Source organism: Clytia hemisphaerica, unplaced genomic scaffold, assembly GCF_902728285.1.
Source record: "Clytia hemisphaerica strain Z4C2 unplaced genomic scaffold, Clytia hemisphaerica genome assembly, whole genome shotgun sequence".
Lineage (NCBI taxonomy): Eukaryota > Metazoa > Cnidaria > Hydrozoa > Leptothecata > Clytiidae > Clytia > Clytia hemisphaerica.
In genome coordinates this window covers 1,961,147-2,065,227 of record NW_027104114.1, presented here as the reverse complement: position 1 = coordinate 2,065,227, position 104,081 = coordinate 1,961,147, and the positions used below count along the sequence as shown (strand labels likewise).

The window sequence follows — 104,081 nt, the reverse complement described above, 5'->3', positions numbered from 1 at the left end:
TTTCCGGTTTTAGATCTTGAAGGTCCTTCACTGATGACCACTCACTTCTTTGTCAACTTCATTTACATCGTTTTCGTTGGGTTCCGCTTCTTTGGTCTGTAACATATAATATTGCGTAATACGCTTAATGGCACGGTTCATAATTAATATTATTCGCTAAAACTCATTTTGAGGAAAAAGGGAAAAAAATTGCCAATATTAATTCTATTACTTTTTACCTTCTCTTTGGAGGTTCAATCTTCTTCTTTTTCCGGGAGAGTTAACCCTGATATCTCCATGGAACCGCCTTTTTTCAGCTCCAATACCGACTCGACCACTTGCCAATTTCTTCTTTGACTTTGGCTTGGCAATTCTATGAATGTTGCTCCCTTAAAGAGAAGATCGATTATGGATAATGTTTTGTGAAACAATAAATCGTATAAGAGTGACTAAAATCAACATTTGAAGAAATGGAAATTTAAAGGAATGGATTCAACATTTTCCTTCTCACCTTGTTGTTGCATGAATTTGATGAAGCTGGGTTTTCCTCGTTCTGCTTGACATTTTTGTTGGAAACCTAAGATAACAGTTAGTGAAGTCACATAATAATAATTTACCAGGAATTACTGCAACTTTTTTTGTTGAATACTGAAGTAAAATCTTACTTGTTTCATTGCTTCTTTTTTGCTTTCAATGACAAGACCATCATCCCTAGGAAGCTTTTCTTCTAAGAATATTTTCAGATCTAATATCCTTTCTTCAAGCTCTTCAATTGTCTGAAAAAGTGAAAGAGTTAATGGATTATGTTGAAAATATGACTCTGAGTTGATAGAATAAACCCTCAAAATTTCGCATTTTTATTTCTTTGAATACTATTTACATTCCATTTACTAAGAAGTGACTTTTTGAAATCCTAATGTCATGGCATGTCCATAAATTTTACCTCTTCGTCTAACCCATAATTGTGAGTTGCGGACATCACCTCTTTGAGCATTTCTCGACAGTGAGATCTCCTTGTTAAGCTTTTTGTAACTTTTCTCGGAAGCTCTGGAAAGAAGGGATCTGCCTTCGAATCGTCATCACTGGCCATTGTAATATCTTCCGTCGGTAGTTGCGCACCACTGGAGGGCTGCTGCTCTTGACCGACTGACCTGGGGCTGGGGCAAATTTCTTCGTCCAAGGTCATGTACGGCAGATGACGATAGAATTCTGAAAATGACTCCCAATGTTCAAGGTTATTTAAGATGATGGAAAACATGTGTTTACATGGTAACTTCGTCTTCTTCCAACTGAAACACTCACATGATGGCATACCACCCTCCGTAACAAACATTACATTGTACGCCGATCCATTCCTACCTTTCCTGACCACATACACGTCTTCGTGCTCCGGATGGCGCATAACACTTCCGTCACCATATCCTCTTGCTAAGTTAAGCTTTTCTCGACAATGAAGGACTACTTTTCTTGGTCGATCTCTTAAATAGATTGGAATTTGACCTTTGTACCGACGGTACTGGGGAGGAGCATCTACGGTTCTTATCTTCGTACCTTAAAAAACAAAAATTATACCACATTTTTCATGGGAACTATCGCTAATTCGAACTTTTATTATTCGAGTTATTTTTCTATGTAATTTACAATTTTCAAAACCTCCTTCAGGATAAATCTCTAATTTAATTTCATGCCCAAAAGAAAATTCAAATTTCGTGATTTTGTATGACTCGTATCTACCTGCAATTCTGCAAAGGGTTTTTCGGTAATAACTTTCAACTATTCATAAAATTCATCTTTGATTATGTATTTCATAACAGCTTTGAATTATTGTGTGAATAAAAGTAATTGAAAAATGACTTACTCGGAATACTTTTCAGGGATGAACTGGTTGACCAACGTAGTCAGCATACCACTTACTGACTTCTGTTTTGATGGCTTAAGGTACTCTGCCTTGAAATCTTTATTTTTTCTTTCTACGCCGTTAGTTGTATTGACTTCAATGGGTAGAAGGTCCTTTCTGTAAAAGTACACCCAACGCTAAAAATAAAAAGATATGCCTTATCATTCAAGTCCTTTTTTATTTATTGTAATTGCGGTATACTCGTAGAGAAGAATTAAAAATTACACTGAGTAATGTACAATAAGCAAGTCTGACATTAGTACTAGCCATAGCTTTCACTAACTGCCACCCGCTAATTAATACAAATGCTTGTAAAACTAATTAATGCTAATTAAGGCTTTTTAATGCTTTATAGCAAAAGTTTGGAAATGATTTGGAATAGTTAGAATGATTCTTCTCAGCATTTTCTTTGAGATATCAATGAATGAGCTAACATAAATGAGACATTTTTTTCTAAAATATGAATTACTTTTTACAAAGAATAAAATACGAATCTTAAAACATTCATTAGGAAAAGTGTCCAGGTAGAATCAATTACAGACAGTTACAGATTTGTTTTTTGTTTTTGTGTTTTGTGTATACTACCAGACAAAAGACATGCAACTATATTTATTTCAACCAATTTGAAATAGGTATAAATGAAACATAGTAGAACCAAACAGCATAAGAAATGCTATGAGCCAGAAACATAACGAGCAGGAACCAAAAATTGACAGGTAACAACGTACCGTGAAATTGGGTAACTCTTGCATCAGTGGAGGCTAACATGCATAGCCCTCGAATGAATGACCTGGCTGGTCATTAAAATACAACTACGCAGCTCTGCTCGCAGCTCTACTCTACCATTTTTGTTTTGATTTAACTTTGTATTTAATGACCAGCCAGGTCATTCATTTGAGGGCTATGTAAGTTAGCCTCCACTGATGCAAGTTACCCAATCTCACGGTACTTAAGAGTTTTTCCAACTGTTTAACAAAGGATATCGTGATCCAAAATTGTTTACAATAAATGGATTTACCAGTAATCTAGAAGCTGTAACAGCGTTGTGTAAAGGATGGAAGATGATAGGACGTAACGTGGTAATAGTATCAGTAACGAGGCAATATTGATGAGCAGGAAGCAGGTATTAACAGGAAATAGCGTACATTCAGGACTTTTTCCAACGGCATGATAAGGGATCTCACGGACAAAATTGTTTACATTAAAAAGATATGCCAGTTATCTTGCTGTTGTAACAGCAACATCGTGTAGAAGGATGGAAAATCATGACGTAACGTGGTAATAGTAGCAGTAACGAGGTAATATTGCGTTGTCAAGGTAAACGAATCCTCATTCATAAAAGCTTAAAGGGAAAATAAGAAACATGAAATTAGATGATATGGTGAGTGTACTGAAATTTCCTCAAAAATAGTTCACCAAAAGTTTCTTTCAATCTTTGATAATAATTTCCCAAATAGTGCCTGGTAAGTATCAACAAGAACACAGACCTGTGTTAAACATAAAAGATTAATAAAACCAAGTCTTATAAAAGTACAGAAAGAAAAAAATATTTATACTTACTGTCGAGAAGTATACCATAACACAGGATTTTTAAGCATTCTTGTTGAGAGAAGAGTATGTTGAATGACGATTGTCGAATAAATTTAGTTACAGTGGAATTTCGTTGCCAATTCAACCACCAACAATAATCACTTTTGTCCATATTCAATCATTGCTCTACTATTATCATTTTAATCATTGTTCATTATTATTGCTATTGGGGACAAACTGTTTGGATCGAAAAATGAATCAATCTCCTGAATGCTTGTGAATGTCTAAGACAGGAGACAGATTGTAATTTGACTGTCAGCAAATTCACTGATTGGTATATGTATACATCTTGTTTAATCCGAAAGTCAAAAGTAAATGCATACAAGTATTTTGACTGCAGGAAGAGAGAGCTTGAATTTAAAAAAACTTCCAGAAACTTCTCCATTCCATTTCCTGCATATTGACCAATCGGGCAAAATTCTACAAGCGGAATAGAATCTACTGTCGAAAGCTGAGTAAAATGCCCGCGGCGCCTGCTATTATAAAGAAAAAGTTTTTAGGCTAGCAACTGCTGTCCCTGAAAAAAAACCGAACATTTACGGAAGAGACTAACTACGGGTAGGCTTGCGCGACAAAACAAAACAAAACAAAACAAAAAACGCAAAAATTCGAGATTCCAGTCCAATATCTATGCGTGAAACTATAAGTGCCTCCTCGTCGCTGCGCTCCTGCGGGGGCAAAAATATTAATGCAAAGTTCTACTTTTGTCCAATCAGTTTCTGATCTGCATTAAGAACATCACCGGCGATGTTGATAATGTAAGATGTCTGTGATTTGATTTGATTTTTATACCTTGAATTCTGGTAACCATTTTTTTGTCAACCATTCCCGCATTTTGGTTGCCTTTTCACTTTTCCAAATTTCACTTTCTTTCAAAAAATTAATGGTAGTTTTAGTTTCGTTCTCCGTTTCTGACTTTGCGATAGCCCGTAGCATATCCAAGATAAATTCTTTCACATCTCTCATTCCATTCTTCTCTGTCTTCAACCAACGTTCCCATGCCTGCTCCCGATGAAAATAACACAATGGAATCTAAATTAAAAGCAATGTTATTTCGCTTTATATTATGTTCAGAGAGTAGAAGGGGGGAAAAGTGGTTTAAATTCTGCAACATCCTCTGGATAATCATCCATTTCACAGCTTTGGTATTTTAAATTTAATGACCGGAGCTATGAACTTAAAACAAGAGGGATGTATTTGAATAAAATGTACTCAAGATTTTTGAAGAACATGTTGAGAGGCTTAAGTTTGGATTCTGCTTACCAAATAATGCTTCCAAAGCTTGAATTTCTTCTTCACAGTTGTCAACCAAGAAAACCTTCGGTGACCATTTCTCATTCCACGACTTCACAATAGCTAATGCCTCCTTAATTGACACTGTTGTTTCATCTTGGATGACAAAAGACCAACAACTTGGTAATCCACATTAGTACGAGTGGCGATGAAGAAGAGTGGTAAGGAGTATTTGGTGGTCTTATATGTTGCATCCAGTAGACATACAAAGTTACCATATTTCGCCAGCAATCTTCTCTGGCGCTTGGTTTGGTGGACGAACAATAGCCTCTTTCCCTTCGGAAGGCTGTCAACTTTCTCACCCTTCTCGTTGTAAACAGGAATGTCCTCCCCACCGTACCTCCGGTAGAAGAAGCTGTCTTCTGGCTGTTCTTTCTTCCACTCCTTGACACGGTGATCGAGCTCCTCCTGGTCCACTTTTGAAAATCGTAGTTTCATAGCTGCACGGTAGACATACGATCGTATATCGGTTTTCTTTGGATAGTACCTCCGGTTATCCTTTGAGGGCATTTGCTTATCCCTGAAAAGCTCTTTCTCCAAAAAGGTTTCCAAATGTCCTTGTATCTCCTTTGTTCTGCGTATCCCCTTCTCTGCCAACTGGTATATCTTTTCAATTATTTTCGGGTCAACTGGTTGTGACAATCCTAGTGTCTAGATACAAAAATTAATTTATGCAATGAAACAGCTCTGTCTCAATTCATTGACCAGTAGGGACAACATGAAAGATTTAACTACCAATGAGGAGGAAAAATTAATAACAATGCTATTGTTTTCAGCTTTTCGGTTGAAATTTACAAGTTTATAAGCATTACACATGCTCAAATTGTTCAATACCTTTCCATGAGTGTGTACTTTCTGATTTGGAATTTGAATGAAAAACTTCCTCTCGGTCCTCACGTCCTTCCATTGATTTTTTTCCCACTCTTCTTTTAATTTTTTGAAACCTTCTTGCGTTGATTTTCTACTTGATAATTCACAATCTGAAAAAAATTACAAAGATGGATTTGAAGCTTTGTTATTTTCTATTTTTGACTTATTAATAACTCTAAATGGGAATGAGAGAGGTGTCTGTTTATTAAAAGTTTCAGAGATTGCCCGTTAAATCGATACGTTGAAATGATTTACCATAGAAAAACATATATAAGGTCGTGCTGAGAAATAATCTTATATAATTAAAATTACCTTATTTTCAGGGAAAAAAGTAACATCTTTAATGATGACTTTTGCTGGACAATCAAACTTTCTAGAGTCTTGTACTAAGTTTATTGTCTTTCCAACATAATGATCTTCCTTTGCCTACAGTAAAATGAATGCAGAGTTTGCGAATTTGATATGTATTAATCATTATTGTGTGTAATAAGCCTCAAGTAGGGACCGAAAAATGATTAGTATTTAGAAAGATCAAACTGGAAGATATTAATCTTTAGCCCAAAAATTAGCCACTTGATAAGTTAAAAAGGGATTTCTCCCGGGGGGGGTACTACCCTTGTCGACCGACGGGGGTGCTCCGCCGAGGTTCGAAAAATGGACCCTACGTGGGACTCGAAATTGCGAAAAAAGTGACCCTGAATGGGACTGAAATTCCAAAATTTTCTCAAAATTTCTACTTTTTCCCGAATTTTCCAAAAATAGGCACCCTACGAGGGACTAATTTTTCTATTTTGGTGTTTTTGCGACCCTACCAGGGACTCGTGGAGGTTAAAAAAGGTACCCTGACCAGCGGAGCATCCCCGTAACCCATTTTGCCCTAGTACCCCCCCCCGGGGGATTTCTTTTGTAGATTGGGTTAAAATAAAAGAAAAGTACTTGATTTTCGTTTTTCCTTATAACATTCCATCCTGTCCTTGCCGTGAATACAATCTAGTTTTGCAACTGAGTTTATTATGAAAGGTGTACCATCAACAGGGATTAAATTTTCACTTTCAGCATTTTCTACTTCCTTGAAACGTATCCTCTTCTTCTCTAATGTGATTGCTGAAAATTAATATGCACTTTTTAACTTATTTGATCTATTCAAAAAATTCATACGATAATGTAATATCAAAGTTTAGCAATTCTCTTTTATAGAGTTGGGTCTTGAAGTGAAATAAAAATAAAACCATATTATTACCATATATTAAAACCAATTTCTAAATTTAGATAATTTAAGAGGGAATTATTTACCTCCTGCAAAACCCTTTGGTTTTTTATACGAGACAAACGAGTCTCCAGTTTCCAATTGATAGTCAGCAAGTTCTTGTTCGATTAAATCCGGATCCAGTACCACAATCAGTTTGCCTGTTGTAAAAAGGAATCGAATATCACATGATATTCAGGGGTCCTAGACCCAAAAAGATTCCGGAACGATGAGGAGCTCTTAAATCTTTAGAGGGACTGTTCTTGCATGGATCTTAGCCCATGTTGACGTCATAGTTAAACCTTTTCAAATGTCAAACTGAATCAAAGAGATTCTTTTTCTTAAGGTTTTGTTGACAATAGGATTGTTTGAAATCAGCTTGTACTTTTGTGTCTTAGACCCAAAAAGATTCCGGAACGATGAGGAGCTCTTAAATCTTTAGAGGGACTATTCTTGCATGGATTATAGCCCATGTTGACGCCATAGTTAAACCTTTTCAAAGGTCAAACTGAATCAAAGAGATTTCTTTTCTTAAGGTTTTGTTGATAATATAGGAATGTTTGAAATCAGCTTGTACTTTTGTGACATTAATTTTTGCTTGTGACAACTTTGAAAAGAATGCGCTAAAACGTAAACTTTCCTATGCGTTAGCGTAGATTTCACTTTAAACCATGCAAATCCGAAGCCCTCTACTTTCGTATTTCTTCAAAGTTGGAAGTCAGTAATAATTATAAATTGATTATCTTACTTTCAGGTCGTTCAGCTGAGATAACAGGTCCATCTTCGTCATCGTCATCGTCATCGTCATCGTCAGAATCGGATTGCTCTTCGTTACTTTCGAATTCATCACCAGAAGAGTCGCTGATTAGAGGTAGGAATAATCAAACGATAGGAAAATACATTATCAAGCATCTTTACAGACAAAGAATTAAACTTTTCAAACTGATTAAATACTGCCCTATTTTGTTTGACATGATATGCGTTTGAACATTAAATCGCGACACTGAAAAACACATTTTCAGCATAGACATTGACTAACGCCCGTGTAGTTTTACCGGTCTTAGTAGTTTTTGGACATACCTTTCAAAAGGACTTGCTAGATCGTTCTGTGCATCCCCTGAAGGTTCACCTAATCTTTCGACATGGGGTTTAAATTTCACTATAATGTAAAATTGAAAATGCATTAGTTAAAGTATTTGTTTATTTTCAATTTCTCAAAGTAATAATGTTCTAAGATTGAAGAATCACTGACGAGAAAATTAAATTGTTTTCTCTCTTCATTTTCAAAACCTTTCAGAAAATTCTCGTATTATATTATTCCACTCACCAATATCTTTTCAACGATCTCAAAATGGCATACTAATTCAAATCATAATAAACTTAAAAACCTCACTCTAACCTTTAATTACTCTTTCCGAATTTTTTTTCAGCTCTTCCATCTCTTGGTCGAACGCAGTATCGGAATCAATACTTTCCTCGTCGTCCTCTTGAATATACTTCCGATAATGGTAAGCCGAGCCATCCATTTGCATGTGATGGCGATTTGGAAACTTTAGAAGTTACCTAAACATTTAGACATATCATTGTTTTATAGATTATTATTTATTCAATTTTCAGATACCGTATTATTTCGAATAAACGCCCGTTTATTTGATTTTTTTCGTTGACCTCTTTACCTAAGATTTAAATGTAAATTTCATTGGTTGCAGACAAAAATTGTATCAAAACTGCACTGATTATAATAAACGAGTCATATCTTCCTTCAATCTTAATCAATCTTTTCGTTAAAAGTCGCACGTTCCTTCGAAGGGGGCGTTTATTCGAGGGGCGTTTGAAAGAAGGGAGGGGTTTATTCAAAACAATATATAGTATAATATCTTCCTGCTGACAATTTTCCCCAATAACATACACACTTTCTTTATAAGAATAGTTTACATTCGCTAAGGGTAAAGTATTCTTAAGAATTAGCCAAAATTGAGGGTGAAATATTCTTAATGTAATAATATCTTTAGTATCTTTTCGGATTTTAACGAATCTTTAACTAAATTATGAATTCTATCTAGATTCCTACTTTAGTCCAACAGTTCGGACATTTTTTTTACAAATACAAAATTCTGATGAGGGTATTTGTATGGTACTTTTTTGGGTATTCTTACGATTTGGCCAATTTTCACCCTGATATTCTTACAAGATATTCTTATAAAAAGTGTGTATTTGAGAAAGATTTTTTTTTTCGAATTTTCAAGTCACAAGTCCCTCGCCTATAATCTATTTATTATGAATGTAATTGATTATAAAAACTTTCTTAGGAATTTACAATAGAATATATATTTTTCATTATTTATCAAATATAAAGTTTTATAAAATCTGCAAGTTTTTATAATCAAAGAGCTCTTGTTAATTAAAAACAATTATTAAAACAATTTAGTTTATCTTTTCTTCGTATCTAATTTTCCCAGCTTTTTATTTGAAAAACTCTTTTGGTGAAAGTTAAGAAAAAATTAAATATGGTCGATTACTATATCAAAGTCAAGTAATTTTTCTTTAGAGAGATTAAATGTTGGTGAAAATTTCGACCCTTGTAGAGACTAATTTGAGTTTTTGTTGTTTTTGTGAAAGGGTGAAAAACGACTCTTTAAGTTATCCATGTCTTGGTAGGAACTCCTACGCATACAGTAGCTTCTCCTAAGAGTCCTTTGTTTCCATCCCATTTTCCTCAAAGTGAATCAGTTTCCATTATCCTGATCTCCCTAGTAGAATTACTCCTAAATCCCCAATTGTAGCTTCTTAAAGAAGAACTGAGATAGCCAATTAGGGAATTAAATCACTATATAGCTTCAAAACTTGATGGTAAAAAAGAAAAGGTGATAGAAAAATTAAATAATAGCAGAGATAAAGAAACCAAACAAGAAAGTTTACCTTTAAACGTTCTTCTTTTCTTCGTGTTCTTCTTAATGTGTTATGAAATTGTCTGGTTTCGTTCGCGCACATGCACACGTGAAATTTTTTTTTCTCCCGCGCATTCACGCATCTTTATGAACCAAATCCACCAAAATACTAAAACGCATTCTGGTTTCATCATTTTACGGTATAGCTGCCAGCCCGGTTCGAATACACTGCGGAAACCGAGATCACCTTCTACTGTATGGTACAGTGCGTTTTCCTTTTGATTAGTTTCGCCGGCGACTACTTGGTAACAGGCAAATAATGTAAACAAATAATTGCGCCGTCAGCGAAACCGCTCGCCCAATGGTAATGGGCCGATGACGTAACGTTTGAACAGACAATGCCAGGGCATTATCTAGCGCCATATAGTTAAAGCATAAAAAAGCTGATGATGCGCAGGGAACGAGGTTGGGATTTCCCCAGACATAATACCTTAAGGGAAGAAATTTTCGCGAGAAGAAATTTTCGCGGAAGAAATTTTCGCGGAATTTAATTTCGCGAATTTGGGCATGATTCGCGAAATTAAATTCCGCAAAACACACCAAAATGGTTAAACCGCGAAATTAAATTCCGCAAAACACAAATATTCTCACAATTAAAAAAATCACCCCTAAAATTGGTCTTTTTAGGGCAAAATAGGGCTTTTCGTGTAGAGAATGAGTGTTGTGAGGTTGTTCAATGATTTGATATAAGTTTCTTCTGTTAAAAAACCATTTCAAAATGTGGCGTGAGCTACCCTCACAACCTTCTCTGAGTAAATGAAAATTTCCACAGCTTTTATAGCATATCAACATGTCAAAATATCTAACAATGTCCTTAGGGAATACAATCATACAAAGGAAATAGGAGGGATTTCTAGATAAGCTAGAAATCCCTAATGACTAGATAAATTACAAACAAATTCTTGTAAGTCATTTGGGAATTAATACGTGTATCAAATAAACTATTCATTTTAAATGTAAACAAAATTCCGCATGTCATTTGGGAAAATGACGTCAGTTCAGCAGCAATTAAACACAAAGAAAAGCTCCTTTGGTGGAGCGTGCGTCGAAGTCAGTAATAACACAAGATGTTTTACAATATACCCCTCCCCTTAACGAACGTTGGGAAGTTCAAGTCTGTAAATCTTCGAAGCGGGTCGGAGGTATGTACCAGCATTCGTCTTTACATACGCCATTCGAATTCGATTGTCTCGTCCGGGTATTGTTTCCACAATAATACCAAGTGGCCATTGTCCTCTTGGTGCATCCATGTGCAGGAGGACCATATCACCAACTTGCAGGTTTCTCCTTTCTTCGACCCATTTGCCTCTTGTTGTCAGTGTTGGGAGATATTCAGATCTCCATCTATTCCAGAAGTGTTCTAAGCACATCTGAATGTGCTTCCATCGTTTGCGATAGCATTTTGTTATGTCCAAATCTTTGTCTGTATTGAGTAGGACTTCTGCGTTGTTGAATCCTTTTAGCAGGTGGTTCGGTGTTAGTGCCTCTAAGTCTTTAGGATCTTCACTGATTGGAGTTAGTGGACGACTGTTCACGATATTTTCCACTTCAGTTATGAATGTCATAAGTTGAAATTCGGTTAATATTAGATTCTTCAAGGTGAATTTCATGCTTGTTTTGACGGTTCGAACTAGTCGTTCCCAGGCTCCACCCATGTGTGGCGCCGATGGAGGGTTGAATTGCCATTCAATCTCCCTGAGTGAACAAAATTCCCCAATCTTGTGCTGGTTCAATTTTCTTAGTTCTTCTTTCCGAGAGCAGCTTCCTTGGTTTCTGTCTGCGACTGATGAAGCGTTGGAGTGCGTTTAAAAAATCGTCAGTTTCCATACTTTCTACAACTTCAAGATGGACGCATCGGACCGTCATGCATGTAAATAGTGAAACCCAGCGCTTCAGACGTTTGCGACCTTGTTTAACGAGAATTGGTCCAAAGAAATCCACACCAGTATTGGTGAATGGTGGTTGGTTGAGTTGCATTCTGCTGTTAGGTAAGTCAGCCATCATTGGAATCTCAGGTTTGTTTTTAAATCTTTGACATTCCACGCATGCTTTGATGACTGTTTTGATTACTTGCCTTCCACATAATATCCAATATTTCTGTCTAACTTCGGATAAGGTTTGATTTACACCACTGTGACCATTCTCTTTGTGATATTTCTCAGCAATAAGTGACGCAACATGTCCTTTGGGGATAACAATTTGATGTTTTGCTTCAAATGAGACAGGGGCATCTAATATCTATGTAAGGTCATCAATTTCTTCATCGAATTCTGATAGCTGAACATCCTTGATGACGATAATTGTTGCAGCTTTGATTTCTTCTGGTGTTAGGTAAGGTTTTCCTTTGTCACGTTTCTTCTTGGAATTCTCACGTTTCCTTTTAGCTTCTGCTCGAAGGTTACGGGTGTAACGAAGAACCCAAGCCATGTAACGTACAATCTTGTTAAAGTTTGAGTAATCTGTGTAAGGTAACCAGGTTGATTTGTCCTGTCTAATCATTGAAATGAAGGTTTTTCTGATTTCGGTATCACCAGGGTCGATTTCTTCAATTTTCTTGTCCTTCCAAGTTGATTCGTCTGCCATTAAGAATGATGGTCCTTTGAGCCAACTTCGTTTTTTGTTTCCATGAAGTAGTTCTTCTACGCTGAAGACTCCTCTTGTGGTAATGTCACCAGGATTTTCTTCACCATTAACGTGATGCCATTGTGTAGGTTGTGTCACTTCTCGAATTTCTGAGACTCTGTTTGCTACGAAGGTCTTGAAACGATTCCTTTCATTTGTTATGTATTGGAGGGTCAGTGTCGAGTCACTCCAAAAATGACTGTCCTCGATTGGCAAGTCAATTTCTTTGATGATTAATCTGTATAATCGTACTGCAATTGTTGCTGCACTTAATTCCAATCTTGGTAGAGGAACTTGTTTTGTTGGTGCAACTCTTCCTTTGGCTGATACAAAGCTAACGTTGATCGGTTCTGTGGTTGTTCTGAGATAAGCAACTGCACCATAGGCGTTTTCTGATGCATCGCCAAAGATATGTAGTTGAATCTTGGATGATATTGGAATGTTGTAGCATCTCTCCAACTTGAACATGTCGATAGTGGATAGGCCAGATTGCCATTTGTTCCACTTTCTTTGAATTTCGTAGTTGACTGGTTCATCCCAATTTGTGCCATCTTTCCATACATCTTGTAGTATCATCTTTGCAGTAGTGGTGAAAGGTGAAAGAAACCCCAGTGGGTCATACAGTGAGCTAACAACGCTAAGGATTCCCCTCTTGGTTGAAGAAGCGTTCACAATGTTTGGCAGGAATGTTAGCACATCTTCTTTGGTATTCCAAGTGATGCCAAGTGCTTTAGTAGAATGATTTTGTCCATCTTCCATCTGAATGTTTACTGAAGGTGATATCAATTCTTCTGGTACATTCTTGAGTAGTTCTGGGTCGTTGCTAACGAATTTGGTTAAGCGATTTCCGCCCAGCTTTGTGATGTCGATAACTTCTTTGATAAGTTGTTGACCAGTTTCGATGTTTTCTGTAGATTTTAATAGGTCATCCACATAGAACGATCGTAAGATTGTTTCAATGGTGCTTGGGTCGAAGTCTCCTAAGTGATCCCTTGCACACCTTTTTAGAGCATAGTTGGCACACGTTGGTGAGCATGTTGCACCCATGATATGAACCAACATTTGGTAGGTGTCTGGTTGATCAGGTGAGTCAATATCTTCTTTCCAAAGGAACCTCAATGATTGTGTGTCCTCTTGGTTGACTTTCACTTGATTGAACATTCCTTCAATGTCTGCGGAAAATGCAAAGTGGTGTGTTCTGAATCTCATTAGTACTCCAAGCATATTGTTAAGCAGATCTGGTCCAGTGTATAGAGCATCGTTTAAGCTTGTTCCTTGAAACTTTGCAGCTGCATCAAACACAAGACGAATTTTGCCTGGTTTGTTTGGGTTGAAGACGCCATAATGCGGTAGATACCATGTTCTTGGGTGTGCGGTAGCTGCCTCTTCTGACGTCATCTTTCTTGCATAACCAATCTCAAGATATTTGGTCATACTTTGGTCGTAAAGCTTTCGAAGGTTTGGTTCTCTTCTCAGCTTGTTTTGAAGTTGGTGGAATCTTTTCTCGGCCACAGTACGGTTGTTTGAAAGTGTTACATCTTTCTTCCAAAGCATTGGTACTTGATACTTTCCATCAGCGAGAACAGTTTCCGATTCCAGCTTTTCGTGACACCGTTTATCCTCTATCGATAGGGCTTCGTCACGGTCTGATGGGTTTGTAATAAAGTCTTGATCCCATATTCTTTGTACACAGTGATGGAGATCAGCTTCTGGTTCGATAACAATTCTGTTCATTGATACCGTCTCTGGTTGTCCACTGGCACCGAAGAGGGTCCATCCAAAGATTGTTTTGATAGCCAGTGGTTCGGAATTTTCTCCTTCCTTGACTTCCAAGGGTATGTGGACGGATGGAACGTTTGCTCCTATGAGAATTCCAATTTCTTCATAAAGAGCATTGTGTAGTTTAATGCCTTTCTCCTCCTTCATCTTTTTCATCATTGTTGAAGGATATTGCTGCTTTGGCATGTGGAAGCTTGATTTTGGCACAATATAGCAGTGGTCAATGTTGACACCGATTCCATCGTCTCTGTTTTCGACACGCATTGACGTTTCTTTGACTTTAGTTTTTGTCCCAATGTCATTGATTGTTGTTATGGTGATCTTCTTGTCTTTTTTCTTCAGTTTGAGTTTCTTGGCAACGTCATCTCTGACCAAAGTGCTTTGACTACCTGTGTCCAAAAGTGCGTAGGTAGTGATAGATGAAGAATCCAGTCCTTGAAGCTTTACTGGAACGACAGATAGATACACGGTACCAATGGTTCACAACTTGAGTGTTTCCTAAGAACGATTCTTTTACATGTTCAGTGAAGTAATCATGTAGCGTGGGATGATGACGTCCATCGCAGCCAGCATTGAAACTGTTTCTTTGATTTGCATTTGAAGTAAAGTGATCCTTCTTCAAGCAGTTGGTAGCAAAGATTCAACTTCTTTGCCATTTCAAAGCGTCTGGTTGATCCAGTATACATATTTTGGACATTTGTGAATTTTGGATGCTCATCCTTGCATATGTAGCATTTGTTTGCTTGACTTGTGTGTCTTGGATTTTTGTTTTTGTTCCTTGTTGTCCCTGTTGGGTTTTCCATCTCCAATTTTGCCAGACCAATTTGATCGATGGCCATTGTCATTTGATTGATTTTGCTTCCCTTGTCCTTGTCCATTTTTGAATCTCTTTGATCTTTATGGCCCTGTGATCCTTCTATCGTCATTCTTTCTTGGTAGATAAGAGTCTTTGGATGCAAGAATCTTTCTTGAAGCCAGGCTTCCAAGTGGCGAGATTCGGTTCACAGGATCTTTCAGGTAAGACAATAATCAGCCCATTTATGTAGCAGGTACTGCGGAAGTTTTGGTGCAGGCTTGTCGGAGTATGTCTGTGTGTAGGTCGGAACATAGTTTAGTTTTCGTAGCGTCACCAAGCAATCACTTAGTGGTAGTAGAACTCGGTAAGCGAAGTTTGATCTCTGTTGCCAATGGTTTATAGTCGACAATCTTTGTGATGACGGACTCTGCAATTCTTGATCGTTGACCAAACATGTACTTTATTCTTCTGAGTGCAAGGACGTAGCCTTCATGGTCATTTCTGAAGCCTTGGATCGACTCTTGACTTCCCCTCTACAGCTTGATGCATAGAGCATTTCTGAAGCGTGGTCAAATATCCTTGGTTGTGGACAAGATCTCTAAAACTGGTTACGAAATTCTACGTAGCTTGAGGAGTGCCATCAAACCATGGTATTCTGATCCTTGGTAGACCTGTTGTACAAACCACGTGGAAAGTGTATCTTCCATTTTGCTACCAGCCGTTGATACGGGTGGTTTGTTGATGTCGAGCTCATCTATCCATGAATCAACCTTGTTAGAGTTGACTGGCATAGATGAGTGATCTGTAATTGTTTGATTCTTTGGTACTGTATCCTTTGCTGCATGTTCTTTTGGGGTACTGATAATCTGGAATGGTGATGGATCCACTCTTCTACGTTGTGGTTGAACATACGTCGATTTGTCGAATGCATTGGAAAATGTTGTGCAAGTAGGAGCTATGGTAGTCACGAATGGATTAACCATGTTGTTAGTGGCAATGTTGGATTGGGTTGAAATCCAGGTGCAGATACGTTAGTGTGCTTGCCGGTTTGTGTTGTGATTGGAGCCAAATTTTCAAGCTCCTTGGTGATTTCCTTTTGTGCTTCGTCCATTCGGAGGAATTTCCCAAGTAGCCAATCTGATCCACCAGCTTCCGACGGGGGATTATCTTTAGCAGTTCAAGATAATCATCGATCTTTGATTTGATGTTGTCGGTTTGAAACTTCATGTCATCCATCATCCATCCTTCTGTATCATCACCAAGATCTTCAAGTTTTTGGTTGATGACGTGAGCTTCTTCCAAAACAAGAATCATCGAGTCGTACAATGAGCGAATTCTGGTACGACTGCCATTCATCTTCATGATTTCCTTTCCTCAATCAATTGATTCGTTTGGTTAGTGAGCCTTCTTTCCTCCTCGTTTTCTGCGAAGACTCGATATCTTCAGATCCACAGACATCTGGTCTCCAGTTTCACTAGTGACAGACATCGTTTGGTGGTTGAATGTGAGCAGTTGACTTTGTCAGCGACGATCGAAGTTGAAAATGTGAATGGAGCCTGACCAACAAGCTCTCTGTTGATGTGTTGACTTGACAGCTAGAGTCGAAGCAGTTGTACCGACGTGCAAGCAGCGGTCTGTACCAAGGTAACGTTAGCTTGACTCGAACTGAAAACACCAGATTGTTTCCAGTTGTTGACTTGACAGCTCGACGTTGAGGTGTGAATAGAGCCTAACCAACAAGCTCTCTGATGATGTGTTGACTTGACAGCTAGAGTCGAAGCAGTTGTACCGACGTGCAAGCAGCGGTCTGTACCAAGGTAACGTTAGCTTGACTCGAACTGAAAACACCAGATTGTTTCCAGTTGTTGACTTGACAGCTCGAAGTTTGAGGTGTGAATAGAGCCTAACCAACAAGCTCTCTGGTGAGGTTGACAACGTGACGTTTTGATAGACAGCGTCGAAGCAGTAGAGAGTTGACGACGTGACGTGTGACAGACAGCGTCGAAGCAGTACGAGTTGACGACGTGACGTGACAGACGCGGCGAAGCAGTTGAGTTGACACGTGACGTTTGACAGACAGCGTCGAAGCAGTTGAGTGGACACTTCACAAACAAAGTTGAAAGTGTGAAAGAGCCTTAAAAAGAGCCATTGAGTTGACGACAATGAAGCGAAGCAGTTGAGTTGACGACGTGACGTGTGACAGACAGCGTCGAAGCAGTGAGTTGGACACTTCACAAAACAAAGTTGAAAGTGTGAACAGAGCCTTACCAACGAAGCTCAGTTGAGGTTGACGACGTGACGTTTGATAGACAGCGTCGAAGCAGTTGAGTTGACGACGTGACTTTTGATAGACAGCGTCGAAGCAGTAGAGTTGACGACGTGACTTTTGATAGACAGCGTCGAAGCAGTTGAGTTGAACACTTCACAAAGTAAGTTGAAAGTGTGAAAAGAGCCTTACCAATGAAGCTCAGTTGAGTTGACGACGTGACGTGTGACAGACAGCGTCGAAGCAGTAGAGTTGACGACGTGACGTGTGACAGACAGCGTCGAAGCAGTAGAGTTGACGACGTGACTTTTGACAGACAGCGTCGAAGCAGTTGAGTTGAACACTTCACAAAGTAAGTTGAAAGTGTGAACAGAGCCTTACCAATGAAGCTCAGTTGAGTTGACGACGTGACTTTTGATAGACAGCGTCGAAGCAGTTGAGTTGAACACTTCACAAAACAAAGTTGAAAGTGTGAACAGAGCCTTACCAATGAAGCTCAGTTGAGGTTGACGACGTGACGTTTGATAGACAGCGTCGAAGCAGTTGAGTTGACGACGTGACTTTTGATAGACAGCGTCGAAGCAGTAGAGTTGACGACGTGACTTTTGATAGACAGCGTCGAAGCAGTTGAGTTGAACACTTCACAAAGTAAGTTGAAAGTGTGAAAAGAGCCTTACCAATGAAGCTCAGTTGAGTTGACGACGTGGCGTGTGACAGACAGCGTCGAAGCAGTAGAGTTGACGACGTGACGTGTGACAGACAGCGTCGAAGCAGTAGAGTTGACGACGTGACTTTTGACAGACAGCGTCGAAGCAGTTGAGTTGAACACTTCACAAAGTAAGTTGAAAGTGTGAACAGAGCCTTACCAATGAAGCTCAGTTGAGTTGACGACGTGACTTTTGATAGACAGCGTCGAAGCAGTTGAGTTGAACACTTCACAAAACAAAGTTGAAAGTGTGAACAGAGCCTTACCAATGAAGCTCAGTTGAGGTTGACGACGTGACGTTTGATAGACAGCGTCGAAGCAGTAGAGTTGACGACGTGACTTTTGACAGACAGCGTCGAAGCAGTTGAGTTGAACACTTCACAAAACAAAGTTGAAAGTGTGAACAGAGCCTTACCAATGAAGCTCAGTTGAGGTTGACGACGTGACGTTTGATAGACAGCGTCGAAGCAGTTGAGTTGACGACGTGACTTTTGATAGACAGCGTCGAAGCAGATGAGTTGAACACTTCACAAAACAAAGTTGAAAGTGTGAACAGAGCCTTACCAACAAAGCTCAGTTGAGTCGACGACGTGACGTTTGATAGACAGCGTCGAAGTAGTTGAGTTTTTGCAGTTGGAGTCGAAGCAGTTGTACCGACGTGCAAGCAGCGGTCTGTACCAAGGTAGCGTGGCTTGACTCAAAATGAAAACACCTCAGTCGCAAAACTTGAAGTAGACTTCAAAGAAATTTGGATGTAGATAGAGTCTTACTGTTGCAATCGAAGTCTTTGCAGATAGAGTCGAAGCAGTTGTACCGACGTGCAAGCAGCGGTCTGTACCAAGGTAGCGTGGCTTGACTCGAACTGGAAACACCAGGTTGTCCTCAGTCGCAAAACTTGAAGCAGACTTCAAAGGAATTTGGATGTAGATAGAGTCTTACTGTTGCAATCGAAGTCTTTGCAGATAGAATCAAAGCAGTTGTACCGACGTGCAAGCAGCGGTCTGTACCAAGGTAGCGTGGCTTGACTCAAATCCAACCAATCTCCGTTGACCAAACCAGCAATCACCTCAATCCACCAGCCAGCAATCCCCTCGATCCACCAGCCAGCAATCCCCTCGATCCACCAGCCAGCAATCTCCGTTGATCCAAACACCAGATATCACCGTTGATCCAACAACCAGATCTCCTTTGATCCAAACCAAGAGTCGAAGCAGTTTGTCCCGACGTGCAAGCAGCGGTCTGGACCAAGGTAACGTGGCTTGACTCGAACCAACCAAAGAATAAGAAAATATGATCTTACTTTTTAACAAGAAAGCAGCATTCTTCTTTCATCATTATGCAGCTACTAATTTTGAAATCTTTATGTAGAGAATGAGTGTTGTGAGGTTGTTCAATGATTTGATATAAGTTTCTTCTGTTAAAAAACCATTTCAAAATGTGGCGTGAGCTACCCTCACAACCTTCTCTGATTAAATGAAAATTTCCACAGCTTTTATAGCATATCAACATGTCAAAATATCTAACAATGTCCTTACCCTTACGAATTGTTTTGCAATTCAAATACATTCCAAGGACAATCCATTTGCAATTCAAAATCTGAATGTATTTGAAATATTTTGGAAATAAAAGAAGAACAATAATCCAAATGTGATTCACAATCTGAAATGCTTTTGAATTGTATTTTTGATTTTCAAAAGAGTTTTCGAATGTATTTCAAATACAATCCAGAATGGATGGTATTTGAAATGTCCAGGAAAACAAAAATAGCAACATTCGATAATTCAAATGTAATCCAGTACTGAGCATGCCCAGGCTTGTCAGAAAATCGAACTCCAAAATCAAAACAAACCACTTCAAGATTTTTCAGAGTCAAGGAAGGTTTACTTGAAAGACGGAAAGCTTTACAAATTATATTTTTAATGTGAAATACTCTAGAATGTATTATGAGGTTGTTGATTGTGGCTTTTTTGAAAAATGGTTGTTACATTATATATTTTCATATAGTTCCCGCCCTGGCAATAATGTATGTAAGTTGTTGATTTTTTATGACTTTTGTACCTGTTCTAAATTTGCATCAATATATTTGGTTTTAAAGGAAAAGATAGCAAAGAGGGTCCGAGTTTTTAGCCATTTATTTTGCGATCTATAAACAGAGATCAGAGAAGCTGCTTGTATACTTTTTAAATAAAATCTTACGTTTTGTAGGAGTCCATGTTCTGGAAGTCTTGATTGAGTTTCCACTAAACAACCTCATTCTTTTTCTTGAATGCTTGAATGTTTTGAATTAAAAGGAGGTAACAGGTTTGTTAAATTTCATATGAGTATAAAATAATCTTTCTTGATAATGAAATTTATTTTCGTAGTAAGCATTGCAAATTTTCTGAATCTTCTGGTGTTTTCAAATTCTGCCATCTTGTCCAATTTTAATTGCATTGCCCACAATGCATGATTTAGATTGCATTTGAAATGTGAAATGTGCAATGGAATGACTTCTATGTTTCAAATACAATTCAAATTAGATATTTCAAAAACATTTCACAGATTGCTTTTGAAATGTGTTTTCGAAATGCTTTTGAATTGCTAACTATTTTCTTGTAAATTCACAATTCAAATACAATTCAAATTATACAATTCAAAAGCAGTTCATGGATTGCTTTTGAAATGTCATTATGAAGTGCATTTGAAGTGCTAACTATATTCTTAGAAATTCATAATTCAAATACAATCCAAATTATACAATCCAAAAGCAGTTCATGAACTGCTTTTGAATTAACTGCGAAATGTATATGAATTATTATTCGAATTGTAACTGAACCTTCTTTGAAATACATTTGAATTGTACAATTCAAATACAATTCACATTCGTAGGGGTAGGGAATACAATCATACAAAGGAAATAGGAGGGATGACTAGATGACTAGATAAATTACAAACAAATTCTTGTAAGTCATTTGGGAATTAATACGTGTATCAAATAAACTATTCATTTTAAATGTAAACAAAATTCCGCATGTCATCTGGGAAAATGACGTCAGTTCAGCAGCAATTAAACACAAAGAAAAGCTCCTTTGGTGGAGCGTGCGTCGAAGTCAGTAATAACACAAGATGTTTTACAATATTTCGTAGACAAATAATTCCCTCAACCGCGAAATTAAATTCTGTGAAACTTTTGAAATCGGCTCATTCGCGAAATTAAATTCCGCGAAATTTGCCATTTTGAAACTCTGATTCGCGAAATTAAATTCCGCGAAAATTTCTTCTCGCGAAAATTTCTTCCCTTAAGGTATTTACTTTTCGAATCCGAACGAAAGAGAAAATATTCGAATCATAACAACAAAGGGTTTTCCGCATAAATAATTAAGAAGCTGCAACAGATCAGAAAGATTTCCCCCTTCTTCCTTCTCAAAAGAAACATAAACATTCGAATGTAAAAAGATTCGAAGTCTATTTTCTTTGATCTAGCTTCCGGATGAAGCTCTTTAATTTATATTGGCTGGATATTGGCTTGTGTAACAAAAAGCATTCACATGGTTAATGCTTTGTAAGAGGGTAAACCCGTTGAAATTTATTCGCAATTGTTCGAAAAAATCTCTGAGAAAACCCAGAAAGATCTTGCTTCAAAATTTACGTTTCCGAGTAAGAAAAGTAATATACGGAGGAGATATTTTCGTGTTTTTTCTACATTATACTACGTTCTGTAAAATACAACTATGGAAATCTAAATGGCGACAAGCATTTTCAGTGGGATTTTGGTAGATGTTATATCGGATGGCCAATCGTCACCTTGTTTTCTTTCCTATCTCTTATCCTATTTTTCTCTTTTCTGACTGTCTGAGTTTCTGAGACTTAGTTTCTCATTTCTGACTGAGTTTTCATACCTGTCAATCATTTGTCCATCAATTTCGACCAGTCTAATTTTCGCACCAAGTGGGATTCGAACCACCACCAAAGAAAGACCTTCAGATTCGGACGCCAGCGCTCTATCCGTTGAGCCATCGCCGCACAGCAAAACCACGCAATTCATAACATATTATACCGAACTGGCAAAAGACGGGGGTAATATTATTATAATATGGGTAACAGTACCCCTTTTTTAAACCTGACTGAAATTCGAGCCGTTACTAGCAACCCTGCGGGGCCCAAGGCGCCGAGTATGCACCCGGCACAGTGACAAGCCGTTACTAGCAACCCTGACCCTACCTAACCCCCGGAAAAGTGACTATCAGCGATCCGTGGATAAAAAAATAAAATAAAAAAATGAAGGTGACTATTGGCCATCCGATATAAGAGCATAGTGGATCATGGATTTTCTTCATCATCCAAAATTCAAATTTACAGCTTTCTACCCTGTATTTTCTGGTAGAAAATGGTATATTTGTTTTGTTGAAAGTATTATCTTTCAAATTCTCCTTATTATAGCCTCTAAAATTGACATTTTTCAAATTTTATGCATTATGCATTATGCAATATGCATTATGTTTTAGCCATTTTGTACCTGCCGGTTCCATATTTACTAATTTTCAAGATAGTGGACCTGACAGGGTCAATTTATGGTCATTTAGGACAATGAAAATCTTCCGGGTTTAAATTAGAAAATATTTGAATTTTTATCTACTTACTTTACTGAAGCTAAGTCATTTTTGCCACTTTTCAGGGTTGAAATGGGAAAGTTTTTCGATTTTTCGTTCTGAAGGGTCCCAAATTTACTAGACATTCATATCTGATAGACCGATAGACAGTTAGTCATATTAGCGTCCCGTCGAAATGTGTATCAAAGATTTATGCTGAGAAAGCGCTATATAGTTTACTTGACTTGCAAGCAAAAACATGCACCGCAAAACTTTTAGTTTCTGATATATGTTTGTATATCAGAGTTTAGATGCATTTGGTTTGTTTTGGTTTTATCCGGACTCTTGGTTCAACCTCACTCTCATGTCTCTATAAGGCCTCAGTTTCTTCACATGGCCCTTTTTCAGTTCTTCATTTCTTAGTGCTGACTGCTCTATTTTTTGCTGTTTTCTGTTCAAACTTTATACTGTTCTCTGCTATCACCTTTTCAATATGCTTGCTGAAAGATTATGCTTTGCTATTTTAATGTTCCTGACAACACCTCCTGGTACTCCTCCACCTAATGAGAACAGTGCCACACGAAAGAAGAAATGCCCTGGCTGCCAGAGAAACCACGGTGATCATACCTTTGGTCATCCAAGCAAGAATTGTCAGGGACCACAGTCACCATCTTCTTCTCCTTTGTCACGAACTCCTACAACTAGCCCGCAATCTGCTAGTCGTACAGCTGCCATCCAACAACGTAAACAAACGTCAGAGGAAAACCCTGGCTTGCCGTTGTCTGAACATGATGAGCAAATGAGTCAGTATCGCCGCCATTTACAATTTTTGAAACGACAGGAAAATGAACTTTTGGATTCCATTAGAGCTGAACAAGAGAATCAGGAGGAAAATAATTTACGAGACGAGATCAAACGTCAGACAGAGAAACTTGAACGACTAAAAGCTTCAAGAAGTCATTCATCTCGCTCCGCCATTCCGCCATTCGCTACTCTGTGTCGCCAATCTATTGACTCCAACTCAGCAGCTAGAGACATTGAAGCCTTCCTTGCCTGTAGACTGATTCCCCTTGACAAGGACCCTGGGATCAGACCCATAGGCATTGGAGAGGTTATACGCAGAATTTTTGGTAAAACTTTAATTTCTGTGGTAAAGGATGACATCATGAAAGCTGCTGGCTCCTTACAAGTATGTGCAGGGCAACAAGCAGGCTGTGAGGCAGCAGTTCATGCCATGAACAGTATCTTCGAAGAGGAAAACACCGACGCTATTCTCCTAGTGGATGCATCAAATGCATTCAATTCAATCAACCGCAAAGCCTTTCTCCATAACATTCAATCGTTATGCCCTGCCTTGTCAACCTATGTTCGGAACTGTTATTCTCGAAAATCACGTCTTTTTGTTGATGGGGGGATGGAAATCAAATCGGAAGAAGGTACCACCCAAGGAGACCCGCTAGCAATGCCTACCTATGCGATTGGTCTTTTACCCTTTCAAGAACTTCTTCAGGAACATTTGAATGAAACTTTAGTGAAAAGTGTTGCTTTTGCCGATGACCTTGCTGGAGCTGGCAAACTACGCGATCTTCTACTATGGTGGAACACAATAGTTCGACTCGGTCCACTTTTTGGCTATCACCCCAAAGCCTCCAAATCTTGGCTCATTGTAAAAGATGAGGAAAGACTAACCGAAGCCATGCAAATTTTCTCTGGGTCGGACGTCAAGATCACGTGCTCAGGTAAAAAATATTTAGGGGGGACGATTGGCGATGATGCCTTCAAATCGAATTACATCAAGGATCTTATATCGAAGTGGATTGAACAGATCAAGACCCTCAGTGACATTGCTAAGTCGCAACCGCAATGCGCCTATAGTGCTTTTGTAGGTGGCTTTGTGCATAAATTCACTTATCATCTCAGAGTACTTAGTGACATTCAGGAATATTTAACACCTTTAGACCACGCCATCGACAATTTTCTAATCCCTGCCCTTACAGAAGGTCATCACTGCAGTTTTGTCGAACGCAGACTACTTGCTCTACCAGTACGTTACGGAGGTCTGGGGATACCGATCCTTTCTGAAATTGCTGAACATGAATTTGAGAACTCAAGAAAGGTGAGCAAGGAACTAACAGAGAACATTATAGCTCAAAGAAAAGAATTCAGAGGAAACGACAACAAAGGAAAGTATACTATCATGAAGGAAAAGGAGGTGAGACATAAGAACTCCCTGAGCGAGATCCGAAATGAGCTGTCAACGGAGGAGAAGAAAGCCAACGATCTTGCCCAAGTTAAAGGGGCGTCCAACTGGCTTACCGCCAAACCACTAAAAAGTGAACACTTTGATCTCACCAAAAGAGAATTTTTCGATTCGATAGCCATCAGATACCGCTGGCAGCTAAAGCACCTACCTAGCATATGTGCATGTGGTAAAAGGTTCTCTATTGAACATGCTTTGTCTTGCCCCAAAGGTGGGTTCATTTACCAGCGCCATAATGAGATCCGGGACACGCTAGCCATGACGTTAAATGAGGTCACTAAGGATGTAACCATCGAACCACAGCTTGAACCAATCACTGGAGAGCATCTTGACCGGGGTGTAATCAAGGAAGATGGTGCCAGAGCTGACATAAGTGCAAGGGGATTCTGGACTAGAGGCCAGCGGGCATTTTTTGATGTTAGGGTATTTAATGCCTATGCCCAACGGTACTCTAGGATGAGTCCCACTTGTGCTTTTGAAGTGAATGAGAAAGAAAAGAAGAGACACTATAACCAACGTATCATTCAAGTTGATGGAGGTTCTTTTACACCTCTCATCTTTTCCACAAATGGAGGCGCAGGCAGGGAGGCTCAAATCTTCATCAAGGCTTTAGCTACTCTCTTATCCGAAAAGAGAGACGAACTTATGCAAATTACATTGAACTATCTGAGAACTAAGATCTCTTTTGCTCTTGCAAGGTCCACTGTTCTATGCATTCGAGGCAGTAGAATACCAAAGTCAAAGAACAATATTGTCCAAAATCCGGACATAAATATCACAGAAGCTATAAGCTATATTTGAAGCCATTTTTTTGTGCTATGGTTTTTTTTTTGTTTTTTTGCTTTTGTCAAATTTCAATAATATTTTGACCTCAGGAAAATCATTGTATCATTTTAGGAATAATCTATAAAAGATATACTTTCTTCTTTATTTAAAAAAAAAAAATAAAAAAAAAAACTCAAAACGCCATTCCCTCAGGGGAAAACCGCGCTCAGTCAAACTTTTTAAATGACAATATGTCTACTTTGCTTCACCGTCCGCTACTTGCTTCTGCTCCGCTCGCTTCTCAACATCAACCACAACAAACCCAATCTCAATCTCATCCTGCTGGTCATGCACTTGGTTTTGCTGCTTCACTTTCGTCGTTAAATTCTGGCTCGAATTCTCAAGAATCCCATCGCCCAGTCACCCAGAACGAACTCTTTTTAAGACCGACACGAACCAACGACATCACGAGAGGTAAAGCCTTACGGATTGTTGACTTTGTTTCTCGCATTCGCAGCCTAGACAAATGTTAAATTTTCTTTCAGAAAAAAGACTATAATTTGTTTACCTTTATCCTTGCAGCTTCCCAACATCCAAGCTCTCAAACATCACAAGCCAAATGAAATTACTTTCGATTTCCCGTAGAAATTATGCGATGAAAAATCCGGGGGTCAATAAATGAAGACTTTCTTTTCCGCACAAGTTATCTTTCCTTATTATAACGAATTATTACTTTTCAATTTAATTGTTAAATATAATTTTTCATTACAAAAATATTTTACATTGTATTTTAAGTTTGAAAAAGTCGATTCTACTTAGTTCTTTGTTTTCATATCTAACCCCCGTCTCAAAAGAAGTCCCAAAATCCCGAGATTTTGGCAGTCAGGCGTTCAAAACAAAGGCGTTTTTATTTTCCGCCCACTTACGAAATTCTCTTTAAAATAGGCATTTAAAATATCAAATTTAAAAATAATAGTATAAAACCTTATTTTCTACATTATAGTCCTTCTTCTAAAACGAAAAAACAAAATACACTAGAAAAATAAAGAAATTACGAGTGTTATCAAGCCACCCAAAATGAACTTTCATTCATCGTGCGTCATTGGATTGTTATACGTCACGATCTATTGTCAACCATTGTCCAATCCTGTAAGCGATTGAAATGCCGTCAGTAATAATCTGAGAAAGAGAACAATAACATTATGACATCACACAAATAAATTACGCTGGAGAAGTCCGCGAGGACAACACGCGGTCTTCACTTTTTTCCCTCGTATGTTTGGGGGGGAAACGAAAGTACTCTATATTTTAAACAAATCAATCCTTTCATACAACTTAAGTGTAAAGTTTATAGTTGACAGAAGCTTCATGTTCATTTTTGGTATATAAAATTAAATAAATTTTACCAAAAATGAACATGAAGCTTCTGTCAACTATAAACTTTACTCTATATTTTACGTATGGGGAAGTGTAAGAAAGATTTACAAAATAGAAAAGTTTCGTTTTGGGGTAAAGAATCAGTATTGTGAATTTAAGCGAGTTTCTATTTTGCAATTTTTCTACAGAGCCAAATAAAGATTTTTTCTATTGTTCTTGCTCGATTGCCTCTAAGGATAAGTTCCGTAGGTATGAGGCTATCGAGACAAAATGTGACGAATTTGCGCGGAAACAAAATTTAACATTTGTCTAGGCTGATTCGCCCTGCAGAAGATGAAAAAGTTTTGTCTTATGATAACAACTGCAAGCTTGCCTTAATTTTACAGGACTCTAAACCAAAACTTTCCAATGTTACCGTAGAACAGTTTAATATTGCCAATCTTCGTATTTTTTATGAATTACTTTTTTCTGGGAAGCTCTCTACCCTTCTTCATGTACAGGAATACCTCTCCTATATGCGATTAAGGTCTTGGAGCTGGCGACTAAGTACACATGGCAATCGGTGTTGCAATATGACGATGAATTTCGGATTTTGCAACACACATATGGGTTCTCATGGAGTACTGACCATAGTCACCTACATGAGGTTGTTCTCATACCTCGCTGGGCTGCAAAGCTACCTCGTGGGCTTGGGCAAAGCAGTGATACTTCCTCATCCAAAAACGATTCTTTTTTCTTAGGCTTTGCGGGTAACAATAAGGGTTCTGGTCCTGCCATTATGACGCATCTCTCCTCTGGTTCAGAGATTTGCCGAATGTTCAACTCGAGGAAAGGTTGTCAGAAGTCTCCCTGCAAGTTCACCCATGCTTGTAACCGCAAGGTTGGCTCTCAGGCTTGTGGAAAATCCCATCAAGGTTTTCTGCACCCTGGGAGTGGAGGGGAATCTCAATGACTTCCTTCTTCTGAGCCAGCTCCTTCTCCGCTTGATTCTGCAGTTTGGGACAAAGAATTACTGGATGACCCGGATCGTCAATTTTTATTTGATGGGGTGGTCAACGGTTTTCAATTGCTCCCAGCAGATGCTAAGATCAGCCCTGCGGAGATGGACAACTATAATTCTGCTGTTGGCCCTAGTTCTAAAGGAAAAGTTGAAGCCACTATTTTGGAAGAACTATCAGCCGGAAACTACATAATATCTGGTGAAAAACCAGTTATCGTCAGTGCCCTTGGAGCAGTTCCAAAGCCTGACTCAGAGGATCTCCGTTTGATCCATGACTGTTCTATGCCCTACGGTTTGGGTGTAAATTCTTACATTGATATTGATAAGCAATCTTTCCAGACTCTAGATGATGCCTGTCGGCTGATAGGGAAGGATTTCTTCATCGCTAAGATAGATTTGAGACACGCGTACAGATCTGTCCCAGTCCACCCAGCAAACCGAGATGCTCTCGGCTTGAAGTGGAAATTCAGTGGGGACGAGCATTACACGTATCTAAAAGACACACGTCTCCCTTTTGGTGCACGCAGTGCTCCTGGTATCTTTCATTGGTTGACCCAGAGCGTTAGGCGTATGATGCAGAGGAAAGGCTTTCCTTTGATCATTGTATATCTTGATGATTTCTTGATCATCGGGAGGAATCAACATGAATGTCAAGCTGCCTTTGATACATTGCACTCCCTACTTGTTTCTCTAGGATTCACAATCAGCCCTTCTAAGGTTGTTCCACCATGTCGGAAACTAGTTTTTCTTGGAGTTGAGATTGATACTACTACATTAACTCTCTCACTCCCTGATAAAAAGCTAAGTGAACTGAGAGACGTCTTGATGTCTTTTCAATCACGAACTCGTGCCTCAAAGAGACAGCTCCAGCAGCTGGCTGGACGTCTCAACTGGGCCTGTAAGGTCATCTATGGTGGAAGAACCTTTTTGCGTCGCATTTTGGACCTTATGGGTTCTTTACAGAAGCAGTCATCCAAGTGTCTGTTGAATGAGGAATTCTTTAAGGACATTGCCTGGTGGCTAGACTTTCTAGGGGTTTTCAATGGCCAGTGTTTGTTCCATGACACTAGGCCTGTTACTAAGGGGCCATTTGTTTCTTACCTCAAAACTTCCACTTTTGCCATCTTTCCCCCAAATGCCACCATCGTGTGAAACAAACGGAAACCGTGTTACCTTAAGGGAAGAAATTTTCGCGAGAAGAAATTTTCGCGGAAGAAATTTTCGCGGAATTTAATTTCGCGAATTTGGGGGTAATTCGCGAAATTAAATTTCGCGAAGCACACCAAAATTGTTAAATCGCGAAATTAAATTCCGCGAAATTCGATTTTTTTTCTTCTTATTTTATTTTGTTTCTTTTGACCAGGTATTACCAAAAAAGATGGACACAATTGATTTTTAAGCATTATAACGTGTATTTTTTATGAAATATAAACAAATATAAACAACTCCGTTATGCTTAAAAGTTAATCTAAGTTGATAAATTCTTCTCAATCGCGAAATTAAATTCCGTAAAACTTTTAAAATCGGCTCATTCGCGAAATTAAATTCCGCGAAATTTGCCATTTTGAAACTTTGATTCGCGAAATAAAATTCCGCGAAAATTTCTTCTCGCGAAAATTTCTTCCCTTAAGGTAAAAGGTGATGAAACAAATGGACCCTAACATCCACACAGATGCTTGTTCTTCAGGTATCGGAGCAGTGTTTGAGAAGGATTGGTTCTATTCTAACTTGTGGGTTGATGCTCCTTTCCTAGCAGGTTTGCACATCAACTACAAAGAGGCTCTTTGCATTGTGTTTGCCTTAGAACGCTGGGCTCCTTTTCTCAGTAATAAGGTAGTCCATATCTATTGTGACAACACTGCTGCAGTGGGCATGTTGAATAAGGGATCATCTCGCAACCCGCTCATGATGACTTACCTCAGGCGTCTGTTCTGGTGCTCAGCCACATACAACTTTCGCCTCAAAGTTTTCCATGTCCCGGGGGTCCTGAATGTTGTTGCTGATCATGTATCTCGGTTACATAAACACAAACATCTTGCAGCTTTTCTCCAGTATCTTTGTGACTGTTTCGATCAGTTTGATCCTTCCGATGACATTGTCTGGCACATGTCTGAGAACTGTTTCTTTTTTCTTCTTGGTTTATATGGGTCTGGCTCATGCCTTCGCTCTGCCTTTTAGAGATTGCGTCTTCGCTGCTGGCAGAAGTGCAGTTATATCGTGAAGCCACCTATGCTGTCAATACCCGCAAGGCCTACCGTACTCACCGAAAGGTCTATCTCCAGTTTTGTAATATGCTTAATATTTCGCCTGCTCCTGTTCAACGTGTTCACCTCTGTATGTATGCTGCCTACCTAGCACGGTTCCTGTTGCCGCAGTCTGTTTGTGTTTATTTGAATTTTGTTGGTCTTCTTCACCGGGAGATGGGTTTCCCCAACCCTCTCCTTGACAACTGGTTCCTGTCCTCTGTGCTCAAGGGTATTAAGCGATCTAAGGGTATCCCTCCCGTCCCCAAGCTCCCCATCACTGTGGATATCCTCTCTTTCATTCATTCCCAACTCAACCTCTTTGATAGCAAGCAGGCTTCCTTCTGGGCACTGTGTCTGGTCTCCTTTTTTGGTCTTTTCAGGAAGAGCCACCTTTTGCCGGTTTCCCAGAGGGACTTCTCGTCGAGTACCTTTCTCACTAGGTCTGATTTTTCGTTTGTTGGTTCCGGGGTGCATATCAGAGTGAGGTGGAGCAAAACCATCCAGTTTGGTCAACGTACTGTTACTATACCACTGGTTGCCATACCCTCTTCTCACCTCTGTCCAGTTTTGGCTGTGTCCCGTGCCTTTTCCCTCACCCCGGGAGCCCTTCCTTGCGATCAAGCCTTTTGTTGGAGGGATTCCCACCTTGCCTCGAATCGGATTTTTGTGTACCGGGATTTTATGTGCATCCTTCAGGCTCACCTCTCTCGTTCTGGGCTCTCACCCCGTCAATATGGGTCACACTCGTTTAGACGTTTGCTTTGGAGGCCGGGGTACCTCTTGACTCCATTGCAGTCATGGGTGATTGGAAGTCTGATGCAATGTACCTCTATTTACATATGCCCCTGTCCCAGCGCTTGCACGCCCAGCGTTCTATTTCTTCCTATATTTCATCTTTACCTAACTAACTACCACATTGGATGTGGACATTTATTTTATTCTAGTTTTTATTCCTGTACATATTTGCCATGTCATTGTCTTCATTTCAAGAACTGAAAATACCATGTAGATCACACTGTGTGCCTTCCTGCCTAGTCCCCCTTCGACCACTTGTGTTTAAATGGAATTCATGAAAAAATAAATCGGCACTTTTTAGTGAAACTAACATTTTTATAAACTATAAGAAATTATCTAAATTTCAAGCCATAGATAAAAAAATTTGAACCAAGCCAACCTTGAAAACTAATTTGAAGAACAACTTCCCAAGAAAAAAATCCACGGGGGAGAAGAAACCCACTAGATTTGCGCACTGCCGAAGAGGCCATTTTCCGGAGATTTTGCCTGAACTCAAACACTGACCCATTTACATGTGCGAAATTAATTTTACTTATATTGTAATCAAGGCCTAACAAATTGAAGCGCTCTCTCGCGAATTCAATGATGAAATTTTGTTGGTTGATTCTGGTCGCTGCACATTTATAGCAATCATCTTTTTGTTTCATTTCAACTTTCAAGTTTTTAATATAATGGTCTTAGGATCTTGAATTTTATCCAGGTAACTCTCATCCTTGTTGCTGCAAATACATTATGTAGATGACTGATGTTGTTTTTTCTGAAAACTTGATTTCCTAGTGTGACTAACTGACAGGGTCCACTTTTCAAACTCCAACAGCACGTCCTGTTGGTCATCAAGGTCAAAGTAATGAAAAATTTTCCTGACAGTTAGTCACACTAGGAAATCAAGCTTTCAGAAAAACAACATCATCTACTGGATGTATTTGCAACAACAAGGGTCAGAGTTACCTGGATAAAGTTCAAGATTCCAAGACAATTAATTAAAAAAATACAAGCACAATACTAATTGTGGAAAGTGTGATTTCACATTGTTGTTTTTTTTCGATTTTTTATAACAGTTTACCAGGAGTACTTTCAGAAAATTAAAAGAAACCTGGGCGTTAGTTGCAACTCTCAAAATGACGTTTACCATTGGCAACAAACCCAAAACTCAGGGATTCTGAGTTCTTAAGTATTGCTTGTTTTTAGGAGAGCAACAATTAGCATTTCATGATCAATTCTTAATTCTTCATTCTCTAGCTTTCCTTGATATCCGTCCATTGATATTTGCAAGAGCTCCTCAATTATAGTTTTGAAACAACAGTCCAGATAGCTTCTCTAGAATGATATTTGCTTTTTTAATTGGTTTTTAATTAAGAGGCCTCAAATGTTCAAATGGATTAGAAGACTAAGTTTGGTGTTGGAAATATTTGACAAGTCAACTTTTATCAAAACTTGCCACATTTAGCAAAATTAAAGATATTAATTACGTCCTTGCCAAAATTAAGTTTTTTCATAATTCTTCAAAGTACTGTATAACTCCTAAATATATTTACCTCAAAGCTGATTTGTAGACAAAAAATGACCAATTTATCCTGCCAATTGCCAAAGTCAATGTTTTTACTTCAAGTCATCCTCAAATTAATAAATTTATAATATAAGTTTTCTATGTGATACTTCTTTTCATGCATCATAATTATTCAACTTTTTGAACAATGAATTTTACTCCAAACTGCTTCAAAAGCTAATAGCTTTTTTAGATACCTTAAAATTTAAGGATATTGCTTTGTTAGAAAGGAATAGTTTCTTTTTACTGTATTTATAGGTTTTAGGAAGTCTGGTTACTTCTCTTGTTGGTTATTATACAACTGTCTGTTAAAACTTCTTGTTTACTCAGAAATCATACAGGTCTGTGATATTTTGGTGTGCAAAATGGCTATTTTGAAATAATTGGCATTTCTCTCTCAAAATTTGAGATGATTTGAACTAGTTCTGTTCTTTTATCCCTCTCTTACTTTTAGAATTATCATGCTGAGAATAGCACTGTGAGTTATTTTAACTTGAATCGCTAAATATCAATGTATGCAAAATACCAAGCACTAGAAATTAATTTAATTTTCTAAACATATTTGTTATCTTTTGACTGGGGAATAAATTCTTAAAAATCGTCAAATAAATTATTAAATATTTTCAAAGAAAATCTTTTAAATGACACTGTAAAAACATTAGATTTTTCTTTCTTCCTGTGAACTTTTTCATTCATAGGTTTTTTACTTTTCTCAAAAAATTTGCTAAAATTTGACATCATGAAGGTGAAGAAAATATTGTATAAAAATGGATCGCCGTAGTGTTGATGCATGGCTTTCTGCTCCTGTAGTCTTTATTTCAGGTCGATATAACATCAGTATCATATAATATGATACATGAAACTCTATGTTTTACTTTATTTATGACAGATAACAAAATAAAACAAAATTCTTGAATTTAAAAGGTTCATACTGAACGAGATGGGGCCATTGGGATGTCAATGGCAAACAGAAACCACTTAAATTTACATAAAGAAGAAGCTGACCCAATAACTAACCACGATGACTTTGGTGATGATAATCAAGGACTTGATGTTGTCGACCAAGGAATCTCACGCCAAAAACCACCACTGACTAACTTTGATACAGTTGACCTAGGGTTCACAAGGAAACCTGGAAGTGTATATCGGCCGGAGAAGGTAAAGACTTTTAATAACTGTTAAGGTGCTCCTTATTATTAAGATTGTGATTATAGATGTGCGGTCAGTGAGGTGTGAATCCATTTTTTCAAAGAATATTCTTAAGTATCAAGAAGCATTTTCCCACTTCTCACTCTGAAAATTATTATAGAGCTTTACTTAGAACTTAGGCCCATATTTCGAGCGATGGTTTTCATATGCGTCATTTAAATTTCTTGTTGTTTTGAAAATGTTTATGGATTATGGACGTACATACGTAACATACAGGCATTTATGATATTACCTTTTCCTCAAAAAGAATACGTAATTTAATGATTAGCCCATAGTATCCTCCCCCCCCTTTATAAAGGGGGGGGGGGAAATCAATTTTCCAGTTTTGAATGGGTGAGGGGGGAAAATGAAAATTTGAATAGTAAAGGGGGGGAAAAAGAGGGGGGAAAACATCGATAGTTGGCAAATTTGGTGGGGGGAAGTGTGAAATCACTTCAATTTTATCTCAGCAACCAAGGTCAGTCCACATGATATCATGTGATTAGATCATGATTGAAAATTAACCAATTTTCGTTCTATTTTGTCTAGTATTCCTTTTGCAGCAAAATTTTACGTCTGTGTCAGGTTGAAATTTGAGAAATTTATACGGGTATATGGGGGGGGGGGGGGGGGAAATGATATTTTTAGAATTTTCTGGGGGGAAAGCAAAAAAGAGGGGGGAAACTAAAAAACTGAAAAGTCATAGGGGGAAAAAAAGAGGGGGGAGATTTAAAAAAATCAAGAATTTGGTGGGGGGAACAAACCCTGGAGGACACTATGTTAGCCTCATAGTTTCCTTCATGTAAAGCTCTTAAACTTAACAAAAATAATGCTACTGAAAGGTATGAAACACAAAATCATGCAAAACAATTGAAAGGAAAATATACTCACATTTCAAGACGCCGTCATCCAGGCTTTACCTCCAGACGGCTTTACATCCAGCTCCAAGTACAGCTCCGGTTCGATTGTGTTAGAGTCAACTTTGATATCTTTCTATTCCCAGAATAAACCTTGCCGATTCACTGGATCTTATTATAGAAAATAGTACAAAATTGATGTTACAAGTTCAAAATACAGCTTGCTATATGCACACTGATACGAGCCAGAAAATTTCCTCTTTCACTTCAATCATCTTTTACTTTTCACTTTTTCGCCTTCTTCTCTCTCTCTCAGGCAGATCTTATCGACTGTTTTATCGCTGTCGTATCAATATGTACCTACCTTGGTGATATCGGAACAGACATTCTAGCAGCTTACAATTATTTCAACCAATCACAATGGAGTTGGTTTACACCGACCATCATCCTCATCATCCTTCCCTCCTTTGTGTTGCAATTGTTTTCAAGCAGATGGTATCATGATGATGAGCAAGGCCAAAGCACATTGTCCTACTTTCTTCATTTCTTGCAATTGAGCACAATCGAAAGGTTAGGAATTGTAAATGTTTCAATATGTAGTTTTAGTCAAAATCACGCAAACAAAAATAGTTTTGTGTCTCCCCGTATCAAAGAGATTGAACTAGAAAATGACACAAGTTAATTGACGATAGAATAATTATTAATATGTTCTTTGATATACACTATATGTAATTTGTTGTAGGTATATGAAAGCCTTTTGGTATGGTACAAAAACACTGATATCATCTAAACCAAAACAAGAAGATTTCTCTCGTTACTTAGAAGGCTGGCGGGATGTCACTCTACTAAGACTCTTCGAATGTTTCTTAGAGTCAGCACCCCAAGTAGTTCTCCAGTTATACATTTTATCGACTTTTGGCCGTCGAATAACTTTATTCCAAGACTGGGTGATTATCTCGGCTATATCATTGTCAATAGGATCTATCGGCTGGTCTATGGTTTCTTATTCACACGCTTTACGACTGTGTAACAAACGTAAAGGCTTTAGTATATGTGGGTATACGTTTCAAGTTATTTATCGATTAAGCATGATTTCTTCACGTGTTGCCGCACTGACTTTATTCACAACCGAGTTTGGTTGGATCGTCGTGCCTGTAGTATTTATACATTGGCTTGCCATGGTTATCTGGTTGAGTTACGAAGGTAGCGAGTTCTGTGCACATTCGAACCGATGTTTCCAGATTACCCTAGAGAGGATATTTGCTATAGTAATGGGTGTAGTATATGTGTTTTGCTTTATTAGCGTCAAGGAAGGAACGACTCGAGCTCGCGTTATGGCGTATTACATCATTTTCTTTATTGAGAACTCTCTCTTGATCGCTATCTGGTATCCGACACGATCTCAAATTGGTATCTTGGAGATCGGTGCAATAGTTTTCACTTGGGGTGGATTTCTTATTGGTTTATTGAGCATGTTGGCTTATTACAAATTCTTCCATCCTAAACAAGATATCACGGAAGGCTGGTGTAATTGTTGTTGTCGCAAAGAAGGCCAGAATTATGAATGTAATACCAGTTCACATGATAGCGAAGAACAAGCTACCCCGAAAATTAGTCCCGGCGATGAACGCTCAGTCCATAGTGAACGAAAAACACCTCATATGAGGCGCTCATTGTCAGTCGATGTAGAATTATCGACACCCTCTCCAAAACGAAGACGAGCTAAGATTGACTCACCGTCCACCAACGCTAAACAAAATGGGAGTTACGGTGCTACCGAAGAATCGCCTGTCCGCTTAAAGAAAGGCAACGATGTTTTGATGTTGGTTCCTGCGCAAAATGGTGGACATATTGTCAGTTATACGGTTGATGTGAAAAGATCAGTTTCGTTTGATCACTCTGGAAAGGTCAGTAAATTCTTTGTATAGAAACGTCTTTTAATTGTTAGTAATAATTTCTGTAAAGCTGTTAACACGGTATTAAACTTCCATAAACCCAAAATGGTGCAAACACTCTTGAAGACAACCTAAAGGGATAATCAGATGTTTTTAGGTTTTTTAGCTTGCAGAAACCTGTGGTCGTGAGTAAAACCTCCAAGTATTTTTTCTAACTATTTTCCAAAATCGAGGTATCACAAATTTCTGAAAATATGTTATTGCACGGTTCTCACGTCGAAATTCTATTTTTTTTATACTAAAAGTAAAAAAGCTTGTAACACATTCACATTCAAAATATCAAAACATCTGATTATTCCTTTAAACCTGTGAAATTAAGATACACTACAACAGTTTCGTCCGTAAACGCGATTCGTATTTTTCTAATTTTTAGTTTATTTGACTTTAGCAAGAGGATTCTTACTGCAGAAGGCACGCAGGACAAATTTTCAGTTTAGTTTGTTGACCAGTTTTTATTACTCTTCAAAGAGAAATTAATTTTTATAAAATTTCTAATTGTTTATATTGTTTGTCCGTTTGTTTCTATGATGTTTGTTATTCTTCTTCTGAAAAGACAATGATTAAAAAACACGTTTACATTTACTTTAGATTCGAAATAACAAACAAAATGGGTTGTTTGATGTCGACGATTAATTTCTGTAGTCACCATTTCATTTCAAATACTTTTACAGGGCTTAGAGAGACCTTAGAAAACCTTAAAACAAACGTTTTTTTTATACTTAGGAAAAATTTACAGTTAGCTTTATTTTTTAGATCTCTTATAAAAGAATAATAGCTTGTAATCTAGTGTATCAAATTCATAAAGATTTCTCCCTTCTGCGTCCTCTAGATTGCTTTAAGAAGTCTCTAAAATGTCTAATAAAGATGTTGTCATAATTCAGTGATTTTTCATGCGATATATCAAATTATATCAGAGAGAGGGGATGCTTGCAGCCTAAAGGGCTACTTAGACTACACAATATATTGACGAACAATATTCGACAATATGGTTTGCGGACCGTAATGTACGAAGTAAACAACTGGTACTCTATTATAAAAAGGAATTTTCTTTCTGTAAACAATCCCCCTTTATTGTTGGAATATTGCAAATCGAGCTGACAATATATTGCGGACACCTTTTCAATATATTGTCGACATTCAGCAATATATCATCAATATATTGCCTGACAATATATTGTGTAGTGTATGTAGCCCTTAACATTCTTTAAGAGAAATAATTTTAGGGATATTGTTGCGGCTATTACGCAAAATCGTAATATAGCTACTATGTGTTTATTTTTTTATAAAATTTATTAGCGTAATTTCATATTGACAGATTCATTATTGTAATTACTGTAACATATTGTTTTAAATTTGACTTATTTTCTTTCTTCTATTTATATGATATTCTCAATTGAAAAGAAAACTTTGCTCAAAGCATGTATATTATGATCATTTGAAGCCATTATTTTATTCGTCCAGTTTGTTTTTAAAATAATATTTTAAGAAGTATCCTTAAGTTAATCGATCATGTTGGAACTATGATATAATTTTTAAAGTAATTCAGGGGAAATTCTCTGAGTAATATTATGGCTTTTTAAAAGGATATTCACAAAATTAACGAGGCACATTCTTCGATCACAATATTTGCAAGGTGTACTTATTTGTTTCTTTTTGTCTTTTTGTCCCTCGCTATATCATTTGATGCTACTTCAATTTCATAGCGCTATATTTAGCCATATCTTTAGGACATTTGGAAGATGATAACTCGAAACCATAGATGAATTCTATGCTATGTAATTATATCAATTTTCGCGGAAATAATTTTCGCGTTTTTTGGTGTCTTCCGCGAAAATTAGTTCTACGAAATGTAATTTTTACTATAAATTCTTGAAAACTCCTAGGAAAACGAAAGAATTTCGACAAAAAGTGGGTGCAAACCACGAAAATTAGTTCCACAAATTCTAGTTCGCTTAAGGTAATCTAAATTGTAGAGTACCGCTTTTCAACACTTTTTAACACTTTTTTTCTTCGAGTAAAGGAAAGTGGAAGCTAAACACTTTTCCTGCCTAGTGTATCACCAGTTGTATTCTCTGGCGTGTATGTGGTTGAGAGGAGTATGCTTGAAAAAGTTTTTCGGCATGGAAAGCCAGGGACAAGACGATATATATTGAATTTTATAATAATCGTTAATTTTCACCTGAGTTTAATGTCAAATTTCAGAAAATCGTAAATGTAGCTCCCGATATCAACTTTATAAAGTGCCCGGTTTTTCATAGTCTACAAACAAACCAACGGGTCTACGGCTAATTTCAATTTAAAATTCATTACGCTACGCTACGATAAACGTGAGACACACTCTATGGTGGTACAGAGTACGATAGGTATTTATCTGGTACTCGATGTAGAAATTTTCTTCCGACACGCTAAAGCTCTGAAGGTCGGGAAAATATTATATATTTATATATTTTATATTGGCCCGCTGCCCGCTCCTTCAGAGCTTTATGGGCGGCCGATAAGGTATTTATTATCATTTTACTATACGCCGAAAGCGCCCACCTAGCAAGCAATCGTGGATAAAATAGCGGGAATGTTCTGTTTCACTTCAGGTAATATAAACAAAACACGAGATTTCAAGATGGCGGACAAAAAAAGGAGATCATCAAAATCTAGGCAACCTGTGGTTCCCATTCCAGCTGTAAAACCTACCTATGTAGTTCCAAAATGGTAAGAATATTTTTGCATGATGTCTTAAACCTTCAAGGATGTTTTTTGAAGGTGTTTAAGGCCATTGTTCATGCCCTTTAAGCGTCCGGTTATCGGACGTTTCCCCCACCTGAAGAATTACTAAAATATTGGTAAAAACAGCCTTTTTAGTGGAACAGCACAAGAAAAAGTGCCTTTTTTGGCCACCAACTGACGCTGCCTTGCCTTTCTAAAATATAGCCTGGCTAAACACAAGAAAATAAGAATCACCCGTCGAGCCATTTTTGTACAACGAAATACCAGGCGGTGTTGTCTCAATCCAACTGTTTGATTATGGAACTAATCGATCCCTATCGCACAATAGCTGTTCGATTACCAAACCCAATCAAACACCTATCGAACCAGGAAAACTTGCGTAAAGTTTGATGACTGTTCGATTATACAATTATAGTTCGATCGCAGTTCGATGAATACGATTGAGGTTCGATCAGTTCCAAGATCGATGAAGTTCGATTGGTTCTATTACATCGATTTATACCTTGCTGCCCAATTTTTTATTTATATTCCGAGGGCGTATCAGGCTGCATCATTTGAGGCTTGCGATCGCACACGCGCGCCTCCACACACGCCTAAAAAATTCCAGACGTTCGATAAACAGCACGTCTAAAAAACAACATTTTTATTGAGGCGAGCGATCAATCGCACGCCTCACTGAACCTAACAAAATCATTTTATTTACGCTTTTTACGTCATAGGTAAATGTTCTTTAAAAAGATTTTGTGAGATTGCGAAATTGTTTCGAAACAAGAAGAAGTGGAACGAGAATGAAGAGCCTTTTGTTCTTTGTAATCAACTCTCTCTGTCTTGTAAATAAATAAATAAAAACATAAATGACCATATAAGGGCAGTCATGTACTATCTTAAACAATATAAAGTAAGCACATTTTATTAAACCTTCTCTTAAAAAAGTTAAAATCGCGTGTTTTCAGAAGTCTTTTAAGAAGTCTGAAAGTTCATTTACGGTTAGGACTGCGTACTGAACGAACGTTTTAAACATGGCTGCTCGTGAGACCAAAAATAATTTAATATCTCTAAAAACGTTTTTAAGTTACGATGTTTCCCAAGTTATTGGATACTGTTGGATACGAAACTTTTGAGAGAAATGGAGGAAAACTTGTAAATTTTGTGTGGTGCAAGGTGTGTGCAAAGTATAAGAAAGAAATTCAAAACTCATCTACTATTAAAGGCTCAACAAAGACATCTGTGAAAGCTTTAATTGATGGAACGAACTCAGTTACAAAGCACCATAGGTAAAAATCTGTTTTATAGAACCCTGTATCTTTCATTCAACCAACGAGCCTCGCAATGAGTGTTCCTTTTGTCACTTTAAGTCTCATACTATTCTTATTTTTAGGGCAAATTTTGTGTATTTCTGGGCCTGTACCCTAATTTCATTAATTCATTAATTCAGCACTTATTCGACTGAAGACTCAAAAAATTGAGGATGTTTTCCAGGGTTTGTATTGGAAAAAATTGCCCATATTTTTCGTCATTGTTGAGCCTCATTATTCTTATAAAATTGTTCTGATAGAAAAAAAAGTGTTATAATGAATTGTTTTCTTAGATAACCCGACATATTCAGGGTTCTTGCCACCAATTTGCCTGCACTCTGGATAGCGCGGAGCCTCATCAAGAACGAGTATTATCAAACAAATCCTCTTCAACAACCCAGCCTAAGATTCAGTCGGCATTAAGAAAAGCGAGCGACGACGCTTACAAAAAGATGATACGGACAGCATACACAATGACAACGGAGTCTACCCTACCATCGAGGCAATTCAAGACCCTGGTTAAAGTACAAAGGGAAAATGGCACTAGATTAATCTATGGTAATAATAACTCGCAAAGAGAATAAACTAACCAAATCCGAGATTATTAGGAGCTTTGTTATTGTATTAAAACTTTTAGGGGACATCTAAACATCCTTTTCTATTTAAACATGCGTACACTGAAAGGTTTTACAGCATCAAATCATCATAATATTGGATCAACATAATTGTTGAATTGGTTTTACAGGTAAAGATGATTCACGTTCTTGCCGCAAATTTTTAACGGCTATAAACAAAGCAGTGACAGAGAAAGTAGCTGTTATCATTGCTAGCTCTAGCTTCTTTGGGATTCTATCAGATGGCAGCCAAGCTCGAAAAACCCAAAGTGACAAAGAAATGGTCATGGTGCGTCTCGAGAGAAACGGTAAGTTTTTGTTGCTTATAAACTAGCATAATATCAGCACACTTGTGTAACTTTTATCTGGCTCTAGTTGTCTGCCTTTTGGAAACATCTTAGGGAGTAAAGAGTTAACAGCTGGTGTTCCTTTTTTAATTAAGAAGTTATCCTTTATACAGTCAAATTAAAATGAAAGATTTTGTTGAACTGGGGCTGTTGTTATTCTTTTTTCTCCGCATCATCATTTCTTTATAAAAATGTTACACCCCTGCATCATTTTAACATTCTTTTTATAAAATTTTGTTTAACGTCATAAGATTTGTGTACAGAATCTCTCTCTCTATATTTTGTTTAAAGAACTTTTTTTCTTCTTGTTTACTGACGTCATAAATATCTTAGACATATTTTAAGGCTCATTCATTGTCTACATTTCTTCTTCTTTGCAATTTTCTTATCTAATTAATCTTTCAAGGAATGTGCCTTCGCCTGATCGGAAATTTCTCAACCTTTTAATCTCTCAACATAAAGAAGTCCTTGTTTTTCTTTTATAAGAAGTCTGTACTTTTTGTTATTTGTCAAATGAAGTTAATGTCTTTTTCATTTAATAGGGGTTCCGAGCTACTTTTGGGCATCTCTCATCGAAATGGCAGAATGGGGAGGAACAGATACTGAATCACTCAAATCTGCGATAGATAACATTTTTGATGAATCTAAAGGCATATACCCGCTGTCTGATTATCAAACTAATCTTGTTTCAGTCACTGCTGATGATGGTGCAAGTGTAAATACTGGTCGTCTGTCTGGACTGATGACTCGATTAGGTGAAGGAAGAGAGTGGCTAGTCAAAATACACTGTATCAACCACAGGGTAGAGTTAGCTGTCAAGGAAGCCTTCTCTGACAGTGTCTTCAAGGACATAGATTCTTTCTACTTGACAAATTTCTACCTGCTGAGAGACTCTGGTAAAATAAAGAGTGAGGTCGAAAAAGCATGTGGAGTCTTGGGAATCCAGCATTATACCTTGCCAAAAATGGCAGGAACAAGGTTTGTTGGCCATCGAAGACGGGCCTTCACAAGCTTCCTCAGTACTTGACCAGCATTTATTTTGGCTTATGAAAATGTTGAAGCTGACAAAAAGACTAAGCCTCAAACAAAGGCAAAGATTCAGGGTATTTTAAAGAACTTCAGGAGTTACAGATATAATAATATTAACATGTTGTTATCTTGATGTTCTTGAAAAGATCCCTGCTTCAAAAGTGTTTGAAGGTGAGCTTTTGTTGCCGTTTGAAATCGATTCCTCAATCAAATTGTCTTCAGCATACCTAAAGGAATACTCAGAAGGTGATGTTGACAACACAGAAACGGAGATTGATAGCCACCTTCAAAACTATGTCCTTGTGCCCTCTGATAAAGGAGGTTTCAGTCTGAAAGGTCACTTCGATTCTCCTGGGGACAAATTGAAACTGTTGGTTAATCAAAAACCAAAAGAAATTAATTTCGACCGATTTGAAATGACAAATCTATCCCCGGCCACCATAACTGCTGCTCAAAATGCGAGGGCGGTTGTTGCAAACAGCTTGATTGAGCTGCTCAGTGAAAGAATTGCCAACTTGAAGGAGGAGATTTTTAAGGTTTTAGGGTGGTGCAATCCTGAAACTTGGTCAGATGAGAAGGTGTTTGGAGTTGACCAAATTAAAGAGTTCGCAGAGCACTTCAAAACACCTCTGAAAACCAAGAACTTCCATCTTGAAAGTGCTCTAAGAGACTGGAAGAAAGTCAAGGTCCATGTTAAACAAAACCTTTTAATGAAAACAGCAGCTGAAGTTTGGAAGAGTGTTCTTTTATATAAAAGAAAGGTATTTCCAAACTTCTGTTTGCTCCTTGAATTAATGTTTTGTTTATCAGGGTCTAATTCCAGTGTAGAGAGGGCATTCAGCATTCTCACCTTAATGCTCTCTGATCGGAGGCTCAACACCTCTCATGAAGTATTAGAAATGAGAATGCGAGTGAAAATTAATGATAAAAAATTGGTCGAAACAAGACAGAGATGAGATTTTAGAGAGAGCTTGCCAAATTTATCTCTCTACCACAAGAAAAAGAAAGCTCGATGATAACAATGATGAAACTGCTTCCTCACCCAAAAAGCAGAAAGAGGTTGAATCAATTGAGCTTTCTGATGACGAAGACAGTGATGTTCTCGATACTAATGATGATAATGAATCTATTAATGATGACTACTACGATAGTGAAGGTGAAAACAATTCTTCTGACGATGAATGACTTGAAAATATACCTAAAGTGAGGGATTGAAACTTTGATAACCTTCAGCAAACTTTCTCTAGTTTTAATCTTTTGTCTGTAACAACAAAAATAAAAATAAAAGATTATGAAATGTATTCGGAATATATTAGTTCATTTCATTTTTTCTGGTTTCTCAATCTACCCTTTGCTTCGTTTAAGTTTTGAAATTAGGCCTGAAATTTGAAAATTTTTGACCACACGCCATCACTCGCCTAAATCACACTAGACGTGCTATAAATCACACGCCTAAAACCAGTTAAAATGAAGTCAGGCGTGCGGTAATTTTTTCAAATGATGCAGCCTGGCGTATTGGTGGCCGCCCACTGGCCATTCTCAGGGGCCATCCTATATCTATCCCATCTTTAATTTGTAAAAAAAAAAGATTTTAATTTTTATTACTTTCTTTAAAGAAAGTGTCATCTCTATTATTTCAAATGAGCAATAATGAGTGAAGCATACAGTGCCCTCAAGTGAGTTACAGCGTGTCCAAGGTAAAAGTGAAACAGTTCCACTCACTTTCAAAATGTCAAACATAGCTGGAAAGAAGCGCCTTGTGATGTAGATCAACGAGATAGGTGTATGAAAAATTTAACTTGAGGCTATAAGAAGTTATAGCCCAAAAACCTGTATTATGACGTCATAAACATTACGTAACATTACGTCACGAAACTTAGAATTTAACAGCCAGTTTTTTAAGAGCGGGGCAGGTCCAATAGTTTGAAACTTAGATTTTTTTCATTTTTTGATATGTTGTTAAGTACAAAGAACTGAGTAAAATCCCAAAATATTTTGATCTGAAAATCCATAATTTGAAGTTATTGTCATTTTTTGGGCATTGCACTTAAAAAGTCTTTTGACATGGAACCATTCTTTCTAAAATCCAAATAAGGAATTGATTTTTGGTGATTCTGAAACTATGGCCAGTAAACTATACAATTTTCAAAAAAAATCAAAATTTTCAAAATGGTAGCTGGAGTTATGATGTCACAAAAACACTACAAATTTGATTTTAGGGGTATTTTAGAGCCATCTGACCTGTCCCAGGGGAGTTTGTTACTGCTCAAAACAATAATTTCTGGTAGTTTAGTCCCTGGTCTATTCATTTGAAGTGATTGCAATAAAAAATTCTGGCCCTACTGGCTCCTAGAGGCCTGAAAAGCCAATGAGGTCTCAAAAAAGTACCAACTTTGGCCCAATTTTCCTAGCAATCCCAACATTGTCTGACCTCCAACTCTTCTGTTCCTGAAAGACAACCGCCTGGTCTTTTAGGATCAAAAGATAAACCTATGTGGTCTCCTACCATTAATTTTTCATCTTGACTTAAAAAATTTCTTAACATTGCTCCAAAAATGACTAAAATTTGGGATATTTTGGCCCATTGGCAAACTTCAAAGGGGTCTAGGTCACTGAATTTGTTATAATATAATGGCTATGATGAATCTTTTATATAAAAACAATGAAACTTTAGAAGTGAAAAAAGTTGTCAAATGTGCTTTTCTGAAAGGTAAAGAAAAGTAGAATTAATCCGACACAATCATCGAACCACATTGAACTTTCATTGAACCACATCGAACTCATCGAACAAAAAACACTCATCGAACTAAATCGAACTTATCAAGAAATTTTCGTAAAGTTCGATAGCTGTTCGATCGGGTTCAGTAATCGAACAGCTATCGTTCGATCTTGTTGGATAAAGTTCGATGGTTCGATAACGAAAATCGGTTCGATAGGGTTCTGTTGACACTGCCTGGAAAATACTGTCAACTGCTCTAACTTAGCGACTCCAGAAGTCTTGCAACTTTTGTTGACGTCAAACCAAATGTTTCATTTTCATTTTTCCGTGAACTTTGAACCCTTTGAACTTTTTTTCTATGTATGCTAAAGCGTTCCGGTTTTTACTAAAAGAAAGACCATGATCTTAGCTTTCCAGCGTTACAGATAACACTGTGGACACGGGCTAGATGGCAAATTGGTAAAATGCCGAACGTTTTGCAACATTTTAAAAATTGTTTACCGATGGGAGAAAAAATTGCAATTACCGTGAGTGGTCCTAAATCCGACAGCCTTGCCTAAATCCGATGGGGTCTTTCAAAGATACAAACTAAAATATAAACAAATCTCTCTCACCGTGACGCAATGAAGATACCAAAGTGTCAACTAAACTGAGAGATTTGATACACTGAACCAATTGAACCAAATAGAAATAACAATGCTTCCTAATACAAAACATAATTTTTTGTTACAAAATTGTTAACTTTTCAAACACGAGCAACAGATTCAGAATAATAGAGGTAATTATTTTTACAAAACTCACACTTTTTTTATCACATTAATTGACATTTTGACATTATAGTAATCTTCTTAGATGTTTTGTTTCGAGAGTTCTTGCAATAGTTTATTGCTCAACTTGGAGAGGGAATGTTTGTAAACATAGAATTTTTTTCATAGCAGTCATTTGAGGGGTCGGATTTAGGCAGGGCTGTCGGATATAGGACCACTCACAGTATCGATGAACAAATGTTTCTGGAAATGGAGGAAAATGTATTTGAAGGCTGAAACTTTGTATGTTTATCAGAAAAAGGGTGAGGAATTCAAATTCACATTCGCTAATTTTAGTTCTTTCATTTTCATGTAGTTTTTTTCACTTTTTTGCTTCTTTTGCATGGGAATATCCCAAAAAAAAGTTTTTATTTCAGTCGAAATGGATTTTCTTTTCATTTGGGGTTTCTCCTTTCAGAAAAACTTATTCTTTACTTATAACTTTTTGTTCCTCCATTTCCAGAGGCCCCTTGAAAATGGGTCATACCACCTTTTTTGACTCATTTCAAGCTTTTCCAAGCTACTTTTCTTCAAAAACAAAAATAAAACAATACAATGTCTTCTTTTTTCAAAAAATGATATATCTTTCGTTATTTTGATAAATATACTAAATATTTTACAAATATTTTTATATAGTAATATTATATCACCATCAAAGAATTCTCCCTCCAAATTTAAGGTCTCTAGCTACACTAGAGAAAGAGATATGCAAAATTGAAGAAGCGTGATTGGAAAATTTCTTTTTTTTCTTTTTTGACACATCTTTCGAATTTTTCTAAAGCTATTTTCCTAACCTTTTTTTTGACATTTTTAGTCAAATTTTTGACACTAAAATTTGAATATATTTACAACCACTTATCCTCTGGAGGCCTATGACCCCTCATTTTCTTTCTTTTTCAAAGCTCTACAAGATAGGATAGGTTTTGAAAAAAAATTTAACTTTGTGTGTGGGACTATCTGACAAAACATGGGACGGTAATTCGGCCACCATTTCACCGAACCTCCAAAGTCATTTGATGTGAGTTAATGAATGGTGTATTAAAAAATACACGATTTCTCTTTCGCACAGAGTACCGTAAGTTAGTCTAATATCGAAATCCCTCTTCTAATTTCGACAGCGACACCCTTTCTTTAGAGACAGGAATAATATGAAAGCTTGAATCCCTGATTGAAAAAGGATTGATCCTCTCTGACCACTAAGCAAAGAAAAACAGTTTCAACTTTTCTATAAATTTCAGCTGAAAAAAAGGGTGTCTGAATTAGAGGAGGGATGTCGACATTAGACCAAGTTACGGTAGGGGCTTTTAAATCAAAATATGAAAAAAATCTGTAGTGGAACACACGCAAATGTCTTAAACAAAGAAGACCAAATTAGTGGCAAAATGATGGAGCGTTTGACGTCACTCGGTCGACAACGACCAATCGTCCCAAGTTAGAGCAGTTGACTAGATCTGCTGCGCTTTGTGGATTGAGTTTGCCAGGTGGTGGGTTTTCTTTTGAAACTGACCAGCATACCCCATTTTCTAGGATGGCTTTGTTTCTTCAAATTATCTGCTGTTTGTTGACGTTAAACAGCAGATAATATTTTTTAGATAAAGGATATCAACAAGTATTCACCTGATAATGATTTTTAGATGATGACGTATTCAATATGAACATCAGATTTTCTAGGTCAGGCAAAAGGGGGAAACACTAAAAGATAAATTTTCAACAAAGGGAGCCATCAAGCGGTACATCAGATAAGATCTTATTTTCGGGCGGACAACACGGGATTTCCTAGGGAAAAAGCTTTCACCAAAATTCAAAATTTCCAAGGCAAGAGAAGAAAATGTATGAATTTCCAAGGCAATTGAATTTAAAACGGCAAAAAAGAGTGGAATTTCCGACGCATTTTGCGAATGTACATGGTTTTCATCAGAATTTTCGACCACCCCTGGAAAAAAAAAATTATTTCCAACTGTAGAAAACTTTTTAAAATGTACGTCGTCCGACGGGGGTAACGAAAATTTTCTGGAATGGCTCAATGGAGAATGGTGGAACAGCAGATGAGAAAAACTGAGGAGGACAGAACTGCAGATTGAATACACTTTTTCTAGGAACAGGAAGTAGATTTTAGCTGAACAACAGATTTAGAAGGGGTCCTAAAATTATGGTTGAGCAGCAGATATTCAAAAAAAGTTCGTCGCCAGATGCTTCTGGAAAATCAGAAAAAAAATGTCCCCTGCCTAGATTTTATTAATTTTCTAATTTTTATTAATTTTCTAATTTTTCATCCTGTGCATATTTCATTTGCAAGTTCCACTTTTCGCCTCATTTTGGTCTAAAATTGACCATAAATAGCATCTTCTGCGTGAATTATCTTGAGTTAGGTAATGAAATCGGCTATATACCCGTTCAGAAGTCTTCTATATAGTTTTTCGAGAGCTTTCGAATGGTATACTTGATAATGTCTGAAAATGAGTTTGAAATTTTCAAAAAATTTCGCCCTTAGGGTTTTGCCTGGGGAAAAAAGAAATGTCCCAAAAGGGATGTTCCACAAGTGGGATTTTAGGGGATTTTTTCCTGAGGCATAACCATCCTATAGAAAAGGTCTGGAGAAAGTTTCAGCTAGATCTTATTTTTTTCCCGTAAATTATGCTAAACGACCCCACTAAAAGTTCAAGTTGGTCAGCATTTCAAACATTAACTGACTTGTCTTAATTGAGGTTAAATTTAAAAAAAATTGAAGGACATTAAAAATGTACCAAAAGAAAGACCTTTGATAGTTGGATTCAGCTGTATTTTTATAATTTTTTGTCCCATCATTTTTAGGGCAGGCAAACCACCAACTGGCATGCATTTGGATGTTTTGAAAGAAGGAAAGCTGATTGAGGTATGACCTGTTTTACTTTACAATATTTGGTAAAAGCACAATTTATGGTTTTACATATTTTTTATAAGCATATTTTTTTTTGGAAAACAGGCTCAATTATGCTTAGCTATGTTTTGGAATCAAGCTAAAATTATTTTTGTGATATGTAGATTCTTAAAAAGATTTAAGACTTTTAGTGTTAAATACTTGATAAAAGATCTCGAAAAATCTTCCCAAGTACACAACCCACCAATGACCAAAGCTAAGTGATATGCTTATTTTTTCACCAAATCTAGGTCTCTACCACGTTGAGAAAAATGTAAACTCTTAATAGATAATTTTTAAGATAAAATTTAGCATTTTGGCTCTTTGAAAGTCAGATTTCTATTTCTGAAGAAGAGTGATGTGTTGAATGGTGAGAAGACTATTTTGTGAAGAAGTTTGATGAAACTAGACAGGGGTTAAAGAATAAAGAACGTGAGTTTTCAAAGGTTTGGATTTAAAGATAAAAATTACCGCTTCTCAAAGAAATGTTAAAGATCCTTGACCTAGATATTTACTTTATTTAATAGAAAACGTCGAAATACTATACGTCATACAGATTATTTTTTTTGATAATCAGAAAGAAACGTATTTTTCTCGTCTGTCCTGGTGTCTTCTTGGGAATATTCTGCCAAACTTTTTGAAAATATCACACCGATTATTCTTCTTCATCACGTTGAAATACAAAAAAGAGTTGATCAGCGGGTTCAATACTATCGGTATAATATAAACTATTTCATTATCCGGTACATCACCTTCTATCACGCGCAAAATTCGACCAGTATATACGAATACAGTACAGAAGATAGCAAGCGGAAGCCAGCAACATGAACAAGCTACCACTATGCTAATAGCTAGAACGATAGACCGTTTCTCTTTGGCCCTTCGGATATCACTATTGGCAACTGAATTTGACTGTATATGACTTTTTCTCATTTTATACCAGATTAGGAAATAAGCTGCCAATAAAATGACGAGTGTAGTATAAATAAGTGCTGGGATGATTTTGTATTCTAATTCTCCCTGTTCTTGTGAACGGTATCCATACGGGTTATCCCGAACGACTTCACTCAAATACACATGAACTACACCGTACATAATTATCGAATATTTTAGCCAATCTATATCAGTTTCATTTGTTTGATGGAGTAATTCTAAGAGATATCTAATCGATACTGTTTTTTTAGTATTTAAAAGCTTTGTCTCTATGTAAGAGATTTTCTGCGATATCTCATAATACTTGATGGATACGATATCGTTGCTTCCATCGTCAGATACCTCTCCAATGTAAAGAGAATGGAATGGATGATCTGCGGTTAAGAAAACATTCAGAAAGACGAGTATTAAAGAGGTCATCCGTGCTAAAGCACAAACAATGAAAGCATATTTCTTTTTCATGGTACGGTGATAGAAAGGGCGTGTTACAGCTAACACTCTATCCACTGTAAGAGCTGTCAAGCTAAAGATTGACATCACAAGACTCTAACTACTGCGATATTAGGATACATTGATAGCGGTGAAAGCCAATTATAATGTTTTTGGGGGTCTGTATGGAAATGCTCCATATGCAACACAAAGTCTTGTTGTGAAGTCTGATAAAGCCAAATTCAACAAATAAATATAGGACTTGTGTGTCTCTCTTCTCATTTCTCGACTGTGAAGAAATATTTCAATGAGGCTCAACATTATAGTTAGAACACCGACAATGATGCTGATTGTATGAAATGGTGCGTTATGTTCGAAGAAATTACCATACTGGCAGCCTTCTTCTAAACTGTACATCACAGAGTTTATTTAACTAAGACCGAGGAAATAATGACAATGTTTGATTTTTCTTTTATAGAAATTCATTATTGACGGGAAAACACATTTCTTCTTTGGACGGCAACGAGAATTTATCGATTTCACCATCGACCATACGTCATGTTCAAGAGTGCACGCGGTCATGGTTTACCACAAACATTTAGAGAGAATGTTCCTTGTAGATCTGGGAAGTAGTGAGTACAGTAGTTTTTATAAGCAGGTCGCTAAGTCCTCAATTTTTTCCCTATCTAATAAAGTAAAAGCTTCTTAGATATAATCTAACCAAGCCAAATAATAGCCCTTGACCCAATAAACATGATTATGGTTTGATATCAGGGCTGGTCAAAGCAAATTTTCCAGAAAATGAGCTTGAATGCTATTAAACCACAACCCTGACCTGAAAATTGGAGTTGTTTATAAAAAAAGTGTACTGTTTGTCCATAAATTATCGTACCCCTCCCCCAGCTAGGCAAACTGAATACTTTTAGGACATATGCGTGATGTATTTTAATTTAGAAGTGTTTATTAATGAAGTTTGATGACATCGAAGGTGATTTGTAGTCTTTAGGTAGAACATTCGGGTACGGTGAGGAAGGGTTCAATCCCTGACGGGACTCCAAAATAGTTCTTGATACCTGTTAAAGAGAAGGATCAAGGGTAAGTGGGGTAACCGCCTTTACCTTCGGACTTCGGGTAGGTTATCGAAAGAGCAGCCACTGGGTCGCCTTTTGACTGCTATTTCGATCACGATTAACATCACGATCAACGTTGGTTTATAAAAATTTTATCCTGGCGGTTAATATCAAATAAGGTCTATTATAATTATCTTCTTATTGTTTTTTATCCATGATTGCTTGAAATCGACTGGTCATATTTTTGACGATATGCTGTCATATTTTGTAGGCTATTCAAGAATCGTTGGGGGACTTGGGTTTGATGTCTAAGGATTTATCCAAAATTTTAACGAATCACCGGGGGGGGGGGATGACCTCCTCGAATGAAGGAGTAGCGGCTAAATTTCTTTCCGGAATATACTAATTATACTAATAATACTTTTTTTACAGCTCACGGGACGTTCATGGGATCAATAAAAGTGGAAGCCAACAAGCCAATGCAATTACCGCTCGACGAATCGTTTCATTTCGGAGCATCAACAAGAACGTGGTCACTGCGTGAAAAACCCAACATTCCAAACAGCGCGTTAGACATGTCACTCAACACATCGACGAACACAGAAAACAACGAAAATGATGTTTCATCCGTCAGTTTGCTTGGTCTACCAGAAGCTGAGAACGAACTTCATGTAAGCTGCCAGTAGACCATGTCTTATCTGAATTCCTTATAAGGGAAATGCTAGTCTTATTAAGTAAAATAAAATCGGATTGTGATTGCTTTCTGCACACCACGCTTATGCTCTAAAGGGACGTGTTAAAACAAACGATCTGTCGAAAAATCTATCTCGTTTTTTAAGGACCGTGCATCGTGACAATGGACTAGGAATGACAACAAAGTTGCGTGTTTTTATAAATAGGGCGCCCTATTTGTAAACACAATAGGGCGCCGTATCAAAAGAAAATTATGACCTTACTTGTATAAGAGACTCTAATCGAGTGTGGATTGAACCTGACCTATGTAGTTAATGTTTATAGTGTAGATGATGTTTTCTAGTTATTTTCCACCCTTTTTAAATGTCAAACTACACTCGTGCCTGCCACTGTTGTTATAGGATTTAACAGAATTCAACACGGCACACAATCGACGAATTTCAACACTACCCATCGACGAAGGGAATCTTAACCAATCACGGAAGCGCAAAGGGTGCAATGTTTCGTTCAACAATGAAGAAGAAGTTATCAACCCTGGTAAATAAATTGCTTGATTTTTTTCGTTATCTTCACTGTCAAACAGGTCAGAGTTTAATCAGATATTGTAACCACTGAAAAAGCAGCGTTCAAAGTTCTTCCGTTTCAGACGGATGTCCGTCTCACAGAAGTATATAAAGAGGCTTTTCCGTTTCAAAATTCTACATAATTCACCAACATTTCAAAAATGTGTGCTAATTTACTGTGTAAAATCCATTTTCTGTCTCAGACGAAAAACCTTGCTTTGACCACTGAGGAAAGGTTCCTGTAAATCTGTTTAGATCTTGTTATGTGTACTCGTTCGTTCTTTTGTTCAAACTTTTTTTTCTTTGCTTGTAGAGGATGTCGACCCATCTATCGGACGTTTTCGTAATTTGGTCTCCACTGAAATCATCATACCGCACAAAGTAAGTTCAATATTCGAATTATTCTTTGAAAGTTATGGGGTTGAAAAAGTTCTTGGTAAAAGCGACCGTGTAGAAACCTAGAATTCTGTATTTGATTGTCTTACTTTTGACATGCTATCATCCATCTAGGATGATTGTCATAGGGGATAATAATTTTCCTTAGATTCTATCATGTTGACTTGTTTTTCTGACTTTACTTAGAATCACATTTTTCATAGCTATATTATAAGCTGTTTATGCATTAATCTCTAAGAAATCGAGAACGGCGAGTAACTCATCCGACGACACTCACAACAACGACAAAACGCGCGATCAGTCTGAATCGCATCACGATAATGACATCACTAGCCCCACTGTCAAGTCATTTATTCCTCGCATCACATCCGCACCTGAAGTCGAAGAACCCAGTCTATTTGCTGGTATACGAAACCCTGTCCACGTGACAGCCGAGGAGCGACCGGCAGAACAAATCGAACGACCCTCGGGCCCCATGAAAAAGAAATACGAAAAGGAAGCATGGCCCGGACGAAAACCAAAAGGACAACAAAATTTATTGAGTGTTTAGGAAACACTATAGTACATTCTCTTTTCAAGGGTAATATTTTCAACAGACGTTGAGAAATCAATAGTTTTAGATGGATCAAATCTTTTTGTACATATGCTTTTTTTATTCATTCGTATTTGCTCAGTAGTAGGATGATTAGAATATTAATTAGAAATTTATGGAAAACGAAATCGAAAAAGCTCTGAGGTGTCATTCATGACTGAAATATTTCTGTAATTCGAGATAAAACATTGTTCCCTTTAGCTGGAAAGTGATCTGAAGTGGTATAAAACACTCACGAACTTTTCTCTACGAAGATTCTCTGTCCCAAACATCGAATAGGATAGAGCCAACTGGAGTGAAGAGCGAAGTAAAGTCTGCTTCAAAAGTATATGGAGTCTGAAACTTGACTTAATAACCTCCCCTGTATGTTCTTAGTTTCGGTACAGATTAGAGTCTTGAGTTCTTATTTTTTGTTCTTTCAACCTTCTTTTCCTATTCTCAAACACAAACAGTTAAAACAAAGACGAGAAAGATCAAAACAACAAAAACAAATCTTTTTTAAAAAATGGTGCACACCTTCAGCATGACATGGTACAGAAATCAAAAGAAGAAGAAGAAGAAAATGAAGATGGCGGCTTGGAAATGAGGAACTGATTCTAATAATCCTACAAAAATGTATTTTGAAAAGATCTTGTTGATTTGTGTGTTGGTGGGTTTATGTTTCTGTAAGCGCTCGCACAAACGCAGTAAGGTAAGATATTTTCACCCTCAGTTTTACATTATGGTTTTTTATTTGCGTATTGAGTAGAATCTTTTTTAGAAGTTTCTGTCTCTTGACTAGACTCAGGTGAGTAGTAGTGCTTGATATTGTTGTCCAGCAATAGAGAACCTGAAATCCTGAAAACTGTTTTTAGAAATGTTCAATCGAAATTTTGAAATTGTAGTCAAAAGTTGTTTGTAAATTAGATCACCGCTATATTTTATAAAACTTTCCTCTGTCAATTCTTAATTTAGTAATTTTAAGTGATTATGTTAACTAAACGTTTTGCTTTTTTTCCAGATTGCCAAGCTAAAGAAACAGAAGGATCAAACCAATGATGCATTCCCCTCGTCCAAAAGATTCAATATCGAAGCATCTCCACAAAGTATTGTGAGTGGGAAAATTCTTTTCTATTATTCTTCTCCTCCTCTATTTTCTTTGACGCTACGCGTTTCTTTTTTAAGGTTTGTTGTTGTTCAGGAGATTTCCATTTTAGAATTCAAAACTTTCTTCTTTTTCAGCTTGGCGATTCGATGCAAATCAAAATGAAAGGGGCCGATGGTATGGACGGCGCTGATGGGCCTGATGTAAGTGTCAATAGACCTTTTCTATTTTACCCAACACCCACCAGGAGTTTTATGACACGAAACCTGGTACTGTTTATAAAATTTCTATCATACTCTGTTCAACTTTCCGACAAATCAAAATTAGATTATTATCATTTTTCATTTCGATAGACAATGAAATTGAGAAGCTAGCTTGAGATTATAGTTGGTGTTGTATCTAAGTTAGATCATCAAATTTTTAATTTCTTTCTTACTGATTGGCTTTTCTATTATAGGGAGCTCCTGGTCCACAAGGGCCTGCTGGTCCCCCCGGTCTTGAGGTATACATTCTTACACCTTACGTTATCCTGTGAGCTTTTCTTTAAGTCTAGCATGCTAGACGACTACTATTCAGACATAAGCAAAACAAGCTAATGGAAGATACAAATTGTACTTTGTACAAACTGATATTATCCTGTTACGATTATTGTATTATTACATAACCTCAATATTACTGTATTTCGTGGATTATAAGCGACCCCAGTCTGCAAAACCTTTTAAAGCAAAGTGACTTTTTCTCTGGTTTCAAGTCTGGAAAACTGCTTTAGTTTGCGGTAATAGCCATAATAGTCAAGACATTTGGAATCATATTTCTCTCCATCAAATCTCTATAGGGAGTAAAAGGTGATCCAGGAATTTGCCAACCAAGTGAATGCGATTACTTAAACATTATGGAAATGGTTGCTCGTACGACCGCCCTTGAAAGATACGCCACAGAGGGTGGCACAGGAATGGGTGGAGGTGTAGAGACCGCTTCCAATCAACCAAACGGAGGTGGGGACAAAGAGGGTGATAACGGATTAGGCGGTGGAGCTGGCTTTGGTGGAGGTGGCGGTGTTGGAAATCCAGGTACGGAAACTTTATAAATCTTCAGCAACAGATTAATAAAAGCAACTTCCATTCTTGCCTTTTTGTGTTCCTTTTGAGACCATTTCTTTCTATAAATTCCAAGGCAATAACATAATCACAACAATTATTTACTGTTATTACAGGTGGCGGAGGTGGAGGTGGAGGTGGTGGTGGTGGCGCCGATAAAGCTGAAAGTACTGAAGCTAGTGCTCCTTTACCAGCAAGTGGACCTGCTGCACCCCCTCCACAGGCTCAAGCGCCACCCGCTAACCCACCTGGCTTTCCAAATGCTGGTGGGGGCGGCGGTGGTGGTGGAGGGGGCACTGGGTCTAACTCTGGTGGAGCCGGAGGTGGAGCTGGTGGTGGTGTTTCTGGATCAAGTAAGTGATTATAAATTTTGAGTAATTGGACAATAAGACAATCCAAATCACTTCACTATAGGCGTACAAACTTTCGCGAGGCAAAAAAATCGCGAAATATATGACATTTGCTTTCGCAAATTTGACAATAAAAATCTTTTTCACAAGTATAAACTTTCGCAAATTAAGGCATAAAAATGAATATTTTCATACGAAAAAATAGCTTAATTTTGTTTTTAACTTCACAGAGAAAGAATTCAACGGAAAACTTCCAATGCGACCAGTAAGTCATTGATAATTCTTTTACCTTTCTTGGGATCACTAATGTCTTCTTTTCAGTACCATCTCTGAAGGCCTGTTTACTTTAACGTTATTCACTGTAAACTTTTCACGTTGATAATGGATACGACAGAATCTAGACAGAATTTAGACCAAAAATGACGATTTCTAACTCAAACTGGGCATTACAGGAGGGCTTCGCCCTCCTACATAGCTCATGTCTGATATATACGACATTGGCACTTAAAGGGTTAAGATGCATTTTCTAGAAATCTTTTGACCATTTTAAGGCAAAAGATGGTCAGATTTTCCATCATTCATTATCTTTGCTCATTTTGGAAGCTTGGAAAAGCTATTGTTTCCAACATAAGTCCTTTCGGCCCTAAATCGAAGGATGATGATGACAATGATTCCTTGCAGTCAGAAATGTTCTAAGAAATAGCTATAACAACCGAAATCTCTAAAAAGTTTTCTTGGTTTACTTGTTCGTGTTATTTGTCTTTTGTACGCAGACATTTTCTTGACAACGAATAGTCTACTTCATCGAAGTCTTTTCTTTGTTTTTATGCAGTCCTTCTTTAGAGGAGAACAAACAACCATCGATGCGAACAGTATCAAACGAGAAAGGTATGTAACGCACTTTTGAATCAAGTTCAACAATTTTTGACAAATTTGTCTTTTTCTTATAAATTCTCTTTTGACATATTTGCCAGTCTACCATACTAGGCGATTAACTCAGACGTGATAGAAAATAATCGTAGGTGTACAGTCGTTTATACTATTTAACTTTATCGGCATAATCCCGTAAAATTTATCGTATCAACACATTACCGGGTGCGCCAAAAAAAGTATACAGGTTTGTCAAGATATTGTGAGCTTATAATCAAAGATTTTTTTACTCTACCGGGTGACCCACGAAAAAGTTCAGACGTTTCCCGACATCTTGAGGCCGAACAAATGTCCCAAAGTGCTTGGAGTTTAGATATTTCGAAAGCAGATACCCTAACTTAAAATTTGAGCTATCACCTTTTAAATTTGACCAACTTGTTCTCTACTTATGAGCTTTTAAAGTCAAAATTCACTTTTCGGAAAGTGTAAAAAACGCGTAAAAAAGGGGTATCAAATTTGGTATTTTTAGACGTTTTTGATTTACAGTTTTTGGAAAAAATCTTTAAGCCAATTTTTATAAAAACTAGTCTTGTTTTAAACAAAAATTACTTTTAAAGGTGTTTTTATTAATTGTTAATGTCATAAAACTCGTTAAATAAGTCAATTTGTAAGTGATTTTCTAATTGATTGCATAAATTTAATACCTCTTTTTTACGTGTTTTTTACACTTTCCGAAAAGTGAATTTTGACTTTAAAAGCTCATAAGTAGAGAACAAGTTGGTCAAATTTAAAAGGTGATAGCTCAAATTTTAAGTTAGGGTATCTGCTTTCGAAATATCTAATCTCCAAGCACTTTGGGACATTTGTTCGGCCTCAAGATGTCGGGAAACGGCTGAACTTTTTCGTGGGTCACCCGGTATGTAGTATAGTTAAACGAGGTTTAAATTATAAACCGTAAACATAAATTTCGTAAATTCTTTCAGCATTGCACCAGGTGATTTACCAATGTTAAACCCAGTGAACCAATAAAGTGGTTCTTCGCACACCAGAAAGAAAATATGGCGAGTCAGCATATTTTCTAATGATCTTGAAATTAAACAAATTAGCTTTAAAGATATACACAAAGATTAATAATGTAAATATACTGTGTAATAGATAAATAAATAAATACGCAGATGAAATAAAATAAACTGTATTTTTAAAATAAACAATTAATTTTATCTCAACATTTTCTCACACTCAATCTCTGGTTGTTATATCCCTTTAGAACCAGAAAAGCTATGATCAAACCATTCCCCAAGAGACTGGTTAATTTGTTTTTAAACTTTCCGGTGTAAACTATAAGATATTTGGCAAGGTCCCAGTTTTTTGGCCTCCTTTTTCTTATTTTGACTAATCATGCATGTAATAAGCCTTTGATAGAGGATACGTATTAGACTGACTTCCCAATCATGGATGAAATTGTCTCTAATTATGAGTGTAAGAAAGATTATCCATGCTATGTCTCACAATGGTCGATCTCAAATCAGGTGGTGTTGAAATACTCGTGATACCGGAAAACGTGCTATCCCGATGGTTCATGGTCACGTGACTCGGTACCATTTCCCTTAAATTGTGTTGTTTGATGTTTTCTTTGAATGCAGACGTTGTGTTGAGCTCCGGATGAAATATAATGATCCAACATTTGTGGCCGTACATTGTGATCAAGAGGATAAAGTTCATAGACAGGAGCAAAAGAACATCAGCATGCACTCTCGTACTGCTTTCAGATGATGTAAAACGAATAGCAAACCATACACAAACAGCAACATCACAAAGAAACATTGTGATAAAGATGAGTTTGGTTTCGTTGAAATTTTCGGGTAAATTTCGAGCTTTGAATGCTTGGATCATACACATAAGGGAGAGAAGAAAACCGAATAATAGTTGAATGAAGAATTCTTCGTCTGTGTTGCATTTGATGGTGTAGTTTGATTCCTTTGTACCTGGAAAAGCAAGGCTTTTAAAAAATCACGTAATCGAGAATTCTGGGAAACTCTGGAAATCTCATATTCTAGATTTCTAGATTTTGAGATGTTTCTTGCTTGAAATCAGAATTTAACCATAATTATTTCCTAATGCTCTCAAGCAAAATATGCCAAATTTCAGTAAATTTTGAGGGAAATTTGAAATACCTTACTTCTTATTTTGCTCGAAAACTCAGAGAAAATGATGTATTGAATTCCGTCTGAACGCTGAAAAAATTGACTTCAATAGGGGTTATTAACAAATGTGTTCCGAGAAAAACCATCGTCTTCTTTAATAGCGACAAGAAAAGATTATCATATCAATTTTTTAAAAATATCTCACCTTGATGAGCGACGACCAACACTCTTGATGAAGACATGAGGTAACTCAGACCAGCGATACACATCTGAACAAACATCATCAACAGAATCAAAGACACTTCCATCTTTTGTGACATTTGAATTTGTCTCTTCGAAACCCGAATCCGTGCTTGAAAGATGAAGTTTAGTTTCTGTGTTTTTGTAAGCGTCATTGCCATTATGAATGTGAATAGAATACCGAACGCTATCGGACGTGCAGTACACAAGGCCTCAGACGGTGTTCCAAAAAACATGAGTGGAGCCAGGAAGAGTAATAAATGAGCGAATAACTGGACTAATGACATATTCTGATGTGATGCTTTAACGTAAGGTGTTTTCCGGAAGCGGTAGAAAATTACGCAGATGGTTACGCCGCTTAGAACACCAAGTGTAACGATTGTGTAGATGACGTAAGCTGACGTACTGTAGTATTGGATATGTTCGTATTGACGCCGACATGACGGGGATACGTCGTTATTTTCGCATTTGATGCAAAAGTATTTGTAGGTTTTTGTTTGACGTGGTGTGTTTGTTGATAGATTGCCGTAAGAACTCTTATAGTCGAATCCGCATTCTTTTTGAGCACATTTTATAGTATAGTTACCACTAGTTAATAAATTCAAATTATCTGATGTATTCGAATTCGGAAAGGCAATAATACCATTCTGGTTTGTACTGCTGTTGAACCTAACTAAGTGATTCGTGTTGTTTTGAAAAGCTTGGAATCTTTCAATGACGAGTCTTCTGGTAACAACGATTGGTGTATTTTCCGACGGCTTTGGTGTGTTCTCAGATGTTTTGAGATTGGCAGTTTGATTGACAACTTGTACGAGAGTTTGCGTGATAATATCTAACGCATTTAGGATATTTTGCATGAGTCCCAACTCCTGTTGACTATCAAAATAAGAATTTCTCAATTTTTCCGTGAACAGAAAATGATACGACGTCAGTACTGGCTTCACTAGCCTCTCAATATTCTTCTTATACTTTGTATTGTTTAATTTGAGTGAGTTTGTCCAAGCACTATGGCCGACCCATGTTATTTTGCTGATTGTATCATTTGTTAAAGTTTGGAAAAGGTTGTTTATGTTTGCTTTACTGCCAAATAATAACACGACATTTTTTCGGTTGTTGAACCAAAAGTCATTTACAACATTTTGATCATTTGTTGATGGTGATGATGAAAGTTTTATATAATCAAAACATGATTTGATGTTTGTTATTACTGTCATAAACTTTGAATCAGCAATATTTCCGTATATATCATTGTTACAAATGTTACAACGCCAAAGTGGTTTAAATGCATCTCTCGTATCATTTGTTCAAAGAGTTGAATCTCCTCATAAAATCTTGGTTGAACCATGAAGTGATTTTCCGAATACACTGTTTCCTCTAATCCTGAAATTACAATAAACACAGGTACATTTTTGATTGAAGATGTGAGATTTCTATATGCAGATGTCAGCACAAATAATGCAATTGTGTGATTCATAACGGTATACGATTCAAGGTTCAGGTCACTGCATAAACAATCTCGATATCCAATCGTCTTGTTTTTGATATCGACATTTTCGTTGATAAGGTTGATAAACTGTTGTATAACACTTTGGATTTGAACTTGATCGGGATCCTCTTGATTCGTCGATGGAGATTGAAGAACTGTTAGATAGAAATGACCAGGGATTTTATCAACACATTGAGTTGTATCTCCATAACTTGGTACATAGATTGCACCAAAGATTGCAACATTCAATGTCAGAGTCAGATATGTCATCATCTTTACCTTCTTTTAAATCTAAAGTCGTACATGGATGAGGTACAATAGTATAATCAATCCGTGAGAAAATTCATAAGTATATGGCATGATATAAACCTTGTAGAAAAAGAAGGTTTTGCTGAAAGATTTAAAAACCCTATTCTCGTTCCGAAATTGTTTTCCCCAAAAAAAAGCTTTGGTCCCATGAGAAACAAGGAAAAACGAGGGTATATATTACAAACTTCTAGCAACCTAAATATTTGCCATCTAAATATTGAAAATGAAAATAATATGTTTTCAATGTGCTTTCTTCTTCGAATTTCTTTTTCATTTATTTTACATTGAAAAGTTTTTTTGCCACTTTGCTGTTATTAACTTACTCTTGAATTTTCATTTCTTTCTCTTTGTCGTCATAAATATCTCACCTGAAGTGAAACAAGATTTCACATGGAATGCTAAATCACTTTTTCATAGACGACGCGTCGTCACTAAAAAGGGAATATTTTTTGAGGCGGGATAAATATGAAAAGGCGGAGGGCGGGCGTAGTATTTACTCTCGGGTACCTAATAGCCGGGGGGTTTGGAATAAGCAGGGGGGTTGGAAAAAATCTAAAAATCTAATAAGCGGAGGGGGTTGGAATAAAAATGTCCTGGGTGGAAAATGTTCGAAAAGGAGGTTAATACAGCAAAATTAGGGCAAAAGAGGGAACTTTCAAAAAAAAATTCCCAAAACTCAATAACTGGGGGGGGGGGTTGGAATAAGAATGCCATGGGTAATTAGCGGGCCCCCCGGCTATTAGGTACCCGAGAGTAGTTGTTATCTGGCACTCGTTATAGAAATTTTCTTTCGACAAGCTGAAGCTCTGAAGGTCGGAAAAATGTTCAACATCTGGAAGGATTGGATTACAGAATCTTGCTAGAACGCGTCAAGGATTTTGCACTAGAAGGAGGTCTGGGGATTTTCGTGGATTGGTGGGTTCCAACCGAAATATTTTCAGCTTTACAAACAAGGGTAGTTGAACCCGATTGGGGATGCGTCACATCAAAGGCCGAATATCATTCCTCTATGATGGGAAATTGATCCACTCCTTTAGAGCTTTAGCGTGGGCGGCCGCCAATCCGCCATCGGAATATTAGATAAATTCATTTATTGCAAACTCTACCGAAAACCGCCAATCACGGCTGCAAAGCATGCACACGGTATATTTTCCCGTATTTACTGTATCCATTTAACAGACGAATGCATCGTATGTTTTTACGTAAAAAATTTAATTTTCCGGCCAACATTTCGATTTGGGCAAGAATTTCGCTTTGACTTATTGGCTCGTCTGATCCTTCTGAAGGCTACTTTAATGGGATAAATTTTCGCGGTTGAGCTCGGGCCAAACCATGGCTGGCCCTCGCGGTGTCACTAAACTTCAGTCCCCCCCCCCAATATGAAAATGCTTCCTACGGCACTGTTACAACTATCAAAAGTTGAATTTGAACTTCCATGGTGCGGAGCTAAATTTTCACAGCCTATTTGGGAAAAAATCTTACATATCCTTTTAAATGTTTAATTTCAAGCCAGTTGGATTACCCTCTTGCATTGAAAAGCTTTTAACAATAAGCGATAACTTTAGATAAAAAATTTTCCAATACCTCTTCCAAGTTTGTAAATTTGTGATGAAAATTTTGAGGAAAACGATTTTTTGCTAGCAAGCATATCGAGGATTTGACCTTTTTCGAGGGTTGCCTCATGTAGAAAAAAAATAAAAAACGATAAAAATAGAAATTTCGCGGATTGCAAAAAAAATTCAAATTTTTCGCGGAAACTAATTTTCGCGGATGGGCTTTTTTCAAATTTCCAATGGGACTTATTTTCGCGGATGACACCCAAATCCACGAAATCCGCGAAAATTTATCCCATTAAAGTAATTTGTAAAATAAAAGAGGTTAATGTGAGTATTTTGCAGATCGGTCTGTAAAATACAAGTGAGCCAACACTAAAACTTAGGTATTGCTGGAGCTTTTGGCTCGAAAGCTTTCACCAGCGATAGATATTGACCATTTGTGTAAAATTCTGCAGACCGATCCGTTTTTTTTTTGTGAAATGATCACTTTCAGCAGAATACACAGATTTTGCTGTAATTTTACAGCAAGTTTCTGTTATAAAAACCTAAAACTGAATGGTCAAAGTTTCAAGTTAAAAGCATTTTTCAATCCTCGGATACTGAAACCCAGGGCTTATCGAGGTAAACAGGATAACGTTTGGTGGGCCTGTAAAACACATGGCAAAGATTGATCTTGCACCCCGAAAGTACATACCACATGAAGTTGCCTCACAAAGTTTGTGCAAAAGAAAGAAAGAGCAAAAAGTTGAGCGACATCATCAATATGATACCGAAAGTTTCTCCAAAGATGCCAACTCAATTGTTCAATTGGATAAAAAATATTTCCAAACAAAATTTCCAAATTTTGGTTAAGGATACACAATAGGTTAAAATGGTTGATTCCTTACTGTCTTTGTGTCCCAGTGGGGTTTGAAGAATCCGGTATATTTGTATGGAAAGGGCTAATATACTTTCTTTTATTAATAATTTATATATTTCGAAGATAAATAGCGTGACAAAGTATTTACAGTGCATACGTGGTGCTTAAAAATTTATATCACATGTTTTATAATCTGGATGCAACCCATTGTTAACTTGCAACTTTTATTGCAAATAGTAACGTTGCTATTGAAGATTTTGTCTAAGCCTTGGCTCCTCTTAGTTTTTTTTTTAATGTTCTGTTAAATAACCTTAGGTTGTTTTTAATTAAGTTTCAATATTTATATGATAAAAATATTTCTATAGTGATTTTTAAAATCTGCGACTGGGATTGTTCTCAATTTGTTCTTAAGTTTTTAGTAAATTTCAGCAGAATGCTCTTTTTAAAGTTTTTTCGTAGGATAAAGTTTGTATATGAGATATTCATCAGTACTTCTTAAGATATCTGTAAGATACTATTCGAAAAACATCAAACCCTGGTGCTCTAAATGCAACGTTCATCAGGCTTTTTCCTCCTGTCTCACGATAAAGGCCTTCCATGTAATAGTCACGTCCTTCCTCCATGTATATTCCTGCTGATTGTTGTTCTGCGGGATACCTATCAGAGAAAATATAGAATGTCATTTTTGTATTAGCGGAATTTTCTTTTTTCGTAAAACTGGTTTTATCGGCCATTTTTACTCCGGCCCTAATTTAACGCTGGCCCCTTTTGCGCCGGCCCTTATTATGCCACAGCCTAATTTTGGGCTTACGCCAATGAGGGCCGTTAATAACGCCAAAATTTGTAAAAATGGCTACTTGTGCTTTAAATTAGTAAATATTGACTAAAATTTACATTAAAATGTCATTTTACAGTAGTAAACTGTTAAAAATTCCATCGAAAATCACTGGTTTTTAAATATATTAAATATTTCACTGAAGTTTTTTTTAAATATGGAGTAAAACAATAGATAATTTGTGTCTTCGAATCATACCTAAAATCCTTTAAATTGAAAAATAATGATAAAAAATTAACTCCACTTTGGTTAAAATTGCAAAATCTGGCCCTTTATACGCCGGCCCTTATTACGTCACGAGCCCAAAAATAACGCCAGTAAGGGTGATAGGATTCAGATATCATTTTGTTAGAATTAAAGGAAACCCTCATAGAGAGAAAGCTGTTGGATACGGTGTAAAGATTCAACCCACCACACCACACAGCTCTTGCAAACTTTCAGTATAGAGTGTAAACTTTTTTCATAAGCATACAAAAATCGAAAAACTGGAACGGAGATACTTAGATAGAGCGTTTGAAAATAGTAGGATGTAGGATGCTTATATCCCAAGCAAAATTTTAGAGAAATTCTGAAAAGCCGTAAAATCCCAGCCAAAAAGAGCAAAAACTGGAAAATGTTGGCCGTTAGCATATGCTTAAATTTTTTGCCATATCTGAGCATAGATATGCTTATTAGTGCAATTCTTAAAAAACAACAGGGGAGATAAAAATATGGAACCTACTTTAGCCATTCTGCATAATTGACCCAATGTCCATAGGTAGTTTGTTGGACGATGAGTTGCTTTGTACTTTCTGTTTCACCGTGGTATAAAATGCATTGCTCGTTACAAGCAACATTAAATGTATAATATCTAAATAGAAACAACATTGAATGTATTAGACAGGAGAGCTGTCCTGTATATTTTTATAATCTAATGTATCTGAGGTATGACCTGTGAGGCACAAATCTGCCTCAAAAAATATACAGTGGGAAATTCGAATTTAGCGCTGTCCTCACTTACTAAAACAAAAACCAAATTTCGGAAGTTGCGCTTTCTCTGAGAAAGTGTGACCAGTAAAAGAATAACAAAATTTGGTTGGGTATGTTTTCGACCGTTATTAGGATCTGGGAAATTTAAACTCTCGGCCCATAACATGCTATATATTTCGCCATCAGTATATAGAATAAGAAATCATAGCATGGCGATATATGATTCCCGGAATCAATATCACCCTTCCCACCCACTGAACACTCCTCTGGTGAATTCCCACCTGGAAAATTTCCACCCAGAAAAATCCCCCCTGGTGGATTCCCACCCATATATTTTTGCTATGTTATGTATATTTAATCACGTTTTTCTTGAAGAGAAATATTCCGAATGATCATGGATGTAAGGTTGTCATAAAAGTACGGCCTGATCATTGTTTATATTGTGTTTGATCGTGTAATACCATAAAGTTACATGCTCTTAAGAAAGGTTCATTATTAAAGGTGCTTTGGGTGTTTTGTTCTTAATCCAATAATTTATTAAAAACTAAATTAAAAGAACAAAAGGCACCTAAGATGAACTTGACGAACGAATCATTGTTATTCTTTTAAGTTTTCGTACCTCGAAAGTCAATTCTAAAACTAATTTTATCTGAAAACTTCCGATTTAATGAACAAAAGATGTCGAAGCAATTTTATCCGGCTGACTCTTCTTTAACATACCCTGTCTTGGGAGCCACAAAGTATGTTTGCATTCGAATAGCAGCGTAATCTTTATATGAAGCGATGATTGTAAAATCATCCATGTATCCTGAATGGGTGTAGCTATTTGGATAGCTTGATGCTGACGTAATTGACCAAAAATCTGCAGATGTCGAGGTGCTTTCAAAAACTGTTGTCCAAACTTTGGAAGGGGCTGTAAATTAAATGTTGATACACCTTTTCGACCGTAGTCGTGCGTTCAGGCGGGTGCCCCTCAATTATTTAATTATCCCACTAAACTCAATCTAATCCGTTTTTGACACATTTTCCTATTATCTATAGGTGTGAAAAAAGGACTGCGACGGTTTTAGTGGGATAAAGTAAACAGAAAACTGCTCACGCGGCAATTTGCGGCTATGGTCGAAAAGGTGTATTTAAATTAATAATTGTTTAATTCAATATTTTCACCATTATCGTTGTTTTGTTACGCGTGCCTTAATGACAGAAAAAATTAAAAAAATCATTTGTGCCAACACGTATATATGTTTACATTGACCTCAGTTTCGTAGCGAACTACTAAACTGAGGACTGAAGTGAGATTTGAACTCATGACTTTGGCATTACTAGCGCAACTGCTTTACCGATCGAGGAGATATTCAGTCCACACTGGAAATTGAATCTCACTCCAGTCCTCAGTTTAGTAAAACGCTATCAAACCATATCAAACTGAGGTCAATGCGCACATATGATAGCGTTAGATATTATAAATGGTTGATTAAAATTCTGCCGAAATTAAACTTCACATTTTCAAAGAAGATTTACGCGACTGAAGATGATTACTTAAGGGCTCTGACCATAGTCAGAAAATTGATTTTAGTATCTGAACATAAAAGTTATGTTTTAGATTCTTTAACACTTTTAACTTTCTTTTATAAAAAATACTAAGTTTTAATGGGTAATTAACCTTTTTGTTTTAAAACCTTTTCAAACTGTCCGTAAAATTAATTTGGCCTCGCCTTAATGCATCAAAAGTTATGGCTGTTTTTCTATGAAAAATTTGGATGGAAAATTGGTCAAAAAGCACTATTTTTAAGATTTTGAAGCAAATAAGCTTTTAGAAATATTTTCCGAAAAAATAATTTTAGTTCGATAAAAGATTCAAAATGTTTTTTCTTCGCCAAAACTAAGCTCTTCAAAGGTGAAATACTCTTCTTCGCAAAAATCTTCATTTTATTCTTCATCAAATTTTCTCATTGTGATTCTTAAATTTTCAGACTCACGGATAATTGGTCTAACAGAATATGTATAACATGCCATAGTTTTGTGTGCTACATCAAGTAGAAATTTAAACTTTGTAAGTGGCAAATATTACAATTTCACTATGGTCAGAGCCCTTAAGTAGTAAAGCATTAATACCTGGTAAGGAGGGGAAAGTGAACTTGAAGTACGCAGATGTGGTTTCGCATTCTTCGTTATCTTTCTTCATCAGATGGAATCCATTCGAGATCGAATCGACCCTTATACAGTGAGTGCTTTTGGTTAAAAAACTCTCTGCAAAGAAATATCAATGTTTGTATGTCACTCAAAACGTCGGTCTACAGTGATTTAAAATCTCAGAAATTTTCAATTTCTCAGTTATAGAACTCTTTAATTTAAAATCTAAACAATACTTAAATATACGACCACAAGAACCAGTGCTGGATTTTCTTTTTAGAATAAAAAAGGAAAGTAACCAGAAGGCTTTCCAGAACCCTGTTTGTAATTTTCCTTACGTCCTTACGAAAAAGTAGAACGGCAGCTGAGAATAGATGAGATACTTACTCCAATCTCTAACCCATGCCCAATAGAAATTTGTGAGTTTGTTGGCTTTGCTTTGTGGGACGAAGGTGATGTAATCACCAGTGTAACCTATTTCGCGTCCTGAGCAATGATGGTAAAGTATGCCGTATTCAATGTCATAATCAAAATATGCATACTCGGCTTCACAATGTGTTGTCGAACTGGTTATCATTAGTTTCTGGTTTGCAGATGTGACGTCACATGAGTATGTTTCTGGCACCACGCAAAAACTAGTGTAAGATGTCATCACCCATTTAGTTAAGGTTGTCCGACCAGTATCGTAATGTCGTATCCCAGGTGCGTCCACGTAACTATCCAAGTCGTTCCGATCTTGAGCGACATACTGACATTGCGTGGAGTTTGGGTTGCGTTCATCAAAATTGACAGATTTGCATTGTGTGTCGTAAGTACATTTATCGAGACATTTGTATAAATTGCGTACCGGTTCTGTTTTGTACGGTGAAGTGGCGTGCGCTTTGTTGTTGTGCTTTAAAATGAATTTGGCTTTGTTGTATTTTGGTAAGCGTAATATATTGGAAGCCGTCGATGCAGTTATTAAAAGATAGAAAACAAAGACTGTTTTTGAGCACGACATATTACCATTGCAATCAAAAGTTCTGAAATGTTTTTTTTTTATCAAAGGTCATCATTATTCTTCACTTTTTCTAGTATTCATTTTTTTCTTCCATTGTTTTGATTTCAATATAACTTTTTATAAGAATATAACTATTGAATATATTTCGTGGATATTTGAGACTTAGTATCCTAAGTATTTTCCCTGTCTGTTCTTTGGAAGTACTGACGACCTCTAAACATAACCTGGAAATACAGTGCCGTATTGTTTTCATTTTATTTGTTTTCTTATCTCTACTCTGCAGCGTCAAATTTTCCTATAAAGAACAGGTTTCAAAATTTTCAAATTTCGTGGTAAATTTTGTGGTAAAGATTAGTCGTCAGAAATAAAATAACTATTCGTAACTTATTTATAAATTGCTTATTTTGGTCATATTTGTAATTTAAATAATTTAGAATATTTACTCATTGCCAAGTGACCATTTCATGGACTCATACATTTTCAGTTTCATAATTTAGGAGGATCAATGTGTGACTATCTATTTATATAGTGTTGTAATTTAGAAAGTGTATTGAAAACATTCTGTCTTACGCATTACTAACATTTTCCACTGAATGAACGTTTGCCTTGAAAGATTAATCCTTTACGTCAAGCACCATCCAATAGCATCCTGAGGGGTCCCTCAATTAATACACCTAATCTCTTCTCCTCCCCAATTTCTGGGTTCCTTGCTCAACAGTAGTGAGCTTTACATAACCGTAAAATTGAAATCGTAAAATAGTTGTATTTTGCAGCCTCAAGTTCCTTAAACGTGTTCCTTATAAAAAAACACGTGTAAAATCGTTGTATTTTGCATATGATCACGTCAATAAAAAATCTCTCCCCCTCAGCGCCGCCCCTTTTATCTCAGCCCTCAGCCCACCATTCTCCAGGATATCAAAATTTAGTTTTTCACCTTCACTCTTGCATCGTGGAAAAAATTCCTTTATTACTTTTACATATATCCCGCCCTCTGTGACTCAGTTGGATCCACCCCAATGAAAAATTCTAACAAAAATGGCCTATTTTTTCGCCCCAATGAACAAATCACTCAAATGTTGTACTTAAGAAATGGCCTCATTGAGAAAGCTAAAATTGTCCTGATTTTAACTTAACCCATTATAATCTTCTCGTTGTAATTATTGCGGCTATGATTCGATGTTTTAGGAACCTAAATTGATTGAGAGTTCCTTATTGCTTGAATAGCGTATATCTTCTTTATCACTAAAATTTAACTCTAAAATACCCTAGAAATATTCCCTACTTATATACTACTTCAAAAACTGCTGATATAATGAAAATCCTAAACAAAGCAAAATAAAAGACCTATTGTTCAAATATAATGAAGATTTAGTACGTGTTCTACGTCACGTTCAAGTCCGATGAGTTAGCGCTTTTAAACTTGCCAAACTCGTTTATGTACAATGAGAATTGCTGAGTTCAGTTTATGTAATGTACAAACGTGCTCAGTTTACGTCATAAACAACGTATCGAGAAATTTCGAAATGTTTCTTCGTTTCTTCTCTTTTCGAGAATGTTCTTTAAATGTTCAAATCGCGTTCGCGACATTCCCGACGGCAAATAATAACGATTCATTCGTCAGTTAAATTTTGTCCGTAAATTCTATCACGAGCTTCCAATGCTGCTCGTCTGGTTGAGCGTTGTTTAGGTTGAATCTCCTTTTCGTTTGCTTGTTTGACATCTTGATTATCGTCAATGTCACCCGTGGTTAAATCGTCCTCGACTTTAAAATCATTCTCACATTCCAAGGGGTAAAGTAGATTTAGCGAACGGTTGACGGTATTTTTTGTCGCAAGTAGTACCTTTGCTGCTCTGATCTTTCCGTCTGTGCTGGTGATTAATCCAGTGATTCTTCCAAGTTTCCAAGATCCTCTTGGTGTGTCATCTTTGAGTTGGACGATATCTCCAACGTTCGGTTTCTCGTGTGCTTGAATTCGTGGTGATGATAGACGAGACTTTGTTCGTTCACGGAGATTTAGAAGGTAGTCGTTCTTCCAAATCTTCCAGAATGTTTCTAACATCCGTTGTCCTCGTTTCCAAGTGTCCAGAAGTATTTCCTTTGATTCCATTCTTCCCTCGACGTATGTTGGATCATTGATTTCGTCTTGGTCCTCAAGTGTTGGTGTTCCTGTCTTAGTGTTGGGTGACAGAAAGTGTGATGGGGTGATTGTAGTTCCATCATTCAAATCTTCTCCAATGTATACCAATGGTCGTGTGTTCAATATAGCTTCTGTTTCTGTCAGATAAGTCTGTAGTTGCGTTGGTGTGAGAAGTTTTTGCCCAATTGCCTTCTTCAGTGCCATCTTGCTGCTTCCCACCATTCTTTCGTAAAATCCGCCCATCCATGGTGATAGTTCGATGATGAATGACCATTTGATTCCCTCGTTGGCTAAGTATGACGTCACTGCTTCATCGTTGATGACTTTGATCCACGCCAAGTCGATTGTAGAACTAGCTAATTTGAATTGTGCTGCATTGTCTGAAATTATATGGCTTGGCTTTCCTCTTCTTGCAATGAATCGACGAAGTGCCATGATGAATTCTTCGGCTGTCATGTCGTTGACAATTTCCAGGTGACTGGCCCTCACCACGACGCAGGTGAAGAGACACACCCAGACTTTCTGTGTTGAACCGTCTGCTTGTTTTACTTTTAACGGTCCGAAGTAGTCAAGTCCAGTGGTTTTAAATGGTGTTGATCTTGTCAGCTTGCTCCTTGGGTAAGGTGACATATCCGGCATCTTGTATGGTCCTCCTTGGTGTTTTCGGCAGATTTTGCAGCGCCTCAATACGTGTTTAATTTCAGCTCGTCCTTGTGGGATCCAGTATTGTTTCCTCATCTCTGCAAGTGTGTGGTTGACTCCGGAGTGGAACAGTCTTTTGTGTGTATCCTCTATCATCAATTGAACAAATCTTTCTCCTCTTGGTAGAAGTATTGGATGGATCATCTCTAGTGGCCAATCAGCGTTTGATAGTCGACTGTGACATCTGATGATACCATTTGCGTCCAGTTGTAGGTTGAGTGGGTTGGTTGCTGTCTTCTTATTCATTGTGACTTTTCCTTTGGTTGTCGTCAAGTAGTGTTTAATCTGTAAATATTTGATCCATTGCAGCTTTGCTGATGCGATCTCCTCTGCTGTCAAATCTCCTTTTGTGGTAACCATCCTTTTTATCTTGAGTTGAAAACGGTTGGCGTATGCTGTGATGCGGAGAACTTTGTTGAATGAGGAATGATTCTCAACTTTCATTCCGAATGGTGTTTGTATGGCATCTTCTGGCTCTGCGTTGGCTGTAGTGGCTGGAATGGATGTCTCGTAGATAACGTTAGATCCTTTGTCTTTTGTTTCCAGTGTCCGTTTGATTGATTCTTTGTTGATTTGATCCACATCCCAGGTTGGCCATTGATTGGGTTCCTTCTTCAGCCATTCTGGTCCATGCCACCACAATTTACTTTTCTTCAGCTCCTCAGTACTCATTCCTTTGGTTGGGATGTCGGCTGGGTTGTGTTTAGTGTTGACGTATCTGAAGCTGATGTCATTCTCTTTGATGATTTCGTTGACTCTGTTTCTTACGAATACATCTTTGTTATCTTTCTGCTTCAACCAATCAAGAACACATTTTGAATCAGCCCATAGTGTCATCTGTTTGTTGTCAAGTCCAAGTTCCTTCGCAATGAAACGTAGTGCCCTTGTGGCGATTAGAGCTGACATTAGTTCCAGTCTTGGGATAGTCATCTCATCCTTTGTCTTCTTTGCTTTGGTTTTGCCTTTCTTTGTCTTCTTTGGTTTGACATTCTTCTCCTTTGGTGCGTTTCTAGTTTTGGCAAAAACCAAGTTGACGTTGGGTGTACCATCAATCTCTGTTCGAAGGTAGATTGCCGCAGCATATGCTTTCTTTGATGCATCGCAGAATCCAAGTAATTGCTGCTTCTGATTTCCAATGAATCGTGGAAACTGTATTGATGCCAGGTCATTCAATTCTTTGGTCAGATCCAGCCACGTTTCTCTGTCTTCCTTTGTCAATGGGTCATCCCAGTCCATGTCCTTCTTCCAAAGTGATTGTAGGAAAATCTTCAGCTTGATGATTGCTGGGCTCATCATTCCGAGGGGGTCGTATATTGATGCGATAGCTGCCAGGACTTCTCGTTTAGTTGTGGCTTGTTCGGCTAAGTAGCATTTCTTTGTTGAGATTGATAGCTCGTCATCTTCCGTGTTCCAGTTGAGTCCAAGCACTTTAGCGGTCGTGGTTTCAATGCGATCTTCCTGTTTGATCAGGCTGTTGACCTCCTTTGAGCTTGTCAACCATTCTCGTAAATTCATTGAAGCATCTTTGAATAATTCCTTTGCATTCTTGTACAATTCGACGGCTTCGCCCGTGTTGTTGGCCCCTGTGATGATGTTGTCAACGTAGATGTTGTCCTTGATCTTCTGTGCTATTGGTGTGTTTGACTTCTCGATGTGATGTTGGATCGTGGCACCAAGAAGAAATGGACTTGAAATAATGCCAAATGGTACTCTTGCAAATCGGTATACCATCAAGTTGTCGTTGGAGACTGGTTTGGTGACATCCTTCAGCCATAAAAATCTTGTTACATCTCGTTGATCCTCTTGGATGCCGATCTGCAGGAATGCTTTTTCGATGTCTGATACAATTCCAATCTTCTTTGTTCTGAATCTCATGAGCAGTCCACACAAGTCTTCCATGATGACTGGTCCTCTGTAAAGACACTCATTCAAGCTCTTGTTGTCCTTTCGTGTTTTGGCAGATGCATCGTAAACGATTCTCAGCTTTGTCGTTGTACTGTCTGGCTTGACAACGACGTGGTGGGGAATGTAATGTTTCCTGTTAGCATTGTTCATTTCAGAAACATCTACTTTCTCGACCATTCCCTTTTCAACTTGTGTCTGGAATAATTTCGTCATATCGCCTGAGAAGGTCTGGATCCTTTTCTAGACGTTTTTGTTAGGGATTTCAGTCTGCCTAGGGACAGTTCATAATTCTCTGGTAATAAATCGTGATCCTCATCTCTCCACGGCCAGCTGACAAAGTATCGTTGACCTTCCTTTGTAACTGTTTCGTTGAACATCTCTGTGGCGATTTCGTCTGTGTTGTCTGGTTCGTCTGGTTTGATTCCGATTGTCTCCAGGTTCCAAAAGTCCTCAAGGTTGGGAGGTGTCGGTTGTGATTTGTCTGTGATTGTAGCTTGTTGGATTTCCGATAGGATGTTGCTTGATGTATGGGTCATCACAAACAAGGTGCTCTCGGAGTGATGCTTGTCTTTACTTTTGGTGCGTCCGGATATCACCCATCCAAATTTTGATTTCAATACGAATAATCCCTCCTGGACTTGTTTCCTTTCTCCTGTCATGACATCGTTATAATAGTCATTTCCAATCAAAATACCGATGGTTGAAGCTTCGCGGCTTGTAGGTAAGGTGTCTGCTAGTCTGAAAGTTCTTTGAAATTTCATTTTGTCTTCAAGATGAACGGGATGACGATTGATCTGTGCACAAATCTTAGGCACAACGTTGGCTTTTACTTGGAGAATGTTTCCATCCTTTGACTTCAACACAATGGTGACAACGGGTGAAGTCATTTCCTTTGGCTTTTTCCCGCCAAAGGTAAAAACAGTCAATCGGTTTTTTATCTTCAATTTCTAGTTTCAGTTTCTCAACAAGTTCCTGGGTTATGTAAGTGCGGCTACTGCCGGTGTCCATTAAAACTCTGGTGGTTTCTGATGTCGATTCTTCTCTATCCATAGCTTCGATCAATGCGGTTTGCATAATGACATTCTCGCCAGCGGATAAGAGTCCTTCTTCTTCGATTAAGGTGTCCTCATCAATCTCCACGTCATCAGCGATCATCCCATTGTCTGTTTCCCTTTTGGCGTGAGTAGGGCAAAGACTTCGATGATGGTCAGTTTTCTTGCAATGGTAACACGGTTTTTGTCTCCTACATCTTCCTTGGTGGCTTTTTAAGCATATGAAGCACTTCCCCTTCAACTTCTCTTTTCTTTCCTTGACGGTTGGAACAGTTTTGCACTCGTCGTTCCAATGTCCCTTTCCACAAAATATGCATTTCAAGGTGCGTTGTCTGGTGTTGGAGAACATGGTTCCATCTCTGTAGTCGGGTCGACGGTTGCCCTGATGATGATTTGTTTTAGGCTCGTGTTGGGCTGCAAGTTCGTTTGCTGCAATATATCTCTGTAGGGTTTTTCTCAAGTTCTCGACAGTCCAAGGTTCTTCTGGTGGTTTTTGCATTTCGATCTGCTTGATGACGGATTCTGGAAATTTTCTTCGGATTAGAGTAATATTCTGTCTTTGATCAATGTGTTCTCCTAGGGCTTCCAATGATCTTAGGTGTTGTTCGATTGTGTCGAAAGTTGATCTCAATGAATAGGTTCTATCAGTTGCAACACCCAAGTCCGATAGCTTTGTATAATGGTTATCTATGATCAGTTGCGTATTTCCATATCTCTCCTTCAAAATTTCGATAGCAACGTTATAGTTTGTCTGTGTCAGCTCTAGTCCATTGATCGATTTCAGAGCTGTACCTTCTAGCTGGGAGCGAAGATAGTTCAATTTATCTATCTATCTGCTAAGTGAGTCATTCTTATCAATTGTTGCCTCAAAACTGTCCCAGAAGGCTTGCCATTTCAATATCTGTCCATTAAATCTTTTAAGCTCTAACTTTGGTAGTCGAACAGTTTGTTGTTTCACAGTGTTCTTTTTCTCTAAAGCTGCAGTTGCGGTCGCAGTGGCTGTGTCGGCTTTACACTTCTCCATCTGAACTTCAGACTCGATACGAAGTTTCTCCAGTTGAAATTCTTGTTCTCGTCTCTTTTCCTCAGCTTCGAGTTGGCGATTTTTCTCCTCAGCTTCGAGTTGGCGATTTTTTCTCCTCAGCCTCTAGTTGGCGAATCTTCTCTCGTTCCTCCCTCTCAAATTTCTCCTTGGTAGTCTCGATGTAATGTTCCAAATCATCCAAGATGTCCTCAGCTTCGACTTGAAAGTCTTGGTATTTGGTGACTTTCTCTTCATCTTTATTTTCGGATTTCTCGTACTCTTGAATGTCCTTTTCAAATTGTGCGTTTTTCTTGGCTACGGCATTTCTAAGTCTGGTAAGCTCATTAACTTCGTAAATGTTCTCTTTTTCTTTGAGGTATTTCTTTCCCTCTTCGATTTTCTCAAATAATCTCTGTTTTGATGTCTCGATTCTCTTCGACGCCATAGTTTCAATTGTTTCTCTCGTTTACTCCTGTTAATCCTTTGTAATAAAAGATATTCCTCTTGTTTAAGTTTCTTTTTTGAAAGTTTCTCCTGTACCAATTAATATCTCCTTTTGACAAACTTTCTTGAATTATATAAATTATATAAATCCAAATGTTCCTTTATTATATGGCTCTTTATTTGTTAACGAAATTTCTCCCACGATAACAAAATTTATCCTTGCTTTGTTTTCCTCTGCGCTTGTTGAAGCGATTTTCCTCTTGAATCCATAAAACAACGAATTGAACCACCCTCTGCTACCATGTAATTATTGCGGCTATGATTCGATGTTTTAGGAACCTAAATTGATTGAGAGTTCCTTATTGCTTGAATAGCGTATATCTTCTTTATCACTAAAATTTAACTCTAAAATACCCTAGAAATATTCCCTACTTATATACTACTTCAAAAACTGCTGATATAATGAAAATCCTAAACAAAGCAAAATAAAAGACCTATTGTTCAAATATAATGAAGATTTAGTACGTGTTCTACGTCACGTTCAAGTCCGATGAGTTAGCGCTTTTAAACTTGCCAAACTCGTTTATGTACAATGAGAATTGCTGAGTTCAGTTTATGTAATGTACAAACGTGCTCAGTTTACGTCATAAACAACGTATCGAGAAATTTCGAAATGTTTCTTCGTTTCTTCTCTTTTCGAGAATGTTCTTTAAATGTTCAAATCGCGTTCGCGACACTCGTCCCCCATCTTCTAGAATCCATTATTCGAAGGTGAAATAGCCAAACGAGAGGGATTGAAGTTGAAAATCAAAATTTTCTCTGTCGGCGTAAACAAAGGTTGTACCTCTTTAAAAGTCGATTCTTTGCCTTTTCTTTCATTAAACCTAGGCTCTAGCCTCCAAAAATTGGGAGAGGCTTTCTCCCTTGCCTACGCAGATACTGAAAGAAAAGACCACGTTCATTAAACATTACACCGCTCTAGAGTTGATAAACTGGTCCTCAATAGCCCATCTTCATTTTCAAAGTCTTAGAATTATTTTTCTTACTAATTAAAGGGCTACAGAAGTACTTTGAAGCCTCCTGATTTCAGCTATATAATTATTTTACCGATAAAGTCCTTTCATCAAAGTTTTAAAGTCTCTAGAAGGTAGCTCGTTGAAGTCAAAAAAGCTGTTTTTTTTTCACTCCAACGAGCTGTTTTCTGAGGCCTATAATTTTCTATGTAATAATTTGTTGTGAAAAATATATCTAAAATAGGGAGCCCAGCTGACACACAACGTCGCTTCAACGTTTATCTAATATTCACAACATCCATATAACTTTAGATGAACGTTGAAACAACATTGTGTATCTGCGGGGAGGTTTCAAAGTCTGTACCAAAAATGAAGTTTCTAGCTCTAAAGGATAAAAAGCTAAGTTTTTTCTTCTTCATTTTCGATCTTCATTTTCCTCAAAAATTAAATGAGTTATCTTTTCAACGGTGTATAATATTGAAGCAATAATATTGAACAACAAAGATTAATGCAAACCTAAAGTGAATGGATCGGGGGTGCACTCAAGGTAAATAATCTACCGTACGTGCGGCCCTCAAATACCTATAATGAAATAACATAATTATAAGTCTAATATATAGCATTAAGAGACTTGTAAAAAATACCCCTATGTTTATAAAAAAAGGGTAAACAATAGTTGACCAAGCAAGTGTAAATTTTTTATTACAATTTTGTAAAGTTCGCTTTTAAAAGTTCAAAAGAGAATAAGAAATGTTTACTGAATCTTAAAATGTTAACTTTCTTAAGACTGTAAGATTTAGTGTAAACCAAATGAAAATTACTGTGAAAAATTTTGTAGTTTTTGACTCAAAACGTACCAAAAATGAAATCGTGATTTTTATATTAAAATTGAAAACTATTTAGACTCTTTAATCACATAGTAATCGTTTTTTAGATATTTTATTTGTGCCGACTGACTTCGAAATCTTTACATGTTTGAAACACAGTTTTCAGTTGCGAATCTTTTTCTTGAAGAAATCTCACTGGAGTCGTTTCAATGCTTTTCGATAACTTATTTCTACCGTATTGGTGACAATCTTTTTATTGCAATGGAACAGCGTTTTATAGGGAGAACAACACCGCACACAACCAGCAGACACAGTAAAAGAACATTTTTCAAGAGAAGAAATACATCATTAACCGTCCAGTCGAATCTCTCTTCGTCTATAACGTAAGTTTAATACAACACGAAATTTATCCCCGGGAAGTTACTATGGCATAAAGAGTACACCTTTTTCAACTCTACCAGTCCTCTATTTACATTCGAAAAATTATAAAACATTCGAGCACTCTTAAGTATCTTCTTTGTATAGATTTGGAGAAAATTGAGATTTCAGTCCAATTCAAATCTTTTTCGCAAATTAAAAAAAAAGCTACCGGGTACAGGGTGCACCACAAAAAGGTTTCTCTCTTCTAAGTGTATTTTCACAAGGTCTAATAAGTTTTTTTAAGGACCAACCAATTCTCATTTGAAAGAAGAAAGATAAACTTAAATTTTGATGGGTAATTTATTAAATTTGTTTCATTAGATCAAAAGTTATGCTCAATTGTATAAAAACGTTACTTTCAGAAAGTTCGCGAAAACCTTTGAAAATTATTAGATCTCGAGAAAATTCACTTGAAAGAGAGGAACTTTTTTTTGGCGCACCCGGTATTTCCTAAAAAGTTCCTCAACGTCACCAGAACAGTTTATTTCCTCGAGGAAAGTTTGCTTCATGAAATATAACATAATTGTAACAATTCGTGACCGTTCATTTTTGCCCTAAATGACATTTTATATAAGATTTTGTTCTTAATTTTTAATAGTGATCAAGATAGAATTGCTTCCCAAGAAAATTTAGATGATCAACATTCAGACAGCCAACTAAAGGTATTTTGGAAGTACTTTCATAAACGACGAATTAAACTTTTATTTATTGAAAAATCATTTCTTGTTATTCCCCAACCTCGTTCCCTGTGTATTATCAGCTTTTTGATAGCGCTTTTGATACTGAGGGCGTCAATCAGTAACGTAAATAAAGCCTGGGATACACGGGGACAAGGTTGGTTATTCCCCTATTACAGTACGGTTTTTCCTTGTATAGATGACGTTGGCATTTACACATTAAAGTTGGCAGACCGGAATATTTATTTCCATTTATTTCATTTTGAATATTTTTTTTTCATTTTAGAAAAATATTTCTTTTCAAGAATCAGATGAAACAAAGAAATTGATTAAATTGATTCCATTGGCTAAGGTAACATTTTCAATACGACTAATGGTTGATCTTGATATCTGTTGATATTAACCATCACCTCTCAGCAAAAGTTGATGTGCAATATTTTTAGCTTCGCTTCTTCAAATATAAATCGATCTCGACTAGATATTTTTGAATATCTGATTTTTCTTGTCGTATATTTGCTTGAAGAATGGCATCTTATTCCTATAATTCTAAACTAAGATGATGAGTTTTGATGATTTCACCTCAAATAAAATCTGTTCTGCCGCTTTTTTCTGACACACTGCTTATCGCTAACAAGACACTGATTCTTTTCACCTGATACAAATTTAGAAGCAATATTTTTTAATCGTTACCCATTTTTTGTAGAGAGCGAATCAAACGAGCACAGTATTGAGTTTATTGGTGATCGAAGACTTATTGGTAACAGAGAATGAGGTTTTGTGTTTCTTGAAACTTTCTGGTGTCAAATTGTTGGCCAACCTTCTTTTTGTAAATCACCATCGATCTGTGGTTAGTTTTTTGGCTTACCTGACTTTCAAATTCACGCTGTTGACACTGTTGGCTCTTACCTAAAATTCTTTATTCGTGATTTGTACCTACACAGCCAACTCTTTTTCTTATAATTCGTCCTTTAAAACTTTGATATAAGAGGACATTCAGGTTCAACCAATACCTGGCAAAAGTGGGTTTAAAATGTCACATATTTGTTGTTTCCAGGTGACGTCACTAAAATTGTTATCTCGGCTCACGTACAATAAGCTGGTTGTAGATGAACTCATTCAACTAAAAGGTAGAAATGAAAGACTTTCTCCATTCAAAATCATAAATGCATACTACTTCATTCATTTATTATTGTCGACCCAAAAAAATATAAGCATTTTGATTGGCTAAGAGCATCGAAATAATTGCGATATTTGATATTTGCACACTGTGAAAATATGACCGCGTCGACTTTTGGGGGACTGGGTACGCGGGCAACTAAAACCAAAACAAAAACGTTCGAAAATAAGATCAAAACAAAAACAAAGCGAGAAAATTTTTTTTGGCTGTTCGGAGATCTTTTGAGAAAAAACAAACAAAATGAATCGTTTTGATAGCTGCAACAATGATAATATCCAGCAATTTATTGACAAATCGAAAAATCAAAATACGACTAAAGCAACCAGTTTGTCGAAGAGAACATACGATGCTTGGGCTAACGAACGGAACCAAACAAAGGACATTGAACTTTTAAATCCTGTCGATCTCGACTCGTTGTTGCAACGGTTCTTCGCTGAAATCAAGAAGCAGAATGGAAAGGATTACGAGCCTGGTTCACTTGCAAGCTTACAATCTGGAATCGATCGCTATCTGAGGGAGAAACGCTATCAGTATTCTATAATGAATGACATTGAATTCTCTAGTTCCAGGGCTGTTCTTGAAGGAAAAGCTCGACTCCTTAGGGAACAAGGAATGGGGAAAAGACCAAACAAGGCTGCCAGTTTAACAAAAGCAGAGGAAGAAATTCTTTGGGAATGTGGTCAGCTTGGAACTGAAAGCCCTTCTTCGTTGATCAATACAATTTGGTGGCAGTTTTCAATGCATTTTGGGCTCAGAGGTCGTCAAGAACACCACATTATGAAAGTTGAAGATTTTACTTGGAAATTGGACGAAGATGGAAATGAGTTCCTCACCTTTTCGGAAAGTTTCTCCAAAACCAGGCAAAATGGTCTTCGTGAAGTTCATCGTGTAGCTCAGCCAAAAATGTTTGCTAACGGTTCGTCTCGTTGTCCTTTGATGATTTACAAAACGTATCTTTCGAAACGTCCTCTTTCACTTCGACACTCAGGTCCATTGTATCTGTCCATCAACCATAAAACAACCACGAATGTCTGGTTCAAAGACCAAAAAATGGGCCAAAACACGATTGATACGATTATGAAGCGTATGGTAGAGAGTTCTACTCTTTCTACAACAACAACAAAGAAACTATCAAATCATACGGTGAGGAAGACTGGAATCAAACGAATGAAAGCAAACTCCATTCCACGTTCGGAAATTATCACAGTCACTGGACATAAGAGTGAAGCAGGGCTGGATCCTTATGATAGTGGGGACGAGGTTGAACAAGGAAGAATTTCTCATGCCATCGATAACGTTCCCTGTTCCTCGCGATCAAATCCACATCAAAATTGGGTCGTACCTGCAAATAACCACAGTGTCCAAAATCCTACTTTCAGTTTTTTTGATCAGCATCAACAAGTTTTGTGTCCACGCACCTCAGCTTTTAATTTTAGTAACTGCACAGTCAATTTTTATAATCAATCACAGGCACAGACACCATCCAAAGCTCCTTGTTCACCACCACGACCAAAAAAACGCAGATACATTATTTATTCAGACTCAGATTCTTCTCAAGAAAATTAACATTTTGGTTTACTTTTCCACGTCTTGACTCGTCGAAGTCTGTTTTGGAACTAAATGTTTTGACACGTATTGGAATTTATTTTTGACAAATAGTATGTTTACAAGATATTGAAACAATGAGCATAAATTATGTCTACTTTTCTTTTGTCTCATCCTTTTGTTTTGCAACATTTTGAATCGTCATTCAAAAAAAAAAGATTTTGTTTGAAAAAAAAGACTTTTTTTTCTCTTTGTTTGAGTGAAGGTTCTTTTGTTATCAAATCAAAACATTCGAAAATTTGAAAAATCAAAACAAAAACATTCGAAACTTGCCTCCCTCTGAGAAAACCCTTAGGAACGTGACTGTTTTGGACAAAAAAGTGTATAGGTTTTTCTATAAACAAGCCTTTCGACAATGATTCTTGAGAAAACATTTTTTTGGGTCGACAATAAATTAGTTATCACATGATTTCTCGTGCAATACTCAAATATTTTACTCGTTCCGAGATTTTACCGATATTTTTCCTCGCCTAAAGGCTCGGAAAAATATTACGGAAAAATCTCGGTACTCGTAAAATATTTCTCGTATTGCACTCGAAGTCATGCGATAACTAGTACTTATCGCATAATATGCAGACATTATTTTTTCATCGTGAATTTTGAGGTACTTCTTACATGCAGTAGTTTGCGTGGTCACGTGATTTGTTCTTGTAAAATGGTGTGATTCTAATTTTCTTTAAAGCGTCTTTAACATTTTTGGCGTGATGCGCGATTTCGGATATTTTTGTTAATTTTATGTGTGAAGAACCAATCTCGGCAACTTTCGCCATTGTGACGAGGGGACCCGTTAGGGTGGTTTGGTTGATCATCTAAGGAGAACCTCAGATATTTTATTATTACGTGAATATTTTTCGTATCACTTTTCAGGTATTTTTATTGAAAAGTTTTTTGAGATTTTGAAAGAATTTTCGTCCTTCAACCATACCAAGAAATTCGCTTCAACAGTAACAATGGAAAACGAGTTGTGTTTGATTATTCTTGCAAATGTTGTGGTATCAAAAGATGTCCAAAAGTTAGTTTATCAATCCGATGGATTTGAGATTCTAGTGAGTAAACTTGGATATTAAGCTTTCAACCCGGGGGGGGGGGGGGTACTTCCCTTGTCGACCGACGGGGGTGCTCCGCTGAGGTTCGAAAAATGGACCCTACGTGGGACTCGAAATTTGCGAAAGAAGTGACCCTGAATGGGACTGAAATTCCAAAATGTTCTCAAATTTTCTACTTTTTCCCCAAATTTTCCAAAAATAGGCACCCTACGAGGGACTGATTTTTCTATTTTGGTGTTTTTGTGACCCTACCTGGGACTCGTGGAGGTTAAAAAAGGTACCCTGACCAGCGGAGCATCCCCGTAACCCATCTTGCCCTAGTACCCCCCCCCCCCGGGGCTTTCAATAAGGAGAATAACTTTAGAATCACATAAAGTTTTACTTTTCCAAAAGTCTACTGTACGCTGCAAATCGCCAGCTGAATTATGGTGCATTTCATCCAATTGAAATTAAAATCTGAAACACAAAATCTTAGGGAATCAAAATCCTAACTTTATCTTGTTTTACGTATAGGCTTGCTTTTTGCAAATGGATTTGATGGATCTTCTACCTTACGAATGGTGTGAATTACCACACGGTAAAGATTACCAGCGAAGAATTTCTTCCTCTACCATGTCTTCAAAAAGAATACGTTCAACATCAACCATCAAAACTTCCTGCAGAAAGCCAATCTGGTAAATAGGGTATACTCCATTATTCAAACCTTGGGTTTTGCGAAAGGATTCAAGGCTAACCCAATCTAACAAAATTATGTTCTTTTGAACTTTTTTTCGAACCTGTTTTTTTTTAATGGATGAGAGTTCAATGTATCTTTCCAGTAAAAATGACACATTTATCCATTTCAAGGAAATCAACCCACCTCGACCAACTTGAGCTGAAAGATGAAAATCAGAAACTTCTCAGCTTGTTTTGTATGGCGTTGAAAGTGTTTGGTAATTTATGTATTTACGAAAAGAATGCATTCAAATTTATCATGATGTTTGAAACACTGGTGTTGACAGATTTGTTGGCGATGCAGATTATGGAGATTGACGAAGCTGTGATTGGTTTGATCAACCAGTGCTGTATCAATGTAAGTGATTTGTATTTAAATCGAATTTTTTTTATCATTTATGAACTTTCTTTATAAAGAAAGTGATTAATTACCAAATCAAAGTTTAACACATTCTAACCGCTTCACTCGTTGCGTCCTTAGAGTTTTATCCATGGCTTCATTCTAAACTGATATCTAAAAATGTCACAGGAAATCTTTTGTAAAGAACGCATCGATGGTGGGATAGTTTTTCATTGCATTCGAATTTTACGCGAAGAAGAACATGTTATCGAATCGAAAATCAATGCTTCCCAAGCTCTTCAAAAGGTATATTTTCATTCTTATGTTTTCAACGCTTTGAATTTTCTCAAAACTCTGCTTCAACTTCCTTAAACGTTATATGGACGTGATTGACATTAGAGAGGTTGCCAGCGGTTGGCGTGATAGATAGTTTTTCGTGGCGTGATGGTGTGAAAACGTTGATGCCGTTAATGAACGTGATATGGATGTGATAACAGATCATCCATTCTGCAGACATCATGCTGTAATAAATGTGATGGTCTGACTTGCCTCTTCACATAAACATTCAAAGCCGTGTTTCCTTTTGATTGGACTGACTACAAGTACTACAAATATACTACAAAGTATCAAATTGGTCAGTCAACCCTGAGGTTCTATCATGGCGGAGCCATGAGTAAATACGTGCCATATTCGGAGTAATGAGAATCTGCTTGGAGATTAATTTCTAATAATAATTTCGGACAAAGGTTTTTGTGCATGCCGCATGGATTAAGTAATGTGGAAGTTCACTGATACCAGAAGCTCTTATAACATATTCTTTTTGTCGTTAATTTATGGCAATGTTTTCTTTCCTTGACTTTTAGTGTTTAACTTTCTGCCCAGAATCCAAAGAAAAACTGATTCATTTATCGGGCATGGACATTCTGATGCAAGTTGCAAACAAAGCATACAAAGGAAATAATGATAATTTGGTTATTGCTTCTTTGTCTACATTGAAGATAGCCATTGAAAACCATTCAGCAAACTGCACACAGTAAGTATATCAAGTACACTTTGTAAATGCAATATGATCTATTAAATTCCACTCAATCTATCTATCCGAAAGTGTTCAATGTTAGGCAAATCATTTCCTGTTTATTTAGTTTTTCAGAAAAAGGATGGGTGAAGCAAGTCATTCGGATGATCAAAGAAACTCCGAACAATAAAGAAGAGGTAGTTTGCTCATCCCGATTCCTAAAGAAAAACGCATCATCACTTGAAGAATAACAAAATCGGTTCATTGTAGCCGGAATAGTACCAGTAAAAATAAACGAGTATTGCAATTTCGGCCAGACAATCATGAGAATTCACTTTCTCCTCCTATCACTTTAACTTTGTCTTCCTTTAGATCAGGATTCGGTGCTTTGGCATTATAAAGGAATACATGGCACAGTGTAGTGACAAAGCTGTAAAAACCATTCCAGAAAGTGACGTGCTCCAAATATTCCAAGAGAATCTTCAAAGCATAAAGTCAGAGCTTCTTGTTGCAGTCAATGAGGCGTTAGCGAACACATCTAAAATTGTAAAATTCAAAAGGTAACTTGAAGTAACTTTCATTTCAAATTAACCTAGCTTATACCGAGGTAAAGTTTGGTCTATGTTTTACCCGTGCCGATATTTACAACAATGGAGACAGTGGCGTATTTCTTGCGCATCTGGAAGGTTTGGATTACGGAATTTGAAAGAACGCGTCAATGATTTTGCAGCGGGAGGCCTGGACTGCAGCCCTCGTTTTCGGGAGGATTGGCGGGTACTGTTCTGCCCCGGGGATGAGTTTTTCGCCAAAACGAGGCTAAAACATTTGGGCAGGCTGGAGACTTTAAAAATGGTCGGATTCGGATGAAATTTGGCACACTTGTTCCTTGGGTGAATATATTGAGGGTTTTTTTTTCATTTTTCAAAAATCTTGATTTTCGGGGCTTAGGCACTAATCTTTTGGTTTATTTTGCTACAATCAGGCCTATGAATAATTGGAAGTTACTAAAGTTGAGCCCAGTGCTTTACGCACGCTCGACTATTTTCTACTTTAGATCATTACTTGAAGGAGATGTATTACGTCATGCATGGTCAAATTTGAAATCGGAAAACAATGACGTCATCTCATCGTCAGCAAGAGCCATCTATTACCTAGTTAAAGGTAGAAAGGTACATTACAAACACGTGATACGGTCTGTATTGTTTTCTTAAATTAACTGATATTATTATTGATTCACTTCTAGTAATGATGTCATTTCTAACCAATTGAATGACTTTTTTTTCGGCATGATATAGAACTGAGACTGTATTGTTTGATTGGAATTTAATGCAAAACCTTACTCGATTACTGAATTTCAGGACTTACCACGTTCTAATTTTAAAACGCCGAAGGATTGATGCTATATCTAACACAATGCAAAATGACTTACAGTATAATATTTTCGGGATATGTAACTGTATTGCGTGAACGTAGTTTTAGTTTGAATATTTTGATACTTATTAATTATGTTGTTCCCCTGTTTTTTGTTAAAAGATCTTTGAATGTTAGAAAAATCGAGTATTTCAGACCCTGGTGACCATCGTACAGTTTTGGGAATGAAAGGAGTTGTCTAAACCAACTAAATACTTACTTAGGAATTTTCTGTAATCTTTTTAGAAAGATGCTGACGTCATCCGGTCATATGTTGGTGGTTTAGAAATCCTTTTGAAGCTTTTGCACAAACAAAATAACAAGGTCACTAACCAATCAGATTCGTGTGTTCCCTTGAGTTTATGATTCCATACAATGGAGTACGCAGGCAGAGTACAATGCTACGTTTTATCGCGTGTGCCGTCTTCTCTCCCAAAATTCAAAGATAATTTAAAGAAATACCTACAATCTAAAAGGCCACGTTAAGTACAATCTTGAAAATTGAAAATGTTAAAATTTTTTATATCTCTACAGGACTTCCATATAGCAGTTCTGAAATTTAACATTCTTTGAGTTGCAAAATGTTTTTCATTTATACCATTGTTCCTTGAACTCCATAGATGCTGTCATCAGTGTGTTTTGTGATCTCAGAGATTACTGAAGATGAACAAACCCTTGCTATCATGGATGATTATGGGCTTTTGGTAACATTGAAACAGCTATCTAGCACTGTAAGATTCTTATTATGGCGAAGTCTAGTTTTGTTTTGATCAATAAAGTAAAATCCTGAAAAGGCCCAAAAAAGAGAAGTTTTAAGCTTTAAGCTTTGCGCTGCAATTTGAACAACAGATTGAACCACTTTCTCGAACCACTGGACTGTTTCTAGAAGATTGTAATTAATATTTTCACAACTAGGATTTGATTGTTTTTTACCTTTTAGGACAACATCGAATTGAAGAAAGCACTTAGTAAATGCTGGAAAAGGTATAATAAGGTTGCACTCTTTCTGAGGTCTGTGATGTGATGTCAATTCAAACTTAGACTGGCAAAATATAGAATTAAGCCATACAACGTGCTAAAATTTAGAATCGAATGTACCTAGATTGATCGAATGTACCTAGATTGATCGAACGTACCTAGATTGATCGAATGTACCTAGATTGATCGAATGTACTTAGATTGCGGTAACCCTCACAATAGCTTAGTTGATGAAGGGTGTATACACTGTAATCTCAGTTTTGAATGCATAATATAGGTTACCGTAAAATATTTGAAAACATTCTCCTCCTTCGATGACTGATGATTTTGAGACTCGAACATTTTGGTGAATGCGAATTTTGAACGGTTTTGCTTTTTTTTCCTTTTCACTCAAGCATAAGTAAAAACCATTTGTATCGGAGAGCGCTCCATTTGATCATCCCAACATTGGTTAAATGGCTCAAAGAGAAGGAGGACATGCTGAAGATTGAGATTGTTTACACGTTGTACTACCTGTCGCACGATAACCAAAACTGTAAACTGATGTTCCAATCTGGAGTCGTCAATGTAAGTTCAGTGTTGTTCAAAACAGTAAATTGTAATGGAAAGGCTATCATAGCGTTTAAAAAGTTTCTTTTCTACTCAAATTTTCATTTCTTTATTTGTTCGCAAAACGGAAAGCGTATTTGATGCAAATTCAAATTTAAACAGTTCTTTTCGTCGTCTTTTGGTTTTCAATGTGTCTTTTCTGTTGCGCGTAACCCACAGAAGATGATACTTGTACGAGTTTTTTTTACCCCTTAGAGTGTTATAGAATTGATACGTTCGAGAGATCACGAACTGCAAGAAGCGTGCGCTACTTGTTTGAGAAATATTCGTTCAACAGTGCATTCCATGACAATGAAAAATCAAGATGATTAGATGATGGACGAATTTATTCAAGTTTTGTTCAAAAAATGGAATGTCTAAAGAACAGATTTCTTAAAAGCTTTACAACTGGAAATTGCAATGGGAGGTGTTGAGTTTACTAAAAGGCTAGGGACTAAATTCCCAATTATAACGTTTTTTACGTAATTCATTTCAAAATAATATTTGGGATAAGACTTTATCAATGAATATTTTATTTTATAACCTAAATTCTTGCATTGCCATAGCGACAATCGTATGAGTTTCAGCTGGATATGTTTAAAAAGTCTACATTTTCCTTTATATCATAGGTGGAAGTGTGATAAATTTTATTGAGTATTTATGCCGTATTTATTCACTGATTTGGAAAATAAGATTGCGGTTTTTTTATTCTTCATCCGAGAAGCCCTGTTTCACTGACCCAACAAATAAAGTCCATTACTTGAAAAATTGGCTAAAGATATCTCGTGCTAACCCCTAAGAATATTTGTTTTTTTTGTGCGATGGCGTGATTAGTTATTCTCAGTAGACACCGATCCTCGCAGGACCCAAACCCGGACCTACCGTGACTCACTAGAAAGCAAGATTGTGTTCGACGCACTTTTAAGCCAATGAAGTATAAGCCCGAAGGGCTAGAAGTCAACCTCGCGAGCCAGGGCGAATCGTTGGCGGTCAGGCGGCAAAAGTGAGGGCGGGGATGGCCAGACGATTAAGCGCCTATCTCTATAACGTCAAAAAGCTTATCGCCCTGGGTACGAGGTTGGGCTAGAAGTCAATCTCTTTGGTAGGATTTGAAGCCAACAAATCCTACCAAATTGCGCGGCCTTGAGCGACCCGCCTGGTTTTTACACAAATGACAGATTGAAACTAAAATTTACCGCTTAATTTCGAAAAATATATCACTCGAAAACAAAGGAATTGCTAGATTCAATCCGTCATCAAAAATACGGCGCATATTTTAAGGCTTCAATTTTTCTTGCCTGAGAAAGGTTAGAGATTGACCTCTAGCCCTTCGGACTTGAAACTCAATGTTTTAAGCACATTTAGACCAGTTAGACGCACTTAATTAAACGCGACTTTTGACACAGCGGATACTTCGTGCCGTCTCCGTCTAAAATGAATTCGTGATTTGGTAAAAAATGGAACAAAAACAATGCACTCGTAAGCACACCGCTATTGAGGTAAAAACTGGATGTGGGGCTCTCAAAATACAGAAGGTGAATGGTGAAAGCTCATCCTGCTCGCTGCTTGGTTTTGTTTTGTTGGGTTTTTTGCTGTTGTTTCGAGTCCACATCCATCGGTCAATCTGATTATAAAATCTAAATCAAGGAACACTAGTTAGGTGTGTATTTTTTTCTGAAAATGGTACTCCTTCCACCTAATAGAGCACTAGCTTAAAGCATCACTTAACCTTCAATACATAGACCTTTTTTTAAAGAGGCAATCCTGTTGAATAATTATGTAGTCCAGCATAAAAACAATGATACAGCCATGCATAATTACTGTTTCATGCATATTATAATAATTATGCTTGGCTATATCATTGTTTTTTTTGCTGGACTACATAATTACCTATTCAACAGGGTGGCCTCATTAAAAAAAGGTTTATATCGTCAATTGCTCTACTTAGGATGGACGATTGGTTGAAACATGCAGGACTGTTGAATATCTGGCCTGTATTTTCACTTACTGTTAAATTTCTTTGACAGCAAATTCGTTTTGATAACTCCACCAAGTTTTTCAATCATACTTTCTCTGTCATAACATGTCACACTGCTAGTGATAGCGCGCCCTTTTTAACTTTTTTGTTTTCATTCAAAATGACCGGACGCTGATTGGAGAATTAGAGAACGAACCCCGGCCGCCTAACCGCCTAACCGCCTATCGCCTAAAGGGATCAACAAATAACAAGTGTTTAACTTGCCGCGCTGGTGACGTCAAACGCTCCATCGTTTTGCCCTTAATATTATATGGTCTTCTTCGTCCCAGACATTTGTAGCGACTCCAGAAGTCAAGCAACTTTTGTTGACGTTGAACCAAATGTTTCATTTTCCCGTGAACTTTGAACCTTTCGAACTTTTTTCTATGTATATGCTAAAGTGTTCCGGTTTTTACTAAAAGAAAGCCCTTGATCTTAGCTTTCCAGCGGTATATATATAACACTATGGACTCGGGCTAGATGGAAAATTGGTAAAGTGTCGAACATTTTTGCAACATTTTCATATTTGCTTACGGGGGAAAAAAAGTTGCAACTATCAATGAACAAATAACGAAGTCGTCTAAGAAAACAGCTTATATTTTAGAATCTTCATTACAATCTACCGTAAGTTGGTCTAATGTCGACATCCGTCTTCTAATTTCGACACCCTTCTTTAGAGATAGGAACAATAGAAACTGAGGAAGGTCGGAATCGCTGATTGACTTTGATTAGCGCGATGAGAGGAAAAATCTTTAGTCTATCAGTGATTTCGACCCTCTTATTATTCTTATTTATAAAGAAGGATGTCGAAATTAAAAGACGGATGTCGACATTAGACCAACTTACGGTAGTTTTCATATTTATAGAAACTAGATTGCTGACGTGTGGAAAAGAATGTCGCCAGCATGACTGATCCTTTTGTTTAGATAATAAAATCAGTTAGGAACATTTGGCGAGTTCCTGTACGCAGCCGCAATCAAAAAAATCATAACGTCACTCAATAAAAAATGGCGTTCGTGTCTTTTCGCACTTTTTTTAGCCTAGACGATGTAGCAAACATAGTAAGTATAAGCACACTGTGCTTTTAATTGGCTGACAATTTCTTTTGCGTCGGAAAAACTTTTTCAAACTTTCAGCGATGATTGATCAAACTGTTACAATGAAAATTATCCAGCGCATTTTTTATCTTCTTACCTTCTTCATCTTCAATGAAGAACTCAAAGTTTACTGAAAGTAAGCACATAAGATATTCTTACAATTAATGATATTCATTTAAACACGCTTCGTTATGCGCTGCGGTGGAGTGCATGATGTAACTCGCGCGGCAACTAACTCGCCTTCTGTTGGAAGATCATATTGGGCGTTTTGGCGTTACCACCCTTGACGCAGCGAGCGCCTTTGTCTTTCCGCAACTCTTTCCACCATTTTAGATGGCCTTAACAATAGATCAAAAAGGGCGCCATAATCTTGGAAGATAATTTGTTTTGATCTCCGGCTTTGGGAAGTAGCAATGTTTTTGGTTGTTTTCGATGGAAAATGGTAAGAAACTTAAGTTTACAAGTGTCATTTAGTTTTTGCTGCTTTATAGAATGGCAGGATCCTGGATGGTTTCCCTAACTGAAAATCAAAGCGGGAATTAATTTTCTTCTCGTTATCTTTCTTTCCTTTTTGTTTTTTATCAGTTCACGCTTTACCTCACTAGCTACAAAGCGTGGTTAGCTCAAGCGGTTAGATTGTCTGTCTCATAAGCGAGGGGTCCCGAGTTTGATTAAAATGGATGTCCAATTTTTCAATTCTTGATTTTGTTTTTGTGATTTTCTCATCACCTTAATTTTGTATCACATTTTCATAAGAGTGAAGAGATATCGACGCGTTATATAATGTTAATTGCTATTAGTAATTATGCGTTCAATTCGAATCTATGATCTGTTCCCTCCTAGTGAGGAGTTTAATACCCTTATAACAATCGTATTTTATAAGCATTGGTTACTGTAATTCAAATAACGACCACGCAAGAAAGATAAGCAAACGATTGGATCAAGTGTCAAACATTTTGACCCGGAAATCAATTATTATTCTGCCTTAGAAGTTATTTGACGAAGAATTGCTCGCTCGCTCGCTCACTCACTGGCTGAAAGTGAAAGTGAAAGTGAAACTGAAACTGTCAGTCAGCAAACGCAGACGCAAATGCCTATACCCGTTCTTCTATATCTCAGCCTTGAATAATCGCTCTTGGCAATTTTGATTAAAAAAGTTCTTATTAAGTGATGCTCAGTATCATAGCTTATCTAAACCTTAGACAGAGAGCGGAGGTAATATGCTAGCTACTTGTTTGATTGACCTTCATTATAAAAGAGGATTAAAAAAAGAAATTTGAAGAAAATTAATTCCCGCTTTGGTGTCATTATCAAAACAAAAAGATCAGTCATGCCGGAATTCCTTTCCACACGTCAGCAATCTAGTTTCTATAAATATGAAAACTAGATTGTAAGGAAGACTCTAAAAAATAATAGCTGTTTTTCTTAGACGACTATGTTAAATGTTTCTGGAAATGGAGGAAAATGTATCTGAAGGCTGAAACTTTGTATGTTTATCAGAAAAAGGGTGAGGAATTCAAAAATCACATTTGCTAATTTTAGTTCTTTCATTTTCATGTATATATTTTTTCACTTTTTTGCTTCTTTAGTATGGGAATGTCCCAAAAAAAACGTTTATATTTCTGCCAAAATGGATTTTCTTTTCATTTGGGGTTTCTTCTTTCAGAAAAACTAATTCTTTACTTTTTCTTTACTTTTTGTTCCTCCATTTCCAGAGGCCCCTTGAAAATGGGTCCTACCACTTTTTTGACTCATTATATACAACCTTTTCCAAGCTATTTTCTTCAAAAACAAAAATAAAACAATGCAATGTCTTCTTTTTTCAAAAAAAGTTATATTATTCGTTATTCTCATAAACATACTAAATATTTTACAAATATTTTCATATAATAATGTTCTAACACCATCAAAGAATTCTCCCTCCAAATTTCAGGTCTCTAGCTACACTAGGAAAAAATAAATGCAAAATTAAAGAAGCATGACTGCAAAATAATTTTTTTTTCTTTTTTGACACATTTTTCTAACTTTTCCAAGCTATTTTCCTAACCTTTTTTTAGTCAAATCTTTGACACTAAAATTTGAATATCTTTACAACCACTTATCCTCTGGAGACCCATGACCCCTCATTTTCTTTCTTTTTCAAAGCTCTACAAGATAGGATTGGTTTTGAAAAAAAAATTAAAATCTTCTAGAGTTGTGTTTTAAAGGATTTTTTGCATATTTCGATTTAAAAGCCTACTTGGTGTGAAAGAGAAATTGTGTATTTCTTAATACGCCGTTCATTAACTCAAATCTGATGACTTTGGAGGTTTGGTGAAATGGCCGAAATTGCCGTCCCATGTTTTGTCAGATAGTCCCAAGTTAGAGCAGTTGACCAGTCAAGAACAAATGCAAAATAGGATACCTTTGGCAATCTCTCCTTACTAGGAGAGTTGTATCCTAATTTGGAGATTTAGGTATCCTAGATAGGAGAACAGACACTTTGACCTGAATTTTTGAGGTTACTACTTCGCTCCGCGTTTGGAAAACTATGCGAACCTTTTCTTCATCAAGATTTTCACCACTGACCAAAATTTCAAGTAATTTCTCTGGCGGGTTCCTCAAAAATTTTAATTTATGTTAAAACATCCTTAATAATCTGCCGTTTAGAGCCTAAAATTTTGCGAACACAAGCTAAAGATTTGTTTTTCTTTTTACGGAAAACGTAGTGGTCTAAAGAAACGACTATTCTTTTTTAGAATCAACCTTACAATCTAGTTTTTATATTTATAAAAACTAGATTGCTGACGTGTGAAAAGGAATGTCGGCGTGAATGATCCTTTTGTTTCGATAATAACATCAAAGTGGGAACTAATTTTCTTCTCGTTTCTTTCTTTCCTTTTTCTTTCTCATAACTTCAAGCTTTCCCTCAGACTCTCCCAATCGTGGTTAGCTCAAATGGTTAGAGCGTTCGTCCCAGAAGCATGGGTTTCCAAGTTCGATCCCTCTGGGTTTCAAATTTTCCAATTCTTGATTTTGTTTTCGTGCTCATCACTTTAATTTTGAATCACATTTCATGGGAGTGAAGAGATATCGACGCGTTATGTAATGTTAATTGCTATTAGTAATTACGCGTTCAATTCGAATCTATGATCTGTTCCCTCTTAGTGAGGAGTTTGATACCCTTATAACAACCGTATTTTATAAGCACTGAATACTGAAATTCAAATGACAACCACGCAAGAAAGATAAGCAAACGATTGGATCAGGTGTCAAACATTTTGATCCGGAAATCAATTATCATGCTCGCTCACTCGCTGGCTGAAAGTGAAAGTGAAAGTGAAAGTGAAAGTGAAAGTGAAAGTGAAAGTGAAAGTAGTGAAACTGAAACTGAAACTGTTAGTCACCAAACGCAGGCGCAAACGCCTATACCCGTTCTTCTATATCTCAGCCTTGAATAATCGCTTGTGGTAAAAAAAAGATTGAAGAAAAAAAAAACTTAAAAAAATTCTTATTAAGTGATGCTATCATAGCTTATCTAAACCTTACACAGAGAGCGGAGGTAATATATGCTAGTTACTTGTTTGATTGACCTTCATTTTAATAGAAAGAGAATTAAAATAAGAAATTTGAAGAATTGAAAAATTTGACACCCAGAGGGATCGAACTCGGAAACCCATGCTTATGAGACAGATGCTCTAACCAATTGAGCTAACCACACTTGAGATAGTCTGAGGGAAAGCTTGAAGCTATGAGAAAGAAAAAGGAAAGAAAGAAACGAGAAGAAAATTAGTTCCCGCTTTGATGTTATTATCGAAACAAAAGGATCATTCACGCCGACATTCCTTTTCACACGTCAGCAATCTAGTTTTTATAAATATAAAAACTAGATTGTAAGGTTGATTCTAAAAAAGAATAGTCGTTTCTTTAGACCACTACGTTCAAACCAAGTTTAATGGAAAGCCATAACCATCAGAAGAAAAATGAGGGGTCATTTCATTCCACAATTCTTTAAAGTTCCAAAGATATTACATTTTGAAGTTCAATTTTTCAAGCATTTTCGTGCACGCATCGCCAGCCATTTTGTACCTTCATTTACGGCACCAAAAGCGAAAGTGTTTTATGAAAAATTCTGCGCGAGAGGTTTGGTGCGAGTTTTATTTTCCGTAGATGAAGCTGAAACGGGGGTAATTACACCATAATCTCTCCCTTAGCGCTTGCCACCGGAAACAGCTTGATTCTTACTTTTTTCACATTTGGAAAGAAAAAACATTGTTCTTTCTAAAAAATTCACGTTCGATAAAAAAATTTATTTTTTCAATAAAAAAAACGCATTTTAAGTATACATAATTTGACTTCCTGAAAAATATACGTTGCTCCAACCAACGAATGTCTTACGTCTCAAAAGCTAAACTATTGCAGGGAACGATGCAAAAAATTCCAGGTCGATAGCTGTTTCGGGTGGCTAGCGCTTTGGATTTTAGAACCCCCGGATAAAAAAATTTGCCGTGCAGCGAACAAGAAGTTTGAAAAAACTCACCCGAACTCAAACTCATCTAATTGCTTTGAAAATAGGTTCATCTGAAAAAGGGTAAAAAAATGCAAGAAAATGAGGGGTCACAGACCTAAAACGGATAAGCGGTTCCGGAGAAATGTGGAGCAAAAACAGCTATTCTTATGTCCAGACGGTGTCAATCGAACGAATCGAACGCCGAATCAATTGAACGCAATTGAACACAATCGAATAATTGCGATTCGATTGTTGAACGCAATTGTTGAACGCAATCGAATCGCAATCGAATATTACCCAGGATTTGCCGTTCGATTGCTTCGATTACGTTTGATTGTATTCGATTATGTTCGAGTACGTTCGATTGATTTAGATTTTATTCGCTTTCGTACGATACTTAAAAAGCTCTAACAGAGTGATCCAATTTAATTTAATCGCAATCAAACTCATCGAACATATTCGTAATCGAACCAATGGAACATAGTCAACTATTAATCGAACCAATCTAACATTACTCAAACGCAATCGAACACAATTGAATATTACCCAGGAATCAGCCGTTCGATTGAGATTCGATTACGTTCGACAATCGAATCGATTGATCGTGTTTGATTACGTTCGATTGGTTCGATTGCAATTTTTGTTCGAAGTTGTTTGATTGACACCGTCTGGTTATGTATGGTAACAAATGGTAACAAACCCTGTTGTAGGGTGGTCAGGCCAAAATTTTCCCCTCAAATTTTGAAAACCAAACTAATTTTATTTGAAAGTCCTTACCTTTGTGAGAAAAATGAGGGGTCATTTGTTAAAATTGGTTACTGTAAGTAGTTCCAAAGTTATTCTATTTTTATAAAACCACAAAAAAACCACCTTTTCAAAGAATCGCCTCCTTACACCACACCAGCAAGAAATAATTTTCAGAAGCACCAAAATCGCGCCAAAAATGGCGGATGAAATCTAGTCTTCCGTGTGGTGGGGCGTGAGGAGTTTTGCTGGCGCGGTCTGAAAATCGGCCCGATGACTGTTAAACTTTAGCCTATCGCTAAATGAGCTGGAAATGATAGCTAAAAACAATTTTACCAATGAAAAGCTGAAACCCTTAGCTTTCCAACGATATATGGTAGTCCTGATAAAAATTTCAGGAAAGTGCCGAAAAATCGAAATTTCTTCTTTTTTCTCGATATTAAAGACGGCCCGTAGATTATCGAAAAGGCTACCATGTGACAAACTAAAGTACTATCTTTCCTGCGTTTTATAAAAAAAACCGCAAGTCTATAACTAATCCAGCTCAATAGCGATAGCCATTTGAAAAATGGTGGTCAAGGTAGACGGGGGTGCCACGATTTCCGAGTCGCCATTTTTTCACCTTGATGTCTAATAAATGGTATATCTTTTTATTGAAGGTAGGTAATGGGATGGGTTTTTTTTCTTTGTTTTCTCTGATAAATTCTGAGTATTTCAAAAAAAAAGAATGAACAAGTTTGGAGTTGTTAAGGATAAGTTATGATGGATGGAATGTTCTAATTTTGATTCGACTTGTTCCACGCAAAAAATCCCGACGAGTGCGCACCCTACCTGTTGAATAATTATGTAGTCCAGCCATAAAAACAATGATAGAGCCATGCATAATTACTGTATCATGCATATTGTAATAATTGTGCATGGTTTTATCATTGTTTTTCTGCTGGACTACATAATTATTCAACAGGGTGGCCTCTTTGAAAAAAGGTCTTTTTTACAAATATTTTTATATAATAATATTCTAACACCATCAAAGAATTCAGGTCTCTAGCTACACTAGAAAAAGAGATATGCAAAATTGAAGAGGCATGACTGGAAAATTTCTTTTTTTTCTTTTTTGACACATTTTTCGAACTTTTCCAAGCTATTTTCCTAACCTTTTTTTTGACATTTTTAGTCAAATTTTTGACACTAAAATTTGAATATCTTTACAACCACTTATCCTCTGGAGGCCTATGACCCCTCATTTTCTTTCTTTTTCAAAGCTCTACAAGATAGGATAGGTTTTGAAAAAATTTGAAAAAAATTTGAAATATCTTTTGGAGTTGCTACCTTTTCACATGATAGAGTCCCCTGCCCAATTGGCGACCAGTCTAGTTGGCAACCAGTCTAGTTGGCAACCAGACGTCTTTGAACCCAGAAAAGTCATACAATAGACCTTTTTTTAAAGAGGCCACCCTGTTGAATAATTACGTAGTCCAGCAGAAAAACAATGATATAGCCATGCATAATTATTACAAATATGCATGATACAGTAATTATGATGCATGGCTGTATCATTGTTTTTATGCTGGACTCCTTAATTATTCAACAGGGTTGCCTCTTTAAAAAAAGGTCCATAACAAACCTCTGGAGAATTTTTTTTGGTAGTTATCTGGCCTTGACCTATTTCCCGTACTGTGTAAAAAAATTATAGTAATGAACAAGTAGAATCTGAAAGATCCAACTTTGCACGGAAGCACACGAAAAAACCGGATTTTTCGGAAAAAATAAAAAATGGCTACCTGTGGACCAGTCTGGAAAGGAGGGAAATGTTACGCCGGAGCTGCGCCAACTTAACTGGGAAAAGTTGAAGGAAGCAGATCTCAAATCTGAAATCTACGCCGGAGATATCTGGCGAACAAGTTGCAATTTCCAGACTGGCCTGTGGACAAAAAAGCTTTGTAAGAAAAAACGCTTCAACTGCCACAAGCTAAAATTTTATTTTTTCACTGAACAGCCCGCTACGGCCCAAATTTCGAAATGGGCCTGGGTATTTTTCGTGCGGAAAAAAGTGTTTCGTATGGTGTGGTATGCTAATCAGCACATTTTGAGTGGTTTTGGGCTAAAGTTTTACATGCCGCCAGCCAAACTCAATGAAATTCAGCACAGAGTCTCACTTGCCACGCCCGTTTGGTTTAGAAATGCAAACTACTGATGTCTAAACTTTTCAATATAGCTATATCCAGAACTAACAGACTTTTTCAACTTCTGTAAAAAAGTTCAAACTCTTAGTTTTACCATGTTCTGTGAAAAAATCATAACCAATAGTGAAATACTCGTTAATAATCATATTTTAAAGATTGAAGACAAAAATTTGCGAAGAAAAACAAACCTTGAGCACAAAGAATACTTTTTTAAACACTTTTATCCAACAAAAAATAAATAACTCACCTTCCCCAAAGATTGAAGAAGCTTAATAATTAAAGTAAATGAGAGAAGATAAGAGAAAACCTCAAAATAAACCAGAATTTACAACCTTTCGCCCAAAGCAAAAAGACCTGTTTTCTGGCCGCTATCTTGTTCTAGAATGAGAATTATTATGGTTCCAGTTCACACGGTATTTTTTTCAACCCAATCAGATCAGCCAATTTTGCTTTCTCTAGTCCAATAATAAGACACAGGATTTTAGTTATATACATGAAGAAACAGGATTTGAGTCACGTGACATCTCTATTGAAAAACTCGCGCAAAATATAATTGAAATAAGAGAAGTATACAGGGGGTCATACTAATAGCTACAGGAACTGAAAGCAAGCAATTAAGGCCAATGTTTTTGAGTTTTCTGAAGGACAAAAGGTATAAGGTTTACTGAAGATGGTACTGAAGACGGCCTAAGGCTGGGACTATTTATTTAAAAGATATGGGCAAAAAAGGCACTTTTTTCGGGTGATATTTTAGATTTTACTTAGAAAATTTAGTTCTGTTACCTCCATCCCACTCAGCCTTGATATGAGCAATTTAAAATTTCAGATCAAAGAAATTTAGAAAAAGCCGGTTTTCGACTGTTTCTGATCTAAAGTGCTATTTTTTGGTAAAAATTATGCTATTCATGTTTGGATTTCTAGAAAGCTTACCCATTCATTGTCAATATATTTATTTGAAAGTAATTGCTTCATGGAATAAAACTGAATAAAAAGATACAGTCAAATCTTGTAGTAGGGTCATTTTTATTCTGCTAAAATCGATTATTTGATTTCCTGTTTTTACCCTACGCAAACAAGTGTAGCTTATTATTTACATTTTGGAAGTGATAAGATGGCCCAGATGTCTCTGGTTGGTGAAAAATACAGTTTTTTGGTTTTTAGTATCCAAACTAGGATGTTGATTGCTATTTTAGATACTCTTTTGTACCCAATTTAAGATACTCTCCTAAGTAGGAGAGATTGCCGAGATTGCACTTGTTCTTGACTGTTGACAGTAATGAATTTGAAAGATCTTTTAATTGGGGTTTTTTTGCAAACTTCAAAAAACTGATTTTTGTCCTGCTTTTGCTGGATTTTAGCTAAAGTGCGTGCTGCAGCATATGGTACAAAGTCTCAGCCTTATTGGAATATTTTTGAGCTTTTAGATCCTGAGATCCTAAGGTCTTAAGTCTAATGTTAAAACTCAAAATTATAGCTCTACTTTCAAACCATACTTCAAAGCACTTAAAAATCACTTGCAGTTTTGAAGTTTTGAAGGGAATTCCCCTTTTGTGCCAAATATATTGGCGTCAATTGTAGATACAAGATAATTTATCCCGTTTGTTCTGGCTGGAGTTATTTGTTATTCTTAGACCGTTGCGCTCTCCCAAATGACTATCAAAGCACTATCTCAGGAATTGAATACCTTCCATTAATTTTTGCTGCCTTTTTATTTTTGCACTTAGTCGCATGAAAATTAAAGGGCGCAAACTAGTAATGGTTCTGAACGTGTAGAAATCTCATCTTAGGACTCTTTTAATAAAATGGGACCCCGATTCATGGTAAATATGCCTCTGGGATGAAAAATCTAGCTTAATACACACTGAAAAATCGTCAAAAACACTCAGAAATTATCCCAGAAATTGCAAGATGCGTGAAAATTAAAGGATGCGCAAATGTTCTATTTTAAAAGCTGTGCAAAAATTAAAGGCGCAAAAATAAAAGGTGCGTTTACCATCGTTTTGCATAAGATTCTTCTGACTTTTTTCCAGATTGTTCTGCTATTTTTCCTGGGATAGCCAGCATGAAATCGGAAAGGGTTTTTCTTCTAAAGGCAGAAAAAATCTTGTGTTTACTTACGAAACAGCCTTTGACTTTTTGGGGCTTGTTTTTCAACTGCTCATAGTCCCGGTCTTTTTCTGTATAGAAAAGTGGCAGTGGGATCTTAATGTGGGAAAGTAAACCTTATTTAAAACTTTTGATACTAACCCGCAAATGTTTGCAAACATTAATTATGTTTGATGAGGTTGAAATATTGTAGCGACAAGTCTTTGAGAACAAGGTTTGCAATTTATTTTATGCATTTCAAGAAGAGGTATTATAATATTGAAATCCGTAATGTTTTTGTGAGTGTAACGTTCATAAGTATTTAAAAAATGTTGTCTCCCTCTTCCAGCATGTTGGGTGTAGAAATTTCTTGAGATCAACATTTTTAACATCAAAAGCTCTGATGTACTTGCTGAACGGCAGCTGTGAGCAGAAAAATAAAGAGCACAGTCTGCTTTAGTCAATTAATGGTTAAAGATTAATATGAATATTTTTTATTTTATAAAAAATGAATGCCTTTGCTAAAATCTTTTTTTATCTCATCATTTTAGGCTCACAAACCGTCAATATGAGGACAATGTTCATGAATTTCAAAATCTGCAAATTTTTTTGTGCAATATTTTCAAAGTTATTATGTTTCATAAAAAAGAAGAAAAAATCACGCGACGAGGCTTCATATTCGGCAACAACACCTCTATCCACCATTCAGATCCAAGGCTCAGGAGTGAGTATAATAGTGATGAATTCCTTCTTTCTTAGCATGCCCTAATCTTAAAGAATGCTGATCCCTAAAGGTTTTCTTGGCTTTCTACCATGGAAAGAGTCTTTTGATTACCTATCCCCCAAACATCATACTAAAATGGAAAATGAAATTTAAAGTACAAGAATACTAATAGTACACAATTCTGACTATAAAAGGAAGTCTTCACACAACACCCTTCTTTATGAGGGATTCCTTTTCTTACTATTTTCCTGATGGAAATTTCGAATCAACCCAACACAGCAGGTTAATTTTTAAAAACCGTCAAAAAAGAATTTCTGATGGGGTTTTGAGAGCAGATGTAATTTTTTGCAGTTTTTCAGAGCAGCTGAAATACCTAGAGAAATTAAAATTCATACAAACTTACTTTTACATGCCATTTGATAGAAAAATAATATATGAAAATGTTTTCATTGTAGAAAACTACAGATATCGATTTGGTGGATTGGAATAATTGGGGAGAAGATGCCTCAAAAAATGAAGAAAATCAAGAAGAGTCAGAAATATCAGCCGTCGAATTATTCAAAGATATGGAACCCACCATAGCCAAAGCGAAAGTGGTAATGTTAATGTTAATGTATCTTCTTTAGTCAAATGTGTACAAATTTAGAATTTCTCTTTGGATCAAAAAGCTAAAAAAAGAATACTCCTAAATTGAAAATTTTAATCATTTTATTCTTTTGAAATAGGTTCATGTGAAGCAAACGATTCGTAAACCCACTACACCAACAAAACAGAAATCTCCTTCGTCACCTTTTGCGTTTCAATCGAAATTCTCGGATAGTCGAAAATCAAGATATACACCTAAATATCAAGTTGAGGTACATTCTTAAGAAATTTTATTGTTATCTTTCAAAAAAAAAGTTAACTTATTAACGCGAAAGGTTTTTACCTTGGCTCAAATTTTGTTCAACGCTTGGTATTAATAACGAGAGGTGTATCCAATTCGCGTTAATTACTTAAGTTGCTATATAAGTATAATAAGGTAAGCTTTTGAAGACAAAGAGAGTGAGAGAGAGAGTAAAAAGAGCTTATTTGCCGGCCAATTTGAAACGAATGTTTTAGGACTTTACCTACCAATGTGTGATAAGTTTTCTGTCATTTCGTTTGCAGGCGGAGCTTGGTACGATGGACGACGGAGATGAAGGGGGTTGGGATGAGCAATTAGATGATCTGGACATCAATCAAGAAACTGAAAATATGCTCAAACAAAATAAACAATTAGAACGTCAAAAGCGAGCTGAAGAACAGCGTAGAAAGAAATTAGAACGTGATCAACATAGACTTAATCGTGGTAAAAATGAAACAAGTTTTGGAGTCAAGGTTACGTAATATTTTATGCGATTTTTGGAACGGCTAATTCAATTGAGGTTTTCTCCCCGTGATAGGAGATTTGAAAACCTTTAGAGTTTTTATGAAGATGCATTTTAAAAATATCAATTCCATTCGGATCTAATGTTTTTAAAGAAGTGAAATTTCAAGGTTTTGGTTCTGCCAAATTAATTGCGATTCATCCTCAGCATTCTGAATCAAAATTGCGAATCCCTTATCACACTAACTTTTCTAGCAAACAGTCTATTTTTGGCGTTATGTTATGGATGGATGTTAACCTCTTTTCACATATTTATTGTACATATATTATACATTACATGGCTTATTATTTTTTTGACAAATTTTTTCTTACATTTATTTGGAATAGAAACATTCAAATTTGTCTGACAATGTAAAGACATTGCAGGCCCTGAAATCTGTTTCATTTTGGTCGATTAAGGCGACGAATTTGAAATTTCGGGGGACCTTATTTTAGTAACTTATTTTTTTCTCGACCAAAACTTTACCTCCTCGATTCTAAAAAAAGGTCAATAAGATAATGGACTTGTTCTAGAATCGTCTTACAATCAACGCCATCGAGAAAAAATCCCCACGAAATCTTATAACCACAAACGATTTGTAAGTGCTTTATCTTAGGTTGGAGTTTTAACTCTTGAGTAAGTTTTGCTGTTTTTTTATAAGCATATTGATTATAAGACAATTTTTGTTCTATCATCAACCTTCATATGATTTTCCAAAAAAAGTTGGAATTTTTTTTTTGAGAAAAAATTTATCGCATGACAGCCTGTGACGTCATCGAATTTCAGGTGTAATCCTCCCAAACTGAAATGTTTGATTACATTTAACAATGTTTCGCCCGAACTTGAAATTTTTAAATACGAGGAAATAACCAAAATTCGAAATATCTTTTGACGTAGATTGTAGATCGTTTTGAAATTCGAGATCGAGAGGTTTTTTACCCTTTAAATTTTCATTTAATTTGTTAATTTCCATTGCATCAGAATCAGGTCAAGAAATTTGGGAATTTCGATCAAAACATTAAAGTATGTCCCTAAAGATTTAGTGTGACAGAAATAAGTTACCCTTTTGAATCAAAAATTTTCAAGTTGTATGAATTTTCAAGAATCATAATACTTATAGTAAATAGGGTAAACTTAAATTTCTATGGGTTATTTATCAATTTAGTTCACTATATCAAGGGGGGTTCACGTTTGGCGGAGGAGCGGAATCGGCCCTTATTTCGGACGGAGTGGCGGAATTTGGCGAAAATTTAGACGGAATTACGGAAATTGGGTTCTCTGACGGAGACGGAAAATTAGACAATTTTAGTGCGGAAAAACGGAATTTAGCAAAAAAAATTGCGGAATTTCGGAATTGGTAAAAGATATTCCAAATTTGCGGAATTTTCGACAAAAATATTGAATTTCAAAGGAATTTTCGGTGACGGAATTTTGGTTCAATTTAAGACGGTTTGACGGAAATTGGAGAAAAAATTGGCGGAATTGCGGAATCGGGTACCCCCTGAACCCCCCCCCTATCAAAGGTTATGCTAAATTTAAAAAGAATTGATTCTCAGAGAGTGCTCAAAAACATCCAGAACCGAAAGAGACATGATTTCACAAAATGTATTAAAATGATAACTCCGAAAAGGCTAAAATAGTGGTATATTTAACAAAGATTCTACTCCGTGGTTTAGCTACCAAAATATCTGCGCT

The 104,081-nt window shown here is 36.8% G+C and overlaps 13 protein-coding genes and 1 long non-coding RNA gene across 15 annotated transcripts; 6 read left to right on the top strand and 8 right to left on the bottom strand.

Annotated features, from left to right (window-relative positions):
• Positions 1-45: 45 nt before the first annotated feature.
• Positions 46-5,675, bottom strand: LOC136813349 (uncharacterized; the record flags this gene model as incomplete). The annotated part of the gene is made up of 9 exons (XM_067069860.1): positions 5,594-5,675; positions 4,877-5,410; positions 4,259-4,498; positions 1,887-2,013; positions 923-1,530; positions 645-755; positions 491-556; positions 306-368; positions 46-96 (listed from the first exon to the last, which is right to left on the bottom strand). Coding segments are annotated over exons 2-9 (1,659 nt in total), but the record flags the coding sequence as incomplete, so codon positions are not given.
• A 1,245-nt stretch (positions 5,676-6,920) lies between these two features.
• Positions 6,921-8,514, top strand: LOC136813460 (uncharacterized). The gene is made up of 2 exons (XR_010847473.1): positions 6,921-7,746; positions 8,306-8,514. It is a non-coding gene; the product is annotated as an uncharacterized lncRNA (long non-coding RNA).
• Positions 8,515-10,914: 2,400 nt separating this feature from the next.
• LOC136813348 (uncharacterized) lies at positions 10,915-11,478 on the bottom strand. Its single transcript, XM_067069859.1, has one exon. The coding sequence runs from the start codon at positions 11,476-11,478 to the stop codon at positions 10,915-10,917; it is 564 nt and encodes a 187-aa protein (XP_066925960.1).
• Positions 11,479-12,061: 583 nt separating this feature from the next.
• LOC136813347 (uncharacterized) lies at positions 12,062-16,003 on the bottom strand. Its single transcript, XM_067069858.1, has 2 exons — positions 15,667-16,003; positions 12,062-14,670 (listed from the first exon to the last, which is right to left on the bottom strand). Exons 1-2 carry the CDS (start codon positions 16,001-16,003, stop codon positions 12,062-12,064), a joined length of 2,946 nt encoding a protein of 981 aa, XP_066925959.1.
• A 17,404-nt stretch (positions 16,004-33,407) lies between these two features.
• Positions 33,408-37,481, top strand: LOC136813459 (XK-related protein 6-like). Its single transcript, XM_067069980.1, has 4 exons — positions 33,408-33,707; positions 34,911-35,164; positions 35,337-36,501; positions 37,138-37,481. The coding sequence occupies exons 1-4, from the start codon at positions 33,504-33,506 to the stop codon at positions 37,180-37,182; spliced, it is 1,668 nt and encodes a 555-aa protein (XP_066926081.1). The 5' UTR covers positions 33,408-33,503; the 3' UTR covers positions 37,183-37,481.
• Positions 37,482-39,118: 1,637 nt separating this feature from the next.
• On the top strand, positions 39,119-53,780 carry LOC136813457 (nuclear inhibitor of protein phosphatase 1-like). Its single transcript, XM_067069979.1, has 7 exons — positions 39,119-39,255; positions 48,892-48,952; positions 50,817-50,970; positions 51,841-52,079; positions 52,503-52,638; positions 52,978-53,045; positions 53,299-53,780. Exons 1-7 carry the CDS (start codon positions 39,119-39,121, stop codon positions 53,608-53,610), a joined length of 1,107 nt encoding a protein of 368 aa, XP_066926080.1. The 3' UTR covers positions 53,611-53,780.
• Positions 53,781-54,102: 322 nt separating this feature from the next.
• Positions 54,103-58,279, top strand: LOC136813456 (uncharacterized PE-PGRS family protein PE_PGRS20-like). Its single transcript, XM_067069978.1, has 9 exons — positions 54,103-54,343; positions 54,653-54,742; positions 54,874-54,939; positions 55,194-55,238; positions 55,572-55,806; positions 55,950-56,186; positions 56,414-56,448; positions 57,016-57,071; positions 58,037-58,279. The coding sequence occupies exons 1-9, from the start codon at positions 54,266-54,268 to the stop codon at positions 58,080-58,082; spliced, it is 888 nt and encodes a 295-aa protein (XP_066926079.1). The 5' UTR covers positions 54,103-54,265; the 3' UTR covers positions 58,083-58,279.
• A 167-nt stretch (positions 58,280-58,446) lies between these two features.
• LOC136813455 (extracellular calcium-sensing receptor-like) lies at positions 58,447-60,729 on the bottom strand. The gene is made up of 2 exons (XM_067069977.1): positions 59,403-60,729; positions 58,447-59,038 (listed from the first exon to the last, which is right to left on the bottom strand). The coding sequence occupies exons 1-2, from the start codon at positions 60,649-60,651 to the stop codon at positions 58,521-58,523; spliced, it is 1,767 nt and encodes a 588-aa protein (XP_066926078.1). The 5' UTR covers positions 60,652-60,729; the 3' UTR covers positions 58,447-58,520.
• A 3,022-nt stretch (positions 60,730-63,751) lies between these two features.
• Positions 63,752-68,606, bottom strand: LOC136813453 (uncharacterized). Its single transcript, XM_067069974.1, has 5 exons — positions 67,972-68,606; positions 67,567-67,701; positions 66,172-66,364; positions 65,204-65,332; positions 63,752-64,304 (listed from the first exon to the last, which is right to left on the bottom strand). Exons 1-5 carry the CDS (start codon positions 68,582-68,584, stop codon positions 64,133-64,135), a joined length of 1,242 nt encoding a protein of 413 aa, XP_066926075.1. The 5' UTR covers positions 68,585-68,606; the 3' UTR covers positions 63,752-64,132.
• A 1,137-nt stretch (positions 68,607-69,743) lies between these two features.
• On the bottom strand, positions 69,744-73,518 carry LOC136813452 (uncharacterized). Its single transcript, XM_067069973.1, has one exon. The coding sequence runs from the start codon at positions 73,504-73,506 to the stop codon at positions 70,195-70,197; it is 3,312 nt and encodes a 1,103-aa protein (XP_066926074.1). The 5' UTR covers positions 73,507-73,518; the 3' UTR covers positions 69,744-70,194.
• Positions 73,519-74,136: 618 nt separating this feature from the next.
• On the bottom strand, positions 74,137-75,405 carry LOC136813345 (uncharacterized). Its single transcript, XM_067069857.1, has 2 exons — positions 75,325-75,405; positions 74,137-75,180 (listed from the first exon to the last, which is right to left on the bottom strand). The coding sequence occupies exons 1-2, from the start codon at positions 75,403-75,405 to the stop codon at positions 74,137-74,139; spliced, it is 1,125 nt and encodes a 374-aa protein (XP_066925958.1).
• Positions 75,406-75,493: 88 nt separating this feature from the next.
• Positions 75,494-75,850, bottom strand: LOC136813344 (ribonuclease Y-like). The gene has a single exon (XM_067069856.1). The coding sequence runs from the start codon at positions 75,848-75,850 to the stop codon at positions 75,494-75,496; it is 357 nt and encodes a 118-aa protein (XP_066925957.1).
• Positions 75,851-77,904: 2,054 nt separating this feature from the next.
• On the top strand, positions 77,905-87,992 carry LOC136813343 (outer dynein arm-docking complex subunit 2-like). Its single transcript, XM_067069855.1, has 18 exons — positions 77,905-78,072; positions 78,708-78,771; positions 79,073-79,138; positions 79,490-79,633; positions 79,841-79,913; positions 82,436-82,614; positions 83,128-83,288; positions 83,461-83,686; positions 83,858-83,974; positions 84,532-84,701; positions 84,811-84,880; positions 85,056-85,243; positions 85,738-85,867; positions 86,340-86,417; positions 86,714-86,824; positions 87,034-87,077; positions 87,467-87,638; positions 87,876-87,992. The coding sequence occupies exons 1-18, from the start codon at positions 77,951-77,953 to the stop codon at positions 87,990-87,992; spliced, it is 2,232 nt and encodes a 743-aa protein (XP_066925956.1). The 5' UTR covers positions 77,905-77,950.
• On the top strand, positions 87,583-102,781 carry LOC136813454 (receptor-binding cancer antigen expressed on SiSo cells-like). 2 transcript variants are annotated; one of them, XM_067069976.1, is made up of 5 exons: positions 87,583-87,638; positions 100,826-100,998; positions 101,454-101,594; positions 101,724-101,855; positions 102,148-102,781. In XM_067069976.1, exons 2-5 carry the CDS (start codon positions 100,843-100,845, stop codon positions 102,364-102,366), a joined length of 648 nt encoding a protein of 215 aa, XP_066926077.1. In that variant the 5' UTR covers positions 87,583-87,638; positions 100,826-100,842; the 3' UTR covers positions 102,367-102,781. The 2 variants fall into 2 exon arrangements, with proteins under 2 accessions (XP_066926077.1, XP_066926076.1); XM_067069975.1 differs by lacking the exon at positions 87,583-87,638 and adding an exon at positions 89,201-89,319.
• The last annotated feature ends 1,300 nt before the right edge of the window (positions 102,782-104,081 follow it).

Bases quoted from the DNA above. Each gene is read 5' to 3' on its own strand.
- LOC136813348 (XM_067069859.1), bottom strand. From the start codon at position 11,478: ATGGGTGGAGCCTGGGAACGACTAGTTCGAACCGTCAAAACAAGCATG.
- LOC136813345 (XM_067069857.1), bottom strand. From the start codon at position 75,405: ATGGAGAAGTGTAAAGCCGACACAGCCACTGCGACCGCAACTGCAGCT. The intron at 75,181-75,324 runs GTTCGACTACCA...CTTCGCTCCCAG, and splicing joins ACACTGTGAAACAACAAACT to CTAGAAGGTACAGCTCTGAA.
- LOC136813456 (XM_067069978.1), top strand. From the start codon at position 54,266: ATGTATTTTGAAAAGATCTTGTTGATTTGTGTGTTGGTGGGTTTATGT. The intron at 54,743-54,873 runs GTGAGTGGGAAA...CTTCTTTTTCAG, and splicing joins AAGCATCTCCACAAAGTATT to CTTGGCGATTCGATGCAAAT. The intron at 55,239-55,571 runs GTATACATTCTT...AAATCTCTATAG, and splicing joins CTGGTCCCCCCGGTCTTGAG to GGAGTAAAAGGTGATCCAGG.
- LOC136813452 (XM_067069973.1), bottom strand. From the start codon at position 73,506: ATGGTCGAGAAAGTAGATGTTTCTGAAATGAACAATGCTAACAGGAAA.
- LOC136813347 (XM_067069858.1), bottom strand. From the start codon at position 16,003: ATGGTTAATCCATTCGTGACTACCATAGCTCCTACTTGCACAACATTT. The intron at 14,671-15,666 runs GTTTGATGGCAC...CTGTCGTTCCAG, and splicing joins CCAAGGATCAGAATACCATG to TAAAGCTTCAAGGACTGGAT.
- LOC136813344 (XM_067069856.1), bottom strand. From the start codon at position 75,850: ATGGCGTCGAAGAGAATCGAGACATCAAAACAGAGATTATTTGAGAAA.
- LOC136813455 (XM_067069977.1), bottom strand. From the start codon at position 60,651: ATGACAGTAATAACAAACATCAAATCATGTTTTGATTATATAAAACTT. The intron at 59,039-59,402 runs GTGAGATATTTT...TTGCTTTTCCAG, and splicing joins GTTGGTCGTCGCTCATCAAG to GTACAAAGGAATCAAACTAC.
- LOC136813459 (XM_067069980.1), top strand. From the start codon at position 33,504: ATGTCAATGGCAAACAGAAACCACTTAAATTTACATAAAGAAGAAGCT. The intron at 33,708-34,910 runs GTAAAGACTTTT...TCTCTCTCTCAG, and splicing joins GTGTATATCGGCCGGAGAAG to GCAGATCTTATCGACTGTTT. The intron at 35,165-35,336 runs GTTAGGAATTGT...AATTTGTTGTAG, and splicing joins CAATTGAGCACAATCGAAAG to GTATATGAAAGCCTTTTGGT.
- LOC136813454 (XM_067069976.1), top strand. From the start codon at position 100,843: ATGAGGACAATGTTCATGAATTTCAAAATCTGCAAATTTTTTTGTGCA. The intron at 100,999-101,453 runs GTGAGTATAATA...TTTTCATTGTAG, and splicing joins TTCAGATCCAAGGCTCAGGA to AAAACTACAGATATCGATTT. The intron at 101,856-102,147 runs GTACATTCTTAA...TTTCGTTTGCAG, and splicing joins CACCTAAATATCAAGTTGAG to GCGGAGCTTGGTACGATGGA.
- LOC136813457 (XM_067069979.1), top strand. From the start codon at position 39,119: ATGTTCTGTTTCACTTCAGGTAATATAAACAAAACACGAGATTTCAAG. The intron at 48,953-50,816 runs GTATGACCTGTT...TTTCTTTTATAG, and splicing joins AAGAAGGAAAGCTGATTGAG to AAATTCATTATTGACGGGAA. The intron at 50,971-51,840 runs GTGAGTACAGTA...CTTTTTTTACAG, and splicing joins CCTTGTAGATCTGGGAAGTA to CTCACGGGACGTTCATGGGA.
- LOC136813343 (XM_067069855.1), top strand. From the start codon at position 77,951: ATGGAACAGCGTTTTATAGGGAGAACAACACCGCACACAACCAGCAGA. The intron at 83,289-83,460 runs GTAAATAGGGTA...ATCCATTTCAAG, and splicing joins TCCTGCAGAAAGCCAATCTG to GAAATCAACCCACCTCGACC. The intron at 84,702-84,810 runs GTAAGTATATCA...CTGTTTATTTAG, and splicing joins CATTCAGCAAACTGCACACA to TTTTTCAGAAAAAGGATGGG.
- LOC136813453 (XM_067069974.1), bottom strand. From the start codon at position 68,584: ATGTCGTGCTCAAAAACAGTCTTTGTTTTCTATCTTTTAATAACTGCA. The intron at 66,365-67,566 runs GTATTAATGCTT...TTTAATTTACAG, and splicing joins CACTTTCCCCTCCTTACCAG to CCCCTTCCAAAGTTTGGACA. The intron at 64,305-65,203 runs GTAGGTTCCATA...TTTCTCTGATAG, and splicing joins AATTATGCAGAATGGCTAAA to GTATCCCGCAGAACAACAAT.